The 144,179-nt window shown below is 36.1% G+C and overlaps 1 protein-coding gene across 12 annotated transcripts; it reads left to right on the top strand.

The window, feature by feature from the left end:
- The first annotated feature begins 41,847 nt into the window (after positions 1-41,847).
- LOC114271213 (MADS-box protein SOC1) lies at positions 41,848-130,172 on the top strand. 12 transcript variants are annotated; one of them, XM_082869650.1, is made up of 16 exons: positions 41,848-42,279; positions 42,425-42,628; positions 73,003-73,135; positions 73,891-73,952; positions 74,071-74,170; positions 74,265-74,306; positions 74,663-74,704; positions 75,858-76,001; positions 76,137-76,154; positions 83,345-83,413; positions 86,663-86,758; positions 91,602-91,646; positions 92,804-92,874; positions 93,747-93,813; positions 96,977-97,027; positions 129,947-130,172. In XM_082869650.1, exons 2-16 carry the CDS (start codon positions 42,447-42,449, stop codon positions 130,124-130,126), a joined length of 1,302 nt encoding a protein of 433 aa, XP_082725776.1. In that variant the 5' UTR covers positions 41,848-42,279; positions 42,425-42,446; the 3' UTR covers positions 130,127-130,172. The 12 variants fall into 12 exon arrangements, 11 of the variants coding, with proteins under 11 accessions (XP_082725776.1, XP_082725774.1, XP_082725777.1 ...); XM_082869648.1 differs by having other exon boundaries at positions 72,994-73,135; positions 129,947-130,127; XM_082869651.1 differs by lacking the exon at positions 129,947-130,172 and adding an exon at positions 97,135-97,344 and having other exon boundaries at positions 73,054-73,135.
- Positions 130,173-144,179: the final 14,007 nt, after the last annotated feature.

Here is a 144,179-nt window from a genome sequence, read left to right as displayed (position 1 = left end):
GGGACCACTCAGGAGATTGCATGATAAGGGCAGTAGAAAAGGCTGCTCGCAATGTTTCAAAGGCTTCAAGACAAGCCTTATCAAAGACAAAAGGTGCATCCTTAGCAAGTAAACTACACAAAGGACGGGATATTTTACTAAAATCTTTGATGAATCGACGGTAAAAACCTACGTGCCCTAGGAAAGACCTAACTTGACGCACAGAGTTGGTTCGAGGAAGACCTGCAATGAGGTCAACCTTAGCTTTGTCAACCTCTATACCACAAGGGGACACAATATGTCCCAACACTATCCCCTCGCAAACCATAAAATGACTCTTCTCCAAACTCAAAATCAGATTTGTCTCCACACAACGAATAAGGACTTTAGTTAAGTTTTGGAGACATTCCTCAAAAGACGGCCCAAATACGAAGAAGTTATCCATGAAGACCTCTAAAAATTTCTCTACCATGTCAGAGAAAATAACCATCATACACCGTTGAAAAATCGCTGGTGCATTAGATAGCCCAAAAGGTATGCGCCTATAAGCAAAAGTGCCAAAAGGGGAAGTGAATATGGTCTTTTCCTAGTCAGCAGGGTACACCAAGACTTGATTATACCCCGAGTAGCCATCAAGAAAACAATAGAACCCCTGCCCCGCTAACCTCTCAAGAATTTGATCAATAAATGGCAGAGAAAAATGGTCATTCCTAGTCATGGAATTCAATCTCCTATAATCAATGCACACTTGCCACCCAGTAGTGGTTCGTGTGGGGACCAACTCTCCTCGCTCATTCTCAACAACAATGATGCCTGATTTCTTGGGCACCACTTGTGTGGGACTCACCCACTTGCTATCCAAGATGGGGTATATAATACCTGCATCTAACAGTTTCAATACTTCCCTTTTCACCACCTCTTTCATATTAAGATTAAGCCTCCGGTCCATTTCACGAGAAGGTTTGGTGTCCTTCTCAAGATGTATATAATGCATGCAAACAGAGGGATCTATCCCTCTCAAATCAACCACCGACCACCCTATAGCACTCTGATGTGCCACAAGAACACTCATTAACTAACTCACCTGCTCTGCAGTTAAGTCAGATACAATGATAATTGGTAAAGTATCCTGGGGCCCTAAAAATGCATACTTAAGTATGGCCGGTAGTGGCTTCAACTCAAGTGTAAGTGGTGTGACTAAAGATGGTATGGCGGGCTCTCTCGACAGAGGAGGAAGTGACTCAAACCGGGCTTTCCACGAAGGAAAATCCAGTGTAGAAGAAGTATTAAGTAAAGCCTTTACCTCCTCAACCGACCCGTCAATATCTAAATTCTCAAACCCAAAATGAGCTAGACAAGCTCTAGAAGGTCCTCTACAAGAATGGAGGATAAAGCTTCCTCCACAATCTCATCCACAACATCCACAAATAAACACTCCTCTCTCTCATGGGATTATTGGGATGCTTGGAAAACATTAAGTTTCCCTTGCATGTTACCAAATGAAACTTCCATAACCCCGGTCCGACAATTAATGCATGCATTGGCCGTAGCCAAGAAAGGTCGACCTAAGATCACTGGGATTTGTTTCCTAGAATTGGCTACCGGTTCCATATCTAAAACCAAAAAATCAACAGGAAAGTAAAACCTATCGACCTTCACTAGCACATCCTCAATCATGCCACGTGGCACTTTGAGGGACCGGTCAGCCGACTGGAGAGTGACAGTAGTGGGATTCAACTCGCTAAGCCCAAATTCTTCATATACAAAGTACGGCAACAAATTGATACTAGCCCCTAAATCTAACATGGCCCTATCAATGAAATGGTCCCCTATAATGCATACAATGGTTGGGGCACCCGGGTCTTTAAGTTTAGAGGGTGTGTCATTCAACAAGATGGAGCTTACTTACTCCGTGAGTATGACCTTTTGAGGCATGTGTGTCCTAGATTTATGCTTTTGTGTACAAAGGTCCTTCAGAAATTTAGCATAGGAGGGTACTTCCTTAATCGCCTCCAACAGGGGGAGGTTGATTTTTACCTGTTTAACGACCTCCATCATCCCTTCCATGGATGCCTCATTTTTATTAAAAAGGGACGGTGTATCAAGGCATTGGGGAAAGGGTGCCTTAGGCACATATGAAGTGCTAGGGACCAAGTTATCCTTCTTAGGTGTTTCTCCCTCACCCTTGCTCTCATTGGGTGTACCACCGTGGTCACCCTTCTTGGTCCTAGTTGCATCAGACGCAACTGACTGAAACTCTAACTCCCTCCCACTTCTCAAGGTAACCACCGCTTGCACCTGCTCATGGTGCTTTCCATTCCCACCCGAACTCTCTGCCTCATATTGTCCCTTAGGGTTGGCCACAGTCTGACTCGGTAATTTTCCCTCATCTTTCTTATTCATGTTGTTAGCCATTTGACCAAATTGGGCCTCTAGCTTAGCAATAGAATGAGTACAGGAGTGAACTACCAGTGCTAACCCCTTAAGTTCTAAGAGAACTTCCAACACCTGAGTCTCAAAGGCAGAGTTGCTGTGAGGAGCAGGTGTGGGTTATGGTTGCCGGTACGGTTGTGGGGGTCTATAAGGTTGCGGTGGTCAGTAAGATGATTGGTTGGCAAAATTATTAAAATCCTGCCTTGGTGGTGGAGGATTATAAGAAGTGCTTTGTGAAGGGGTTTCCATGAAAAATTAGGGTGATTTCTCCATCCCGGATTGTATGTGTTAGAGTATGGGTCATTACCCGGGTTGGAGAATCCTTGAGCCGCATTCACATACTCTTAGACTATCTTCAAAAATTGTGATGCCGAAGGGCACTCACTCAAGTCAAGACCAGGACTCGCACAAATAACACATGCCTCGTGAAATTGAGGCTGATCTTGCTGGGTAGGAACATGTCTCGCAGCTAATAATTGGTCCATTTTGTGGAACAATGCCTCTACTTGTTGGGCTAACTCTAGGTTTTGCACGACCTCATAAATGCTCCATCTTTTCGAGGCTCCAACTACTGGTTGCCGGACTTGCCGGGCTGCGGAGAAATGGTGAAGGGAATTATTACTTAGGTTCTCAAACAATTGCCATGCCTCGGCATCATTTTTGGACATGAATGTCCCACCACAGGATGAATCCACCATTTGGCGGTGCGGCTCAGTTAAACCATAATAAAATGTTTGAACAAGTTGCCAATCAGGCACTTGGTGGTGGAGACACTGTTGGAGAAGGTTTCGAAGTCTTTCCCACGTCTCATGGAATTGCTCGCCATCCATTTGAGAAAAATTGGTGATGGCTCACCTAAGTTGGTTGGTTTTACCTATGGGAAAGTACTTCTCCAAGAACCATTGCTGTAATTGGTTCCAAGTTATGATTGAATTAGCAGGTAAGGAATTCAGCCAGTGTTTGGCTTTATCCTTTAATGAGAATGGAAACAATCGCAACATTAAGGCTTCATTTGTGAAATTCTGGATCCTCATTGTTGAGCAAATTTCCAGAAATTCATTCAAATGTTTGTAAGGATCATCATGAGCTAGTCCATGGAATGATGGGAGCATTTGTATGGTGCTGGACTTAATTTCATAATGAGCAGCAGTGGTGTTGGGTAATTGGATGCATGATGGTGATGTATATGCAGTGGGTGTGAAATAATCTTTAAGGGTCTGGTTGGGCACATTCGGGACATTTGGATTTTCCATCTCTAATGGCTCAATGTATGAATATGAATATTCGAGCCTAGGAACACGGGCAAAGGCTCTAAGTCTCCTAAGAGTCCTTTCTAGTTCAAGGTCCAAACTGCACAATTCAGGGCGACAAGAACGGTACCCGTGCATACACTACTCACACACACTCAAAAAGTTCCGACTCTGTGCACTAAGTTACGAAAACAAAGTATAACGAAAACGCTTTACTCGTCTTGCGGGTGCTTGATGTGTAGACATTGTCTCCAACCTCTAATTGAGCTTTGTCTTTCTTTTTAACACTTTGATGCTTTGCTTGCGAGTGTTTGCTTCTGTTTAAGCACTTTATTGTTGCAATTTTTTTTTTTTTTTAAAGCTCGGTTGCGCTCCGCTTGCACTTCAGTGATAGTTTCCACTTTCAAACACTCTGCACACTTAGCAACACAAAAGCATAAAATCCTAAACTCAAAATTAAAATAAGAATATAACTTTAAATTAATTAATTTCGCCAGAAGTCCCCAACAACGGGACCAAAATTTGATGAGTCATTGAACACACCAAAAATAAATCACTAAACTATACCAAATTCTTTTAGAATAATGGTAAGTCCAGGTATCGATCCACAGGAACAAATGTGAAATTAAATTAATTCAATTGCTAAATTCCTAAATTAATTTTGATTGAAATGATAAGATTGATTTTATAACTAAACAAAAATTAAACGAAATTGAAGAATTATATTGACAATTAAAATTAGGGTTTGAGATATTAATTTTCGGGAAAAATCCTAGGGTAGAGAATTCATCACTAACCACATGAATGAGACTTAACGTTGGCCATTAATCGCAATCCAGTTTGAACTACCCAATATTTCATAACTACAAGTTTGAAATATTGATCAAGAGAGTTGTCGTATTCAACGTATAAGCACGAATCATCTTAAGTAGTACGAGGCGTTTGCTCTAAACTATGGTAGCAAAACGACCCGTCTCTCATAGCATGACTCGTCTCGTACTTTGAATACAAACACAAAGAAAACTAATGTATGGAAAGCATTAAACGATCACAGAGAGTAAAATGCTTGAAGAGATGAAAGAAACAATTATTAAAAACTTATAAATCATCCATACATGCATTCAAACCAATTCACAATTAAAGCTTATGAAAAAATCCTATTACATGACTATGGTTTCATCAAAACCCTAGAAAAGATGACTAGCCACTCACGGAGGAGTGGGAAGAAGAAGAAGATGAGGAAGAAACCCCTATGGAAGTGTGTGTCAAGCTTTAAGTGAAAATCACCTCTTTAGAACCCTAGCCTCCCTTTTCTCTGAATTAATTTTCGAACCCTAGGTTTGGCTATTTTTCTTTCTTTTATTCTCAGCAAAACAGACCAAAAATTTCGGCACGCATCCCTAGGTGGGTCGCTCGAGCGCCCATATAGGCGGCTCGAGCGGTGGTGGGCCGCACGTGCGGTAAAGCTTGTCCGCACTTACGATGGTCTGGCTGGCTCGGATTCTTCACTTTTCACAAGGAGGATCTGCTTTCACGCCCTTTTTGATTGAATTTTCATATTTCGTGCCAAATCTGTACAAGTGTACGAAACACATCATTTCCACCAAATAAACAAAATTGAAAGACTAAAAATGTAATTCAAGTGGCCTCAATGTGATACCTATCGGCCTACATCATGGTACGTGATTTTTTTATCAATTATTAGTATTGTAATTATACGTGTTTTTTAAATTAGTGTGTGATATGTATACGAAGTATGAAAATTTGTATGGGTAAATTGAACTATATCTAAAATATAATTAAGTAAGAAATGAAAACATACTCGATTGAATAATTTAAATGATAAATGAGAAAATCTATGAATATAAATATTAATTTATAACTAAATTGTTGAGATCACAATCTTATCTTAAACAATAAGCAAATCTTTTAAATATAGTATCATACAAATCTTTTTCTATCAACTTCTCATTTCAATTTTTCATAATCCATACATGTAATATAATTGAAAGTATTAAATTAATTGCATAATTACGAAATTTTGTTTAATAGTTTATCTCATAATACAAATTCATTAAATTCACTATTACATATTATTTGCATATTATTAGTGTAAGAATACATTGATATCAGCATGTAATATATTTTTATACGTTAGAGTTGTTGAGTTTCGTTTCCTGTTCCACGAATATCTTGCATAATAAAAAATATAACATTAGTCATTAATATATTTTCATTTATGTAGAAAATGTGAAATAATTTTTCTTAAGAAAATGGAATGATATTGTATTTAATATTTCGATCGATATAGGAATTTCATAATTATTTTCACGATATTTATAGATCCATGCTTATAATGTTTACAGGGTTACTTTCATAAAATTGCCAAATTACATAATTTATTATGTCATCTATAAGTAATCAGTATATGACAAAAATTGATCAAAACTTTTTATTTGATGTACTTACTTTCTGCATCATTAAGTTGCTAAAATAATGTTTAAGCATTATTTATTTTTTCCTTATAATTTGACTAAAATGTGTGCATGAGGTATATTGTTTTTCTTGAATTTCACAATAGATAGGAGAATTCTTGCTTCAGTTCGTCTAATTTTACTTTAATAGTATGTTGCAATAGATCTTTTATAATTTTTGTTTCATCATCTTCTTATTTTTCTCCTTGCTCATAATTACTGTAATAAAAATATGTTAATGAGTAAAAATTTGAGGCGATATCATATTGTTATGAATTTCAAAATTCATTTTCCCTCAATATTGTGATTTTTTCTATGAGGAAAAAAAAAGTACAATTATTTTCGTTAGAGGTGTGCGTGGTGTGGTTCGAGTGGTTTGAGAGTATAATTATAAACTGAATGGTGGATTAGCGAATTTGCGAATTGACAAATAGTAGTTTGAGCGGTTTTGGACGGATTAGCGGATTGAAGAATATTCTATCCAATTATCAAGTTTTTGCATAATATATAATACAAATTAATTTTACATAATATTTTTCATATATATAACTACTAATTTGTAATAAATTTTATATATTAAATCTCTTTTACACTCATTTTTATTTTGATATTTCATTACAGGTTGAAAAATATATATGTATTAACTATAACGGAGCGGAACAGAGTGGTTTTGAAGGCAGATTATAAATTCTAAAGTTTAAACCGCGGTTAGCGGATAGAATAGTGTGAATTGATGTAGATCGGTACAATTTTAATGGATTAGACGGTATTTTGCACAACTCTAATTGTCGTGATTGAGTTGTTTTGCAAAGTTTTGGTTTATTATTGAAAGTGTTTATTGTGGGCACTTGTTTGTATAGCATTTATGTATATATATGTATTAAACATAAATTGATAGGAAAACAATACAATTCTGCTGTTTTTTCCTAACAAATATAACTAAATTAATAAAGCGATACATATTAGAAAATTAAAATATCCAATGGTAATATAACATTACAAATTGACAATATAGGAATACAATAACATATATAAATTTACATTTATATTTTTTTTTATACATGTAGACATTGACATATATAAGACATCACAAAAGTAGTATGTGAAATCTTTTACAACAATACAATACAGGTAATAATGAGAAGTTAATTGTTCATAATTAAATAGTTGGTCATAGTATATATATATAGTGTTATATTTTTGTATGTATGTATCATTTTTAATTAGATTATTAAATTTACATAAAAATTGAAAGGAATTTGTGAATAATTTGTGTAAAATCAGAGATTAGTGAAGAAAGATTTAAAATAAAAAAAATAAAAAAGAGAAGTTTTACATTGTTTGGTTTGGTTTATTTTTTCTAACTTTTATTTTGAATTTTTTGGTTTTCATTTTTTTTTAATCTTTGACACCATTTTTTGAATAACTCTTTTATTTTCTGTTTAAAGTCACTTAATTTAATATTGTTTAATTTTTATTTTATTTTTAGATTTATTAGAAAATAATTTCTTGTGTATTTTTGTTTAAAAAAATATTAATATTAATATTAAATAATAATAATAATAATAATAATAATAATAATAATAATAATAATAATAATAATAATAATAATAATAATAATGAAAAGCAATATATGTTTGAATTTATAAATTTTTTTATCAATATTTTACTTTTTAATTCTATTTAAATTATTAGATTTTCATGTGAAAGTATAATTTAAATATAAAATATAAAGAAATTTTAGTATATTTAATTAGAAAAACTAAGAAAATATGAAAAATCAAAAACTAAAAAATATATTTAAAAAATAAAACCAACGAAAGTGATTCTTATTTAGAATTTTGATATCATACATTAGTTATTAAAGTACCATGCAAAATTTTACAGTTAATAAAATATAATTTAAATAAAAAGAAAGTATATGAAAAATAACATTCAAATTTTTGAGATGCAGTATAAATCTTTGTTTTATAAACGCATGTGCTTTTCTCTATCTAGATTTGAATGAATGCATGTAACTTTAAGATTCAATTAAAATTATTCATAGTGATTTAATCAATGATGAACAATTGTAAATATTATGTATATCAAAGTAGACAAAAAAAAATAAAAAAGAGTAATCAGTGTGTTTGGTTTCAGTTTTTTAAAAATTGAGTTTTTTTTTTTTAGTGAATATTTTTAAAATTTTAAATAAATTTTTTTACTTTTTTAGATGCACCTTACTTAGATGTATCTAAATAATAAAATATTTATGAAAAAATATTTTAAAATTTTAATAAATACACAAAAATACGAAAAAATTACTGAATTTTTGTTTTTTTGTTTTTTTTTTGTATTTTTTGGTATTTAGTGTATTTTTAAAAGATTTTTTCCACAAATATTAATTTTTTAAGTGTATTTATGTTAGGTGTGTCTAAAAATTAAAAAAAAAATTACTTAAAATATTAAAAAAAAATTCATTGAAAACATTAAAATATGAAAAATCAAAAAGTAGAATTTTCTAAAAACTATTTTTTGAAAATTAGAACCAACCAAGCTGTATAGTTTTTTGTTCAATTATCATCAATGTAAAAAATAGAGAGACGGTTTTTTTTATATATATTTATTTATAAGAAAGGAGACAGTTTGTTTATATTTACATAGGACTCTTGGAATATATCATTTTTGAGTGTTCAACTCCAAAAATAAAAAGATAATTAGTTTATATAGGATTATTCATGACTTTTTGACAATATAGTAAATTTGAGAGTGTAAAATTGAGATTTAAAAAAATAAAAAAAATATTTGAAATTTTTTTACACTTTTATAATAGTAGTAGATGAAGCAAAATACTAAGCAGTCAAAATTATAAAGGGGCTCAACCTATTACTAAAATTACATAAAGGTGGAGTGCAAATGGTCCAAATCACAAGAGTGCGGCAAATTTTTTCTAATATAAATTTTAGAGTAAAAGTTTAGACAAAGTATAATGGGTGTGTAAGGGTAATGCAATCAAAATTGATATAGACTGTGCAGATGCAAAGATAAATAGGGTAAAATATATATATTAAGTGTAAGAAGAGATAATAATATTATTTTTTCATTTATATGACTAACGAATTATGAATGAAAAGGAAATAAGTATTATGTGAATTAAAACATTAAAAAAATTCAATATAATTAAGCCAATTTGTGAGACTTAATGTATTTTTTCTAAATCTCAAGAGAAGTTAGTATAATTTATCCTAAATTTCATGGGGTTTTTTTTTTATTTTTTTATTTGGTAGATTACGCCTTTTATCTTCAAACTTTCACCAAAAGTTTACTTTGATCTTTTATCCTCTAATTATAACAATTAAATTCTCAAACATCAACATTCATTTTATGTAATCATCCCGTCATCCAACCATAAAAAATTTGAGTGACTAAAGTGAAATTTAAATAAAAATTAAGAGGTAAAAAATGCAATTTCTTTAATACACTGGAAATGTACGTAATTGAGCACTTTTAAAAATTTTACCAATAAATTATAGAAGAATCACATCAAAACACAAATTGAAGTATGATGAAACATAGAGAAATTCTGGTGAAAGTTTGAAGTCAATAGTTTATAATTATTAGTTTTTTATTTGTATAACCTTACTCCAATAAAATCAACAACTAAATAAATAAATTTACAGGCATAGAAATCAATTACATATTTAGACACAAATATATATATATATATATATATATATATATATATGAACGGATACGATTTTTAAAAAATTAAATCCGCCCACAAATTCGATAAAATTATATCTATTTATGTATATTTTGTATTTCTTTTTATATTCGTAGCAATATCGATTAATATATTGAGGGAGCATCGCACGCCAAGTGGTCCCCTACACACGACAACAAACCTTTCCCAGTCGGGTTCGGCCTGGGAGTGAACAAATCTAATTCCCAAATCTCTCAAAAAAAATCCCCAAATGGTCGGAAAATAAAAACTAAGCCCAATGCAAATAAAAGGCACCACCACGTGCTGACAAGTGTCGGCACCACAACTGTAAAATTTTATACTCTTATTTATTATATGCAAATTACTTACAAATAATTTTTGTTTGCTTAAGATATTCTTTTATAACTTTAAAAACTACAGTACATTCTTTCGAATTTTTAATCACATTACAAATAGCTTATTTTATTAATAAATTATTAAATTAATTAATAATTTTTAATAATATCAAAAATATAAAACAATTAATAATAATAATAATTTTATTGTTGAATAAGAAAGTAGTCAGAAATTTTATTTTTTCTGTTAATTATGTTAAGTAAAAAAATTTGATAATGGAATATTTGTAATATTTAAAACTATAAGAGACAAATTCATATTTTAAGAAAACTTTAAAATATAACTATAACTTATTACTCATAAAAAAAATAATTTTAAAAAATATATATAAAAAAGTAAATTGTACAAATAGTCCATAAATAATAGCAACTAGCTTATTTTGATAGGTTTGAATTGCCTTTGTTGTTCGCGCTATTTGACCTAATCACGAGTCTTGTTTCTCTTTATTTTGTATGATCTTTTGTGTATATCATTCACAAACAAAAAATAAGTCAATCTAATAATTATAATATATTGAAGTTATTATACTTGTCATAAAAAATATAGTTGGTCTATTTTAAAAAATATACATATTATCTATTTTTTAAAGATAAACGTAATAAATTAAATATATTATGTTTATCAAATTGACTTAATTTTATGTGTAAATATATATAATGAGTTATACATAATAAATAATTTAAATTATCAAAAATAAAATTTATTAGGCCATTTCCAACCGTTCACCAAATCTAACATCAAATTCAAATTTGATGAAAAAAAGCTGTTTTTTGTGCTCCAACGGTTGCACCAAAACAGTATTAAATTGAGAAAATATCAAACGTTTCACCAAACTGAGAACGGCTTGCTCCTTTCACCAATTTACTGTGCATAACCGTTGAAACAGAAATTTGTGAAAATTTTACACTACGGGGTCAACCACCTTAGTATTTTTTCAAGCAACAGAAATGAAGGCAAAAATTGAAAATTTGCTCTTACCGGTCGACCTCCCGGACGACCCTCTCTATTTAATGCACGCTACAATGAACGGTTAAAACTGTTGATATCAAAATAAAAAAATTAACTTTTTTTTACTTAAATTTAACGAAAAATTTATTCAACCGTTGGAGATGTTGTTACGGGATTATAATCTTCTCTTCCTAGTTATCTCAAGGAAGAATTCCACGTGCTATTTACTTGCCTGCAAGCCCTACGAAGGTAGGTGCTTTTTCTTTCTCTAGCTATTTTCTTTGCTTTAAATTATCAATTTGTCTTTCAAAGCTGGTGCTTGGGAAGCTAAATTTGGATTCTTTCGGCAAAAATTTATAAAAAGATGCAATAAATTAAAATAATTAATAAAAAAAATATTATATTAAATTTATAATTATTTTATTATTTTTCTTATAAATATTACGTCTAATTATAAAAAATTCAACGTTCTTTCTTAACAAAATTTTTTTAAGTTACTTAGGCTTGGTTTGGGAAGTGAATTGACTTTTTTGACTATTTTAACCTGGGCTAAAAAACTTGGTTTAGGAAATGTTTTTTGACTTTTTTTATTTTCTTTGTGAGAGAAGAGTGTAATGATTATGGATTGAATGCGATGTTTTGTTTGTTGTGGCTAAAATAGCTCCAAACCCTCTTGTCAAACGGAAAAATAGTCCAAAATTAAAATAGCTTATTAAAATAGACAATTTTTCAGATGAGGCCAAAATATCACTAAAAAATTAATCAAACACTTAATTCTTTTAATAATATTAATTTTGTATCAAAATTATTTAATTTTACATCAATTTTATGTGAGATTTCAATATCAATAGAATAAAATAATAACAGTTACTTATCTGACGCCATTGGTGGTGGTAATTCAAATAGTAGACTTCTTGTTGGTTATTGTTTTCCGCTCTAGAACTCTACTCTTGTTATCTCTCACACACCGTTGGAAAACATATGAGATGGAGATTAGGGTTGAAGTGAGAATCTTATATTTTACCCTTTTATCAATTGTCATCCATGATTAAACAGAAGTTGCTGATTTGGCAACCAAATTTTATTTGACCTTCCCAAACTATTCCTAAAATATCAATTAGATCTTAAACTTTAAACCCTAAACGAAGGTTGAGAGTCTAATTGATATGTTAGATATAATTTGTGGGATAAAATGAAATTTTAGTGCCACATCAACAACTTCCTTTTAATTATAAATGGCAGGTAATGGGGAGATAAAATTGATCAAAAATCAAATAAAATTGATATTCTTAAAAGGGTAGAAGTTGAATTAATTTTTAAATGATAATTTATGAGGCAAAATGATATTTTCTCCACTTGATTTGAGGCTGAGGTTAACATTTTTTTTTTGTGTATATTTTTAACAAGACAATTAGGGTAGGGGGCTACATTGAAGTAATGTGCAAAATTTAGGAATGTAATTGATACAAATTAAAAATTAAGAACCAAAATAAAATAAGTTTGATACTTAAGGATGATTTGTATAATTATATATACAAATCCAGAACTTCTAAAGTGATATTTTGAATGATTGAAATTTAATTCTACAAAAGTTGAAAATACAATAGTACTAAATTGAGGATAAAATAATATTGATAATCACTTTTAAAAAAATTCAACTACACAAAAATTTATTCTGAGATAATTCTACCAAAAATAGGATTTGGAGACATGTAAGAATAGAATATCTGCCCTAGCACCACAAATATGGCCTTATTTGGCATGAGTTATTTTAGTTAAATTAGACAATAAAGAAAAAATATATTAATTTAGTTAATAAGATAAAATGTCACATTTAAATTATAATTATTTTTTTTCACAATCATTAAATCAAATATAAAAAAATTAAAATTTATCTTAAATATAATTTTTTTTTGTCAAATTAAAATATTTAAAAAGTTAAAAGTCAAGTTAAATTAACTAATTCGATCAAGAACTAAACACACCCTATTTTTTTTGTCTTAATGGCGATAAATTCCCCTAAAACTAGAGCTCTAAGCACAACTCTATACACTTGACAATTAAAAAAAAAAAAGCACAACTCAATACACTTGACAATTAAAAAAAAAACACAAATATTATCATCACTGTAGAACCCACATCATTAGAGCTCTACTACTAAAGTTATCAAACATTTTTTTTTTCTTTTGTTTTTTTTTAACCAAAGTTATTGGCCTCGTAAATTCTCTAAACCCCCCCCCCCCTATTGAAGTGGCGCGTGCTAATGACGTGCTGTTGTTTTTAATTTTTTAATTTTATTGTTTTGTTAGCTCAGTATGTTTAGAATGAAATAGAGAAAAAGTGAAGGGAAAAAAAAAATCTTTTATAAATTTATTTAACTAAAAAATTGTGAAAAGTATAAGAAAATTAATTTTATTGTATCACCTATATTAGTATTGTAATTAATTTTTAATTTCTTAAAAAACATAAGAAAACATAAGAAAAATTAAATGTGTGAGTTATCTATAATTAAACTTTTAATTTTTTTTTGTTTATAAAATTTTCATTTTAATCAAATGTTTACAAAAAAAAATAATTTTATTTATTTATTTTCTTTTATTTTCACTTTCACTTCCACTTTCAGTCAAATTTTTTTCTAATCAATCGGAGTCTAAAGTAATTAGTGAGAAAGGGAGGAAGGTGAAGGAAAAAAGCCATTGGCAATGAGATTTGGTCCAACACCAATCTCAACCAGAGATGACTCAAGCTTTTTTAAAGTTGAAAGGCAAATAATAATAATAATAATAATAAGTATGTTTGGTTTGAATTTTTTGGATTAAATTTTTTAAAAATTAAGTTTTTTAGTTTTTATATTTTTTTATTTTTAGTGAATATTTTTAAAATTTTAAATATTTTTTTTTACTTTTTTAGATGTACCTTACTTAGATGTATCTAAAAAGTAAAAAATTTGTGAAAAAATATTTTAAAAAATTAATAAATACATAAAGATACAAAATGCACTGAATTCTCGTTTTTTTTTTTTTTTTTTGCATTTTTGATATTTAGTGAATTCTTAAAAGGTTTTTTTAATAATTTTTTTACTTTCTAGATATATTTATGTTAAGGGCGGCAGCAGTAAGTAGATGAAGAACATGGATTACGAAATCAAATATGACTAAAATTGAACAACAATAGAATTGGAATGAGCACTACAACATAATTAAAATTTTGTAATTAAAATATAATACAGAAAATAACTTACAATTACAATTGTAGCAACTGCAAGGATCTTAATTAGGCTACAAACGGGAAGAGGTAATTTTTACTCAGAGCTCTCTATTTTTCTGTAGACTGAAGTTTGAAGAAAAAATGAGAAGTACCGAATGAATTTAGTTTATTACAATATATAGAAAAGCAAAATAACATGTGACTTTATTGATTGATGAATGCAGTTGGTAGCGCAGGGGGCAAAACAGATGCTGTCGGTTGCTTTCGGTGGGGTGATTGCACAGATAAGCAGCTTTAGCAACAGTTGATTGAGTGAATAGTGACAGTGAACAGTAAAAGTGAACAGTAACTTTTACTATTCATCACTTTTGGTGGAACATGTGAATAAAGGAATCAATAAATACAAATTGGTAGCTTTTCTCAAAAGAGTATTGACTGAAGCTAATTTGTATTTATGAGGAATCCTTTGTTGATCAGACATATGGGTCCTGAGCATCTTGGAATTCAGATTTTCCATATGAGATGGGTTGAATAGTTGAACCTTCAGAAGATTGTGACTGGTCTGAGCTGTCTTCTGAAATTTCTGAACTGGTTGACTGGGTTTTTCCTTGATCCATAATTTTGCGAACTAACTGGAGCACTTCATCTTTGGATAATTTGGACTTGCTTTTAGATTTGACTTTGGGCTGAGCAGGACGTGAAATGGGTTTCAACTGAGCCTTGGATTCGGATTTTGATTGGGGCTTTGATTGAGTCTTGGGCTAAGCCAGTACTGCAGGGGCTTTGGACTTAACCTTGGACTTGGATGAATTGGGCTTGGAACCACTAGATGAGGGGTTTCCAAGGTTGATTGGAGGAAGACTGGGCTGACTTCCTTGGCTGATTGCAGAAGTTGGGTTCTGTTGGGCTTTAGCAATTAAAGGGGTAGGAGCACAATGATCAATGGGGAATTCTTCTTGAACAATTTCAATTATGCAAGGCAAATTAAATTTAGCCCACCATTTAACTGAGTGTTGACGGATGATTATATTGTCTTTAATTCCATAATGCCATTTAAATATCCAAGGGATTTTATATTTGGATATAAAAATTAACAAAAATAGAAATGTTCTTTGATGAACAGTGAATGGGTAAACAGAAGCAAAATAATTAATTAGTTCAATAAGATCACCAGGGAGGATATCTGAAATGGCGCCATAATGAGTCCACCATCTCAGAAACCAGGAAGGTAATCCTGACTTGAATTTTTGATCAAAAGAAATGAACCAGGAGTGACTGAAAGTTTCATTTTGATACAAGAAGATCTTGAACCAAGAATCAATGTAATCATGGTAATTGTATTGAATAGAGTGACCAGGTAAATCACGAAGCTGATAAGGAGGACCCCATTCAGCTAAGGAAACAATGTTATGAATGTAAATAGAATGATACAGAACCTTGCTAGCATAGGTTCGATCATAAATGGGTTTGATCAAAACTGATTGGTGATGGATCAAAATATCCTTGTAATAGGGGAGTGTTTTTTCTGGATGAGAGAGGATGAAATGGCATCCAGAGCCAAAATAAGATTTAGCAATTTCATGGATAACTTGGCCTTTGGGGTGACTAGGTTCTTTATGAAATAGATTAGTGGTGTGTGATTTGGTATAATCAGATCGAGATGACCTAACTGGGTTAGCGGGGAATGGAGTGACTGAAACTGCTTGGCTGGAAGAAGCAAAAGGGTCTGAGGCCAAAGCAGATGAGTAATTAGGTCGATAAATGTTACCAAGAACTTGGTAACGGTTAACCATTGCAAGAGGGTGAGACAGGGTTCTTGACTCCGAAAGAGGAGGAACAAGAAGTTGATTAGGTTGACTAGAAGATGGGACCAAAGTTTTGGAGGGAGGCCTGGGGCGAGACATCTGTTAAGCAAGAAATAATAATTAGCAACCAGAAAGGAGATCTAAATAATTTTGATGATGATTCAAACAGTTGTAATTGTGAGCAAGTAAATTGCGACAAACTTGGATCTGATGGTAATTGGTGTATTCGGCTCTTTTAGTAGTTGGTCTGGCTAATTTGAGGCGGTGAATACGATGGGTAAGTTGTTTGATTTGGGTTCTGAAATGGGTAATTCGGGATTTATGATAAGAAATAAATGGTGTAACAGGAGCAGTCATCCCTGACCCCCCTGTAAAAATTCTCGGGTAAGAAAATCAGGAAGGGAATTTTGACAACCAGGTATATAGGTAATATCAAAATCAAAAATAAAGATTGCCAACGGGCAAAAATTTGTTTACTAGCAAGATTTTGAACATCTTTTTCTAAAACAAATTTAGCAGATTTGCAATCAACACGAAGTAAAAATTTTTAATTTAAAATATCATCTTGAAATTTTTGAATACATAATACAGTAGACAAAGTCTATTTTTTAATAGTACTATAGTTTAATTGTGCTTTATTCCAGACACCAGAATGATAACGAACAATTTGTTCAGAGGATTGAGGAGTGACTTTCTGGAGAAGAATGCCACCATAACCAATATCAGAAGCATCAGTTTGAATAATTTTGAAGGAATTTTCAGTAGGAATACCAAGACAAGGAAGAGACTTAACATATTGTTTGACTTGTTGAACAATAGAAGTATGAACAGACGACCAAGGAGGAGGATTATCTTTCAACCTATCAAACAGTGGTTGACAAATCTTCCTAAGGTCTTTGTAGAACTCAGCAATGTAATTGAGGGAGCCTAAGAACCTTTGTAATTGGGTTTTATCAAGAATTTCATCAGGAAACTTGGAAGCAAATTCAATGGATCGACTAATTGAGAGAATAGTATTATGGTAAATATTATATCCTAAAAATCGAACTTTAGTTTGAAACAATTTAATTTTGGGAGCAGATATGACTAAACCATGACTTTTAATAGTATAAAAGAAAGCAGTTAAATGTTTCCAATGGTCATGAATTGATTTTGAAAAAATCAAGATGTCATCAATGTAAACAATAGAAAAATGACTAAATGGGTTAAATATGTTATTCATGATATTTTGAAATTTACTAGGAGCATTCTTTAATCCAAAGGGCATGACATTCCATTCATATTGACCAAAAGGAGTATTAAAAGCAGTTTTATATCTATCTTTAGGATGAATTTGAATTTGCCAAAAACCACTTTTTAAATCAAATTTACTAAAAATAACAGCTTGACTAAGTCTTTTAATCAAATCTTTTTTATTAGGAATATGATAGCGAATCCATTCTAAAACAGCATTTAAGGGTTTGTAATTAATGACTAAGCGAGGGACACCTCGTTCTAATTCAGCATTTTTATTAACATAAAAAGCAGGACAAGACCATGGAGATTTACTCGAACTAATGATCCGATTTTTCAATAATTTATTAATTTCTTTTTTACACATTTCAAGTAATTCATGATTTATTTGAATAGGTCTAGATTTAGTAGGTATTTGTCGTTCATTAAAATTCTTAATATACGGTAAAGTAACTACATGCCTTTTCCAATGCCAAAATGCAGTGGGTGAAGTTGAACAAACAGTTGATTCTAATTTTAATTTAAAATCATTAATTTGAGAAATAATAACTGGATCAGTTAATTGCTGATCAATTCGTTTGTAGTTAATTTCGTCTTTAAGAAAATTTAAATGTCTACTTAGACGATTAATTGTGTGAGAAATAGAACAGTCTTTTAGTTGATTTAATTCTAACATTTCAGGAGGAGATAAAAATCTAAATGTAACAGGTTGGCCTAAAACATGAGTTATTTTGCCTGTACTAGATATAGTAAATGGATATAATAAATATATGAATGGCGTTCCTAAAATAATTTTATCAGTGATATTTGTAACTAAAACAAATGAAGTTTTAAAACATACATGATCTTGACAAACATGAACTTTTGGTAATTTATATTTGTGTGGGTAATTTTTCGACCACACTGCCCGCTTAGTAACCAGCTGGAGAACACTGGCAGAATAGATGGCACCTGACTGACCTGCAATAGAAATATAAGAATCCCGCGGTGGTTCGTCCACCCGGGGGCACTCCGACGATCAAGTCAGTATATCTCTCAAAGATAAATCAAGTACTAAACTCACTAGCTTGAGTATCAAAAGCATACCTTAGACCCATGAGGGTGCCTCTCTTTTATCGCCAACATAAACCTAATCCCAATAGAAGCCTAACTTCTATAGACTCAGGATTATTTGCTAATCTTGGACTCCCAGTAAGATTAGGATAAACTCTCTAAGAGTCTTATCTTAATACAAACTGAAGTCTTCTCTCATTCTAGGACTTTTGTCCCTCATCCAGGTTGAGTTCCCTTTTCATTCTGGGACTTTTGTCCTTTATCCACTTATCTCGGATTCCGATATCTTCGGAGATAATCTCGGCCTTACCGAGATCACCTCAGCGTCATGACCAGGACACGTGACACCTCGGCTGACACATCAGCGTCACCTTGCCACGTGTTGGTACTCAGAAAATATATCCCCACAACTGCCCCTAGGTTCTATTACCTCGGCATTCTGAGGTGATGGAACCTACACTGTTCGTTCATCTGTGCCCCTCTGTCCGAGATCAAACTCGCCGACCTCAAAGTTCCCTGGACTTTACTGTCCACTGGTGTCAAGAATCAAGTTTCATGCTTTCCAAGCTGCTTGAAATCGCACCTCCTAGCCGAGGTTCTGGTTTCATTAATTCGTAAACTCCAAGAGCTTTGCAACTGCTCCACTCACACTCTCTGGTGAGTTCCCGATTTCCAGTCATCTATTTGACTCCGGCGATTTTCATATCGGCGTTCATTTCACTTTGTAGGTTCATAAACTCTTTACTTGCTATTAAGCTCAATCTTTCATTACTCTTCTGAATCTGTTTACTTGCCATCTGTTGCCTTCTATTTTCGTCTGTCTTCAAGTTTTGAATTGTTTGAATGCCTGGCATTGTTCTTGTCATATCCGCTTTCTGTTGCTAGCATCGTGTCTGGGTCATTACTTTCTTGTTCTTCACATACTTAGTGCCTGTGCTTTTGGCTTTATTCTTGAACTTTGTCGTCTTCTTGACTATTTTTCTCTTTTTTCATTCAATCCTCTGGCTTTTTCTCTTTCTAGCTCTTTTGCTTAAATCCGTCATTGTTCCAAGCTTTCAAGCTTCTGCAACTGTCTTCGTTCCTCTCCTCCGGTGAAGCTTACGTCATTCTGTCATTGTCGTCAGACTTCGGCAATTCTTATTCCGGCTTCCCTCTTTCTGGTAAGCCACTGTTCCTCCTGGTTTTATTTCTTGTTGCTTTCCAAGAAGCTCTGCTTCATTGTTAATCACCATTGCTGTTTTACCTGCTGTTTCCAAATCATCTTCTTGAATACACACTGTTCACACATCTGTTGATTTCTGCCACTGTTTTTGGCTTGACACACTTGTGCAATCTTTTTGTCTTGATTTCCTGATAGCTTCATCACCATTCTTGATTACGAATTACATTCTTGTTTCTATTTTCTGTGTCTTTTTCCAGATTCTTGCTTTCAATTCTTGCCTTCAAACTCCGAGGTACCAATCGCCGAGAAGAGCCTTGATCAAACTCTTCGGGAGATCGATGCTGAGCTCGAGGCCGAGAAGGCTGCTAAGAAATCTTCCCAACTATCTTTTTTATCCTGCCATTGATGTCGAGTAGTTTTGTTTCCTTCTTTTACTCCTTGTACCTTGTACTTTGTCCGTCTTTGTATGCTTTTAATCAGGCCGACGTGCCATTTTTGTAGTCTGAATAATTTATTTTTCAATATTCTGGCCGAAGTGCCTTCTTTCTTCTTTAAATGCATTTCTCTGATTTCTTCTTTGAATGTATGTCTTCTTTTTTCTGCTCTTGTATGATTCTATACTTAGAATAATTTGCATGTCTTCAAAGTACACCTTGACTGTGCAATCTCTTCGGGTAAAATACCTCTGTCACAACTTCTAATCTTGCTCATCTCGGCCTTATCCTAACACTTGAAAATATTATAACAAATATTTCCACAAGTGTTGCTTAGGACTTGTCACTTTCTCAATGTCTTCTATCAAGACTTTAGTTTTCCATATTTCAAGTTTTGACAACCTAGTAGTCTCGGCAAGTACGCAGATATTGCTTGAACTTGACTTTAACTTGTAAATTTTTCTCAAAAATTTCAACAAGTGTTTAACCATCATCCTTTATCATAACCTCAACTTAACTTCAGCTTGTAAATTTTTCTCAACATTTCAACAAGTGTTAAACCATTTTCCTTTATCATAACCTCGGTTTAATTATAACTTGTAAATTCACACAGAATTTCAACAAGTGTTAAACATGACCTCGGTTTAACTTCAACTTGTAAATTCACACAGAATTTCAATAAGTGTTTAAATATCACATCGGTTTAACTTCAGCTTGTAAATTCACACAGAATTTCAACAAGTGTTAAACATGACCTCGGTTTAACTTCAACTTGTAAATTCACACAGAATTTCAACAAGTGTTTAAATATCACATCGGTTTAACTTCAACTTGTAAATTCACACAGAATTTCAACAAGTGTTAAATATCATCTCGGTTTAACTTCAACTTGTAAATTCACACAGAATTTCAACAAGTGTTAAATATCACATCGGTTTAACTTCAACTTGTAAATTCACACAGAATTTCAACAAGTATTAAACAATATATATCGGCTTAACTTCAACTTGTAAATTGTTACAAATTTCAACAAGTGAAGATAAACAATTATCTCGACTTAACTTCAACTTGTGAATTGCTACAAATTTCAACAAGCATTAAGCATTACTTCGGTTTAACTTCTACTTGTAAACTGCTACAAATTTCAACAAGTGAAGATAAACAATTATCTCGGCTTAACTTCAACTTGTAAATTGCTATAAATTTCAACAAGCGTTAAGCATTACTTTGGTTTAACTTCTACTTGTAAATTGCTACAAATTTCAACAAGTGAAGATAAACAATTATCTCGGCTTAACTTCAATTTGTAAATTGCTAAAAATTTCAACGAGTGAAGATAAACAATTATCTCGGCTCAACTTCAACTTGTAAATTGCTATAAATTTCAACAAGTGAAGATAAACAATTATCTCGACTTAACTTCAACTTGTAAATTGCTACAAATTTCAACAAGCGTTAAGCATCACATCGGTTTAACCAACTTGTAAATTGCTACAAATTTCAACAAGTGGTAAACACATTCTTCTTCTCTCTGCCCCCCCAGTGTGAACTTGAAATCCACTTGGGTTCTTATCACACATGTAGCTTCGACCTTGTCGCCAAGGTTGAATTCAAGCCGAGGTTTTCGGCCTTGGTTTCTCTATTGATCTTATTTGGCTCCAACCTGAGTTTGGTTTTTGGCCTCGCATCGGCGAGCCGTTTCTCTTTTCTTATTCCGACACCTTTGTTCCCGGCATGTCCTCCTCGGCCCTAGCATACTTCTCAATTCTGGCCAACTTTAGTCTGATCTTGTGTGCTTCCTTTTTATTTTCTGGGATCTGGGATCCGCTCATTGTGCTCTTCTCTTCTCGGACTCTGGTGCCGAGATCTTATCTTCTGGAATCTTGGATCTGCTCACTCAGGTTGAGCTCTTCTTTTCTCGAACCTACTCATCTAGGCCGAGATCATGTCTTCTGGGATTTGGGATCCAGGATTTGCTCACTCAGGTTGAGCTCTTCTATACTTAAATGTTATCTCCTTGGGAGCGCCCATGCCCCTTGTCTTTCATCCCTTCTGGAAGGGTCTTCGTTCCTCCGCAGGTATCTATCCTTCCATACCTGGAGGTCATCTTCTTTGTAGTATCCGCTTCGATCTGTTGTCTTTGGTGCGTCACCTTCCTGGCCGGCGCCTTTCACTCCGTGACTCTAGTTACGAGTTTCTGTGTTGCGGTCGTCCCCTTCAACGTCGAGATCGATAGGTCTCCTACTTCTAAGAGGAGCGTTGTCTCTAATCTGATCATTCTGTCCGTCATTGGCCCTCTATTCTTCTTTCTTTCCCACAGACGGCGCCAAATTGTGTGGGTAATTTTTCGACCACACTGTCCGCTTAGTAATCAGCTGGAGAGCACTGGCAGAATAGATGACACCTGACTGACCTGCAATAGAAATATAAGAATCCCGCGGTGGTTCGTCCACCCGGGGGCACTCCGACGATCAAGTCAGTATATCTCTCAAAGATAAATCAAGTACTAAACTCACTAGCTTGAGTATCAAAAGCATACTTTAGACCCATGGAGGTGCCTCTCTTTTATAACCAACATAAAACTAGTCCCAATAGAAGCCTAACTTCTATGGACTCAGGATTACTGCTAATCTTGAACTCCCAATAAGATTAGGATAAACTCTCTAAGAGTCTTATCTTAATACAAACTGAAGTCTTCTCTCATTCTTGGACTTTTGTCCCTCATCCAGGTTGAGTTCCCTTTTCATTCTGGGACTCTTGTCATTTATCCACTTATCTCGGATTCCGATATCTTCGGAGATAACCTCAGCCTTGCCGAGATCACCTCAGCGTCATGACCAGGACACGTGGCACCTCGGCTGACACGTCGGCGTCACCTTGCCACGTGTTGGTACTCAGAAAATATATCCCCACAATATTTAATATACATTTGAATACCATTAGCAGAGGTTAATTTCTCATGACATTTCTCATAATATTTAGTAGGAAGTAATCCTTCTTGTATGTAATTTAAATCAGCACCAGTATCGATTAAAGCAATTAATTCTAATTCAAAATCTTCAACAACGATTTTAATTTTTGAATACCATTTTTGAATATAAATCTTATTGATTAGATTTAATCGTTTGTCTTCAAGATTATGAGATTGATGAGATTGATTATCAAATAAGAGTTTATCTGGATTAGTATGATCAGAATCATGTTCAGAATTATTTTCAGATTCATGAGGTGATGCATTTAGATTAGGTTGGAAATTATCTAAACATTGATTAAGTTTTAGACTAATAATTTCATCTTCCAATTTTTTTTCTTTTTGCTGTAAGTTTCTGATAGTTTGTTTAATTTGGTTGATTTTAGATTGTAAATCTTGAAGTGTAATGTCCTTATTTTTATTTTTAAATCTTTCTAAGGTCTTAGATAAACTAATAATAGGTTTATCAAGCTTAAGTTTATTATCTGAATGAATTAATAAAAATTTTAATTTATCAATATATATTTGTTTGAGATTGGGATCATCCAACTTACTGATTAATTCGATTAAAGCAGATTCTTCTTGATTTTGTTTCGTAAGAACAGTAATTTGTTTAACTGGCTTACAGCAGGCATCGTTACATGCTAAGGTTATATTATTATTAGAATCAGTACTGGGTGAAATATCATCAGAGGAAGTTTCTGTATTATTCGAAGAGGAATTACTAATAAATTGATTTAATTGAAAGATTTCAAATATTTGAATCTTAGATTCATCATTTATTGGTAATTGATTAACCTTATCTTTTAATTTTTGTTTTTCTTTGCATTTATTGGAGTAATGACCTTTTTTTACCACAGTTATAACACGTAATATTTTTAGTAGATTTAGATTTTGGATGTGATTTTTTGTAATATTTCTTTTTGGGTTTAGTATAAAATGTATCATCGGATTTAGAAGGGGAATAATTCTTTTTTGTATTTATTAGAATATTTGGGTTTATATTTATGTTTAGAATATTTATGTGATTTCCTACGAGAGGGTGCTATAGGAAGTAAACCATATTGTTCACAGAAATTTCCTAATTCATATTTAGCTTTATGTTTATCTTTAGTGGCTTTTTGACTAAGTTTAAGATCAATACACATTTTTAATCCCTCTTTTTGAATAGTACTAATTATTTCGCTATAGGTTAAATTATCATATTCGATAACACCAGTAGGTTGACTAAGAACATCGCAAATTTTGTGAGCAAATAAACTAGGTAGTCCATTAATAATTTTTTCTTTCCAAAATGATTTAGTACAGTTTTCTCTTAACATAACTCTAGAGATAAATACATCTTTATACCATCTAAAATCACTCAAGGTTGGACATGTAAGATTACTAAGTTGATCATGTATACGAGAATAGATATTAGCAGGGGTACCAATAAAATGTCTAACAATAGTATAAATTAATGTATTAATACCATCAGGGTGGCAACAACCAATATTTTCATTAAAGATAGGTAGACCATTTGCATCAGTTTGATTAGCATGAATTATGGATTCTCTTTGATCTTCAGTAAGATATTTTTCCCACCAAGATTTGAGCATACCAGTAAAACCAGAGGTAATTAAGGAAACAATTTCAGGTTGAGAATATTGGGGATAATTAGAGAGATAACTATTAGAAACCATAGATAAATGATTTAATTTTTGGAGGATTTGATCTTCACTAAGTCCATCAATGTTCCATTCGTATAATCATTTAGCTGAGACAGAAAATTGGTTACTAATATTATTTTCTTCATATTGGAGATCAGGTGGTGTAGGTTTAGAATACCAATTTTTTGTAGTTTGAGGATTAACTTTAGGATAATGAATTTTTGCAAGCTGATTAGAGGATTGGAATTGCTGGGCTAATTTATCAATGTTATCATCAGTGTCAGATTGATCAGAAATAGTATCAGAAAGAGGTTGTTGATTTAAAACAGTAAGACATTTATCTTTAGAAGGTGAGGCTGTATCATTGGTAGTTAATTTAGCAAATAATTGTTCAATAGCTTTGACAGTGGATTGATCATTAGTAACTAAGCTGGTTCGTTTGGATCGATGACTAGGAAGATTAAGTAATGGTTGATCTAGGGATTTAGTAGAATGTTCATCTAAATTGGTTTCAATTTTATCTAGCTGTTTACCAATTATTTTTAAGCATTGATTAGTATAATTATTTTGTTCAATGAATTTTTTAATGTCAGGGTCGGAGCCAGGTAATTTAAAAGGGGAAGCTGGAACTTCAGCACCTTGATGTTCAATAATTATGTTTTCTAATGGAGGATGATTAGAACTAACTGATGTAGTCGGAGATGTTTTCCATCTATGTTTTGTGATTGTATTAATCTTTTTGTAATATTTGTCAACATATTCTAATAGAAGTAATTCAAAACCATATTCAATCATAAAATCATACCATTGTTTAGTAATGTTGGACATTTGCGCATAATTATATTTAGCATAATAAGCATGTCTTTGCGTTCTATTTTCATTAGATTTGAAGTCAATAAGTAATTTATCTAGATCAGGATTAAAATCTTTTTTGATGGTCATTAATTGGGGATTGACTGGAGGTATAAATTCTTCAAAATTAGTTTGAGTTGGAGAATTATTAGAAGCAATTTCTTCTTCAGGTAAATGTGTGTGTGTAGAATAAACAGGTTTACTAATTTGAGAGGAGGCAGTATTATCAATGCCTTTTAACTTACTAGTGGAAGTTTGACCAAGATGGATTTGACTATTTTTTTCGAAATAATGGAGTATTAAATATTTCATCTTCAGTTTCAATTTCAGTTGGAACACTGGATGTACTATGTCGAGAGGATTGACTACGATTAAATTTAATTCGGATAGAACCATCATTGTATTGTTAGATATCTTGAATTGAGGATTGTGGTTGATTATGTTTGTAATTTCCATTAATAGTAACCCATTGATTAGGTAGATCAATATTTTTCCATTCAATCATTTAAGGAACATTAATATGTGATTCATTATTACTACTGCTTTGAATTAATAGAGTTTTATCTTTGGGACTTTTGTGTAAAGCATGAACGTTTAAATTAGTTTGCATGCATTTATAAAGAACACGATATATTAAAGCAATATTATGAACTTTTTCTTTCATGTTAGTAAATGAACCATGTAATTGAATGTTTAATGTTAATGCATCTAAAATATGTGGATCACGTAAACTAAGTATAAAATCAGGAAAACAATTAAAATGTACTGGACCTTTATGAAGACCAGTTTCCATCATACCTATTAAACTATCATTGTAATTAAGAAAGCGAGCATCTCTTAAGCATAGTAAAACAGAGGTATTTTTCCCTATCATAGTTAATGGATTAACACCAACTTGAATTAAACCAATATGCATAAAATTGTAACAATTATTTAAATGTCTTTTGATTAATTTAGCATCAAATAATCGGCATGTTTCTCTAGGTTTTTCTAAAGCATAAACTTGTTCAATGGTTTTAACATGCAGAGCTACTTTAAAAACATTCTGTATAAAAGTAGTTTTATAAATTTCTTTAATTGGTAGTGTAGGTATATTCCATCATGCATCAATTTTATCATTTTGTATTTCAACATCTTCTTCATTAATTACTAAGCTGTGATTAGGTATTGAAGGCAAAGTTGTTGTTGACCTCGAACTGACTGATGAGTTACTTCTAAATAATCGATTCATTGATTTTTTTAATTAATCAATTTTACAGATACCTTAATACATACCCTATTCTAGTCATGTTATCACATACCAAAGTGGTTTGAGTACAGACCCTATTCGGGAGACCCCTATGTCCTACACGGCCTAATCCTAAGGACTTGCTCTGGACAGGGAACGAAAGTGAGTGACTTAAACCTGGTGGATAAACACAGACTGATTTCTTGGGTGATTAAGATGAATTGAAAACGAGATTAATCAAATAAACAACATAATTGATTGGTCAGAAGTAGCTAAGCAGTTAGAATCAGGGTATAACATAACTATGGCTCTGATACCAAATGGGCGGCAACAATAAGTAGATGAAGAACATGGATTACGAAATCAAATATGACTAAAATTGAACAACAATAGAATTGGAATGAGCGCTACAACATAATTAAAATTTTAGATATATTTATATTAAGTATGTCTAAAAAGTAAAAAAAAAAAATTCTTAAAATATTAAAAAAAATTCAATAAAAACAAAAAAAAGTACAATTTTTTGAAAAGTGTTTTTGGAAAAATAGAACCAAGCAAAGTGAATAATAATAATAATTAGGGACTTTATAAATTTTTTACACTTTTCTTATTTATTTAAAAAAAAATCAAAATTCATAACTTTCTTAGGGTTAAGTAATTTTTTATTTTTTAATTTAATTAGGGACGTTTTTTTTATAATTTGTTTTATTTAAAATTCATAACTTTCTTGATCAAAATAATTTGTATTTCTTCTAATTTTTACTCCTTTGCTTGACCCAAATCAACTAATATCCCTTTGATTCACACTTTTAACAAAAATAAAAATACAATCTACTAAAAAAATAAAATAAATGTCCATTACTAATGTCATAACCCGAACCCACCCTTGTAGGTTAAGTTCATAACCGGCCAGCAATCATATAATTACCTACGACCTTAGACAAAACCAAACATACATTATAATAGTAAAGAGAGGCAAACAGAAGCAGTCTTAAAGATTTTGTCCATTAAGTTGTGCTTACATGGCATACCAAAACATTTTCCACATATGTAATAATAACTCACACCATAAACCAAAATAAACATCTTGTTCGTCCAGGATCATACAAACGTATGGCTAGCCGAACAGAAGGTCTATATACATAGGTGATCCAACGGATCCACCAAAATAGCAAAAGGGGTAAAACAAAATAACAAAAACAAAGTCTTGTGCGTGAGATGTTCGGCCTGACTTCACAAAAACTTGGACTCTTCTTACATTCTTCACTGAGGTTGGGGTTGGACATCTCTTTACTCACCTACATACATATAAATAAGAGTGAGCGAAAACTCGGTGAATAATACCACAGTAAAGGGGTTAGATGAATGAAATTCACATTAAGTCATATTAAGTACGTCGAACCTGTGAATTTTATATACAAATGGCTTCAGGCCCATTTCAGATCCTTATCAAACATATCAAACGGCCTCAGGCCCACTGCATAATTTTGTCAAGTTTATCAAACAGCCCCGAGCCCAATTCATATCAAACGGCCTTGGGCCCATTATATATATATATATATATACGCATTTCATATTCAAGATCATGATCACCTTTTTGGTCAAATAACCTTTGGCCCATCAAAACATTTTAACGTATCGAGTGTGCCAAATGGCCTCAAGCCCAATTCATATCCTTCGCAAAGCCTTATACAAACATTAGGTAAATCAAATACTCATTCACAATTCAAATTAGCAAATCCATTAAACTTGTACAAAAGTAGCATTTGGAAAATGACATACTTGAAGGTATCTTTACTAGGATATTACTCACAGTGTTCCACCGATGGATTTGTCCTTGTGCTTGACCTTACACATTTCATAACACATTGGGTCACAAGAAATTCAATTCATTCTTAACTTATTTATTTCTTTTAGGCCTCTTTATTATCCCTTTAGTTCATTTACAATGTTCAATGTATGCCTAAGAGTGTTTAAAAATGAAAGAGAACAGAAAACGAAACATAAAATAACTCTTCAAAATTTTTGAAACAGGGTTCTCCGCTCGAGCGTTACTTTGGTCGCTCGAGTGGCCTGTAAAACTTTGTAAAAGTATTGGTTGCATGAATTTTATGCTCGAGTGAGGAAGAGTCTTGCAAAACAGGGTTCGCTCGAGCGCAAGATTTGCCGTTGGAGCCACCGTGTAATTCTCTACAAAACTTTTGGGAGCTAAATTTTCACGCTCGAGCGAAACTTTCTTCACTTGAGCGGACATGTCGAATTCTAGAATTTCAAGAATTCTGTTTGAAGTTGAAAACATACTCCCAAAGGTTCAAAGCTTGCAAATTGACACCAAAACATGGAAAAACATTGCTTAACATATAAACATAGATAATTTGAAGCTAATTGTCGAGAATCATGATCCATTTCCCATATCATTTCAAATTCTTCTTGATAATTTCAAAACTTATACAACCAAGCATCATGCTTTCATGAATCATGCATGCATGTAAAATATTGACTCTCATTCCATTTCAATGGCACAATTGATGCTCAAAATCATGAAGCTCCACAAAATTATGCATGCATGTGTGATTTGGCGGCCCTCAATTCTTCATGTTTAATATGCTACATGCTTGATTATACAAATTCATGGCAACCTTTATAGGAAAATTTTCACTTATTTAAAAAATAAATTCTGTTTGTATACTTAACAACAAACGGAAAACAGAAGAAATAAAGGAAAAGAGAGAGATTGTTTGATTACAAAAATCAAACCAGTAAATAAAAATAAATTAATTAAAAAATAGATTTTTATTTTGTTACAAAAACAAATTAAAATCTGATATAAATAAATAATAAAACAGAAAATAAATTAACAACTTACTTTATTAATTTCTCGAACAAAGTTTTGATCAAGTCCAGTGTTTAACACTGTGTCCTTAAGACAGATTCGTCATCTTCACGGTACTTTCAGATTGTAGACGTCTATCTCCCAGGATAAAATGATCAACAGTGAATAGTAGCAGCACTACACACTATTTACACAACGAACACACTAAGTGTTTGCACTCTTTCTCACAAGGAAAATAATGCAGCAAAATGCAAAGAGAGCAGGCAGAAGTTGGGACGAAAATTGGAGTGAAAAAACCAAGTGAACGATTGTCTAGTTATAGATATAGAGGTGGTTGTACAGTTTGAATTAAACATGTGCAAACCTATTTGAACAAGTATTATATTTGTTCGGTATGAATGAACAGGTAATGTGGTTGTTGGGTTTAAATTCAAACATATATGAATTTGTTTGGTTTCAATTCAAATAGACATTCATCTGTTCGGGTGGGGAAAAAACTGGAGCCAATTTTGAAATTTATTTTCAAAATTCAAATTCCAAAAAATTAGAATTTAATTTTAGAAAAATAAAATTCAAATATTTTTGGCCCAAAAAAATAGGTATTGGGCTGGACAGCCCACACCAGCACCCAAGCCTAGCCTGTTCGACCGGTGGCGCGCGCGCGTGTTTATTTTTGGTCCAATGGGTCTAGCCTACTTTACTCATAACCTTCCCCTCTACAAAACTTGGGTGTCTCTTGGGGCCTATCCCAAGTTCCAAACTCAAGCCTTATAAACCCACTCAAAGTTTGCCCACCAAATCAATGTGGGACAAGCCTTAAACCAAACCTGTCACGACCCAAACCCGCCCCTATGGGTTCAGTACCGTAACCGGCCAGTAATCCGTGATTACCAAAGGCCTGCTTAACAGTAAAGACAGTAATACAGAGTAAGGGGCTGGCGGAAGCCAAAACAGTAAATAAAAGGTGTCCAATGAGCTGTGACATTCTGAATGCAAAAGACTTTCCTGAACATATTCACATTCAAAACCAAAATAGTATATACATACATCATATACAGACATTCAGGTTAGGGACCAAATCCCTAACATAACAATACAATGCAAGTCTTAACATTGATTACAGAACAGAGACAAAAGGGGAAATCTAAAACACCCCAAACCAGCCTTGGCTTTGACGCACTCGGAACCTCGAAGTGAGGCATAATGGTTGGCTCTAACAAAACAGGAGCTTAGCCTGACGCTCCTAGCAGCAGTCCGGTGCCTGGACACCTACATATATATATATAAATAGTGAGCTAAAGCCCAATGAATAACAATTATGTAAAGAGGTTAAGAATAAATGTTCTTTCAGTAATTAAACAGTCATATCAGTCGTTTAGAAACCATAGCAGTCATATGTGGTACATCCCCTAGCAAAACAGTACAGTAGGTCTTAACAGACCGAACAGTCAGTTGATGGCCATCATAACAGTAACAGTGGTGGTTCCAAACTTGGGAACCGACAGAGATCTCTGTAACAGTAGCAGTAACAGTACAGTAACAGTAAGTTGCTAAGGATGCCACGATACAGTTTACAAATAGGACAAACATTCGTTCATTAAACATTAACGTTTCAGTAAATAGAACAGTTGATCATTCAGAAAATATTCATAATTGAATATATCTTTACAACATTGTTACTCACAATGCACTGAGCTATAAGCAGCTAATGAGCGTCCTCGGATGCCAACCCTACACAGTTACAGAATGAACACACACTAAGTTATATACTTGGGAATCAACAACTTAGTCCCTATCTTGACTCGGTGTGGTTCTACATCAATATCCTCATTAAGATGCCTTAAACATGGCCTAGGAATGCCTAGGATGGAAAGAGGATGCAAAGATGCACTTTAAAACTCTTTTCAAAATTTTTAGAAAACAGGGGTCTCGCTCGAGCCTGGCTTTCTACGCTCGAGCGGACATGTAGACAAAGGATCTCCGTTCGAGCGTGACTTCCTTTGCTCGAGCGGACTGTAAACTTCATAAAAAGTACTGGATGCGTGCAATTCACGCTCGACGGACGCTCGACCTCCGCTCGAGCATGAGACTCAGGTTCTCGCTCGAGCGTGAACTCTCTCGTTCGAGCGGACTGTAAAACACAAAAACTTATGGGTACATGCATTTCACACTCAAGCGCAACTTTCCACGTTCGAGCGGAAGTGCACGACTCAGAGGGTACGCTCGAGCGTGAAGTCCTACGCTCGAGCGTGGGTCCAAAATTTGAAATTTCCAGATTCATCCCCAAGCAGAAAACTCAAGTATTTAAGCCTCAAACTCAATCTTTTTGGGCTAATTTTCTGGAAAACACTTAAAAACCCATAATACAACCTGTTTCAAAGATCAAATTTGTAAAATCAAGCCCAAAACTAAACCAATTGAACACTAATTTCAAATAAACTTCAAGAACAAGATGTACATTTAACATGCATGTTTTCAATTGAATTCAAAGCTACTAACACATGACCAAATGCAAGTTTTAGCTCAAGAACATGATGAATTCATGGACTATAACAAAAATGTGGACATGCAAGTGGAAATTCATGAAGAACAACCTCAAAATGCTATGGTATAGACATGCATGTATGAATTCACTCTCAAATTCAACTCTTTAAACCAATTCTTGAATCTAAACACTAATTTACCATGGACCATGCAAGATACAACTCAAATTCACAAATGAGAGGATGAAATCTCTACTTTAGGTCTTCAATTTCAAGTATGGAAGCTTAATTATGCAATTCCTCTTCAAATCTTCTAAGTTTCCAAGCAAAACTCTTGATGAAACCAATTTTCCTTTACTCTCCCTCTCTCTCTCATGGTTTTCCTCTAGAAAAGGATGAAGAATGATGCAACTAAGCTCTAAACAATATTTTTGACAAAGTGGCCCACTAGTATGGCAAAAATGTAATTAAGTCCAACTAATGTACTTTAACTTAAATAACTCTAATTTAATCATCCCAAATCAAACTTAAATTAAAGCTACCATAAAATCACATAAATTCTAATTAATATAAAACACTAATCAATTTCAGATTCGGCCGCCGATAAGGCCTTCAATTCGCAAATCGAAATTAAAATACGAACAGATCATTTAGTAGTCAAACAGATAGAAATGCATTTACAGACAATACACTCATGCAATCAGTTTAGAATTTCCTCATAATCAATTACTTATCATATTCGGTCACAGTTTAGCAGTAATCAGAGGTGAGGGTTGTCACCAAACCTTTAGGAAATTTCACCAAAAACACCATTTCCATGGAGCTCTCTTTGGCTTCAATTTCTCATTCACCCGATAATGGTTTTGAGCAATCAAATATACTACGTGAATCACAATGCGACATAAAACGCGTTACCACTTAGACCTGCCAACTTTGGTGCATGGGTCCTACCTAAAAAATAGACCAAAGTTTAAGGAAAAAACTGTTTTTCCAAAACTTTCAAAACCCATTTCTAACACTCTTTACATGCATAGTTGTATTGACTTCAATTTCATCTTAGACAACTTAAATCTCATTCTTAGCTTCATTTTATTTTTGAATTCACATAACCATGATCTTGGTTAGAGTTTAATTACTCACCTAAAGCTTCAATTCTTCCAAATTTAACTAATCTCTTGAGCCTAGCTTCCAAATTCCTAAGCTTTGAGCTAAAATCTACAATTTATGCCCTCTCTTTCTCTTTAGAATCGTCCCCCTCTATCTCTAGAGTGTGATTCGACCAAATATGAGAAAAGGGTTTCAAATGTGAGCCTATACATAAATCTCCCATGTATTTATAAGCTAGACTAATCAGCATTTCTAATCCAAGCTTAGTGTTAATGAATTAAGCACTAAATTAATCTAATTTTTTGATACGAATCAATTTTTAATCAAATTTCACTGTAGGCTCTAAAAATCACGTTTAACACAATGGCACCGCCAATTTCAATTTTTGTCGCCTCTATTACCTTCAATTTTCAAATTATAACAGTAAATTGGACAGATTTTTCTACGGTGAACAGATATAAATTCAAAAACATAATTAATTACATAATACCCAAAATCATATTAAGCACATAATCACAATCATAATTAAGATTAATTAACATAATACAAAATATGATTACCACAACTAATATGATTTTGATAATTAATTGAAGAATGATAATGATTTTTTGTAACCATAATGAGTATTTTCATTGTGAAGGAAGATGGGGGAGAGTGGCACATAATTATTTGATTTTGATCCGCTACGAGAGTGGGTAAACTTCAACTTTTAAAATGTATATTGATAGAGAGAAGTACATGTTATTTTTGTTTTATTTGATGAGAGTGAAAAAAAAATAGTTACAATAATTTTTTTTAGACATGTAGTAAAAAAATTATTGTGTGATTTTGGATTAAACTGTTATTGTTAATTTTTTTTTATCCAAATTAATAAAAACGGTATTATACATATCACTTTTTAACATGGGCATGGATTTTTTAAAAAATAAAGTGAAATTAACAAAACGATCATGCTACGTAGCTCGAATGTCGCGGCTCGAAACGCGGCTCGACACCAAAACGACGTCGTTTTGGTGTCAATTTTGTTTTTTTTTTTTTTTTTCCTTTCTTCCCTGGTTTTGCAGAACGAAGAAGAAGAAGAAGAAGAAGAAGAAGAAGAAGAAGAAGAAGAAGAAGGGAGAAGAAGAGAAGGGAGGAGGAGGAGGAGGAGGGAGGGGAGGGGGCCATAAAAATCGGTTTGAGGAGGAGGGGAGGCTGGGCAGACGACGGTGGTGCTGCGACATCGGCGGGGCTGCGACGGAGGAGGAAGCAGAGGTGGCGGCGGGAGCTACGACGACGGCGGGAGCTGCGACGACAGCGGGGCGGGGAGCTGCGACGCCGACCTTCTTCCTCTCCCTCCCTTCTCTTTCTCCTCTCCCTCTCTTTCTCTCCCTCTCCCTCTCCCTCTCTTCCTCTCGAGCCATTTTCGAGCCTGGTAGCTTCGAGCTACCAGGCATTTTCCTTAACAAAATATAAAGATAATTTTACCCTTATCTTCTCCGAACTTAAAATTAGATTAAGATGTTAATTAACATATAATTAGGGATTGATTTAAAATATAATTAAATTAAATTATAAATTAAATAATAATTAAGGATTAATATAAAATATAATTATATTAAGATGTTAGAAATTATAATAAATAATTAAATATTTAGAATTATTTTTTAGTAAATTATAAATAAATTAAAAAGTTATGAATTACAATAAATAATTAAGAATTTAGAATTAATTGAGATCTTAAATATAATTAAATTAAAATTAGATTAAAAAGTTAGGAATCATAATAAATAATAAATAATTTATGATTAATTATAATTTAATTGAATTAATGTTAGAAATTATAAATATTATGTATAAGAGAGGAAAGAGAAAGAAAATAAAAATATATATATAGGATTTGAGAATATTAGTCATTTCACATTTGTAGTTAATGGGCAATATTTGAACCATAGGAAAGTAAATTAATTTGGTCTTAAACTATTATGGAACAAAATAAAATTTTCATTTTGTAATATTTTGGATTAATTATAGCAAGACCCCCTCAACTATTTGTGAGTATCACTTTACTCCCCTCACCTATGAACCCGTTCATTTTAATATCCTCAACTATGAAAATATATCACTTTTATTCTAAACTATCTTCAAAAGGGGTGTATTTTTATTAATTTCATAAAATAATTGAGAAGTCTTGGTATAGTTAATCTAATTTTTTTATTATCTTAGTGTAATTAATCCAGTTTTCAACGTGTACAAAAAAAAGTCAAAGATACTTTCAATTCACTCTACTTTTTATACATATTTTCATAAAAATTAATACATCATTTTTAAAATTAATAAGTTTCATCATTAATCTATAAATATTTTGTAAAACTTTCATTGACGTGTAATTTTTCCATATTTTAGTTAAAAAATTAAAAAAAATTATTAAAAAATTCACATCCCAAACTACCCCTAAACTGAGTTTTTGAATGTTTGCTTGGCTGTCTATATTTTATTTTAGGATAAATTATAAATACACCTTTTAAGATTTTCATATAATACAAATTACCTCATATGATTTTGAAAATCACATCCCGCTCTTCAAGTTTCTAATTACATAAAAAATTATCTTTTTTATTAATAAATTATGAAATCAATAAATAGTTTTTAATGATATCATAAATATATTTTAATTAATAATTCAAGTAATTTTATAATTATATAGGAGAACAAATAGAAAATTTAATTTTTTTGCTAATTCTGCTAAATAAAAATTTTGACAAAAAAATTATAATTTTCAAAATCACACGGGATAATTCATATTTTAAGAAAATCTCAACAGGTGCATTTGTAATTTACTCTTCATTTTATTAATATTTATTTTATGATTGGATTAAGGATAAATTACAATACGACTTATTCCTGTAATTTTGAAAATTACATCCTGTCTCATAAAATTTCTAATTCATAACAAATGGTCATTTTTATTAATAAATTATTAAATCAATTAACAGTTTTTGATAATATCAGAAATATAGTTTAATTAATAATTCAAGTAATTTTATTATTGTATAGGAGAACAATTATGAATTATATTTTTTCAGTCAATTCTATTAAATAAAATTTTTTAATAAAAAGATATTTATAATTTTTTAAATTATAAATAACAATTTATATTTTAAACAAATATGTATATTTGTAATTTATCCTTTGGAAAAATTCGAGAAGAGAATTTGGAAGTTTTTTTTTATAAATATTCTAAAAAAAAAATAATTTAAAGAATTGATCCACTTTTTAAACTATTTGAAAAACTAACTTACTTTTTAAAATCACATTTTGAAAATGCAATTTTAAATTGAAATTGCATTTGAAATCGCATGTTGAAAATGTAATTTATAATATGATGGACTTCATTTTTGAAATTGTATTTTCAATATGCGATTTTAAAATGAAATTGCATGTTAAAAATGTAATTTTAATTTTAAAATCACATTTCAAAAATGTGATTTTAAAAAATAGGTTAACTTGTTAAATAGTTTGAAAAGTAAGTCCATTTTCTAAATTATTATTATTATTTTTTTTAGAATATTAAAAAAAACTCGAGAATTTGGGGGAAAAGGTCAACCTCCACGCGCCATAGAAAGAGAGTGGGAATGCAGGATGAGAGAGAGAGAGAGAGAGCATGAGCATGTGAAGTGGGGTCCGCAATGCAAGCCCCATTCGGAGAAAAGCCTCATGTGGTGAGATGAATGATAGATCAGCAGAGCATCTGTTCGGTTTCTCATTGGTCCATCGTGTACGACTGATGGGACGTCTTCCAAATCGTACGGACCACTCCCCCCATTTTTAACAACTCATTTATGTTATTTTCATCTGACGGATTAAGTTGGATATAATTATTTATGAAAGAATAGTTAGTAAAAATATTATTAATGTAAAAATTATTAATGAGGGAATTAAATAAAAATATGTTTATTTTGATGATAATATAAGACATAGTTAGGCCTCGCTTGAGAACCAGCCCGTTTAGTTAAAATTCAAAAAGGTATCAAAAAAGGCAAAAAGCCAACAACTCATACTAAAAGGTCAAAAATTCTCTTTTCTCTTTATTTTTTACATATTTTTTCGTAAAAAGTTAAAAAGTCATCACAAACATACTAATATTTTTTAGCTCATATTTTAGGTAAATAGTCAAAAAGTTACTAAATTAGTATGTTCCCAAACGAGGCCTTAGTAATGAAATTATTAAATTATTTTTTACATAAAATAAATAAATAAATAAATAATTTTTATATTAAAAAAATTAAAATAAATATTAAAATAAGCAAGTGCAATTGGTAATTTTTTTTTATATATAAAATAGACTCAATCTCTTTCTTATTTCTTAATCCTACATAAAACCTAGCTAAATTAATCTCCTTAGTGAGGGAGATTACTAAGCCCATTGGGCTATCAATTGGCCTCTCATTTCACTATCAAACATGTCTTGGGTGAGACCCACAGTCATGATAGTCAAATCTGATCACTCAAACTAGGGCTGTTCAAAAATCCGTTCAAACTGATAATCCGGACCGAACCAAACCGAATCATACGGTTTGGTTCGGTTCCATTAAGAATTGGTTCGATTTCGGATTAAGAAATATGAGAATCGTAAAAACGGTTCGGTTAATGAATTTTATGAAAAAATAGCGGTTCGAACCGAACCGAACTGAATTTTAAAAGATATATATATATATATATATAAAATATAATATCAAGTTTTATCTTTATTAATTGGTTTTTTTATAATTTTAATGATATTAGGATGGTATAGATATGTAATATTAAGTAATGCCTTAATATTATTAGTTTTTATCAAGAGTTAAATGTAATTAGTTTAAGTAATTATTTTGCTACTATTAACAATTTATTCTTGTAAATAGAAATTTTTGGAACCGTAAATCAAACCGAAACCGAACCGTTTTTTCGGTTTGGTTCTGGTCCGGTTTTACAAGTGTAACGGTCTGGTCTGGTTCTCAAAATCACAGAACCGTTAGGATCGGTTTGGTTCTTAGATTTTCTCAAAACCAAAGCAATCCGGACCGTGTACACCCCTAACTCAAACCGCGAAACAAATAAGGCCTTAAAACATATATTCCTTTTTCATTTAATAATAATAACTAATATCTCCTCTCAGATTTAGTTAGAAAAATAACAAATAAATGATATTTTGAAAAATAATTATAAATTCATAAATTTTAATTATTAAAATTATAATTTTTTTTATAAATTTGTAATTTTTTTGACAAAGTACCATTATCCTATAATTTCCCTTTAATAAAAGGGGAAATTACCTTTAAATGGAAGTCTATAACAATTATTACACATTAGTTAAAAAATTTATAATTTTAATTATTAATATTTACTATTTTTTTGTAATTATTATTATTATTATTTTAAATTTCACTGACAAGTTATTGCCCTTTAATAAAATTATAGAAATTATTATGTGATTTTAGAAATTTGTACAATTTTATTAAACTTAAGAAAAATTCAGTGTAATTAGAAATTAATTTAAAAATTTATTAAATCGAGGAAGGTCAATGTATTTTATCTTTTTTTTTAAAGTAGTTTTTTTTTTGGTGATAAATTACACTAATCATTCTTAATGTAAAAGAAAAAATTACAATAAGTTCCATAAATTAATATTATTGTACTAAACTTTCTTTAGTGCCATTTTGGGAACATGGTAAAAAGTCACGTTTTTAGACAAAATGTCCAAAAACGTGGCTTCCAAAAACGCCAAAAAAGCCATTTGGCAAGTGCCAAAAACGCAGCCCTAAAATTACAAATTAGGGCCTATGAAAAATAAATAAAAAAATAACTCTCTTACGTTGGGTAAGGGTATTTTGGTCATTTTAATTTGATTTGACACTATAAATAAATATTAAACTAAAAAGCAAAAAGTCAACTTTTTACCAACTTCCCAAATCACTTCTAAAAAAGCCAAAAAGCTTGGTAAAAAGCCAAAAGTTAGTTTTTTACCAACTTCCCAAAACAACCCTTAGTTTGGTTAAAGGTTATTTTGGATATGACTTATGAATTATTTTTATTACTTACTACGAAAAGACGTATAAAAAGGTACAGAGGTGATATATAATAGAAATAAATTGATAAGTCAATAAAAAAATTATTTTTATTGTCCCCAAAATGCAAATAGTGTATCCTTTTGAGAATTGGCTACTAACGTTAGTTTTTTTAATTTTTTATGAAAAGACATACAAAAAAATAAAAAAGAATAATTAATTTTTTGGTAATGGCTTTTTGTCTATATAAGGCTTCGTTTGGGAACAAGTTATTTTAGTAATTTTTTGATTTTCTAACTAAAATATAAGGTAAAAAAATTATTATATTTGGATTGAATTTTTGACTTTTTACGAAAAAATGTGCAATAAATAAAAAGAAAATAGAATTTTTGATTTTTTTTTATATATAATTGATTTGTTTTTTTTGGCTTTTTAAATAATTTTTTGACTTTTAAATTTAAATTAAAAATTGTCAAACGAAACCTAAGTGATTGCCAAACCAACCCTTAAAATATACATTTGAGCGTGATAAAGATGTTGGCATCATTTTTTCCCGTTTATATGACTGATCAATTACTCATTAAAATGAATTAAAATTATGTGGATGAAAACTTTAAAAGTACTCATTATAATTATGCTAATTTAAAGGGACTCAATATGTGTGTATATATATATATATATTTGAATCGGAAGGAAAGTTGAATTCGTATAATTTATTTATTTTTATTGGACTCTTTATCAACTTGAAGGGTTAAGGCCAAGTTTGGGAAGACTAAATAAGTGCACTTTTTGTCTTTTTGGACTAAAAAATTGAGGTTGAAAATATGGATGTTTGGGTTAACTTTTTGACTTTTTATTGAAAAATGTGTAATAAAAAATTGTAAAAATTGATTTGTAAGGAAAAAATTGAATTGGGAGTTGTGCAGCCGTAATTGTTGACTTTTGGTGAATAGTGTTAACTTTTTAACTTTTTGAGTAACTTTTTGACTTTTTGACTTTTTTGGAACATCCCAAACTTGGCCTAAGTCTTGGTGTCTCCAAAAGTCCCTACATAATAATGACCTTATTTGGGAGAGTTTATTTTCAGCTTATTTCAGTTTTTAGTTTAATTTAAGTTATTTTGATGTGTTTGGTTCAGTATAACAATACAGTTTATAGCTTTTTGTAAGTCAAAAATCAACTTATTTTTTGAATGGAGGAGCAGAAACTTAATTTATAAGTCAAAAATCAGCTTATGTTTACAGTTATAAGCTATAAGCTGTTAAGTTATAAATTATAATCACTTTCTCACAACTCTACCAAACGGGGCCAATATCACTCAAACTTTTATTATTATTATTTTATTTTAAAAATTAGGCCGCACCTTTTTTTTTAAAATTAAAATTGGCTAAATATACTCTTGAAAGACTCATTTTGATCAAAGTACTTTTAACAATTTTTTAATTTCTCAAGTGTATCTCTAATTTTGAATAGTTAAAATGACAGACCATAAAGTTATTTATTTATTTTTATTACAATATCTAGAATATCAAAATTTAACAAGTATTTTTTCCAACTAAAAATATTAAATACAAATGAAATTTGAACTGCATTAGAGAGAGAAATAGAAAGAAGATTTTTATCAAAAAATTGATAATAATATGCGTAAAGAGAGTTCAACATTTGTTGGGAAAGACATATGTCCTATATTAAAGAATGTTTTGAGAAAATAATTAAAAGTTAATTTTTGAATTTTTTAAATTTTTTTGTGAAAAAGGAAAATAGATTAAAAGTTGGGAAGTGACTTTTAACTCACTCCCTAAAATAGGCTTAAATACGTGTTGGACAGCTACATTTGTACCTAATTATGACTACAAAAAATTAAAATTTTAGAAAATTTAGAGATAAAATTATCTTTTAGGGACGAAATATTTTTGTTGCGAAAATTGTTGTTATTATCTTTATAATAACAAAAATTAGACATTAGTGATGAATTATTATCCTTTTAAGACCGAATTTTTTTCTAAAAAAATAAATCCTTTTGAGACCAAATTATTTTGTCCCTGATTAATGACATTTTTAAAATTTTATCGCTAAAATTCTTATTTTTAACTTTTCGGGACGATCTTTTAACGACTATCCTCCTGATGATAGAAATTGACCCTAAATGTCTTTTGTAACAAAAATTTCATTTTTAAAGACTAAAATATTTGGTTTTTAAAACTTTTATATGTTGCAGTGTATATAAAAAAATCAAATAATAAATTTAATTATGTATAGCATTTTTTTGTGTATAACATTTCTGTTTTACTTTTTCACAAAATATTAAATTACATACCAAAAACAAGTACATGATTGCAAATATTATTACAAGGGAAAATTATACCTCAATAGTATCAGGAATTTTTTTTAAGAAAATAAATATTATAAATACAAATAATTCAAATCAATTTATTTTTTATTTTTTATTTTTTATTAATGTGTAATAAATTTTCAAAATCTACCCTTAATGGTAAGTTTCCTTTATTACAACAACAACAAAACCTTGACCCAACTTTGGAAACATTTTTACCCCCTCCAATTGGACAGTAGCCAAAGTCTCTCTCCTTAATTTTTCCTTTTACATCTGATATTTCTCTTTTGGCTTTGTTCGTTGCGTTTGCCAAAACAAGCAATGGATGATATTCCTAGTGGGATTTTTTTTTTTTTTTAAGAAGTTGAGAAAAGTTAGTGAGAGAGAGAGAAAGAGAGAACAAGATAGAGAGAGATTATTGTGTATATGAAAAAGGAAAGTTGGGTGTGTCATGTGCTTGTGAAGTCTTTACCCTTCCACTGATTGTAAGCCAAAAAAAGACTGAAGAATCATTCTATCCCCACTTCACCTGCTGTCCAACACCCCTTATCTTCCCAAAATAAGCCTTCTGTATAGAACCTTTTTTTTGGTATTATTGGTAGTCCTGTTCTCATCAGTATCAGACCTAAAATCAGTTTTTTCCCATATTTAGCCCTATTGTCCTCACCTCAACCCACCCCTATTATCCCTAAATCCTTTTCTGGGTTTTTTTGCCTATTTTGTAAGATCTCTTTCTTTCGTTACATACACACACACGCATATATATATATACAGTATTGTTTTTCTTGATGTTCTTCACTGTTTATGTTGTGGGTGTTGAAGATTTTTGATGGGTTTTTTTTGTTTTCTTGATGATTTCTTGAAAGGTTTGTTTGTGTGTGTGGAGATATGGTGAGAGGGAAGACTCAGATGAGGAGGATAGAGAACGCTACAAGCAGGCAAGTCACCTTTTCCAAAAGGAGAAATGGGCTTCTGAAGAAGGCATTTGAGCTCTCGGTTCTCTGCGATGCTGAGGTTGCTCTCATAATCTTCTCTCCTAGGGGAAAGCTCTATGAATTTGCTAGTTCAAGGTATGATTTATATACATACATATATACATATATATATCTATGTGTTGAATTGTTTTTTTGATGGTATGTATTTCTGTTTGTGTGTAGATTTTTTGGTGATTCCTAGGTTGTGAGAACATTTTTAATTATTTATTTGTTTATTTTTGTAAAAAGATTGAAATTGTTTAGCTAAATGTTGTTGGTTTAGCGAACAATTTCATAGATGAACTCACACCTCTAGTTTGCATCAATATAATCTTTATTTTGCCCATAAAAAATTTTACAAAAAATGTTGTGGGTAATATCATGCATTTGAACTGAAGTTATACATCTGGTTCAAAAAAAAAAAAAACTGAATTTATGCATATTTAAGCCCAAGGGTTACATGATCTTTGACAATCTCTCTCTCTCTCTCTCTCTCTCTCTCTCTCTCTCTCTCTCTCTCTCTCTCTCTCGTGTTGAATCAGATCTACTTTTGTTTCTGAGAAGTATATCTTTGTTCACTAGGGAACTGACAATCTTACAACTATTTTTGGCATTTCTAAGACAACCTCATCAATATGTTTTGCCGTTCTTCTTTCTTTCTCTCTTTCTTGCCTTTTCTTTCTCATTCACTTTGATGTGAAAGAAAATTAGTGATATCTGTTAGAAACTACTTACTACCTTAATCAACAATAAGCTTTGATTGATTTTCATGAAATGGGTCCAATGTCTTTCATGGGTTTTGTGTTTTTTTTGTGCTCATTTCATAATGCGTTGCGATCTTTGTAAAGATGCGATATAGTCAAAATTATAATAACAATCACATTGAATCATTAGGCTCATGATTTTAAATATCGACTGTTATGTAACAGGGTTTTAAGATCATGATTTTAAATATCGACTGTTATGTAACAGGGTTTTGAACTTTCGATGTTATTCACTGATATATATTGTTCGATATTAATTGATATATGATCGTATCTTGATATCAATATTTTAAACGATGATTACAAATTTACGGCTCAATATGACTCAGTTATACTTTTGAACACATTGCGTCATAATTTGAAGTACATCACATCATAATTGAGGAATGTACACTAAAAAACTTTGCTTTACATTTGTTCAAGGGTATACTGTGGATTCATACATTGAGTTTAAAACTTTGGCTTTTATGTTTGTGGGGGTTCAAAATATTGTCCATGTGAGAAGAGACTTGAACTTCATACATAGGTTTGTGAGTGAAAAAAGTAGGCAAAAGAAAATTGTACTCCAATTTGAGTATACGGTGGAGCTAAGTGTGAATAAAGTGGGACACTGACATATGGGTCAGTTGGCAATGGTAACTGAGCCATTAATTACATTTTAATTGTACTAATCTTCTGTTCAGTTTTATGCTTTTCAAAGTCCATGCTCTTCAACTTCTCAATTTTCAGATTCTCTCTATTTTTAGGTGAAATAGAGATCTACATTTCATGATCAATAGTAGTAAAAAAAAAAATCACATAGTTAAATCTTTATTTTAAGTAAAAAAAGGGGAGGTTTTGAACTTACAATGATGTGATAGACGATGTTGATTTTAAATTTTGATAATCTATTGCGACATCATAAAATGAAATGAAATCTCTATTTAATCTATAAAATGGAGAAGGTCAAAATCCCATACCCATGGAAACATTTGGTGGAATTAGATATACAACCATTGCAGTCCCAAATCACAGTTCCTTGTGACATTTTCAGTGAGTTAAGACCCATGTCCTTTCACTTGAATAATTGTCTTTCCAAACAGTTCCCTAGAGAGAGAGAGAGGGAAGTCATGGAACTCTAGGTTAAAACTCCATCCTTTTTGGTGTAACTAGATTAACTATTTCTTCCCTTGGTTAACTGTTGTAGTCCAACTCAAAAATCATGAAGATTTGGTTAAATCCTTTGAGCTTGATTTCCTAATTCTTCTCTCCCCTTTTTGGAGAGATTGCTTATATTCGAAGGCTAAGGTTTTTCGGTTAGCATTTTGGTGGTGTGGGTTTGAGTAACGAAAACAATCTTTTAAAAAATAGAGTAAGACTTTGTATATATTGTACTCCGTTAATAAAAAAATTCCTTTGCTGATAAAAAAAAATTATTGTACTCCACAATTCTTGTACATTAAATTGTCTTTATTATGTCATTACTTGACCCCTCTTGTTCATGCATTGCATTCAAATTAAATCAACAAGCTTTTCCTTAAGTACTAGGGTTGTGTTTGGCATTCTCCATTATTGCTACATTCCTATAAAGGAGGGGTTATTTGGTGGTATTAGAGTATTGTTCCACACTATTCTTTGTTGAAAATATGTCCATTTGTCTCCCGAGAAGAAACATAAAAGTGCTAGGACACATTGTTTCAACCAATACCAATCAAATTGGGGCACCAAATGTACTTGCTCCAGGAGCACAATATAATTTTCCCACACTATGGAGAATGCCAAGACACAACCGATGAATAGAATTTACTAGAGCATCATACAAGCTTTCCTCTTATTTATTTATTTATTAATTGTAACGTTTCCCTTTTGTTTATTTGAATTGTACCTTGATTGTTTTCTGTGTCAAAATGCAACTTATGTGTTACATATTTTCAATTGAAACTATGTTTTAGGATGAGTTATGAGGAATACATATTCTCATGTTGTAGGCATACATAATTTTCATATATAGAATACCTAAACAAACTTTTAATTAATGGGTTCCAACATTAGGTTTTTGAATTGGAACTTTGAATATCTGAAGTTACAACATGTTTCCAACTTTTTTTTGATCAACACAAAAACTTTATTAATGAGGGAAAACTTTACAAGAAAGGAAGAGAGACATCAATAAAGACGGGAGGAGGAGGGGGGGGGGGGGGATAATGAAAAGGCCAACATAAGCCAGCACCAACCCAACAACTGTTGGTGAGGGACCAACAGATACACCGACAAAACTAACATACACCGACCAACAGATACAACATGTTTCCAACTTAATGTGGATCAAAATGATGCATGACCACATTTTTAAGACCTAAATATATGTTAGTTTTATGTTATAGGTATTTTTTTTTTAGCAAATCTATTTTAGAAGATTTCTCGCAATATTCTAAACAACAAACTATGAAATCCATTATGGATGAATGAGATAAGTGAACTGTGTTACATGGACTTGGCATTTTGGGGCGAAGTACCCGTGTCGACACGACACAGGTACTGGTGTGGATCTGTGTCGGGTTCGCGTGTTCTCTCTTGGACACGGCTCTTTACAGACAGCAAAAGAAATGAAAGAGGGAGAGAAAGAGAGAACCTGGTCACCTGTCGAAATGGCGAAGACATTGGTCGCTGCTTCGACTGCTTCGACATGCTCGATGCTCGATCTCCATCCTATGCTCTGTCTTCTCTCTCGTCTCTCGATCTCTTTCTCTGTCTTCTCTCTCGTCTCTCGATCTGTCGATCTCTCTTCCTCTCCTCGCGTCTCTCGATCTCGACCTCCCTTCTCTCTCTCTCGGTCGCCGACTTCTTTCTTCTCTTCTCTGTTCTTTCTTCTCTTCTTTGTTCTCTCGATCTCCCTCTATTAGTATATAATATTAGTAGATAATATAATATATAATATTATTCTTTTTTTTTGATTCAAATATAATATTATTCATATCATATAATATTATTCATCCATTATTCATATTACATTTATATTAACATATGGTATAAATTACATTAATATAATAATATATAATATTATTCATCCAAAAAAATTATATAATACAATATATCATAAATAATATAATTTTTATGTCTAAAATAAAAATAACTTATTTTATCATATATAATATAATTTATTTTATATCTAAAATAATTTTTATTTGTTATTTATATAATATAACTCATCTTCATATAATAAATATATTTTTTTTAAAACAAACTATTTAACGTATCCCCGTATCCGTATCCAAATTTGGATACATATCCATGTATCCTTCATTTTTAATTTTGAAGTGTCCGACCCTTAGATATGCACCCGCACCCGACACCCGTACCCGCGTCCGTGTAACTTAGTAAGTGAAGGTAGTAAAACATTATAACAAATCTAGTGCACAAGGTATCGTTATATTCGCAAGTGGTGTTTGGAACATCAATGGTAGTTGGCCACCATAACTCTCCTAAGGGTCTAGTCCTAAGGGAGAGGTCGTGAGTTCAACTCTCCCAAGGATGAATTAAGAGACAAGCACTTAGTGCTTTGCAAGGATGGAGAGGCTAATTTTCATAGGTGTTAATTTAACAACGAATAGTTGACTTTTGCCGATCAAAACAAAAATGTTGGTAGTTAGAGAAATGCTATATGTCGCCAATTTTGTATGAACCATTTTGCACTGTTGCCTACATGGATTCTTATGATTAGTTCCCCTTGTTTGAATATAATATTAAGTAATTAATGCAAACACATGATATCTTTTCATGTAGGACGATGATCTAAAATGGTGAAAAATAGGTGATATATTGCAGTCTTGCGGTAGTTATTATTGGAACTAACTAAATTCAACTTTGCATTGTCTAAACTACTTAGGACCAGTTAGATGAATCTTGTTTCGCCAAGATTTCATAAGCTAACACTTCTTTCTTTATTATCCAACCCATTTAATTTCAGTGTTTCTCGTCTCTTATTATTACCCTCTATTAGGTCCCTACTTGTTGCCAATTCCGCAAACAAACTCAGTTTTATAGAGTTGTAATTTTTCCTTGGTTTTGGTCTTTCAGCTCGAGTGGGAACATTTGTGCTCGAGCGGAGGATGCACTTTCTCAATAGTATGGCTTGTCTGCACAAATACTGGGAGGTGTGTTTTCGCGCTCAAGCGTGAGTTCGAGCGCTCCAGTGGAGACCTGTTTTATTCGCACGCGTTTTAGTGACTCCGCTCGAGTGGCAAGTTCTGCGCTCGAGCGGGGTACACAGCCCTTGTTTTCTATTTATATGTGTTTAAGTCATTTTTTAGGGTTAATGCTTTTAGATCTGCTTTGAGGGCTCTAGGATTTTCTTTTGAGACTAGTTTGCTAGTTTTCCTTTGATGCTTGCTTTTGTATTAAACTCACATGGTTGGATAATACACATCAAAGGGTTGTTTGAGTGATCATCTTCAATAGTGTGCTTCTTCAGTGCAATCTGGAGATTCAAGCGTGAAGCATTCGAAGGAGTTCAAAGCTATACACCGTCGTTGGGTTGATGTGGATGTTATGGAATCAACATCAATCAAATCAATCTCGAGACGAAGGTTGTGGTGGAAGATATACAAAGCGTTGAAGACAAATTGACAGAATTTGGGTAATTTGTTTGAGTATTTTGTATTCTTTGTTTCCTTCATAGTGGATTGTTTTGTGGCATTTCGCCCGTGGTTTTTTAATCACAATTGGAGGTGCTCCAATAGTGATTTTTTTTAACGTAAAAATCGTTTGTGTCTATTTATTGTTTCTGAAACAACAATCTAAATCTTTTTCGTACGTGCCTGATGATTTAGATTGTTAGTTTTAATTGTTTGGGAATTGGTAAAATTAATTCTTAATCTAATCACGAATCACTTAGATTTTTCACCTTCAATGTGGACTATGTAGCTCATGCTATTTGGTTCACATCTTCGTTGTACATGATCATACTATCTTAATTAGTTTCTTCTCATTTTATCTTCAATAGTTGATATCTCTACCATCTCACTAATTTTTTTATATCCAATCTTATCTTGCCTAGTTTTTCACATTTCCACCTTAGTATCTTCGTCTTGGCTACACTCATTTTGTAAACATACTATTATTTTTATTGCACAACATACTGTACTATAAAACATGTCAAGGCATCATAACTTTGTTTTGTTAATGATATTTTCTAATGAATAAGCAAAGAGTGAGCTTAATGAGGATTTTTTTTAATTGTCAATGAGGAGTATAAAGGTTTTTACATGAGTATACTCTAGGTGGGAAATGCAGATTACTATGAATAAGGAAATAAATATGGTGAATATTCTTTCTTTCACTTTGATAGTGTAAATGGTCATTTATTTGTAATGCATCTTTCTTTAATTGTCTTTCCCATACCATTTGCATTTCACTATTGTATTAACATTATAATTTCCTTTGTCTACTTACATTGAGAAGATGACTTGGTTAATTATTTGTTTTGTGTAAATAAGTTAGTTCTCAATATTTCTAGTGCATGCAAATGTGTCCATTCATTGTAGATTGTCATAATACTGATCAATGTGGTGGTTCTATAGGTTGCAAACAACAATAATTAGGTTCTTCTCATTTTTGCATCACAGTAATCTTTGTTGTCCATGGTTATTGGCTCTTAATGCAACATGTTGGATTTATTATTGATTGTGATCTTACTTTATCTGGTACTAAAACATTTTCTTGACCACTCCCAAGTTCCATATGCACCTAAATAGATGGATTGTAATACATGAAATGTCATAATTGGAGAACATAGTGATAAAAATTTATTCAAATTTTTGGACAAGTATATTGCAAATGATCGGGAATCTTCTGCAGTGAATTCAAAATTATCTTGGGCATATTTTGAAAAGATTGTGAATTAAGGAGGGTATTAGAAAAAGGTCATCTACAATTTTCTACAATATAATTAATTTAGGTGAATGCATGTAAGTATTTAATATAGATGCATAGGAATATGAAATGCTCATCTAGGAGTGTGAGATACAATTAGTTGAATATTTTACATAGTCCTATCTAATGACATTCTATGATGATTATTGCAAGTGAAAGAAAGAGGCTTAGGAGTCATGCTAAGAAAAAGGCACAATTCAAAATAAAAAAAAAATAAAAAGTTTCTCCCACACCTCTAGCCATGAGATTTAGTCTATTTATACAAAGCTTGCTTTACAAATAAGGATTAGGAGTCATGCTAAGGATCTACATTATTACGTATATTGGGGATATACATTAGCAAGTGTAACAAGATGTTGTTAGTGATAAATACGAGTTGACATATGCTTCAATAAGCCCCCTTAAGCTAAAGGAAACTAGAGCGTTAACTTAAGCTTGCTATGGAGAAAAATGAAGCGTGTGGATGTGAGACCCCTTGTCATGATATCAATAATTTTATCATTAGATGACATGTAGTTGACTATTAAATCCTTATGCACGATCTTATCGTAGACAAAAAGAAAGTCAATTTTGGCACGTTTAGTGCATGCATGAAATATTGGATTTGCTAAGAGGTTAGAGGCCCCAACATTGTCACACTACATAGGGGGTGTTTGTTTCAGCTTTTCAGAGCCAACTTATGGCTTTTAGGACTGTTTGGTTAAATTTATTTCAAACAATTTTTCAAAAAGCTGATTCTGAGAAGCTGCTCACCCCTTACTTCTGATTATCAGCTTCTGCTGTGGACATGTTAATTTATGGTTATACTCTTAATTTTTTTTTATTTTTTATTTTTTTGAAAATAGAAAAAGACTCAAATGGATTATAGATTATTATTATTATTTTTTATGAGAAATGTAGACAAACAAAAAATAAAAATTAATTGAAAAAGCTATTTCGCAGCTTATTTAACAAACACTACTCAGCAACTTAAATCTATAATCTAACAGTTACACCAAACAGATTAACAACTTCTGATTAAAGTCATAATCTATAATCTGTTAAGCTATAATCTATAACTGTTTTAACAGCTACACCAAACGGGGCCATAATATGAGCTTTAGGAAGAAAGATGCTAAGCTCAAATAAAAAAAGATTGAATCCAAGACAACTCGGTTGCAATGTCGGCAAAAGCTTTATACTCTGACTCAGTAGACAAGCGAGGAACAGTTCGTTGCTTAAGAGAAGACAAGGATATGAGATACATTGTCTTTCTTACACAAGCATCCAATCTCTAGTTATGAAAAAAAGGAGAGAGAGAATACCACTATCTTTTTGTGCCAACCTAATTAGGATGAGGGGGGTAACACTTTGATGCTTATAGCACGTCGTAGGCTTTTGTCTTTATTGATGTAAGATGTAAGGATTTTCCTTAATTCTTATTCGATAAAGTTCTTTTTTCGTCGATCAAAAGAAAAGAGCACTGACCAGCTTCCCATTATTGTAAAAATCTTTCATGAACTGCATTAGGTCACCCTTAATTATGTTCCCATACTTCTTAAGGAAAAAAAAGTTGAGTCCATCTGGTCCCAAAGATTCATTCCCATCACAATTCTTAATTGCTTCGCATATTTTTGCTTCAAAGAATTCCATCTCCAATGACATTGAGTCATGTGGGCTAAGCACCACTTTCAATGAACCTTGGATTTTTGGCCTATCCTTCCAAGATTTGTTGAAACCAAATTTCTCTATATATATATATATATTTTTTTTTTTTTGGGGGGGGGGGGAAAGGGGGTTTGTCTCCCTTATGCCATGAGTCGAGATCACTATGATGCAATTTCTTTCCTTTCCTTCCCTATATTGATGTTATTTTTATATCATTAATAAAGGGCCTTTTCTTTTGCTGATCGAAAAAAGGTTCCTAGAATCCTGCAAATTTTGTACTACACTAGTCGAATGGACACATGGAGAGCTAGTTAGAAGTACTCTTTGAAAGAAGAAGCGGTGTTTTCATTTGAATTAAATATGATTTCAGACAACTCTACTTGGAGCACTATTACTCGTACATGGACTATTATGATTTCATTTGTTTTAGATTTCATAAATAAATAGCACCATTACTTCTCATTTTTGAAAATGTAAGAGAAAGTAGAGAGATCATGTCATGTTCATCATCAAATGGGTTGAATGAGGAAGATCAATGAGGGAATAAACTCTTACAAGAAATGAGGCAATTAGTAAGGATTGACCATTCATCATGACAAGTACATTTCCTAGAGTGAGGTCGATTGGGACTGTTCATTGTCCAACTCACTTACGACAACCAATCTATAATTGTTCATGAGATGGGATGCAATGACAAATCAGTCCCAAAAAATTATAATTGTGGAATGCGGACTTTACACATCAAAATTTAAAAAGTGAAGGACTTTTTTCATTAAAAATTATTGAAGTATCCTTCTTCAATGATAAAACTAACATAGATTTAAAAGACTTGATGTTTATAAGATGTTAGACTATATATAACAGGACTAGCTTAACTGCAACTTCTTGTTTTCTCTAAAAAAGCACATAATAATACCATAATGTAATTGGTCCAAATTATAACCATAGATCACTAATACAACCTATTCCTACAAATCTTAAGATTTCTCAAATAAAAAGTTTAAAGAGAAAATTTCATTTTTATCCCTATGCTTTGCCTTGATTTTCAATTACACCCCCAGATTTCTAATAATTTCAATTTACCTCCAAAGTTTTTGAAATCGTATCAATTTTGCCCCTACCGTCACATTTGAAACTGAAAAAATTAAAAAAATTACATTTGGGCCCCAAATTTCAAAAGAAAGATGCAAATCCACCGCTCTTACCCAAACTCACCCTATCTCTCTCTCTCTCTCTCTCTCTATAACTCTTTGAAAATGTGAAGCTGAACCAGTAAAGATGCAAACCCACCCACGAAGTTGAACCAGTAGAGAGAGAAAGAGAGATGAACTCACATCACACACACTCTCTCTCTCTAGAACTCTCTGAAAATGTGACGACCTTCAACGCCATTAACGTAGCTTCGATTCCTCTTCCTTCGCTCCTTTTCATCATCATCATCATCATCTTCAATACAACGTCATCGTCTTCTTCATCCTCACCTCTCTCTCCAGAACCTCATTTCTCTCTTCTCCACAACCACCCCACCATTACCACCACCACCCACTTCGCCACCTACTTTCTCTTTCTACCCTTCTTTCTCTCCTTTCTAGACCTTTATCATCCACCTCTGACACCGATCCAAAAAACTCAGAAATATAGATCGCTCAATCTCTCTCCCCCGAGTTTTTGTTTCGTTCTTAGAGTGTGTCTGCTATGGAAGTCTCCAAAGCTATCTCCCCTGCTCAGATATCCAAGACCTTCAGTGGCAGACTTAGAGTGTCTGTGTCCATGTCTGACACTCAGGTCTCGTTTGGGAATAGTTTATTTTAGTAACTTTTTGATTATTTGGTTAAAATATGAGATTAAAAAAATTAGTATGTTTGGTATCACTTTTTGATTTTTTACGAAAAAATATGTAAAAAGTAGGGAGAAAAGAGAATATTTGATTTTTTTGTATAGTTTGTTGGATTTTTGATTTTTTTAATGACTTTAATTTTTAAGCTAAAATGTGAATAGATACCTCCTAACATGTATCGAACACGCATTCAAATGTGTCATTATTTTTTAAACTTTTTTTTTTAACTCAAACACGTTTTTGAGACTTTAAACACTTGGAGATACACGTCTATTGCTAAGACAAACATAATACACATTTTAAGTTTAAACAAAATAATTTAAAGGATATAATGATAATAAATAAAAAAAATAAAGATTTATACTTATTAATCCCTATTCCTTTAAACTTTTGGAATTATTATTGTGGAGAAGTGGTTTAGAAATACTCTTTGGATCCAATAGGACACTCGAGATCCTTAGCTAATCACTTAAAAAGGAATGAACACTCCAGTCGAGGGTGTCGGAATTAGCACTCCATCGAAAAAGTCAGTGTATACTCTCTTGGTTGCTTGTATCTTAAGTTAAACTTACTTGTTCTCACATGCCCTCTCTTAGCTGATGCTCTTCTTATTTATAGTCGTCCTTGATGTTGATGGTTGGGCCCACATTTCGTCCGATGAATAATCCCTCATTCGGCTAACTGTTCGTACTCGGCCAGGTCTACAGCTGATTCTTCGGCCGATCTGGTTATTCGGCCTCCGTCTCTCCGGGATAGAATCGTATAGTACATAACTTGGTTTCTTTCCTCAAGTTACTTGGCCTCCGTACATAATAGTCTTATTCGGCCCCCACAATTGCCCCCCAAACATCCTATTAACGTCAGTTAGTCGGCATGTTTGGTCCTTAGACTTAGAGAGTTAGAAAATATGGCGGTCTCCCTTATTCCAATGCAAGCGTCAGGACGTCTATTATTTTTAGGCATCATTACAATCTCCCGCCCCTTCGTACACTTCCTTCATTTAATTACGATTTAAAACCATGTTGTATTTTCGTCTGTATGTTCTTTCTTGAATGCTCAAGGTTTCTCATTGCCTGTCAGTTCACCTCCCTCGCTTCTCGCCCTCTGTAAATTCTTTCCGTTCTTCATTGTCCTCCTCATTTTTTGTAAGTTTCTCTTTTTTCCATTTTGACTCCCTTTTCCTTGTTTGTTTGTTGTGTAGAGTGTCCGTTTTTCCTACTGTGATGGCGAAACATTTGAGAGCCCTTTTTTTTGCGGAGTGAGTCTCTGGTTTCCGTTGCCATTTGTTTGTCCCTAGCGACGTTCATCCGTCACTTTTGGCAGAGAACGTGATTGACACAGAGAGGACAAATGAGAGTACAATCATTTTTCCTCTCTTGTCAATCGCGGAGGGCGGGGTTCGTTTCCCCTTTCATACACTTTTGAGGGTTCACCATTGGGGTTTAATCCTTTCTCAGCCGAATGTAAATTTTTACCGAATAATAATGGGAATTGTATAACTAAACCGGCGCCTTAGGCTTAACCTTGGAGTCCCTGCCATTTGGCATTATTATGCCTTGGCCAAGTCCTTTGGCCGGTAGGGGCGCTACTTTCTCAAGGCCAAGGACACCGATCATCATTTGGTCACTATACTTGCCAGCTCTGGCAATCGTGTTGACGATGTCATGGTTGTTGTCCGTGGCAACTGGAAATTCGGCGAGGACGAAGATCGTCAAGATCTAGTGCCCAGGCGAAGAGGCGAACCAGGTGGCCGTTTAACCCCCCATGAATTTTTATTAAATATTTCTGGTTCAAATTCCATGTATTTACCGTTTTAATTGTGCAGGAAACAATTTGAAGAAAGTTCTAGTTTCGGCCGATGACGCCATACTGGCGCAAATCAGAACGGTACTCCAGTTCTTTGGCCGTCCAAATCTCCAGAAACAAGGGAGGGCGGCCCACATTCTTCTGACCTACACTACTTTCTTGGCCGTAGAAAATATTCCGATTCCGAGGGTCGAATAGCACCTTACGGTGCTTATTTTTTCAATCTTCAAGAACCTTAGGCAGATTGGTTTTGAGGCTTTAGACTCAGAGCCAGCGGACAAACAAGCAGCCGAAGGAGTCGCTGAGCAGCCGAATCAACCATCTTTGGACAGATCGAACGGACTAGAGGAGGAGGTTGACACGGCACTAAATTTGGCTTTTGAAGAAGCCAGCCTCAATCCTCCATCCACTTCCGGCAGAGTGGATGTGTCTTTCGAAGATATTTTTACCGACTTTGGGGACCTACCCGACTCGTATCCTGACAACATGGCTGGTGAGTCGCTTACTCAATTAGCCAGATGAAAAAACGCCGAGAGGATGGTTGCCCGTGGGAGAGCTGAAGCTGAGCGAAATGAACCTCCTCCCCCTCCACGCGACGCTAGGGAAGAAACTCCTCCACCTGCTCCTGTTAAGGAGGTGGTTCAGACTGAAGTGGCCGAAATGGAACCTGTTGTCGATCAACAGGAGGGTCTAGTGACGGAGCACAGTGGGGAAAAACGTCTGGTTGAGCACGAAGCCGATTATTTGGAAGACCCAGTGGATAAACGGCCACGCATGGAAGAATCGGACTTGGTTGTGCCATTTATAATACAACCAAGGATAAAAAACAAGCCGGTTGCCTTTGATGCATCGACTTTAAGAGACCTAGCTGTGGCCTTGAGCTTGGCCTCCTCTATTTCTTTGCCGATTGACAGAGCAACTTTTAGGGCAGAGGCAGATCTGCTGGCCATCGCATTAGCCGCTCAATCGATGATATTGGTACACGATCCTTTATAATGTTGCAAGGTTAACCAAAAGAAAAGTTTCTATATTGGCTTATTGATCTCTTGTTTTGTAGGCGGCGGGAAAGATAGTTGAAATTGGCCGTCGCCAATATGACGCTGTCGAACAGATTGGCTTTCTTCCAGCCGAGTTGGAAAACAAGATGGTGAAGGTAGCAGAGGCCTTTCTCCGAGCCGAGTCTGAGGCCATGAAAGCGACGACAAAGAGAGCTAGAGCTGATGCCGAAGCAGATAAGGCCAAGACTGTTGACGAACTGAGAGTGGCCGTCGAGGAAAGGGCGAAGGCCAACGAAGAAGCGCTCAAATTGGCCAACGAGACAATTGCCAAGCTGGGGGCCAACTTGGAAGAGTCGAAGAGGGCGATGGCAAACGCCGAGTCCAAGATTTCCAAGTCATTCCAGGCTGGCAAGGATGCGGCCTTGGTGGACTACGTAAAAGAAGTGTCGAAGTTCCAAAACAAGGGGTTCAAACACGGCTAGCTCAAAGCCTTGGCTGCCACTAACGTGGTATTGAAGTAGCCGATTCCGTACGAGCAGGTAGACATTGAGCCACTGGAGTCTGACCCCAAAGACTGACCTAGAGTCAAGTATTTTTCATTTTATTTTTGGTATTGTGTGTATGTAGGTTTTGTTAGAGTTATTAGGTTTTTGATTGTTCATTTTTGTGAGAAGCTGACGTAGGGTAGTTTTCATTTGTAAAATGACTTCTGTTTATGCTCAGTTTATGAATGAAAATTACTTTTGCCTGATGCATGTGCTTGTTAACGGCTAAGTAAGATGTAAAATCATGAAATGAATGGAACAAACTATTGAATTAATCCAGCGCAAAAAATAACTGTATAGCACTGCAACTTACTGAATTAATCCAAGGCACAAATAATTGTATAGCATTGCAACTTAGCTAAATATATTAGTGAATATGCCCTTGCCCCAGCAAGTTGAACAAGACCGCCTAAAAACGGCAGTTCAGGGGTTTGCTGGGGCACAATGGCAATTTGGCTAGGAGCTCTGGTATTTAGGCCGAATAGATTGATGGGTCTGCCCTTGCGCCCCAGCAAGTTGAACAAGACCGCCTAAAAATGGCAGTTCAGGAGTTTGCTGGGGCACAATGGCAATTCGGCTAGGAACTCTGATATTTAGGCCGAATAGATTGATGGATCTACCCTTGCTCCAGCAAGTTGAACATGACCTCCTAAAAACGGCAGTTTAGGAGTTTGTTGGGGCATAATGGCAATTCGGCTAGGAGCTCTGATATTTAGGCCGAATAGATGGATAGATCTGCTATTGCCCAGCAAGTTGAACAAGATGCCTAAAAACGGCAATTTAGGGGTTTGCTGGGGCACAATGACAATTCGGCTAGGAGCTTTGATATTTAGGTCAAATAGATTGATGAATCTGCCCTTGCCCCAGCAAGTTGAACAAGACCGCCTAAAAATGGCAATTCAGGAGTTTGCTGGGGTACAATGGATATTCGGCTAGGAGCTCTGATATTTAGGCCGAATAGATTGATGAATCAGCCCTTGCCCCAGCAAGTTGAACAAGGCTGCCTAAAAACGGTAGTTCAGGAGTTTGCTGGGGCACAATGGATATTTGGCTAGGAGCTCTGATATTTAGGCCGAATAGATTGATGAATCTACCCTTGCCCCAGCAAGTTGATGAACACGACCGCCGAATTAATGAACTAGACCGCTGATCCACGTCAGTTTGTGGCGCAAGGCATTGAAGGGAACGTTGCACCCGCGATTAATAAGATGGGCGGGGGCTGCGTTCGTTTAGGGTCCATATTGGTGTCCAAATTTGGCAGATCACAAGAGGGAGAAGAGTAGTGAGTTTGAACTAGATGTCTAGAAGGTTATTTTTCAACAGCAGAGGAGAAAGGAGAACACTCGCAGAGTTGGACGCAGAGATGAATCGAGGTGGAGAGTCTATGCGCACGGGGAGTAGGATGTCGAGGGAACGTGAAAAATGCCAGTCCCCGTGTTGTCGAAGTAGGTCACCCAGAAGGGAAAAACAGCAACGAGGCAGCTCCCCTGTACCACGCTCGAGAGAAGAAAGCAGTGCGGGACCGCGCCCATTAAGTTTTGCAGTTTTTGTGGGGAACAAACCGATAACGGAAGCGGATTCAGTTGTGCATGACCCGAACGTGGCAGTCGAGTTTGCTCGACAAATTTTTCCACCAGAAGTCCAGCAGTCGATGGTCAGTTGACCCGACTTCGAAGTGTTCCAGGAGGGCATCCATGGAGCGGTGAAAGGGCTATATACCGCCTATGAAATCAGCATGCGTCTTCGTGTCGCGCGGTGGGAGATAGAGCAGAAGGATGAACGCATTTGAAGCTTAGAAGCTCGCGCGAAAAAGGCTGAGCGCGAACTAAGAAAGGTCAAAATTGCCGAGACACAATCGGTCGGCCAAGCTAACCCGATTGTGGAGGAAAGGGTGACCCAACGGCTTATAAGTCATGGGATTGCCGATTGAGAGACGGCAAGCATGTTTGCAATAGAGGTCGTAAGGACCAAGGCTTATGAAAAAGGCTTACATGAGGGCCGAAAAGTTAGGATACAGGAGACTAAGGAAAACCTTGCCAAGGAGGTCTGCTGATGCAAGAATCGTGGATTTAAGCATGGGTGGGTCAAGGCTCTCCAGGCCGCAGAGGCTCTCCGGACAGCAGGCGTTGATTCGGCGTCGCCACTATACCGGAGTCATCATTTTCCCTTTTCGATTTTCGAAGTCGAGAAGAGCGATGACGAGGGGGATGCCGAATAAAACTGAACATATTGTATCACTCTAATGTAGATTGGGAGCGAATTATGTATTATTGATTAATTTAATGAAACATATTAATTTAAATGTTTGCATGTTGTTTCAATTTGTGTTTATAAATTCAGTTATGATCATCTTCTATTTTTTTTGCCAACTACGTTTATGCTTGTCAATCATAATATATGAAAAGTGTGCCGAATTCGGAGGCTTTTATCTTGGCCAATCGTGAAATCCACGAAAGGCGCTCTGAATCCGGAGGATTACTCGGCCCAAAAGTGGCATTCATTGATGGGGCTCCAAATTCAGAGGCTTTTAACTTGGCCAATCGTGAAATCCACAAAGGGAGCTCCGAATTCGGAGGCTTACTCGGCCCAATCGTGTCTTACACAGATGGGGCTCCGAATTTGGAGGTTTTTAACTTAGCGTGAAATCCACGAAGGGCGCTCCGAATCCGAAAACTTACTTGGCCTAATCGTGCCTTGCACGGATGGGGCTCCAAATTTGGAGGCTTTTAACTTGGCCATTCGTGAAATCCACGAAGGGCGCTTCGAATTTGGAGGCTTACGCGGCCCAATCGTGTCTTGCACGGATGGGACTCCGAATTCGGAGGCTTTTAACTGGGCCAATCGTGAAATCCACGAAGGGCGCTCCAAACCCGGAGGCTTACTCGGCCCAATCATGTCTTGCACGGATGGGGCTCCGAATTCGGAGGCTTTTAACTTGGCCAATCGTGAAATCCACGAAGGGCGCTCCGAATCCGGAGGTTTACTTGGCCCAATCGTGTCTTACACAGATGGGGCTCCGAATTCAGAGGCTTTTAACTTGGCCAATCGTGAAATCCACGAAGGGCACTCTGAATCCGGAGACTTACTCGGCCCAATCGTGCCTTGCACGGATGGGGCTCCGAATTCGGAGGCTTTTAACTTGGCCAATCGTGAAATCCACGAAGGGCGCTCCGAATCCGAAGGCTTACTCAGCCCAATCGTGTCTTGCACGAATGGGGCTTTGAATTCGGAGGCTTTTAACTTGGCCAATCGTGAAATCCACGAAGGGCGCTCTGAATCCGGAGGCTTTTATCTTCGAACTAAAATTTCATATAGTGAGATAAGAAGTCTTACATTATAAAAGTGAAAGTTGTACACGGCGAACACTCAAAACAAGTTATCATGCCCCACATGTCGGGTTAATGATAAAATTTACGCAAATGCGTGGAATTCTAAGGACGTGGCATACTTCTCCCAGGCATGTCTTTGAGCCGATATGCCCTTGTTCCCGCGATTAAACCGATCTGATAGGGGTCGTCCCACTTAGGACCCAGTTTTCCATCAGTTGGATTCTTGGTAGCTAGAAGTACTTTCTTGAGGACCAGTTCCCCTGGTGTATAGCAGCATAGCTGAACACGTTGATTATACGACTTAGCAAGCTATTGCTGGTACCGTGCCATGGACGCAAGGGCACGATCTCGTCATTCTTCAATCAGAGTCAAATCCAAGACCAACATCATGTCATTTTAGCCCATATCAAAAACTTTCAATTTCAAGGTTGGGAGGCCGATTTCTAGGGGGATGATTGCCTGGGTTCCGAAGCATAAAGCAAGCGGCGTTTCCCTAGTGGATCGCCTCGGTGTAGTGCGATGAGCCCACAACACACTAGGCAATTCTTCGACCCATCTGCCTTTGGCTTTCTCCAGCCTCTTCTTGATGCCGTCCAAGATGGCTTTATTAGAGGCTTCGGCTTGACCATTGCTCTGTGGATAAGCCGACGTGGAGAAATAGGGCCGAATACCATATGTGCTGCACAATTCTCGGTAGATGCCACAATCAAATTGGGTGCCGTTATTTGAAATGAGTGCTCTTGGGATGCCGAATTGTGTTATGATATCTTTCCATACAAAATGCCTAACATCAGTATCTCGGATATGTGTTAATGCCTTCACTTCGACCCATTTTGTGAAATAATTTGTTGCGACAATCAAGAATCGCTTGTTTCCTGGGGCCCGTGGCAATGGCCCTATGATATCAAGCCCTCGTTGAGCGAATGGCCAAGGACTGGTGATTGAGCTCAACTCTTCGGCAGGCAAATGGGTTAAAGGGGAACTTCTGGGACTGTTCATATTTCTTGACGTAACACTCGGTGTCAGCTCTCATAGTCGGCCAGTAGTACCCCTGTGTTACAGCTCGATGAGCCAAAGAACGCCCACCATAATGGGCACCACAAATACCTTCGTGTATTTCGGTTAAGAGTTCTTCAACTTTATTCGGATGAACGTATTCTAGGTATGGGCTAGAAAGGGATTTTTTGTAGAGCTTTCCTTGCGGATTTAAGTAATATCTCAGGACTTTGTTTTGTAGTTTGTGCGCTTCTTTCTTGTCTGTCGGGAGCTGTTCGGAAGATAGAAATGCAGTGATGGGGTCCATCTAACTTGGCTCTGATTCTACGATATTGATTTTAATTGACTCTGAGGGGGAAATGCTCGGCTCAGGGATAAATCCTACTTCAATTGTCCGCTTAATTTCTGAGTTGATGGCGGAGGCTAAGCAAGCCAGGGCGTCTGCATGTATATTCTGATCCCGGGTTATTTGATTTAATTCATGGTGGTCGAATTTCACCAGCAAAGAATTCGCCGTTTTCATGTAACCTGCCATACGGTCATTTTTGGCTGCGTATTTCCCCATTCAATTGGTTGATGACTAGCTTAGAGTCGCAGAAGCCAAGCAAACGCCGAGCACCAAGGAGATGTGTGTTCCGTAAGTCGATTAACAATGCTTCATATTCGGCTTCATTGTTCTATGCTTCGAAGCCCAGTTTGACAGCATGTTCAATTATTGCCCTGTCGGGAGCCATGATCACTACGCCCGCCCCACTGCCACGTTGGTTGGATGATTCGTCACAATACAACTACTAAATGTTCCCAACGTAAATTCTCCAGTTTGGCTTAGATTGAATTTGATCAGACTTAAAGTCGGCGAGACATCGAGTGAATTTGGCCACAAAGTCAGCGAGCACTTGCCCATTGATTGAGGTTCTGGGCACAAATTGAATATCATACTGGCCGAGTTCGAGAGCCCATTTTGAAATGCGCCCTGATGCTTCTGCACTACGGAGTACTGAGTGGAGGGGGTAGTCCGTTAGTACCCCAATGGTATGCCCCTGAAAGTAATGCATCAGTTTTCTTGCTGCCATGACGAGAGCAAGGACGAGTTTTTCCAACGGAAGGTAACGTGTTTCGGCGTCAACCATTGCTTTGCTCACATAATAAACTGGCCGTTGCTCTCCTAGTTCTTCCTTTAACAGTACGGCCCGGTCGGAGACTGCCAGATATAAAATGAGCGGATCACCTGCCGAAGATGTTGTAAAGAGTGGAGCTGATCGGAGATAAGTCTTCAAACCTTCCAAGGCGGCTTCGCACTCGAGGGTCCATTCAAAAGCTTTTCCCTGCCGAAGAGTATGATAGAATTGTCGGTAGCGATCTGTGGAACGATTGATGAATCTGTTGAGTGCGGCGGCCATTCCCATCAGCTTCTGAACCTCTTTGACCAACCGAGGAGAGCCGAGTTCTAGAATTGCTGTGATTTGCCTCGGGTTGGCTTCGATTCCGCGGTGGTTAACAATGTAGCCAAGGAATTTGCCGGATCTGATGCCGAAGGCACATTTGGAAGCGTTCAGTTTCATTTTATATTTGCGAAGAATGCCAAATGTCTCTTCTAGATCAGCTAGATGAGTTCACTCTTCTTTGGACTTGACCACCATGTCATCGATGTACATTTCCATAGTACGGTCGGGTTGCTCCTTGAACATGGCAGTGACTAGTCTTTGGTAGGTTTTCCCCGCATTCTTCAGCCCAAAAGGTATAACCTTATAGTAATAGGTTCCTCTGGGGGTGAGGAATGCGGTTTTGTCTTGGTTTTTCGGATGCATGGCAATTTGATGGTAGCCTCTGTATGCATCCAGGAAGCTCATACGTTGATGATGTGCCGTTGCATCGATGAGTTGGTCAATTTTGGGAAGGGAAAAGCAATCCTTGGGACAAGCTTTGTTTAGGTTCGTGAAATCCACACAAACACGTCAAGTTCCATTTTTCTTCTTTACGACCACAGCATTTGACAGCCATGTAGGATAGGTCACTTCGCGGATTGCCCCGGCATCAAGTAACCGATCAACTTCTTCAACAACGGCAGCAGTGTGCTCCGCGGCTGACCGTTGACTTTTCTAGATAATCGGCTTACATTTGGGATCAACGTTCAAGCGGTGTTGAGACACAGATGGATCCACCCCTGGCATCTCATATGGTGACCGTGCAAATACATCAAGGTTGCCGAGTAAGAAGGAAATTAGCTCATACCTATCAACTTTATGAAGAACTTGTCAGCATTTCCATCAATTTCAACCCGATCTAGGGCTCCGGTTGCCTTTTCACTTGGGAGCCGCCTAACGTCGTCGAGGCTCTCTCAATCCGGCACCTCAATTGAATTCACTTCCAGCTCCCTTAGTGTTTTTGCGGCAAGAAGATAACGTGCTTGCGCCGATTTCTAGAAATCTCGAATTTGCTCAATGTCGCGTTCAGTTGGAAAGCGAAGTAGTTGATGATAGGTGCTTGGCACGGCCTGCATGGTATGCAGCCAAGTTCGTTCCATGATGAGATTATACGACGAAGGGAGCTTGACAACCAAAAATTCTACATCCACTGACCGAGAGCCTGCCCGAATTGGTAGTGTGATTTTGCCCAACGGATATTCCGGATTAGCGTTGAAGCCAAATAACGGATAATGAGCTGGAGACAGGTCCGACTCAGTGAGACCGAGTTTGACTAAGGTCTTGTAGTACATAACTTTTGAAGTGCTCCCCTGGTCAATGAGAACACGTTCAACCGTGAATCGGTTTACGCGTAGCTAGATGACCAAGGGATCAATGTGGGGGAGCGTTACGCCGGCCAAGTCAGAATCGTCGAAAGTAATACTCGGAGCTTCATGGGGCCGTTTCGCTGGTGTGATTTGCTTTTGGAGGTTAGGATGCAACTGAATTGTATGTATCACGGATGCTGTCGGCAAGCTATATATCATATGGATTACGCCGAGTGGGAGTGAATCTTGCCGTAAAGCAACTATTTTGGTTGAGTTGTTCTTTTGGACGTGTTGCTTAAGGCGACCGTCTTGTACCAACTCCTCAAGGTGATCTTTTAACGCATAACAACTGTCGATATCATGACCATGGTCTTTGTGATATTCGCACTGTCTATCCCGTCTCCTCGTGTCAGGAGGTCCCACCATCTTGGGTGGCCATTTGAAGAACGAAAGATGTTGAACTTTAGGCATAACCGTGCTGATCGGCTCTGACAACTCGGTATGTTTCTTATCCGCACACCTGATGCGTCTGCTATCCGAAGTTGTTCATTAGCCCAGTGTGAACATTGGTTATTTGATCGGCGCGAATCTCATCTTTTGTCTCGTTTAGCCCGATTCTGTGGTTCAGGGCTCCGTGATGGTACAAAATTTATCAGCTGAATGATCTTAGATGGGGTCGTCTTGTTGTCCTTGTGCCCGGCTTTAACCCGCAGGGCGTCATCCTCCACTTTGCAATATTCCTCGACTTTCTTCATTAGCGACCAGATTGTTTTGGGGGGCCTTCTGGTCAAGGAGCTACAGAGGGCACTATCAAAGCACTATCATGGAGTCATTGCAGGCATCATCTACGAGATTAAAGCATTCTTAATAGCGCACCGAATAAGCATATAGCGTTTCACCTGGTTGGATTTGCATTGCCCAGAGAGAATCGGCCTGCTTCGACTGGACCTCATTGGTGATGAACCTTGCCCTGAAGGATTTTTGGAGTTGATAGAAGCTCTTAATCGATGCCGGTTCTAATTTATAATACCATCTGACGGCCAATGGTCCCAAACTGGTCGAAAATGTTTGACACATGAGGGTCTCATCGTCTGCATGTAGCATCATGGCTTGCTTATAATGACAGATGTGATCAGTGGGGTCCGATTTTCCATCATATAGGGTGAACGATGAAGCTTTGAACTTTTTGGGTAATACTGCCTTTGCGATCCGTCGCACAAAGGGGTCATGTTGATCATCTTCGTCTGAATCATTTCTTCTTCGTTTATTCTGTGCACGCGGACTCCCTTCGCAAAAACTGGAGACTTCGACTCGTTCCTTCTTTTTGGATTCTGGGGATGACGAGTTAGAATCACTACCACTATCTTGTCTCTGAATTCGAGGTCGTCGACCATCCTTTCTCAGAAGTTGTCCCGGATCTGGGCGCGCGGCCTGTTGGGATTTTGCCACTTCCAAGGCCAAATCCTGTCGAAGGCGCTCGTTCTCAGCCATCATGTTTTCCAACCTCTGTTCGTTTTGCTTCGCCTGATCCATAATCGCTTGCATTGTCTCACGTGCTGATGTCGAGGGTGAGGTCTGGGCAACTGAGTCGAAGTTCAAGGCTCTACGTGCGGTAATGTTTTTTGGTCCAAGCATGTTGCTTGGAGTGGTATCAACTCGTGCCGTAAGGTTGTCAACGACTACCGGAGGATCTTCTGTCACGTCCGCCATAGATGTGCTGGAGTATTCCTACAGACGGCGCCAATTGTGGAGAAATGGTTTGGAAATACTCTTTGGATCCAATAGGACGCTTGAGATCCTCAGCTAATCACCTGAAAAGGAATGAACACTCCGGTTGTGGGTGCCGGAATTAGCACTCCGACGGATAAGTCAGTGTATACTCTCTTGGTTGCTTATATCTTAAGTTAAACTTGTTCTCACATGCCCTCTGTTAGCTGATGCTCTTCTTATTTATAGTCATCCTTGATGTTGATGGTTGGGCCCACCTTTCGTCCAATGGATAATCCCTCATTTGGCTAACTGTTCGTACTCGGCCAGGTCTACAGTTGATTCTTCAACCGATTTGGTTATTCGGCCTCTGTCCCTCCGGGATAGAGCCGTATAATACATAACTTGATTTCTTTCCTCAAGTTACTCGGCCTCCGTACATAATAGTCTTATTCGGCCCCCAAAATTATTATGATGTAATTTTTATTATCTTTAATGAAATAGTCATATATATGACATATAATAAATATATAAAATTAGATGTCGTGTTCTACACTTTTTGAAAATTGACGTATCTACTTGTCCGTGTCCTGTTATATATCCACATACATGCTTTCTTAGATGATAAATTTCCCCAATCACTTGTATTTATTGTAGAAATAATAAATAAATAAAAATTAGTATTAAATTTACCCTTTCTTAGATTTTTTATATATATTTATAGTGATGATGAATACTTCAATTATGGATGAAAGGGTTTTGGGTTTTTTAAGAATAAATCGTAAGGGCATGGGTTTTATTTTTACATAGTAGAAGAGTAATATTGAAAACTACAAGAATTTCTAACATTTTAATTAAGAGTTGTTAATTTTGTTTTGAAAAATTGATTGACATTATTAGATACATATATATTGCATTAATTGTTGCTAAACAAGTGTTACTAGAGCATTTGTTAGCATGACCAATTCATCAATAAAGTTCATTTTCTTTGTTGATAAAAAAAAAATGAAAAAATGAAAAAAATTTGGCAAATGATGGAATGGAGATTCACTTAGGAAATTAGCAATAGCAATCATTCCAAATAGGTTGTACTTTATTGGGATTTTCCAATAGTCTATCAAATGATATCAAAATGATTAAGTTACTTGGCTTTCAATGTATAATAAACTTGTTAATTAAGTTAATTGAAAATCAAGGGTGATTAGAAGGAGCGATAAATATCTTTTAGTGTTGGTAAAAATGAAAATTGGCAATGTTTTTGCTATAGGAAAGCCTTAGAAAACTTGGATTAAATTTAAGACAGCCTACTATCAAAATTGTAATAATGGGGTAATGGTTATGGAAAAGTTTCCTAGGTTATATAAAAGATAGAAGAAAATTTCTAAGACTTGAAGATGAATAAATGTCAGATTTGGCTGGAATTGCGAAAGGGCAAGTTTCAGAATTTTCATAATAGTAGTTGATGAAAAGTCTAGACAAAATCCAATTAGTGTTAAATGGTTCAATTGAAACCTAGTAGATGGATAAGGTTAGGTATGATTTATGTTTGAAAATTTGACTTCTTTATGTTGGGTGGTAAATTTGTCTTTTACAAAAATGTGTCATATTAAGTATATTTGCATAGGAATATGAAATGGTTATCTTGGGGTGTGACCTAGAATCTTCTATGCAGTCCTATATAAGGGACATGGTGACGTGATTATTATAAGCTAAGAGAGGAAAGATTAGTAACATAGAAAATATTTTGATTGTGCTCCAAGCCTATATTGAAAGAGTCTTCTACTGCTCCTATAGTTGTACATCTCCATACATATTTGCATCATTTACCATACATTTTTGTTTTTTATCTTCTGCCACCCCTAACAAATTTGGTATCAAAGCCAATATACAAGTCAAGATTACTTTCTGAACACCCCTAAAAAAAGTCAAGATTACTTTCTGAACACCCTCCAATTTTTTGAAACCTCCCAAATGTCTTGCCGAAACCATTTTTTAAAACAAGTCAAGAAATGTATCCATGATCCAAAATCAAATTCTTGGAGGCTAGTAAGTGTTATCCATTGATTGAAGAAGCAAAGCTAGTAGGCAAGAAACAAATCAGGAAACAAATCGGCTATCTCAGTGTCTTGTTTGGAACTTTTCATATCATAGTCAAACCATAGTGACCGTGTACGTAACCTTAGTTTTTTGTGAATCACATAAATCTCGTGTTCTTGTGTATGTGATTTACAATTCTTGTTTGTTGTTATTCTATGTTCATGTCTCACCAATCCTGATTAAGTGTTTTGTAATTTTTAACAATAAATTCCTCATCATCTTTCCTACTAGTTACCCCAGTAGGATTGCAAAATATCACTCAAACCGACAAAAGGTCTACACAAATTTTCTATAATTCGATTTTAAGGCTACATGATTCTCTTAATTCTGCTAAGGTTATGACTAAGGAACTATGTACTATTTTAATAAATAGAATGTTCAAAACATAACAAAGACTATATAAGACTAAAAACAACATTTGACATGTAATACAACTTATGAGCAACTACTATAGTTATGTAGTGAAGTTTAAAATTATCATAGTACTGTTATCTTTTGATAGGAATTTTCTCAAGGTTCAAATATTATTTTTTATTGTATTGATTTACTTTGGCAATAGGCTTACAACAATTTATATAGAGTGTCATAAATAAGATACATGAACAAAGAATCAAAAACCTAAACAACCTTCAAAGAACTAGGTACATGAATAGAATCTAGATAATGTATCTAATATTATGTATCTAACATTAGAGACATGAATACAAAGAATGCAATGTATCCAAAGTATCCAATGCATGGCATTAATTTTACAATCCCCCTTAATGCCATATTGTTGACACTCAAAACTTCTTACTTGGTACAACTTTGGTGAAGATGTCCATAACTTAATCTTCGGTCTTGCTTTGTTCTTTCGAATAGAGCCATATCCGAGTTGAACTTTGTTTTGAAAATCCACTTGACACCAATTATTTCTTTTTCTTCCCGTTTCTCCACTAACTCCCAAGTCTTGTTCTTCTCAAATACATGAATTTCATCTTCCATCGCTTTCTTCCATGCTTCATCTTTAATTGCCTCTTCAAAGTTGTCAAGTTCAATAATGCATAAATTGCATCTTGCATACACATCATTTACATTCCTCATTCTTCTTGGAGTTGAGCTTTGAGATGAAGAACTTGAACTCAAAGTTGGAGAAGATTTTGAACTAGCAATGGGTGACAATCTTTGTGGAGATTCAAATGCTTCAACATCTTCAATTTGTTGACTTTTTTGAATTTTCATTGGAAATAATGCCTTGATTTTGAACTTTCTTTTATTTCCAATCAAAAGATGCATTCTCACCAAAGAGAACATCTGTAGAAATAATCACTTTCTTCTTGTCCAAACTATATAGGCTATAGCCTTTAGATTTTGAGCTCTTTTATTTCCAATCAAAAGATGCATTCTCACCAAAGAGAACATCTGTAGAAATAATCACTTTCTTCTTGTCCAAACTATATAGTCTATAGCCTTTAGATTTTGAGCTATAACCCATAAAGATGCATTTTTTACTAGTGTCATCAAACTTATGCCTCGCTTCTTTTGGGACATGAGCATAACAAATGCAACCAAACACCTTCAAGTGATTCACCGATGGCTTCATTCCACTCCAAGCCTCAAATGGAGTTTAGTTTTCAAGAGCTTTTGTAGGACATCTATTTATCAAGTAAACCATCGTATACACAGCCTCAGCCCCAAAACGTTTTGGGTATATCCTTTTCATGTAGCATAGATTTGGACATCTCCACTATGGTTTTATTCTTCCTTTCTGCCACTCTATTTTGTTGTGGAGTGTACCCAATGGGAAGTTTCCTTTTCATGTCAATATCCTCACAAAATTTCATAAATTCATTTGAGTTGTATTCTCTGCCTCTTTTCAAAACTTTCATTAAGTAACTACTTTGCCTTTCCACAAGACTTTGAATTTTTTTAAGATAGAGAAAACTTCACTCTTGTCTCATAAAATACACCCAAGTTATTCTAGTAAATGATAAAGTACTTGTTACCTCCATAAGTTGGTGTATCCATGGGGCAGAACAACATCTGTATGAACAAGTCTAGGAAGCATGGATACAGATACGGATACAAGATACAAGTACGATACGATATGGATATGACGATACGGCAAAACTTAAAAACGAATGATGCGGGTGCGATGATGATATGTTCGTAAAAAAAAAATATAAAATAATTTTTAGTATGTAGTATTTATAAAATAAAACATAATGCAAGAGTACATTCATAAAATATTTAGTACTAAATTCCTTAATATCAAAAAGAGAATTTTATTTTCATCAAAGAGCAATCAATTAATAACCAGGCATACTGACAAAGAATTAACAACAAACAATAACAGAGGATTCGATCAAATATTCAAAGAAATTTAAAGAACAACAATAAGCTAACAAAATTAAGCAATAATAACAATAGCACTAAGTCATAATATCTAAAATTTAAAAATAAAATAAAACGACAATAGAAAGAAATTAAAAAATAGAAACGATGTGATTTTTTTAACACATGAGTGAATAGCCCTATATAGCAGAGCTAACAAGGTAGAAATTGGTTTATCACAAGGGAATAAATAATGACAATATAAGCTCCATAGAATATGAAGAGAGGTAGAGAGGAAGAAACAAGGAGAGAGCATTGCCCTTTGAAAAAATATAAATATAAAATAAGAAAAAAATTGAAAAAAAAAAATTAGATACTCATTTGGCGTGTTAAAATATAAAATATAAAAAATAAGAAAAAAATTAATTTGGATCCTTATTTGGCATATCCCTTGTGTATCCCTCACGTATCCTGTCGTATCTCTCAAGTATCCTTCGTGTATCTCTCCTATATCCAAAATTTTAAAAAATAAATCGGATACTTATTTGCCATATCCAATATGTATCGTGACATATTGAACTCGTATCTATATCTAATAAGTATCTGATACTTATACAACACCTTTTTTGGAGTATATGTGCTTCATAGGAACAAGTTCTATTGGTTCTTTTGCTCTCCATGCTTTCTTCTTTGGAAATGACTCCCAGTGATGCTTTCCAAGAGCACAACCTTCACAAACTTGTTGCACTTCTAAAATAGGCGGCAACGCTAAAACGATATTCTTTTGTTGTAGATTCTTTAAGCTATGAAAATTCAAGTGCCCAAATCTTCTGTGCCAAAACCATGAATTATCAACCAAATCTATCTTCAAGGCCACATTTTTGTTTTATCAAAAATGAGAGGAAAACTTCTATTCTTGTTCATCTTGATTTTTGTAACAACTTGACTTCTTCTTCATTTTTCATAAATCTTGCAAGAGTCTTCTTTAAAATGAACAAAGTACCCATGCTCCATAAGTTATTTAACACTTATCAAATTTGCTCCAAATTTGGAACTAGGAAAACATTGGAGATGTATTTGGTATCCATCTTGGTCTCTACGGCAATAGTACCATTTCTTTTTGTTTGGACTAAGCCGTCATTCCCCATTTTTACTTGAGAATTGAAGGAAGCATCCATCTTCACAAAAATGCTCTCATCTATGGCCATGTGATAACTACATCCACTATCAAGAAACCATGCATCATTCTTTTGTTCCAATGCCGAATGACAAGCATAGAACATGTGGCCTTCACTTTCTTGCTCCTTAGAGAAATTGGCTTGTTGATTGGTCTTTACTTGGCAATCCTTTTTGACATGCCTAAATTTGTTGCAATTGAAACATTGTGGCTTTCCTCGAAACCAACAATCTTTATCAACATGACTGTTTCAGTTACAAATTCCACACTTTTGTGAGTGGACTTTTCATTTTCCCTTCTTTGAGAATTATACCTTCCTCTTGTATTTCTTCCTCTTCCTCTTCCTCTTCCTTGGAAATTAGAAGTACCAACATTGAGCTTGGATTGAAAAGCACTTTCAATTGACTTTTCAAATTGGTTACTCAACCTTTGCTCAAATGTTTTAATTGAACCCATTAATTCTTCAATACTCAAATTAGTAAGATCTTTAGTTTCCTCAATGACAACAATAATAGGATTATATTTTTTCAACAAATTTATCAAAATTTTCTCAAGAACTCTTTGATTAGAAATATCATCCCTATAAATTTTCATTTGATTCACAAATATCATAACTCTAGAAAAGAAATATTTCAAAAATTCCATATCTCTTATCTTTAAATTTTTAAAATCTCTTTGTAATTATTGAAGTTTGATAGTTCTTACCTTCAAGTTGCCTCTATACTCTTTTTGAAGAATATCCCATGCCTCTTTTGCTTTTGTAGAATTGATAATCCTTGAAAAGATTGCTTTTGAAACTCCTTGTTGAATCAATAAGAGAGCCTTTGAATCCTTCTTCTTTTTTTTTTTTTTTTGATCAGCAAATGTTAGTTGTTAATTGTTAAATTAGCACCTATGGGAGAAAATCTCTCCACTCTCAGCAAAGCACTTAAGTGCTTGCACTCCTTTAATTCAACCCCCTTAAGGGGAATTGAACTCATGACCTCCTTGGGACTAAGTTCTAAGGAAGGCATGGTGGCCAACTAGGCTAGGCCTAGTTAGTTTGAATCGTTCTACCTTTGTTCTTTCAGTTGTCCCTTTTGAGCATTTGTCAAAGCTCCTCATCTTTGGGTTCATCAAATCCATTTTCAACTAGATCCAAAGACCCATATAAATAAAAAATAGTTCTCATTTTCAAAGACCAAAATCAAAGTTTTCACCATCAAAGGCAGGAATAGGCACATTTTGGTTGTTGGAATTCGCCATGGTAGTTGTCCTTTTTCGGGATTGTTTTCCCTTATCCGATCTCTACACCTAGCTTGTTCTTGACCCAACCAAGCTCTGATACCATTTTTGTTAGCTTTTGAGAAGAATTTTCTCAAGGAGGAATTATTATTTTTTATTGTATTGATCTTGTAGTGAGAGGGTCATAAATAAGATACATGAACAAGAACCATGAACCTAAACAACCTTAAAAAACTTGGTACATGAATATAATCTAGGCAATTTATCCAATATTATATATCTAACATTAGATACATGAATACAAATAATGCAATGTATCAAAAGTATCCAATGTATGGCATTAATTTTAACAAGTACAGCTAAGTAATAAAAACTACTTAATATGCCCAACACCATTATACCTTGTGAAATACAAAAAAATAAGATATTAAAGTCAAATTAACCATAAACATGATTATATAAAGCTATTGGCATACTCCGTATAAAGTTCTAGATTTGTCTGTTTTCTTCTTGGCTTGATTTAAAGCAAATTAGTTTAATTGTTGCTAAACGGGACTAAAATAATGAAGAATCATCAACTTTTATCATCTGTCATTATTTCTAGTTACTAACTTTAGTGTCACCTTATTTTGTAACGTGCTTCAGAAACTTTAATAATTTCTTTTAATGATCCATGAAAGTCCAGTTTATAACTATTCCTTGGTTAAAAGGCCAGCATGTAAAATCAGTTGTCAAATTCTTCACTGTATTATCTTTCCATTTCTGTTTTTGCAGATTGTCTTCAAATTTTTATTTAGGAAATATAACAGAGACTGTGTTGTGAGGTACCTTGAATTTTTACTATACACTTAAATTTACTGTACGGGGTTTTTTGAAGGAGGTGGGATTCCAAGTGCAACAGGCTTGGCCTGAAGTTTTTGCAATATTTATTGTTATTGTATTTTTCAGCTAGGGTTTAGTGTGAGATTGTGACAGCACTGTAGAGTGATAGAAGTGAGATTCAAATTTCTGTAATCTTTATTATGCATAGTGGATTTGATCTCCTCCCCTTTGTAGACTTAGACACATTGCCAAACCACATTTATCTTGTATTTAGTGTAATTATTTGTTTCTGTTTATTGTTTTTTAATTGGAACCTTTTATTTTTTGCATAACACTTCGAATGGCATGACAAATTTGATTGAAGAAACATTCTCAAATTCATAAAAACTGAGTAATTCAATGACTTGGTTATTGGCATTATGCTGCATTGGCCATTTCTTTAACGGCATATTCATCAAAAATATATATATATATATATATATATTATTTTCATCTTTATTATCATCCTTATGGTTTTGACTCTTTTGAGTTAATTCTTTTTGTTATTTGATAATTGAGGGTAAAAAGGGACAATGGAGTGACTTCATTCGTGTTGTGTTCAATTTCGAAATTACTCAGCACGCAGGAGACGATACAGCGCTATCAGAGGCATACAAAAGCTGTTCAAACTGACAACTCATCAGTGGAAGAAAACATGCAGGTTATACCCCCCCCCCCTCTCTCTCTCTCTCTCTGTGATTATACTAACTTCCTCTTCACAATTGTCGACAATTTTAGATAATTAACTGGAATAATTTTATTTATTTATTCATCTATTTTTACTTCATGTAACTTCAGTACTTATATTAAGACACATATATATAGCTTAATTTTGTCGCTCCATATTCATCAAATCACATGGCTGATGTCATTCTATTAAGGCATTTTTGCTGCCTTCCCTGGGGAAAGCTGATTTTATGTTGGAAAAAATAATCGACAATCTTCTAAAAGTTTTATGGTACATTTAGATGTTAGTAAAATGCATGAAAGTAGTTAATAAAATTGCATACGAATATGAAAAGTTCTTTTAAGAGTGCGATTCTGAAATATGTATCTAGAATGTCATATGAAGCAAGAGTTATTCTGATTTCTCAAAGGAGCTCTGCTCGATTTCTATAGCCATATATCTCCATTGATTCTTATGTGCGCTAACATTTTTTTTATGTAACGCTTCCACTGTCCAACAATTTGTTTTGTAGCTAACAAATGTTTTCATGTTGTGTTTGTTCGTTTGTTCTATCCTCCCTTTGGTAGAGCATTATTAATGAAGCAACTCTCTCTCTCTCCTTTTTGTCCATCCTCTTGTGGGAACCAATTAATCTTCTTTTTTTCTTTTTATCGGAAGATGAAACCTTATGTTAACTATTAAAACCTTACTAACTTAATTTTCTGGCAATTATTGATTCGGACTGGCAGCATTTGAAGCACGAGGCAGCAGACATGGCAAAGCAGATAGAGCTTCTTGAAGTTGCGAAAAGGTTGGATGGAAGGCCTAGCTAGTTCGAATTTGTTTGGCACACTAAACATATAAACTTTTTTTTTTTAATTTTAAATTTGAAGCACTTCTAAACTCTGAAATTGGAAAATATGTATTAGGAAACTCTTGGGAGAGGATCTGGGGTCATGCACCATGGAAGAACTGCAGCAAATTGAACAACAGTTGGAGCGGAGTGTAAGCAGAGTCCGGGCTAAAAAGGTTGTTATTATTATGTAGTACAAAATGTAATTATTTCCTAAAATTTTGTAATTACTTGGAAGTCTAATTTCTTTGATTATTGTCTGTGCTTCAGATGGAGGCTTTCATGGAACAGATTGATCAACTTAAGGAAAAGGTAAACTATTAAAATTTGTGATATTAGGTTGAGTGTAGCACGTTTTTCCACTAAAGTCATTTTTTACAACTGCTTCAAAATTTTGAAATACCACCTTTGTATGAGCTGATTATGTGTCCGATGACATTTCTAGTCGGATATGCACCCAACAAATATGCATAAATAGTCAAGCTACTAAATTCCATAAGACTTCCATTTTATGGATAACATGCTCTATATTAGTTTGTAAATACCATTTACCCTAAAAATATAAAATAATTATTTAAAAATTTGACTTTAGTTTGTAAATACCATTTTACTTAAATTATCTCACTAATTGCTGATGGTGTATGTCTTTTGGCTTCAATTTAATTTAGGAGAAAGTCCTAACAGCTGAAAATGCAAAGCTCTGTGAGAAGGTGATTCTCTCTTTCCCCCTTTTGGGCTTTATTTCTATTGTTGTTACCTTTCTTATTATTTTTTGAAATAGTTCTTGAGTTTTTTTTTTTTAGTTTAATGCTAAATATGATCTTTATTATTTTGTGATTACCCAAATTTCGATTGTTTGTTGTTTGTACTTTACATGCAACGCGATGTGATTTAATTATACGATATGTTTATTTTTATATTGCAATATATCTTCTAGGATTATTATGCGAATTGGTTTGCTTTATAATTTGCGGTTTTACTATATTCCAAGGTTGTGATCATATGGTATGGCAAAACCACTAACACATTTTTTAGAGTCGCATTTAAATATAAGAAAATGTTTTTTGAAGTTTTTGACAAAACAAATTAAGTGTAAATTTTGCAACTGCATCAGTCTTATAGACGTGTATATATTTTTTCTAGTATGGCTTATTACCGCGACAAGAATCAAACGAAGAGAGAGAAGTTGTGCCATACACAGAAAGCAGTGAGATTTCAGACGTAGAGACTGATCTATTTATCGGACCCCCAGAAGGGAGAATCAAGCGTGCTTCGCCTCAGAAGTAAACAACAACTTGCAATTGTGCAGCATACATATATCTACATATTTATGATCATAGTCATTTCCATATATTTTGTATGTCTAACTGTAAAATTGTTGCTGCCACTGAAGTATTTTGGCCTTGCTCAAGCAATAATGTGCTTTATATTGAGTGCAGCATTTTGCTCATTGCAACTTTAATCTATCTATGTATCTATGACATTGGATATGGTCCAAGAATAATACTGCAATATCATATCCTGATGTATATTTTGCAGCACTATGCTTCCTCAATAATTTTATTTTTATTTTATTTTTTTATTTTTATTTTTATTTTTATTTTTGTGTGGGAAGCATGCAAAAACATGTTGTAAATGGAATATATAGGTAAATTGCAACTAAATTTGATGGTTCATAGTTACATATATACAAGACAGCCACTAAATCATGGTTGATGGCATGGAAGAGACTTGATCGGGGTAGAATGTTTGAATTCTATTGATTGTGTCTTCGTTTTCTGTGTTTCTATACAATATATTAGCTATTTGATACAGAAATGTACTTTCAAGGATCTGAATACAGAGAAAGGTTTCTTCCAATAGGTTTCTTCATGTGCTTTTATTTCCCGAGGGAACAACAGCCAATGGAATACTTCTCATTTCTTTCCAACTTGGTGCATTTATCCCTGGATATCCTGTCCAGCCAGTGATTGTTCGCTGTCCCCATGTACACTTCGACCAATCCTGGTAGGAGTTTTCTTTACTTGAATCCAATTTGGTTTAAGCTTTTGAAATATCTTACCAAACTGCTTTGTATGGCCTGCCATTTTGTGTAGGGGAAATGTTACTTTGGTGATGCTCATGTTTAGAATGTTCATGCAGTTTCACAATTTCATGGAGGTATATTGTAGCTGAAGGAGTCCCCCATTGCCTCTGTGGCTGAGTGATTAATTTATGTATTTTTCTGTAGTTGCATATTCTGAAAATGTAGTTTAGCGTGTATTTGTTTTCTTGTTAGATTTCTGTATAATAAGGTCTGAGGTGGCAAATCATTTATAGTAATGCCCCAATTTGCCATATTTTTTTGGAAAATTAGTAAGCATATGAAATTATAAAAAGAAAAAAAAATCGAAAAAGTGCCCATATGATTCTCTTCGTGTTTTTCCTTATATTTCTTTGTCATGTTAATAATTTATATATATATATATATATATATATTTTGGTAAGTGAGGAAATATTATTAATAAAGATTTAGAGAGGCACCAAGGGAGTGCAACCTGTATGCAAAGGAATACCTATCTCGTCTATACATATAAAGCCTATTCAAAGGCCTGTACAAAATAAAAAAGTCGGTTCAAGGATGGATTGACCATCACTGAAATTAATTATACAAAAAAAGACCCTATGTCATCGATACATATAAAGCCTATTCAAAGGCCTCTACAAAGTAAAAAAGTTGGTTCAAGGATGGATTGACCATCACTGAAATTAACTATACAAAAAAAGACAATATTCTAGTCTTGATGCTCAAAATAGCTCTTCCCTTCCTTCAAAAGTTCTTCTATTCCGTTCCTCCCTTACTAACCACATTAATTCTACAGGAACCAAACACCAAGTCTTCTTCCTCCTCTCACTCAAGCTCCTTTGACCTGTCCATGAACAAAGAAGCTCCCCCACCCTCAGAGGGAACATCCATTTCACACCAAACATGAGGATCAAAGACCATAAATACCACACCACTTCATAATAAATAAGGTGGCTTAGTGACTCATCTATCAAGCTTACATATGCAACACCAATTAAAATGTTCTTGCCTTCTAATCGAATTATCAATAGTAAGTATCTTTCATACATCGCACACCACACAAAGAAAGCAATGTTGGATGGGCCTTTGTAGCCCACATCTCTTTCCAAGGAAAAGAAGATCTCTTACGACCCTCTAGAGTAAAAAGAGTTAAAACATTAAATTGGCTGAAATGTCATCCATCGGATAGAATCTCCTCAGTCTAATTCATTTCTTTGAAATCAAATGGTTATTCACTATTGAAACAGACTAATATAATAGAGTTTCCTGTGTGCACGTAAGTGGTCTCTCTCTCTCTCTCTCTCTCTCTCTCAAATTTGTTATACCTGGCGTAGCTATTGTCTTCAAAAGACATTCATATTGCAAATGACATTTTCCACGCCAAGACCAGAACATGCCATTCCATAATATAAAGTGTTAGGATCAAGGCACACCCAGAAATCAATCATACACACAATCACACAAGAGATTTACGTGGTTCGGCAATTGCCTACGTCCACGAGAGAGATATCCACTATAGAATTTTTTCCAGAGAGAGTTTACAACCCTCACACCTCACTCTTTCTATAGCACTCTCACTCTCTTACACAGATTATACACTCTGTGTTTGATGCCTCTGTCTGTGTGTTTTTCTTCTCTTCCTCTCAGCCTCTATTTATACATAAAAGAGAGGGAACAAAGTCAAGTGAAGGGAGTTATTGGGTTACCAAACTGCCAACTGCCAACTTCCGTCTTCCTTCTTGACTTGAAGAGCCAATCAGCCAACCTCCAACTACTCCATGTGGGCTGGAGTTAACAATTTTCCCCCTCCACGACCATATGGATAACTGACTTCTTACTTGAAGTCCATCCCGACAGATTCTTGCAAACTTCTAGTTTGTCTCTAGTGACAACCTTGGTCATCATGTTAAAAGGATCATTGTCTGTGTGAATCTTCACCAGCTTCATCAGTTACTTTTCCATCACTTCTCATATCCAATGATATCGGATATCAATGTGCTTTGTGCGGGAATGGTACATGGAATTCTTGCTCAAATCAATTGCACTCCGACTATCACAATGTACCTTGTACTCTTCCAATTATGGACCCCATTCTTGGAGAAACCACTTTAACCACAACATTTCCTTTCCAGCATCTGCAGCAGCAATATACTCTGTCTCTGTTGTAGATAAAGCAACACACTTTTGTAGTTAGACTGCCATGAAACAGCTCCCCTTGCAAAAGTGAACAGAAATCCTGATGTAGACTTTCTACCATCAAGATCACCCGCCATATCGGTACCTGTAAAACCCTCTAAAATTGGTTCAACTCCCCCAAAACATAGACACGTCTTTAAAGTTCCCTTTAAGTAACGAAGAATCCATTTGACTGCCTTCCAATGCTCCTTTCCTGGTTGGGTGAGGAATCTGCTCATAACGCCAACTGCATGAGCTATATCTGGTTGGTTACACACCATTGCATACATCAAACTCCCTACTGCGGAAAAATAAGGGATTGTCTCCATTTCTTTCCTTTCAGAGCTGGTCGTGGGACACAAACGCTGTCACCTTGAAATGGTTGGCCAGTGGTGTGCTGACTGGCTTGGCATATTTCATGTTGAACCTTTCAATCACCTATTCAACATATTTCTCCTATGACAGCCATATCTTATTGGCTTTCCTATCACGAACAATCTTCATGCCCAAAATCTTCTGTGCTAGGCCTAAATTCTTTATGTCAAAATACTGCAACAAGTCCTTTTTCAACTTGTTGATCATAGCAATATCATGTCCGATGATCAGCATATCATCGACATACAACAGTAAGATGATGAAGTTTCCATCTAAAAACCTTTGGAAATATACACACTGGTCTGCTACCGTTCTTGTGCACTCGTGATCCACCATGAATGAATCAAACTTCTTGTACCATTGTTTCGGCACCTGCTTCAGGCCATAGAGACTCTTCTTCAATTTGCAGACTAGATTCTATTTCCCTTTAATTTCAAATCCTTCTGGTTGCTCTATATAGATCTCTTCCTCCAAATCACCATGGAGAAAGGTAATTTTGACATTTATCTGTTCTACCTCCAGATTCAAGCGAGCTGCTAATCTCAAAGCTACTCGAATGGAAGTCATCTTCACAACTGCGGAGAAGATCTCATCAAAGTCAATTCCTTTCTTCTGTCCAAAACCTTTGAGCACCAAGCGAGCTTTATGCTGTAATATTTTACTGTTGCCATCTTTCTTCAATTTGTACACCCATTTGTTTTTCAATGCCTTCCTGCCCTTTGGAAGTGAAACAAGCTCATAAGTGTTGTTCTTCTGCAAAGAACTTGTCTCCTCTTCCATGGCTTGCATCCAACAATCTTTCTCTATATGACTCTTTGCTTTCGAAAAACTTTCAGGCTCCCCTTCATTAGTAATTAGAATATATTGAGAAGCGGGATATTTGGTTGATGGCACGGAAGCTCTTCCAGATCTCCGCAATTGAGGCCTAGTTGTCTCTGGTTGAGGGGGTTGTTCCCCTTGCTCAACACCCTCTTCATCCGGGTCTTCATCTCTTTCCTCCTAATCCTCAATTTTTGGCATATGATCCTGTAACTTTGGCACTTCTTGTTGCACACGATCACATTTAGCATTTTGTGATGGCTCGGGAGACAGGAACAAGTCTGGAGTGATGACATCTCTAGACTTTGCAGACTTCTCAAAATCTGCTACTGTCTGGTCTTCTTGGAACATAACATCTCTGCTTCTGAACATCTTCTTGTTCACTGAGTCCCACAACTTGTACCCAAATGCTATATCTGAATAGCCCACAAATATGCATGGAGTGGACTTGTCATCCAACTTTTGTCTGTTTTCCTTGGAGATGTATGCGAACACCTTACACCCAAAGTCTCTCAAGTGAGAATATGATACCTTTCTTTTGGACCAGACTTTCTCGGGTATCGTAAAGTTTAACGGGACTGAAGGCGACATGTTGGTAAGATAACAAGATGTACGGGCGGCTTCAACCCAGAATGACTTTGGCAACTGTGCCATTTTGAGCATACATCTGACTCTTTTAACAATAGAGCGGTTCATTCTTTCTGCCACACCATTGTATTGTGGGGTATCGGAAACTGTTGTCTCGTGCCAAATACCTCTGCTAGCACAATATGCTTCAAAAGTATTGAAAGTGTACTCGCCACCATTGTTTGTGCGAAGACACTTCAACTTCTTCTCGGTCTCTCTTTCCACCATTGCATGGAACTCCTGAAAATGCTGGAATACCTCATCCTTCGTCTTCAAGAAATACACCCACAACTTCCTTGATGCATCATCAATGAAGGTCAGAAAATACTTGCGGCCGCCAAGTGACTCCACTTCGATTGGGCCACAAACATCCGAGTATACCATATTAAGCACGTCTGTTTTCCTTTTGCTCGTTGAACTAAATGATACTCGATGCTGCTTGCCATAAAGGCAATGATCACACAGCTTCAGGGCACTCCTTTTAGATAAGGGTATCTTGGATTACTTTGCCAACAGATACAATCTCTTCTCACTCATGTGAGCCAGTCTTTTGTGCCATAAGTCTGGTGACTCCTTGTCTTCTACTGCATTAAGATTTTCCAGACAGATCTTCGTTTGAGTCTTGTACAGTGTTAAAGACGTCTCTCATCTGGCGATTGTCAAAGCTCCTCCTGTCAACTTCCAACGGCCATTTCCAAATGTACTTGTATAGCCCTGTCGGTCCAGGGCGCTTCCGGAGATAAGATTGAAGCGCAAATTTGAAACATGCCTCATATCTTTGAGAACCAGCTTGTGTTCGACATTAGTCTGAATACTAATGTCTCTAATACCCACAATCTTTGAATAGCTAGAATTTCCCATTCGAATAGTGCCAAAATCTCCAGCGTTGTACGAGCTGAAGAGTTCTCTGTGGGAAGTGGCGTGATAGGATGCAGCTATGTCTATCACCTACTCTGTACAACTGTGGTCAACCACGTGAAGGCAATCCCCCTCTTCACCAACTACAAGAAGTATTTCATCAGTTGTTGTGGGTGCCGTGTTCTCATCTCCTTTTGGCTTACTGTTTTGGCCTTTATCTTTCTGGTTTGAGCAGTTCCTCTTTATGTGACCCTCCTAGCCACAGTGAAAGAAAGTGAAGCTAAAGTTACCTTGACTTTTATTGTCTATGGATTTACCCCTGTTGTTCTATCTACCTCTACTTTTGTTTCTTCTTCTCCCTCTTCCTCTACCTCTGTCTTTGCCTCTATCTTCTATGACAAGAGCATGGGACTAATTACCTCCCATGTCTTTCCTCCTTGTCTCATCATTGTACATGGCGTCTGTGACCATGTTCATGGTCAGCTTCCCCTCTGGTGCAAAGTTGCTGAGAGAAACCACCAACGTCTCCCAGCTATTCGGTAAAGAATTGAGCAGTGGTACTGCTTGCATTTTATCATCCAAGAGCATCTTGACGGTTGCAAGTTGATTCACCAGATTCTTGAATTCACTGATGTGCTCGGCGACAGACACACCATTCTTCAACTTCAAATTCACAAGCCTTCTTATCACCAAGGCTTTGTTCCAGGTGGTCTTTGACTGCTACATTCCTTCTAGCATTATCCAAAGGACATATGTATTTGTCTCCTGGTCGACATGGTAGAACACATTGTGGTCTATCCATTGTCTGATACAACCGACAGCCTTCCGGTTCATCTTTATCTAGTCTTCATCCTTCACTTCTTCTGGTTTAACCCTTTTTAGAACAATAGGGTCAAACAGGTCTTTATAATATAGGATGCCTTCCATCCGCGACTTCCAGATTGCATAATTGGAAGGATTTAACTTGATCATGGATCCTGAAGTTGATGTGGATTCCTCCATCATCTACTTTCTTTTAACAGAAAAATCCAAATTAAAAATCTGACCGTATGGATGTCTCTAGAATACTCCAAATAGTTGAAAACCATAATTGAATCGCCAAAATTGGACTCAAATGGCTCAGATCTAGCCAAAATAAGTTCGATGGTTTAAATTTGCAGATGTACCTTAGCCGCGCTGCACTGGATAACCCCCGCTCTTGGATCGGGTCGTGTCAAACCAGTGGGTTGATTGGGCTGATATGGCATTGACGTGGCGACACATGGCGATGACGTGGCTGGCACGCGAGCTGACGTGGTTGGCACGTGGCGCTTACGTGGACTGCCCAGATCGCGTGTGGCGTGGTGGTGACGTCACGCACACATGCGAACCACTCTCCTTCCTTCCGGTATGCGTCGGGCGCGTGTTTGTAACTGGGATGACGCGCTGGGTTGTCAACGGCGAATGTGGAGCATGTTTGTGAGTGGGCCTCACGCTTTTTCTTCAGAGGGCGCGTGGGGCCTCTTATTGGGCTCGACTTTACAGTTTTGGACTCCTCTCGTCGAGAGCTTCCTTCCGGTATGCTCAAAATTGAATTTCGAGCAACTTGATTTATGGACAATTTTGAAAAACACCCTGTTTTTTCGAAAATCGACCAACGCAGCTTTGATATCACTTGTTAGGATCAAGGCACACCCAAAAATCAATCACACGCAATCACACGAGATTTACGTGGTTCGACAATTGCCTACGTCCACGAGAGAGATATCTACTGTAGAATTTTTCTCGGAGGGAGTTTAGAGCACTCACACCTCATTCTCTCTCTCTAGCACTCTCACTCTCTTACACAGATTATACACTCTGTGTTTGATGCCTCTGTCTGTGTGTTTTTCTTCTCTTGCTCTCAGCTTCTATTTATACATAAAAGAGAGGGAACAAAGTCAAGTGAAGGAAGTTATGGGATTACCAAACTGCCAATTGCCAACTTCCCTCTTCCTTGACTTGGAGAGCCAACCTCCAACTACTCCATGTGGGCTGGAGTTAACATAAAGTTGAATAGTTTTAATGGGAGAGCAAAGTGTCTCGGAGAATTGAAGTCAATGAGCCAATTTCTGCTTTGGGTGACTTACGGGCAGTATAATAACAGTGTTTTGACTTGTAACAGCCATTGTGTTTATTTGTTAATCATCTACTACTGCAACAAGATCGTGGAAAGAACACTGCACTACTTTTACATCATACAACAGATATTGTCTTAGAATTTGTATCTTGACCTTACATGTGCATGTATATTTTATAGACCGCAGCAGACAATACTTATTATGCATCAGCTTAGATATACATGCATACAAACAAGGCAACCATACCTATTTAATTGGAATTTTTTGGTACTGCATTACTTGTATTGTATGTTGGTAATAAATTGATTGAGGTTATTTGTTAAATTGTACAGGTGGAGTATATTCCTGTTGTTTCACCCCTTGAAAATCAAAAGGAAAATGCTATCCATTTTGCTAAAAGGGTGAGTCTGCACTATTTTGTTTATTCTTGCTGCTTCATTGGTTTATTTTGATATTAAGATCTGTGAGAATACATTGTGAATCTTTCAAATTAGGCATGATTGTGGTTGTACATATTAGAGTCCTATTAGAGGAGTGATTATATTCTCCTTTTTGGTTTAGGAGTTAGGGCTATATAATCTAAGGTCTAGTTGTAATCAAATATACAATTGAATATACAGAAATACAAAAAGCTTACATAGTATCAGAGCCACGTCCAAAACCCTAGGTCTGGCCTTGATCATTCGAAGTTCTTCGTTCTTTCTTGTTGGGTCTTTCTGGGTCGATCGAAGCCAACCCTCTCTGGGTCGTGATAGTCGCGACAACCCTTTCCGAAGCCACGAAGGTCTTGCTGGGTCGTGACAATCTTCTCTAAAGTTGCGACAGCCCTCTCTATCTTTGCCGAAATCGCGATTGCCTTCTCTTGTTGGGTCTGAAGTCGCGAGTCTAGTTTGGGCTTAAGGGATCTCTCTCACTCTCTCGAGACCTCTGCGTTGGCTCTCTCTCTCTGGTCTTTGCTTTTCGTTTTGCTCTCTCTATCTCCGATTTTGTTCTATGTTCTGATTTCAATCCACCTTGACCTCTCTGTTTCAACTTTGGATTATTACAAGTTGACCCCTCAACTTTATTGGATTTTATCACTGTGCCCCATCAGTTCTTTTTTCTTTTATTTTTGGTTCATTACAATTTTGGAAGATAAAATCCAAGCTATTAAATGCAGGCTTACATATGACAACTATGCTTATTGGTCTAGTGTTATGAGAAATTTTCATCTCGGTCGAAAAAAATGGAGATACGCTTCTGGTTCTGTTCCTCGTCCATCGGATCCCAAACAAGAAGACTATCTGAGTTCCTGTGACACTTAGGATTGTGATAATGCTCAAGTTTTGACCTGGTTACTTACAAAATGTTTATCAGCAGTCCAACTTTGCCAAATGGTATGAGTTGGAAATAGCTATTCAAGGAGCTCGTCAGGGGGATCTGTCTATTCAAGACTTCTACATTGAGATGACAAGCTTCTGGGATCAGCTAGCTCTCATGGAACCATCTAGCCTCAAGACACTTGACGTTTATGTTGAGTTTCGGGAGCAAGGTCATTTAGTGCAATTCTTAACGGCTCTCTCCCCTCAGTATGAGGCTATCCATGGTGGCATCCTTCATCGGTCTCCTCTCCCCTCTATGGATGCTATTGTTCGTGAGCTCCTCTCCGAGGAAACCCATCTTAAGATGGCCAGTCAGACTCTGTTTCCATCTGTCTTCTTGGCTCCTACTCCGTCTCCTCTGCTACCGAACCTCCCACCTCAATAGCTTCAGGCCAATGAAAGCCCAAGAAGGGCCACTAGTCTCTGATAAGTGTGCTTTTTGTCATCAAAAGCCCATCTTAAGATGGCCAGTCAGACTCTGTTTCCATCTGTCTTCTTGGCTCCTACTCCGTCTCCTCTGCTACCGAACCTCCCACCTCAATAGCTTCAGGCCAATGAAAGCCCAAGAAGGGCCACTAGTCTCTGATAAGTGTGCTTTTTGTCATCAAAAAGGCCATTGGAAGTACAACTACCCCAAGAAGGGCCGTCAGTCTGCTCAGTCTTCTCAGTTGCCTCAGCCACAGTCCCAAAGTCTTGTTCTGAGTATTTTTCGCCCTCCTGCTGCTTATACTGCCTCTATCCCGGCTTCTAATCCTGATTTGGCTTCCTTGAGTGCTCAAATTGCTCAGCTTCAGCATCTTTGGTCCACCTCTCAGTTATCTTCATCTACCTCTGCTCTTACCTCTCCTCATTCATGTTTGCTTGGGTCCTCTTCAGGTATTCCTTCCTCTGTCTGGCTTTTTGATTCTGGTGCCTCTCATCATATGACTCCTCACATTTCGTTACTCCAAAACTGTTTCCCCCCCTCCCTTTCCTATTACTATCAATACTACTAATGGGTCTGGTATGTTTGTCCTATCTATTGGGTCTGTTTTACCTTCTGCTATATCTGTTCTTACTATTCCCTTTATTTTTTATGTTCCTCAATTGTCTGTTAGCTTGCCTTCTATCAGTTAGCTTGATACTTCTGGTTTTGATGTTATCTTTTTTTTTTTCTATTTGTTGTGTACAGGATCGCGTATCCAAGAAGCAGATTGGGACCGGCCGTAGAGTTGTAGATCACTATGTGATGGAAAGCTTGCATCTTCCTCAGTCTACCTCCCCCGTTGCACCTTCATCTTTTCAGTTAGATTCTCAGTCAAGTCAGTTTTATTCTCACAATTGTGAATCTTACAAATTAGGCATGATTGTGATCGTACATATTAGAGTCCGATTAGAGGAGTGATTGTATTAGAGTCCTATTAGACGCATGATTGTATTCTCCTTTTTAGGTTAGGAGTTAGGGCTATATAATCTAAGGTCTGGTTGTAATCAAATATACAGTTGAATATATAGAAATACAGAAAGCTTACAATTCTTATACATCAAAGTTTCTTTGCATGCAATTAAATTGCATACAATTTTTTGTTGGTCTTATACATTGTTAACATCTTTTGTATTTCATATGCTTGTCTAGAAAGCAATGCAAAACCTGTGCATGTTTTAACACATCTTATTTATTGTAATTGTGTTTACGTGGTATATTTCTATTGCACTTGGTCTTATTAACCCAGGAAATGGGAAGTCTGTCTTTGCTGCATCTGTGCACAAAGAATCAGCTAATTTCTCATTTCTTGACTTTGGATATACAGTTACATTTATTTATGGTTTTTAATGATAAATCTGTGTCAAAATCTTTTCATTCATGAGTTGTTTGCTCCTTGCCTTGTTATTTGGTTCCAAATGAATGCCACACGGTACCAATTAAATTGGATGTAACTGCATAATTGACAACCTTTATGTCTTGTATGTGTGTAATTTAATTTCATACAATTAAAGGAACATTTTTTTGCAGTTAGTCTTATAGTTTGCTCTCTCTCTCTCTCTCTCTCTCTCTCTCTCTCTCTCATGCATGCTTTTAGTGGCAGTTGGTGCACTGTCTTGGTTCTTAGAATTTTTTCTTTGTAATGTGGGTAAATGTAGAGAAATCCTTGATTTGTTAATATGATGATTATCTAACAGCTGCACTCTATTTTGGATATTTCTTGGTATGCCACATGAGCTGCCTGAAGTATATATCATTCTCTTTGAGTTGTTTATATAGATTATTGAATTTAATCTATCACTTCATGCCTGATGGATATGTTTCAGACTGGCCATGCTATCGCTACTGCTCTTAATGTCGTACAAACAGGTCATGTGTATGGGGACTTCATGCTGTTTGCAAAAGCTGCTGAGTCCAAACAGGTGCACTTTTCTTGCTTCGTGTGTCATGTCTTTCATAGTTTATCTTGCTAGTAGGTCTGCACTAATGATCTAGTACTAAATTCAAACATGTTATAAAGCACTTGATTTCAGATCTAACTTAATTTGAGGCCCTTTGTGGCAATGAACCTTGAAAATTGATGTGGTAGATAAAAATGGAAGTTGCAATGGTCTTCATATTAATGACAAATATATGTTAGTGACAAGTAAATAGTGCTAGGATCTCAGAATATTTTGAAAAAATAAAAGAGGTGAAAAATGAAGTAGAGCAGTAATGAGAGATAATGTGCTTGTGAATGGTCTTGTATTCCTTCAATTTCCAGCAAGGAGATCTCTCCATCTAAGCTAGGGTTCAAAAGAGATCTTGACAACGTAAATACGGTACAACTTTAATGTAAATTCCTACTCTATTTTTCTAGTAAACAATGAATTGTCAATTACGGTACATGGAAGAAGAAAAAAACCTGTATACAAGTTTCAAAGTAGTAGTTTTGTGGAAGGAGTATACATTCTTTGTGCTCTGCATCTTGTTAGCTTTTGATAAAACTCTCTTTAGAATGAACTATGTTTTGTATTGAATTTTTACCACTTATTGATTTATATATATTGCCCATAGGCTTACATCCTTTTATACAGAGAAGGTTATACATAAGTTCAATGAATAAGATCCATAAACCTAAACAACCTTGTAATTAATTAGGTACATAAATATAATCTAGACAATGTACTTAATAAATATAAAATACATGAATATAAAAATACATGAATACAAAGAATGTATGAACTCAATGTATCCAATGCATGCAATGTATCCAATGTATCTAATGTAAATATGGCATTAATTTTAACACTCCCCTTTAATGCCATATTGTGTGACACCCAACATTTCTCTAAAAAATCCAAATTTGTCCCTTGGTAGAGCTTTGGTGAAGATGTCTGCAACTTGATCTTCAGTCTTGCAATACTTGATTTGAATCTCATCATCTTCCACAGCTTCTCTAATAAAATGATGTTTGATAGCAATATGTTTGGTACGAGAATGGTAGACGGGATTCTTTGCCATAGCAATAGCAAACTTATTATCACATATAATTGGAGTAGCTTCACCTTGCTTCTCACCAAAATCATCCAAAATTCTTCTTAGCCAAATTGCTTGTGTAGTTGCCAATGATGCTGAAATATATTTGGCTTCAGCAGATGATTGTGCCACAGTTTGTTGTTTCTTGGATGACCATGAAATTACACCCGATCCAAGAGAAAATGCATACCCAGAAGTGCTTGTCATATCATCAACACATCCGGCCCAATCACTATCACAAAATCCAATTAACTTTGCATCAAGAAATTTCTCATTCAAAAATGCTGACTTTACATCAAGTTGGTGCAAGAACCAACCCTTTTGAGCCGCCAAAGCAATGATAGCTCTTATTGTATCAAGTCGAGCCACAGGAGCAAAAGTTTCTTGGAAATCAATTCCAGGTTGTTGTGAATACCCTTTTGCCACAAGTCTTGCTTTGTTCTTTTGAATAGAGCCATCCGGATTGAACTTTGTTTTGAAAATCCACTTCACACCAATTATTTCTTTTTCTTTCGGTTTTTCCACTAACTCCCAAGTCTTGTTCTTCTCAATCACATGAATTCATCTTCCATTGCTTTCTTCCATGCTTCATCTTTAATTGCCTCTTCAAAATTTTCAGGTTCAACAATGCAAAAATTGCATCTTGCATACACATCACTAAGACTCCTAATATTTCTTGGAGTTGAACTTGGAGATGAAGAACTTGAACTTGAACTTGAACTTGAACTTGAAGAAGATTGTGAACTAGCAATTGGTGACAATCTTTGTGGAGATTCAAGAGTTGCAACATCTTCAACTTGTAGACTTTCCGATTCTTCATTGAAAGTAGTGCTTTGATCTTGGACTTTCTTTTCCTTCCAATCAAAAGACGCCTTCTCATCAAAGAGAACATCTCTACAACTAATCACCTTCTTTTGATCCAAACTGAAAAGTCTATAGCCTTTGGATTTTGAGCTATAACCCACAAAGATGCATTTCTTATTATTTTCATCAAGCTTGTGCCTCACTTCTTTTGGAACATGAGCATAACAAATGGAACTAAACACCTTCAAGTGATTCACCGATGGTTTCCTTCCACTCCAAGCTTCAAATGGAGTTTTGTCCTTAAGAGCTTTTGTAGGACATCTATTCATCAAGTAAACTGTTGTATACACGGCCTCACCCCAAAAAGTTTTGGGTAGCCCCTTCTCATGTAGCATAGACTTGGACATCTCCTCTATGGTTCTATTCTTTCTTTCTGCCACACCATTTTGTTGTGGAGTGTACCCAACAGTCAATTGCCTTTCCATTCCAATATCTTCACAAAATTTCATAAACTCATTTGAGTTGTATTCTCCGCCTCTAGCACTTCTCAGTACTTTCATCAAACAACCACTTTGTCTTTCAATAAGATTTTGAAATTTCTTGAAGATAGAGAAAACTTCACTCTTTTGTCTCATGAAATACACCCAAGTCATTCTAGTAAAATCATCAACAAAGATAATAAAGTATTTGTTACCTCCATGAGTTGGTGTATCCATAGGTCCGCACACATCGGTATGGACAAGCTCCAATGGTGCTTTAGCTCTCCATGCTTTCTCCTTTGGAAATGACTCCCAGTGATGCTTTCCAAGTGCACAACCTTCACAAATATGTTGCACTTCATGAATGGTTGGCAACCCAAAAACCATATTGTTTTGTTGTAGATGCTTCAAGCTTTGAAAATTCAAGTGCCCAAATCTTCTATGCCAAAGCCATGAATTATCAATCACATCCATCTTCAAAGCCGCATTTTTGCTATACCGAAAAATGAGAGGAAAACTTCTATTCTTCTCCATCTTGATTTGTGCTACAACTTGGATTTTCCCCCCTTTGTCAAAAATTTTGCAAAAATCGTCTTCAAAGTGAACAAGATATCCATGCTCCATAAGTTGTCCAACACTTAGCAAATTTTGCTCCAAGTCTGGAACTAAGAGAACATCAGAAATGAATCTTGTACCCATCTTGGTTTCTATAGCAATAGTACCTTTTCCTTTTGTTTGGACTAAGGCACCATTCCCCATTTTTACTTGAGGACTGGAGGAAGCATCCATTTTTACAAAAATACTTTCATCTCCTGTCATGTGATTGCTACATCCGCTATCGAGAAACCATACATCCTTGGTTTGATCCGATGCCTTGTGACAAGCATAGAACATGTGCCCTTCACTTTCTTGCTCCTCAGAAAAATTAGCTTGTTGAGTGCTCTTGACTAGGCAATCCTTCTTGACATGCCAAAATTTGTTGCAATTGTAACATTTTGGCTTTCCTCGAAACCAACAATCTTTATCAACATGATTGCCTCGGTTGCAAATTCCATACTTTTGTTGAGTGGACTCTTCATTTTCCTTTCTTTGAAAATTAGACCTTCCTCTTCCTCTTGCATTTCTTACTCTTCCGGTTGCATTTCTTCCTCCTCCTCTTCCTCTTCCTTGGGAATTAGAGGTACTAACATTGAGCTTGGATTGAAAGGCACTTTCAATTGACTTTTCAGATTGCCTACTCAACCTTTGCTCAAATGCTTTAATTGAACCCATCAATTCTTCAATACTCAAATCAGCAAGATCTTCAGTTTCTTCAATGACAGCAACAATAGGATTGTATTTCTCCGGCAAACTTATCAAAATTTTCTCAACAACTCTTTGATTAGTAATATTATCCTCATAAATTTTCATTTGGTTTACAAGTTCCATAACCCTAGAAAAATAATCCTTCAACAATTCCATATCCTTCATCTTTAAATTTTCAAAATCTCTTTTCAATGACTGAAGTTTGATGGTTCTTACCTTCAAGTTGCCTCTATACTCTTTCTGAAGAATATCCCATGCCTCCTTCGCTTTTGTTGCATTGATAATTCTTGAAAAGATTGCTTCTGAAACTCCTTGTTGAATAAAAGAGAGAGCCTTTGATTCCTTCTTCCTTTGCTCTTTTAATTAGTTCTTTTGGGGATTTGTCAAAGCTTCTTCATCTTCAGGTTCCGCGAACCCATTCTCAACAAGATCCCAAAGCTCCGTATAGACAAAAATAGTTCTCATTTTCACATACTAAAAATCAAAATTTTCACCATTAAAGATAGGAGTGGATACATTTTGGTTGATGGGATTCGCCATGGACGTCGGCTTGTTCTTCTTCGGGGCTTGTTTTCCCGTATCCGATCTCTACGCCCAGCTTACTCTTGACCCAACCAAAGCTTTGATACCACTTATGTTAGCTTTTGATAAAGCTCTCTTTAGAATGAACTATGTTTTGTATTGAATTTTTATCACTTATTGATTTATATATATTGCCCATAGGCTTACATCCTTTTATATAGAGAAGGTTATACATAAGTTCAATGAATAAGATCCATGAACCTAAACAACCTTGTAATTAATTAGGTACATGAATATAATCTAGACAATGTACTTAATAAATATAAAATACATGAATATAAAAATACATGAATACAAAGAATGTATGAACTCAATGTATCCAATGCATGCAATGTATCCAATGTATCTAATGTAAATATGGCATTAATTTTAACACATCTTAGATTATGTGGACACTGGTTTGCCAGGTTCAACTTGCTTCCAAGTTAGGCTGATACATAGAACTTGAACTTTCTTTGTTTAGCCCTGCAATCTAAAGCTGGAGCCTTAAAATTTTTCCATTAAATCTTGCCTGGACAAAATAGATATTGTCTACTTTGGGGTCCTAATTTTTGGCATTGCTTGGTATGCTTTGCAGGAAAATCCTACACTTTATATGATTGAAATGAAAAAGGTGGAATCGGTGAGTTTATAATTGAATGATTGATACTAATATATTTATTGTGTTATAATGTGCATAAACTATTATTTGATTCATATCTCTGTATTGTTGTATATGGTAAAAGTGATATTCTGGAATATGAGTTCTTTTTATGGATTCCAGAAACTATAGCAATCTACAAGATACAATGTGAACCCTAAAACCATAGAGGACAATGTCACAACTACATAGCTTACTGCCCATTCTCCTCGAGCTGAGAGAGAGGGATGCTTTATTTCTTGAATGCTTAATCGTGTCTCTTGCACAAGTTAATGTAACTGCTTTTTGGATGGACCTGGTTAGTGACAATGGTACATATTAAGGAGTATTGTACTATATGGTCTATATATTTCAATATTCACATTGTTTTTAGGACAGAAACTTTGTTGCTCATTGCACTGACTGTGTCTAACCTTTAAAGACTTCATTATATGCTTTTGCACAATAGGCATTACCTTACCTGAAGTATTTATTTTTATTCTTTTTCTTTCTTTTTTGGTCATATATATATATATATTATGTAGAATGAAAAATTTGAAGAAAAAAAATAAAAGGAACATGATGTTGTATCTTTTGGTTGGAATGATAGTAACAAGATTTATGGACTTATAAACATTGGCTTTTGAAGAATTTTTGGGTGCTCATGTAAGACCCGAACGCATACTGTGTGGTTCCTTACCTTCAAGCTATCTTTTAAAAAACGAGAGAATAATTGTTGAGATGTCAGTTTTGAAACAAGCATCAATGTATAACTATATAAGTAGGGTCCTAAAGTGTATTAATTATGTCTTGGGTTTGAAGCTAAAAATCTTGTTATTTATTCTCTGCAAAAATAAATGCCTCCTCTCTGTTGGGGGTTTCTTGGGTTGTAATAAAGTACCACCTTATTTATCAGGGGCGGGGAAAAGTTTCACATAATTTGATGACCACAAATTATCTTAAATATTTCTGAAAAGATAAAAGGCAATAATTCTTTTGTAATCTGATGTGCAATGAAAGGCTTTGTATTGATCCTCTGAATCAAATTCATCTCTTTGTATACAGTATTCTAGTTCATTGTGAATGGATTACCTCCAATTTCATAGTAATTACCCAACTGAAAGGAATGTGGAATTGGATTTACCTCTCTTGTTTGCCAGACATTCCATTTAAGCAGTTTGGTAGCTATGGACTTCCTGGATACATTTCTTTCCATGAATCCAGATTCCAGGTATGTTGGCGTGAATTGTTAATTTTGGTGATGTTCATATTTTACATTTATTTGTCATGTGTGCCTTGATTGTCTTCGCAAGGAACAATTATTATTATACTACTGATTGAAGTTGTTCGAGTTGTTCATCTGGCTGTTAGATGCCACCATGCCTACCTCATGCAAGTTGCGCAATGCTGTCAACTTTCCTTCATTCTCTAACATAAGATTATTGGATAGGGTGTTTGAATCATGAATGAGTGATGAGGGTTTTCTTTCTCTTTCTTTTCTTTCCTCTTCATTCTATCTTGTGTATTTTTTATTTTATTTTTTTCTAAAAAATTTGAGGTCATTTTAGAAAATAAATGCTTGCATTGAATTAATGCTGCATCCATGCAAATGATGCAAATGTGGGCTTTTGGTGGCTCCATCAAATCATTTTAGATATGCCATTGTTTAATCTGAAAGTATATGGTATTGCTTCTTTTCATTTTTCCTACATATGTCAAATCCTCGGAAAGTTTGGAATTGATGCTAATCATGAGTGCTTCTGGTTATTCTCCATCATCAGTATGTTGTACATTAGTCGTACTGGATAAACCTGTTGTTGCTGTGAATTTTCTGTTTTTTTTGTTTTGTTTTACACATTATTTGAGTACATGTGAGATCAATTTATTTGTTATTGTGACCACAATAATATACTGTACTGCTTCTAAACTGAAGATTCATACTGTATAGATGAATGTTGTCCTAATTGAATTCTGCAGCAGTAAAATGCTTTATTTTCTTTTTGAGTTTGTCAAAATACATCTAAGTTCATGTTATATCAATAGCGTTTTGATTGGTGGCAATGCAAGACCACTTTATCTCTCTGTTTTCGTCCTTTTTCGTAGTGGACATGTTAAAATCCATGACTTCTCCAGGGTTCTGAGATTGAAGGCTTGCGGCCTTTCTGAAAAGGTCAATTACTCTTTTATTTTTTTATTTTTATTTTTTTTAATGGGTAAAAGGAAAATGCAATATTGTATAACTATGGAGACAAAAATAGGTCTTATGCTATGTTTGATTCACTAAAATGAAATAGAATGCTCATTCCTTAACCACCCTATGGAATGATCATTCACTTGCAATGGTGAATAATGGTTCCATTTATAATGTATTTTTAACCTTTTTTTTTTTTTTTTTTTTTTAGTGAAATCAAAACCAAACCCTACCTAGAGTCAAGAATGGATGGACAGGACACGAAGCATTTGTCATGGAAAGAAAGTAGAGACTTGAGTAAATTGTTTTGGGAAAATAACCAATAAGTTCTATTTTTGTCTTAAGATTACTATTGAGTCCTATCAAGTTTTAATATAGACAACTAAGTCCTATTTTTTATAAAATATTTCCAAAAAGTTTGTTATTCCATAATGGCGCATGATACTTCAATTTTACCCCTTATTTAATGTGAACAATAATTTGTTACATATTTTTAATCCAAGTAAAATCATATTTTTTAATTGTAAAAATTATGATATTGTATTAAAATAAGATAAAAATATTGAAAAGTCCAATCTAGCAATTGTCTAAGGCATTAGGTCTAATGGATATTTTTTATTAGTGAGAGGTCCACTCTTTGTGAAATAGTTTGGTGAGAAATCCTTTTATTGTTTTTGAGGATTTTTTTTTTTTTCAATTTTACCTCTTAATCTATCTGTTGATTTGTTTGATTATTTGTTCAAATATTTTTTTTACCTGTTTAATTTTTTGACTATCTGTTCAAATTTTTTCCCTTATCTGTTCAAATATCTGTCCAAGTTTTATTATCTGTTCAATTTTTTTCCCTTATCTGTCTAAATTTGTCTCTCTTCCCATTATCTGTACAAATAAAATTCAAATTCAATGACAACAACAGCAATAAAAAAATCTATCTTTATCTATTCATATCAACAACAAAAATTTAATACATTGCAAATATCTATTTCATCATCAACATCATCATCATCAACAACAACAACAAAAAGATCACTCTAAATTTCAACAGATCACCCACACACCCACAACAACACCAACAACAAAAAGAGAGAAAAAAAAAAGAAAAGAAAAGGTCACTCCAAATTTCAACAAATCAATCACACCTAAACACACTTCATCAGATCACCTACACATCCATATTCTTCATATTGGCAAGCTATGTTACATGGGCTCGAGTACAGGTGCGGTATGTATCTAAAGGTCGGACTCGTCAAACAATAAATTTAAGGATACGCAGACTGACAAAAAAATGCTATATTTATATTTTTAATTATGTGAGATAAAATAATACTATATATAACTTACAGTGTTAAAAAGACATTTATAGCAATTATACAATAATATGTACATATAATAATAGTGTTATATACAATTATATAAAAAGTATTTGTTGAAAAGTATCGGACACATTCCATACCCTTGTTCGAGTGTCGGATGTTCGACATGAGTATTTGATTTATTTTGAAGAGTTCGTGTAACATAGTTAGCAAGTGATTTGAGCATAGAATATGAATAGCAAGCCATGAGCCAAGCTTGTAACGGAACATGACGCCGACGACGACGCAAATAACGCCAATGAAATTGAAGTAATCGATCTATGATGATCTGGATCGAGAAGGGTTGGATTTGGATCTCACAATGGAAACCGTTCTGGATCTCGGCGACTGAAATCATTGTTGTGGGGGGTTTCATAGTTATAGCGGCATGTAAGAGTTCCGTCGACTGATTTCGCTAGAAAAACAACAAAAGCTTAACTTCTTTAACTCCCCATTGTCGGTTGAAAGCTGATTCAACTTTGAATTTCCATCGATCTTGACGAGTTCATTTGCATTGTTGTTGTATAAAGGGAGGAGAGAAGTGGGAGAGAGGGAAAAGAGACACTTTCGACGTACATATCGACGTCAGTGCTATTAAATTTTATCATATTTTTATATTAACAAATAAATCTATTTTTTTTATCTTATTTTATTTTATTTTATAAATTGTTATAAAAATATTCAATTATTTGTAATAGTATATTTTATTTTAATTTATATTTCTCATTAAAGTATGAAGCAAAAAATTCATAAATATTTTTTATTTATTTAAAATTTTATAATAAAAATATTTTAATTGTTGAAATTAAATGAATTCTTACACAAAAGTATTAAGTATAAAATTCATTAACTATCTCATACATTTGTTTGAGATATGCTATATGAGTGTACTTTTTGGTTAAAAAAGTAGAGAAAAAATATGTATGTTTGGGATAACTTTTTGTCTTTTTACGAAAAGATGTGTAATAAAATATTATAGTAAAATTAAAATAATCATTTTACCCTTTTGACTTTTTGAGTAGTTGAATTCAAAGGGTAAAATAATAATTTTGTCATAGTGGCTTCCCCCCCCACCCCACAAGCTACCCTTGGATAGTATAGACTTTTTAGTTTTTTTTGTAACTTTTTGACTTTTTTAGTTTATCCCAAACAAGGCCTAAGAAATATATGAAATTTTTGTAGTTATTTTTCATAGCACATTGGAGTCTTTTGGGAAGCTAGTAAAAGCCAGCTTCCAGGTTTTTACCCATTTTAGGTCACATCACCTCTCACATAACTTATCCACAAAAAGATAAAATAAGCTAAAAAAGCCAAAAAGTCAACTTTTTACCAACTTTTCAAAACATAGAATTTAGCCTTTTTAGATTGTTTACACTAAAAAAATTTGGATCCATTTGTTATTTACGTGTTTTTAAATATAGTATTAATAATTTTTACAATTAAAATTTTAAATTTTAATTAATTTAAAATTGTTGTTCGTATTAAATCATAAGGGTAAAATTGAAATAAGATAGACCATTATGGAGTAATGAATTTTTTGGGAACATTTTATCACAAACAAGAGTTAGTTGTCCATATTAAAATTTGATAGGACTCGACACTAATCTTGACAGTAAAATAGGACATATTAGTTATTTGCCCAATTTTTTTTTGCCTAGTGTTTAACTCGGGAACCTGATTTCCATGGAGTGCGAAACAAAACAATTGCAATTTACAGCTACTTGATTTTTTTGATTCTATTCATCGCTTGATTTCATCGCCTATCTCATGGAGATTGTTCTATGTTGTAGATATTTGGAATCCTTGATGTGGAGAAAAGGGGTAAAATAACATTCAAGCAGGTAACAATCTCTCTCTTTCTCTCTCTCTCTCTCTCTCTCTATATATATATATATATATCACACACACACAGTTACACAGAAAATGAAATTTAATATATTGCTTGCAGTTCGTATATGGGTCAGCTCATGTCTTAAAGCAATCGCTATTCAGACAAGCCTGTGAATTAGCCTTCACCGAGTGTCATGTTGATGGAAACCATTACATTTTTGAGCAAGAAATACGTCTCTTTCTTCTCTTTCTTGATATTCTCTTATATTTATATAATTGGATAAGCTTTAATTTGTGCACTCTTGGCTGGTAAATGCACGTGGCACGGTTAGAGATTCCATTAATCAAGCAATTCCAAACTTGAATCAGTATGAGGTGAGTAATCAACACTCTTATTGGTTCAATAGCCATGTCCATGTAATCCATACATGTAAATCAAAAAGCATAATATTACAGCGGAAAAAAATATTAGAATCATACCTTGTAGCGAAGAACCTCGTGGGTAAATCACATGCTTCCAAAATCTGAACAACGAACCTGTAGACGTCCCCGAACGCCCCGGGAGGGTGAGTCCCATCCCGTTCGATATTGGGTTCACTACAGCTCGGACTCTCAAATTGTCACGGTTCTTAATCTGAACCAAAGAGTCCAAATCTGACAAATCGTTTTTGAAAACAGATTTTTTTGAAAGAAGTGCCAAACATGAACTGCTTTGCCAGATACAGAGTCGCCACCTAAATGTTTTATTTTGAGAAAATTTAGGAAACCCTGACTCGTTTGCCTAAGGCCACGTGTCCGTCATCACCAAAGTTGCCTCGGCTCGGGAACTTGGGTACGATTGGGGAAGGTCACTTCGTGAGCACCCCCGCTCGCCCAATCAAAGATCGGCCTCTACTAACCATAATATCTAGTTTTGAAAACTTTATGCGTTCTTATTCCGGTTATTAGCCTAGATTTACTATGTGATGCGCACAGCATACAAGTATAGACTGGATCGTCTGAATTGGAACAAAACATTTCATGTTTGTTTGTTTGAAAGATGGTTTGATGGTGCTACCCGCAAGTAGGCTAAGACGTGGATTTGCCACCCTCGGGTGGGCTTAGAAAACATGATTTTGCCATTATCTAGTGGGCTTAAAACTCGCATTTAATGAATTGTTCCAATCCAAATAATCCAACCTTCACCCACAGGCATTCAGACAGTTATATCACATAAGCATATAGCCTCATGGTAAGCATGCTATCATGGCAGTCACTCACACACATGCAAGGATGTTAAAGCATAAAACTTACCGAGTACTCCAAGCCAAAACAGAAGCTAATTAGAAATCCGTGCATGATCCTAACTATACAAGAATGCCTAATGCAACACATGCAAAATGCAACTAAGATAGGCTCGGCTATTCTAAACATGGCATGCGAAATGCTACAGCTAATATGTATTCAACTCGGAATTGAAATACAATGCAGTTAGTATGATGCGCCGAGCCCGGTGCATGTAAGACAGATGAATGAATGCAAACATGCTATCATACTGTATGCTAATTGAAACATGCCCTAATCTAACCATCATAAGCGGGTAAATAAAAGGGAGAAAGACGTGGGATTGGAAGACATACATCACACACACGCACACTTATTACGGTTGTGCCCTCGCTCGGAGGGTCCGAATAAATAATATACAGTCCCAAATGAATAATTACAGTCCAAATATGTACAAAACCCTAATTAATTAACAAATTGAATTACGAAAGCAATAAATTGGCATGCAAGCCGGGGACTGCCTCAAATCTGCTCTAGATGATGAATGATGCATGCTCGGGTTGCCTTGTGCGGAGAATCCCTCGCGATGCCCCGGTTTGCCTCTGTTTGCAATTATTCTTGGAATGCGTGCCAAGCTCCGGAAGGCTGCTGATTCTTGATTTGTTGCAACAGAGAGCAACAAAGGGGCATGGCAAAGTATTTTCACATATGTATGCATGACTACTCTTCAGGGAGTGTAGTCCTCGATCCTCGTGCCACCAATCACGCATCTCGATGCATGATGGCCGATGAGTCGATTTGCACAACTTGATATAAAATGAATGCACATATAAACACAACAAGACCTAAACTTCCTCATGGATAATCCAGAGTGTCGGTAACTGAGAATTGAGACACGTTCCGTCACTCGAAGTATGAAACGTCCCTCGTTTCCCGTGCTCGGGCTAACTCCTATCCCGAACACAATGCAATATGTATGACATGCATGAATACAACTAATATACAACCTAGCATGCACAATGCTATGAGATGGCATACACAATGCACGATGTAACAAGGCATACACAATGCTCTAACATACAACCTAGCATACGCAACGCTATGAATTGAAATGGCATACACAATGCACAATGGACTTACACCAACATGAGTGGACCTCAGCCACACTTACATTAGTGGCCATGAGATGAAAATGAGACACTCGAAATGCGTGCACGCATGCACGCAAACCGAGGACCAAGCCTAAGGCAACAAATGCCACTCTACCCAAAGCATGGCAAGGCATGGAACATGATATGCAAACATGCTAATTTCAGCACTGAAATATGATACAAAACAGCCCTGAAACATGGAAACATGGCACCTGATGCATGGAATGAACCCTGAAATTCGAAACTAGGCACATGGAATGACTTACAGCTATACAAAGCATGCATTATTTGATCATGAAGCATGAAGACAGAGGCAAGATAGTCCCAAAACATGCATATTTCTAGTTCATAACAAGCCTTAAAAATGAACACAAAGGGACAGAAGCTGGCCCCAAATGGCAAAGATCCCTTCAACAAATTTGAAGAGGGGCTTAAAACAGGGCACTTTACAATTTACATCAAGCCACGAAAATAATCAAAAATAAGGCCAAACTATCATGCAAGAAAATGCCTAAAAGAGGGGTAAAGAGACAAGTGGCAGCTGATGTTCTCAAACATAGAATATCCCTTAGACAATGTTGAAGAGGGGCTCAAAAAAAGATATTTCATAGTTTATAGCAAGGTCCAAAACAGCTCACAAATAAGCCTAAAATACTATGCAAAAATTGGCCTAAAAGAGAGACAAAGAGGCAAGTGATAGCAGGAGGCCTCAAACAGAGGAGATTCCTTCAATAATGTTGAATAGGGGCTCAAAACAAGTTATTTTACAGTTTATGGAAAAGTCCAAAACAACTCAAAAATAGGCCTAAAATACTATGCAAAAATTGGCCTAAAAGAGAGATAAAGAAGCAAGTGATAGCAGGAGGCCTCAAATAGAGGAGATCCCTTCAACAATGTTGAAGAGGGGCTCAAAAAAAGATATTTTACAGTTTATAGAAAAGTCCAAAACAACTCACAAATAGGCCTAAAATACTATGCAAAAATTGGCCTAAAAGAGAGATAAAGAAGCAAGTGATAGCAGGAGGCCTCAAACAGAGGAGAGCCCTTCAAAAATGTTGAAGAGGGGCTCAAAAAAAGTTATTTTACAGTTTATAGCAAAGTCCGAAACAACTCACAAATAGGCCCAAAATACTATGCAAAAATTGGCCTAAAAGAGAGTTTAAACACAAAGGGTGAGGAAGGGACCTCAAACAGAGAAAGACCCTTAATCAAACATGGAGATGAGCACAAAATATGACTATTTACAATTTGGGTCGGAGCCCAGAAATGCTAGCAAGTATGGCTTAGATACAAAGCAAAATAAAGCACAAAAGAGGAAAAATGGGACTCACCCTTGTAGACCAATGGACCAGCAGCTCTTGGACCAATTTTGGGAGCTTTTCACCTCTGGAAATCAGCCTCAAGTTGTTGGAATGAGGGATGGAGGCCTTGTGCTATGAGGTGTAGGGTAAATGCTGTAGAACTTAAGAGGTTTTGAGGGTTGGAATAGAGAGAGAGGGAGATTTAATGCAAGAGCTCCAAAACAAAATTTTGTAATCCTCTAAAATGCAGCTGAGGGGCTGGTTATATAGGCAAAGGAATGGAGGAAAGGGGGGGGGAAATCAAATTCAAATTTCCCACCCCCCCAAAAGACCCCCTTTCGGATACAAGATCTGGGGGGAAACAGAGGGTGCAGCTGTAAGTAACCAGGTAAGAGGGTCATGGCCGGCCAGGTTCAGAAGGTTCAGGGGCCCGGCCGACCACCTCCCATGGCCGGCCGACCAAGGGTCAAAAAGGTCAAGTACAATTACTGGTCGGCCACCTCAAAAAGGTGGTCTTCCATGTGTGCACAACACAACTATGTGGTTGAAACCCAGAAAAAGTGAACCAGGAGAGAGAAAAGACCATTTTTTAGAGGGGGTCAAAAGGGTCAGGCACAATTACTGGTCGGCCACCAAATATTGGTGGCCTCCCAGGTGTGTACAACACAAATATGGGGTTTAGGGTTCAAGAAAGTGGCCCCGGGGTGGTCAACATTGGCTTTTAAGTGAGGAAAATGGGCGTCGGAGAGCGATGAAGAAATAAAGCTGGTTTTTCAGAACAATTGCTGGCCTCCCACCCTCCTACAAACTTCCTAACAATGAAAATAAGGCCACCACCAAAAATAAAACCAAAACGGAGGTTCGGAGGACCAAAACGCGCGGTTTGGGGCCCCGAAAATGGGCTGTTAAGCACCGGAGGTGGCGTTCGACCACGAAGTTGGTCTCTCGGGCCACAGTGTTCCTCAAACGGGAGGAAATAAGGTGTATACCAAAAACCGGAGCAAACGGAGGTGGTTAGGTGGTCCCGAACCGAGGCACACGGCCGTCGGCTCCGAAAAACCGGAAACCGGGCTCTAAATGGGAAAAATGGCCTACGACCACGAAACGTAGCCTACGACCACTGAGAGATGATCTACGAGACCTCTCTCTCCCTTCGGGAAGAGAAAACAGAGAAAACAGAGCCTGGTTCGCAAACCGAGGCAAGACACGAAAGAGTCCGAAAGTCCGGAGGCAAGGCTCGCAGCCGAGACTCTGACACTTCTGAATGAGCACAATATGCAATATCACTGAGCGCTCAATTGGTGACGTCTGAGTCTTAAGGACGGTCAAAAATGGGGTGTCTACAGAACCCAGCAGTGGAGTGATACTACAAAATGAGTATCATCCACACAAATCACAGTGCAAAATGACTTGATCGTTGTTTTATGGGAGAGAGTCAGAGAGAGAGTATGGGAAAAATGGTTATGGGTAAAAACCACATAACGTATATCTGATATACGTATCTCATAGATTAACCATATAATCTAATATATAACCACATATATATCAATCTATCCATCTATCCATATATATTGATATGATAGATATAGATATCCTGAATGGTTATCCAAATAAGTTTTGAATCCGAATTCAAACTTATATGGATAAGGTTCAAAAGGTTCAGGTTCGAAGGGTCATGCCACATGGGCGCCTAATTTCTAACATTTCCCACTCGCACATGAATTGGCATGACACTGCCACATCTCTTATCTCAATCTCCAAAAAGAAAGAACAATCTCATACTAGCCAATGCACCGTGCGACTGCTGAGAACACCTGCATGTGGGACCTCTATACTAGAAACTCAAAATGAGCCAGCATAGAGACATCAACCCAAAAAGAACAGAAATAGTGTCTCCTATACCCCAGACCCATCTAATTACACCGGTCCAAAAAAAATCTCTAATCCCTCAAAAGAGCATGTTTGACCCTCTCATTTCTTGCAATATATTCACACTCAAATCGCTTCTCATACAGAGCGATGTGAGTTGCCGGCAGTGAATATACAACAGTGGTGTAATACTAGATGATCTTCCCTTTGCCCTCATGCCATTTAGTTTAGGATTGACCGCTTTCCCAGTGATGTCCCTTAAGGCCGAATCATACATGACCGCAGGCAACATACCAAAGTAGCAGAACATCGACCCCTTACCTTATGACATAGTCAAAAGTCACAAAAGGGTACATAAATGAAAGTCATTTCAATAATGACACGTAAGACTCACACGGTGAGGAAACAGGGATCCATTCTCTCACCTCATTACTCAGTCGCTAAGCACATATAGTATGAATACATGTTACGGTGGAGTAACTCTTCCAAAAGAGTGACGTCATCCTCGATACACCGTACAGATATAAGTCTAGTCGCTTTCTAGCGCCTAACCCGAATTCTCTATTTGCTCGCCTTCTACGCACCAAATGAGATCTCGCATCTGGCTAATCATAATAGGCACAACTTGGAAAGTGGGTATGAATATCCATGTTTAATCTTTAACACGACCTCATCTTGGTTGTAACCAAGGCGACATATATAGTGGATTATTTAAGCCTCTCTTGGCTCCAAATAAAAATAAACCACTAGTCTCATCCTTGCTCGCTCCCAAGCGCCAAGGGCGATTGCTCGTGTGAGTGAGCCAATCTTGCTTGCTGACATCATCATCTGCTAATCATTATGACACAAACCATAATAGTGTCAACATCCCATCATCTCAAAATAAGTGATCGATTAAAAAAAATTTGACCACAGCTTGCGCAATTCTAGATTCCAAACATAAGCCTTATCAGCACCTCTTGCGATAAGTATATACAACGGAATCCACTATGTGCGCCTCACATGAAGTGACTCAAGATCACAATTCTAGATTCCAAACATAGACCTTATCAGCACCTCTTGCGATAAGTATATACAACGGAATCCACCATGTGCGCCTCACATGAAGTGATTTAAGATCACTACCTCTTGCGCAATAACCTCTCTAAAGATATTTTGGTGACCAATTTGCGTTCATTCTTGATGCGCCCAACTAGCGCATTGAATCTTACAATGAGCAAATTAATATACTACTAGTAAAGCATTTTATCCATAGTCTAATGAGTAAGGTCAATGTCTAAACAACTCAGTTGACCATTTACCAAAGATAACACTTATCATGCCGAATACGCCCACATAGCGTACTTTAGGCTCCCACAACAAAGAAAAGATCAAGGAATATAGGTCATATGTTTCTCCCAAAGACAATCCGAGGATTCACTCAATAGCTAAGGCTCTGGCTTTTACCGATAGGTAAGTCAATGGGTTTGCAATTTTGCATCTAGAATCGTTCCAGGATATTCCTTATGTAAGTCATCGAAGACAAAACATGAATTCTCCCAAAACAATCCCTAAGGATCGTACATTCGAGCATATAAATTACATCACCCATGTCCATCATATCTAAAATAGAGGACTGCCCACCCTAGGTGGCAACAACCTTATAAATTCCTGGCTCATAATGACTAAGTAAGGAAAAACTTCTTTTGGACCATTGATCATGCCTTAGTGGTTTTCATCGATCATCGTTGGCCTATTGTAGACGTCCCTGAACGCCCCGGGAGGGTGAGCTCCCGTTCTGTTCATATGGGGTCACTACAGCTCAGGACTCTAAAATTGCCACGGTTCTTAATCTGAACCAAAGAGTCCAAATCCGGCAAATCATTTTGAGAAAATAGATTTTTAGAAAAGAAGTGTCAAACATGGACTGCTTTGCCAGATACAGAGTCGCCACCTAAATATTTTATTTTGAGGAAATTCAGGAAATTTAAGAAACCTTGACTTGTCCGTCATCACCAAAGTTGCCTCGGCTCGGAAACTTGGGTACGATTGGGGAAGGTCATTTCGTGAGCACCCCCGCTCGCCCGATCAAAGATCGGCCTCTACTAACCATGATATCTATTTTTGAAAACATTATGCGTTCTTATTCCGGTCATTAGCCTAGATTACTATGTGATGCGCACAGCATACAAGTATAGACTGGGTCGCCTGAATTGGAACAAAACATTTCATGTTTGTTTGTTTGAAAATGGTTTGATGGTGCTACTCGCAAGTAGGCTAAGATGTCGATTTGCCACCCTCAGGTGGGCTTAGAAAAAGATGGTTTTGCCACCATCTAGTGGGCTTAAAACTCGCAGTCAATGATTTATTCCAATCCAAGTAACCCAACCTTCACCCACAGGCATTTAGGCAGTTTATATCACATAAGCACATAGCCTCATGGTAAGCATGCTATTCATGGCAGTCACTCACACGCATGCAAGGATGCTAAAGCATAAAACTCACCGAGTACTCCAAGCCAAAACAGAAACTACATTAGAAATCATGCATGATCCTAAGTATACAGAAATGCCTAATGCAACACATGCAAAAATGCAAACTATAGCAGGCTCGGCTATTCTAAACATGGCATATGGAATGCTACAGCTAACATGTATTCAACTTGGAATTGAAATACAAATGCAATTAGTATGATGCGCCGAGCCCGATGCATGCAAAATAGATGAATGAATGCAAACATGCTATCATACTGTATGCTAATTGAAATATGCCCTAATCTAACCATCATAAGCAGGTAAATAAAAGGGAAGAAAGACGTGGGGTTGGAAGACATACATCACACTCACGCACACTTATTACAACATTGCCCTCGCGCAGAAGGTCCGAATAAATAGTACAGTCCAAATAATGCAGTCCAAATAATACAGTCCAAATAATACAGTCCAAATAAATAAAAATTCCTAATTAATTTACAAATTAACTAAGAAAGCTGTAAACTGGCATGCAAGCCATGGACTGCCTTGACTCTTCTGAATAATGGATGATGCATGTCTGGGCTGCCTTGTGCGGAAATCCACTGGGATGCCCCAATTAGCCTCTGTTTTGCAATGGTTCTTGGAAAGCGCGCCAAGCTCCGGGAGGTTGCTAATTTTTGATTTGCTGCAACAGAGAGCAAGAAAGGGGCATAGCAATGTATTTTCACAGATGTAATATGATATGCAAACATGCAAACATGACATGTCAAGGCATGGAATATGATATGCAAACATGCAAATTTCAGCAGCAAAACATGACCCAAAACAGCCCCGAATCATAGGAATATGATACCCGATGCATGAAATGGTCCCGAAATGCAAGATTAAGCACATGAAATGACTTGTAGCTACATCAAGCATGCATTATTTGCTCATGACATGTGAAGAAAGATTCAAGGCAGCCCCAAGATAAGCATGTTTACAGTTCTAAGCAAGGCCAAACAGCAAACACAAATAAGGCAAAACTAGCATGCAAAAATGGCCCTAAATGTGAGATAATGAAGCAACTCACAGCTGCTTACCCCAAACAGATTAGGGCCCTTAAACAAAGTTGAAGAGAGGCCCAAAACATGATCTTTTACAGTTTATGGCAAACCACAAAAACCAGCACAGGTATGGCTAAGTTCTCATGCAAGAAATGGGCCAAAAGATGGACAAAGAAGCAAGTGGTGGTTGCTGGCCATAAACACAAAGGGGCCCTTCAACAATATTGAAGAGGGGCCAAAAATAATGCATTTTACAGTTGATGGCCGGACCCAAAACAGTATGCAAATATGTTCAAAATGCTATGCAAAATGAGGCCCAAAAGAGAGGTATAACACAAAGTATATAAAAGATGCCTCAAACCATGAAAAACCCTTAATAAAACATGAAGAATGGGTCAAAATAAGACTGTTTTCAGTTCTGAAAAGAGATCAAAAACAGAAGCACAATAGGCTAACAAATCATGCAAAAATGGGGCCAAAATAGAGATATAAAGGCAAGTGGAAGATAGGAGCCACAAACATCATTGAGCCCTTCAACAACATTTAAGAAGGGCTCAAAATAAGCCCCTTTACAGTTTATGACATGCCTCAAAACAGATTATACCTAGGCCAAAAATACTACACAAGATAATGACATATAAGAAGGATAATGAAGCAAGTCCATCAAGGGGGCCTCAAACAGTGAGGGGCCCTTAAACAAAAGTGAAAAGGAGCTCAAAAAAAGGCCACTTTCAGTTAGGGCCAGAGCTCAAAACAGCAAGCATGTATGGCTAAGAAATGATACAAGAATAAGCTCAAAAGAGTGGGAATGGTACTCACCCTTGAAGACCAAACTTTGGTAGCTTCTTGGACCAAAATGCAGCACTCCTAAGCTCTGGAGAACACTCTCAAACTACTGGAATGGAGGATGGAAGGGTAGGGCTATGGGTTGGTGAAGAAATGGTGTAGGGCTAAGGGTGTTTTAAGCTTGGAAATAGAGAGGGAGAGGGATATAATGCAAGAGGCTCTTAGGGAAATTTTGTCAACCCTAAAATCAGAGCTGGAGCCCCTGTTATAAAGGCAAAAAGGGAGGGAAAAAGGGAGGAAAAAATGGAGGGAAAACAAATCAAGTTTCCCTCAAAAAATGCACCCCCCGGATACACAATCTGGGGGGGAAAGAGATGCATATTTGAGATGTACCTGTAGCAAGGAACATGGCCGGCCAGTTATCCAAGTTGCAGGTGGCCGGCCGGCCACCTCTCATGGCCGGCCGGCCAAGGGTCAAAAGGGTCAATCAACATTAGTGGCCGACCATATGATATTAGTAGCCTCCCATGTGTGCACAACACAACCATGTGGTCAAAAACTGGAGAAAGTAAACCAGGAGAGAGAAAAGTCAACTTTTTGGAGGGGTTCAAAAGGGTCAAGCAACATTAGTGGCCGGCCATATGATATTGGTGGCCTCCCAGGTGTGTACATCACAAATATGGGGTTTAGGGTGCAAGAAAATGGCCCAAGAGTGGTCAACATTGGCTTTCAAGTGAGAAAAATCGGGCGACGGAGGGCGATGAAGGGATAAAGTTGGCTGACAGAACAATTGCTGGCCTCCCACCCTTCTACGACCTTCCTAATAATGAAACAGAGGTCCCTGCCAAAAATGAGCCCAAACCGATGCAAAATGAAGGTTTGGGGGGGCCGAAACGCGCAGTCCGGGGCCCCGAAAACTGACTGTTAGGCACCAGGAGTGGTGTTTGACCACGAAGTTGGTCTCTCGGACCACAGTGTCCCTCAAAGGGGAGTAAATAAGATGTATGCCAAAAATCGGGGCAAACGGAGGTGGTTAGGCGGTCCCGAACCGAGGCACACGGCCAACGGCTCCGAAAAATCGGAAACCGGGCTCCAAACGGGCAAAATGGCCTACGACCACGAAACGTAGCCTACGGCCACCGAGAGATGATCTACGAGACCTCTCCCTCCCTTCGGTAAGAGAAAACAGAGAAAACAGAGCTTGGTTCACAAACCGAGACAAAGCGCAAAAGAGCCCGGAAGTCCGGAGGCAAGGCTCGCAGCCGAGACTCTGAAACTTCTGAGCAAGCATAATATGCAATATCACCGAGTGCTCAACTGGTGATGTATGAGTCTCAAGGTCGGTCAAAAATGGGGTGTCTATAGTTGCCCCTCTTTGACAGAACTCGGAAGTCATAAGTGACGGGAGTGAATGTCAAAGCCCAGAGACGACCCATTTTTGACAAGGCCGAAGACTTAGACAAACATACAAAATAACAAAGATATGCCCACAGGCATGCCCGCAGGAAGGGGCAAAATGCAAAATGACATGCACAGAGTCGGATGTAGCTCATGATCATGCAAATGTAGCAAGCTGTAATGAGGCAAGTATTCGCAAATAGATGTAACAGTTTTAAGCGAATGCTTGGCAAGCGAGTAAACTCGAGCCAAACTACACCTCGTGCAGAAAGGATGTAAGAAAATTATGGAATTCTCACTGCGAATACAGTGTGCATGTGTGATAGATACACAGAGCGAACATGTGATTGATACACAAAAAGGTGAGCACAAAGTGTGATAGATGCACTAAGTGAACAAGTATGATAGATACACAAAGCGAGAGTGTGTGATCGATACACAGTGCAAACGCGTGTGATTGATACACAAAGATGTGAGCACAAAGTATGATAGATACACTAAGCGGGAGTGTGTGATTGATACACAGAGCGAACGCGTGTGATTGATACACAAAGAGGTGAGCACAAAGTGTGATAGATGCACTAAGTGAACAAGTATGATAAATACACTAAGCGGGAGTGTGTGATTGATACACAGAGCGAACGCGTGTGATTGATACTCAAAGTAGGCATAGTGTGAGCATGTGTGATTGATACACAAAGTGGGCAAAGCGAGTGTGTGATAGATACACTATTTGAGCAAAGTGTAATTGATATACAAAGGGTGAAGTGAGCAAAGTGTGATGGATACAGTAAAGGTGAACACAAAGTGTGACAGATGCACTTAGTGAACTAAGTATGATTGATATACTAAATGTAAACACGAAGTGTGATAGATGCACTTAGTGAACAGAATATGATTGATATACTGAAAATGAACACAAAGTGTGATAGATGCACTATGTGAGCAGAGTATGATTGATATACTAAATGTGAACACGAAGTGTGATAGATGCACTTAGTGAACAGAGTATGATTGATATACTGAAAATGAACACAAAGTGTGATAGATGCACTATGTGAACAGAGTGTGATTGATACACTAAAAGTGAACACAAAGTGTGATAGATGCACTTAATGAACAAGTATGATGGATATACTAAAAGCGAACACAAAGTACGATAGATGCACTATGTGAACAGAGTGTGATTGATACACTAAAAGTGAACACAAAGTGTGATAGATGCACTATGTGAACAGAGTGTGATTGATACACTAAATGAATGAAGTGTGATTGATACACTAAAAATGAACACAAAGTGTGATAGATGCACTATGTGAACAGAGTGTGATTGATACACTAAAAGTGAAAAGAGTGATTGATACACTAGATGAATGAAGTGTGATTGATACACTAAATAAATGAAGTGTGATTGATACACTAAATAAATGATCTTAAAACGGAACTTCTTTGAATGAACCGTACATACAATATCGTGCGTGAATGAGAAAGAAACTTGATAGGTACAATGCAATACCATGCATGATGCTTAAGGAAAGCAATAAACAAGCGTATCGGCACTTTAGAAAGCACCTCATGAGGTGAGTGGCGGTGAACCGCTCTGCTCCGATGGGGATCTTTCCCTGTGCTCTTCGAACACTTACCTTCAATTTATAGTACAAAGGCTCTGAAATACTGACAAGGATTTTTCATGTAGAACACTTTGGACGTTGCCTTTCTTCCTGATCATATTCACAACTTTCCCTATTCTCCAACGGGGTGACAGACTAGGTTGGTTCGGTATCCAGAATTGAGGTGCATACATGCTATCTCAACCTATGGGGCTTCCATACAGATTTCAAGCCGCGGACATGCCTCTGGGTATTTAAACCAGACTTTAGTCTCGGAAATCCCGAACCTTTGTGTTCTAGGCATCAGCCATTCGAACTCTAGTTTCCACCGTCGCAGTTGGTCTCGTAGGAACTCATTGCAAACACGGCCAAGATGTCCCTGGCATGAAACGGTCCTCAAGGAGAGCACTTTTGATTGCCATCTTGGCTTGAAGCAGACTTGATCTTGAGCTTAAGGTAGAGGCACACTCATACTTCGGAGCATTGGCAAGACCTGAAGAGGTACACACGGAATGTAGTCCTGGAACTTTACTGAAGTCGAAACAAACTCAGATACCCGACATTTTCCTCTTTTGCTTTTGCTTTGCAATCTGGAACTCATATAGCTTTCGATAGGTCCTGGTTTTACTGTTCTGACGTGACCTGGGTTGAACCCTGCGGTTTTATGAAAAAACGAATCTTGTTTTGCACAGATGTGGAGAATGGCACGGCAGTCGGAGCGCAAAGCGATTTTATTTTTGAATTGATAAATGAGCTTTTGACCGGGTATCGAGCCTACGACTGAACACAGCAAGACAACTCAACACAGAAATAAAAGGCACGCAACCTAAACGCCACTCAACAAAGGAAAAACAAAATAAAACAATCTAAACACATCGAGACACGCTCGGAACGACTCAAAGCAAGAATCGAGGCAAACAAAACAAAAGATACGACACACAGACGTGCACAGGGAGCTTGTTTCACCGGGTATTGTTCCCCACCCTCTCTCATCTGTGATCCTCACATCACTCGACCCTCAAGCTCTATTTTTCTGAAAAAGCCCTTTTCTCACTTTTTCTCTCATCGCACATCTCTCTATTCTTCATTCTCTCATTTTTCATCCCTCCCCTGGGTGGTTGATGGATGAACAGCAAACTGTGGGCTCGTGCCCCTAGCATTCTGCTAGATTCTTCTTTTCCTGCGCGCAGCTAGTGAGTTCCTCTCTCAGAGGGGTTGTGCTACAACAGGATGTGTAGTAAATCTGCAGCTAACATCGGTTGATGATGCTCTGTCGGGGAGTTTGGACGTAGTTAGACCTGTCCAGATGAGGAAGTGGAATATCTTGCCCCATTCTAGTTCGTGCTTCGCACTTTGCTTGATACCTCGTTGCCTGGAGGATGCGAGAGCTTTCTGCCCTTTGTTGTGCCCTTTTCTGGCGAATACGGTGCCCTTTCCGACAAGTAGAGTGCCCTTTCTGGCAAGTATTTTGACAAAGGGGAAAAGACTGAACACCTGACTCAACTGTGCCCCTAGTTCATTATTTTGACCATTTTTTGTTTTTGCTTTCTACTAAAACAGTTTTGACTAACATGAGAGTTAGATTAACGCGCTCGTTCGATTTTCTGATTTAAAATCATGCAAGTTAGGCTATGAGCACTGAGAGTTTTCCTTTTTTGGGTCCAAGAAATGGTCTAGTTTTAAAAAAAATAGAGTACTTTTCGAGAAGATTAGTCAACCTTAGTAAAAATTCTCAAAAACTATTTTTGCAAACGACCAATGCTCAACGAGCACAGAACCTACTCTTGAGATGCACAACCTCGGATCCATAGCAATGGAAAATTGCCCCTTGTCTGAAGAACACTGCATGGCAACGGAAAGTTGCCCCTTGTTTGGATAGCACCGCAGCGCATTGTAGTCAATCCTCAGAGTGACGAACACAGCCAGACTCTCAGATACAAAGAAGACAAAGATGACCAGAACCATCGCATGGACACAGTCGAATTTGAAGTGTTTTACGGTTGGACTTCAGAATGAAGTTGCCTACGTATCCCAAAGATAGGAATCAAGCCTTACGTAGTTCGGGGTTAAGGTACACTCGTGTATTAACCTCTCTTTTTTAGGCTCTAACTTTTGCTAAGGCGCCCGTCACGGGTTTTCGACCTTGCGAGCTTTGTTCTTCTTTCTTTATTTTATTTTTTTATTTTTTTATTTTTATATCTTTCTTCATTTTTCTTCTTCTTTTTCTTTTTTTTTCTTGCTCTAACTTTTGCCTGGGCCGCCCTTCCGGGTTTTCAGCCCAGCGAGCCTCTCAAAGGGTAAAAGTGTAGCTTTGTCCATGTCAAATGGTTTTGAGATCCTGAAGTCGTCTGAATTCAGGAGAATGGCTGTTATATCGATTTGCAGAAGGATCCATCTTCGGCTCTTCGAGCACATCGGACGTTTTCGCCCCTAGTTCGAGGGGTGTTTCTGTTCTAGCTTCGCAAGCTTCTTCTGATCTTCTGATCTTTTGATCTGACTTTCCTGGCCTCTTGTTCGAGGGCTGCTTCAAATCTGGCCACATAGGTCTCACATCGTAGTTGACCGTTGAACCTTCTGAATTCAAGTTCAAGGTTTGGAAGCGAAGGGGTTGAGTCTCGAGACTGAGAGCGATCCTAGGCTGCACAATCTCAGGAGAGATTCCACACAGGTCTTCGCAGGACCGCGCAAAACATTTTGTTTTTGAAAGTTTTTAAGAAAGCGACAAATCGCTCACGCTGAAGATAGTGTAAAACCGGTCTGGATCAAGCCAGGGTCCTTCTCAGTACTCACGCTAACAAGCATGATTTCATTCATTAAGGGCTTGGCACGCCTCTCTTTCTCTCAAATGATCAAAGTTTTGCAAAATCCCAAGGAATTCCTTCCTCTTCGTTTTCACCGCAGTGCTCAAAAAAGTTTTGAAAAACTTAGGTCAATGCAATAAGTTCGAGGCACAGAAAAGCAGATGAAGAGAACTGTCGTTTTATTCAAGTTTCTGGCACAAGGCAGAAGTAAGCACAAAAGCATGAAAAACCACAACTGTTCATTCAAATCTGTCGGCATTACTGGCTCCCTGGCAGAAACAGATTCAAAAGAAAACAAAAAGACAAACGCAAAACAAAATGGTGACGCCCAAGGTAACACCCCCTGGAATCACCCGACTTCTATACAACAGGACTGACTCAATACAACAAGACAAACCCAAAACAAAAGAGACTGACTCAAAACAAAAGACAGACTCAAAAACAAAACAACAAGATTGACCGAATACCCAAGTCAGAAACTGGCATTCGCAAATGCTCAAAACAGTGCCTGTCCTTCCCATATCTGGAGTAAATTGAGTGCCACCCGCAGCTGGTTCAATCTCTGATCAGATCATATTATCCCCCCACAAGTTCACTAATCAAGTGCCGATAGACTTTGTAGGACCTGGTGCGGCAATGACCCCGTTGTCAAACAGATCTTGTACATCATGGCGCAGACGAAAGCAACTGTCGGTGTCATGACCGGTTTGTTGATGGTAGGCGCAGTACTTAGCCTGATCATGTTTTGCAGGGATAGGATCGGGTAGGGGGCGTTGTTCCAACGGTTTCAGATGCCCTTCCCGGATTAAGACCTCTAGAGCCTTTGACAAAGGCATATGAAGTGGGGTAAAAACCCTCTTGACTCGAGGCGGGTATTTGGTTCCTTGTGAGCTACTTCCGGACGCGCTGGTGAATGGGGTAGCTGTTTTTGATACGGTGGTGGTAACCATGCCCACATCCGAAGATCTTGCAGTTGCATCACCACTAGTGGTCGCATTTGAACTGCGGGAAAATGCCCTCCTGGGCTGCTCTTTCTCCTGGTCAAGAAGGCCCTGCTTCATAGCGTCCTCAATCTGTATCCCCATCTCATGCAGATCAGAAAAGGTGGGGAAGTGGAGAACGATCATTTTCTACATAAGCTTGGGCTGGAGATTGCGCACAATCATCCGAATTTGATCTTTGTCAGTGGGCCTCAGGGTCATCATAGAAGCCTTGGCCCTCCAGCGGGCTACGAAATTAGAAAAACTCTCCTTAGGCTCTTGCCTTGTTGTCTCAAGATCACAGGTTGTGACCTCGATTTGCGTGTTGTAGGAGTACTGCGCAACGAAGGCCTCAGCCATCTCATCCCAGTTCCATTTGACATCGTCTTCTAATTTTGCATACCAGATAGCGGCCACACCTGACAGGGTCCGACCGAATAATGAAAGTCTCTGCAGCCTGGTGAGGCCCATCGGCCTTAGTATGTCTGAAAACAGTCGTAAGTGCACCATGGGATCCCCGGACCCGTCAAAGCGATCGATATGTGGCATTTTAAAGTGGTCTGGCAGCATCACGGCCGCATCGGTATACCCATCCTCAATGTCCGGGATGGACTTGGCGCCCTGAGATTTCTTGAATAGCTTTTCAAGCTTGCTCACCTTCAATGCTGTAGGGTCCACCTCGGACTCAAAGGGAGAATCCGGCGGGTTGGTGGGTGTTTTGGATAATTGGGGTAGGATTGGGGGCAGAGCCGGTCCCATCGGAATGTCCGTACCTTCCCGGACATTTGGTGTCTCCCCAGGCGCTGGAGCTCCTGGTAGGGGAGGAGCCTGATGCGAAGCAGATGCTCCGTTTTGCTGTTGCAGCCTGGTGATTAGCTCAGCTTGCAGGGCCATGATCGCAGCTTGCTGTTTGGCAAATTTTGCCTGACAGGCAGCGTCTTGCTGCATGAGTTTCATACTTTCTTGAAGTTGACGCATCATTGCCTCCATCCCTGATGTGTTCTGCTGATCCATCTAACTGACTGGTATCTATCCCTGCAGTAGAAATTGAGATCTCAGCCTGACTGTTCACTGGTGGGGTGGATAAGGGCCACTGATCTCGTAACTGCTGAACTGGTGATTTGTGCCTGACTGGCCCTTTTTACCCTGCTTCTAGCGGAGGAACATTGATTGCCCTTGAACTGAATCTCTGACCTAACAAAGTCTATCAGCACAAGTTCGATGAACCTCGGGGGATATCGGAGCCTTCTGAAGCTATGGTTCCCAGACTACCTAGCAAAAAAGAAAACATGCAGCATCTCAGCTCAACTTCACCAAAACAGATACAAGTGTAGCAGGATGACTGTGCCCTCTACTGAATTCTGCCTCCAAAATTCTGCCTCAAATCTGATACCCTTTGGTAAACCGAATCCCAAGATGCTGAACTGGTGCCCGCAGGCCTGATGCCCAAACTTGTAAACTGATACATATATTCGTATAGAGACGCACTCTAAAGCACATAACAAGCAAGTGAGAGCCAAAACACCCCTATGTCGGGGTAGGGTTTCCCTGCCCTATTTTGTCAGGAGCTAGGGTTTCACTACGCACGCAGTGGTTTCAAACAACCTATCGGGTAAGCAACCTGTCCTAGTTTGGAATGGTCACTATGGATCCGAATATGCACTAGGTCGAATGGTCAAAAAGGGTGCCACGGTAAAACCGGGGTTTGTGTTCCCATACTGGCAGAGCCCACAACCGGTCAGCCTTATGGTCATGCCTTGACAAGACAAGCCTCCGGCAAACCGTTCAGGAATAGCAGATGGCAAACACAGTGTCCTAGGCGCACCAATGCAAATTCAATGCAAAGAAATACATAAGTGTAATAAAAAACAGATATCATGAGTTCGAGTCAAGTTCTCTAAATCCCCAGCAGAGTCACCAGAAACTGTAGACGTCCCTGAACGCCCCAGGAGGGTGAGCTCCCGTTCTGTTCATTTGGGGTCACTACAGCTCAGGACTCTAAAATTGCCACGGTTCTTAATCTGAACCAAAGAGTCCAAATCCGACAAATCGTTTTGAGAAAACAGATTTTTAGAAAAGAAGTGCCAAACATGGACTGCTTTGTCAGATACAGAGTCGCCACTTAAATATTTTATTTTGGGGAAATTTAGAAAACCCTGACTCGTTTGCCTAAGGCCACGTGTCCGTCATCACCAAAGTTGCCTCGGCTCGGGAACTTGGGTACGATTGGGGAAGGTCACTTCGTGAGCACCCCCGCTCGCCCGATCAAAGATCGGCCTCTACTAACCATGATATCTATTTTTGAAAACATTATGCGTTCTTATTCCGGTTATTAGCCTAGATTACTATGTGATGCGCACAGCATACAAGTATAGACTGGGTCGCCTGAATTGGAACAAAACATTTTATGTTTGTTTGTTTGAAAATGGTTTGATGGTGCTACTCGCAAGTAGGCTAAGATGTGGATTTGCCACCCTCAGGTGGGCTTAGAAAAAGATAGTTTTGCCACATCTAGTGGGCTTAAAACTCGCAGTCAATGACTTGTTCCAATCCAAGTAACCCAACCTTCACCCACAGGCATTCAGGCAGTTTATATCACATAAGCACATAGCCTCATGGTAAGCATGCTATTCATGGCAGTCACTCACACGCATGCAAGGATGCTAAAGCATAAAACTCACCGAGTACTCCAAGCCAAAACAAAAACTACATTAGAAATCATGCATGATCCTAAGTATACAGAAATGCCTAATGCAACATATGCAAAAATGCAAACTATAGCAGGCTCGGCTATTCTAAACATGGCATATGGAATGCTACAGCTAACATGTATTTAACTTGGAATTGAAATACAAATGCAGTTAGTATGATGCGCCGAGCCCGATGCATGCAAAACAGATGAATGAATGCAAACATGCTATCATACTGTATGCTAATTGAAATATGCCCTAATCTAACCATCATAAGCAGGTAATAAAAGGGAAGAAAGACGTGGGGTTGGAAGACATACATCACACTCACGCACACTTATTACAACATTGCCCTCGCGTAGAGGGTCCGAATAAATAGTACAGTCCAAATAATACAGTCCCAATAATACAGTCCAAATAAATACAAATTCCTAATTAATTTACAAATTAACTAAGAAAGCTGTAAATTGGCATGCAAGCTAGGAACTGCCTTGACTCTTCTGAATAATGGATGATGCATGTCCGGGCTGCCTTGCGCGGAAACCCACTAGGATGCCCCAATTAGCCTCTGTTTTGCAATGGTTCTTGGAAAGCGCGCCAAGCTCCGAGAGGTTGCTAATTCTTGATTTGCTGCAACAGAGAGCAGGAAAGGGGCATAGCAATGTATTTTCACAGATGTATGCATGCCTCGATCCTCGTGCTACCAATCACGCATCTCGATGCATGATGGCCGAGGGGTTGAATTGTGCAACTCAATATAGAATGAATGCACATGTAAACACAACAAAAACCTAACTCCATCATGGATAATCCGGAGTGTCGGTGACTGGGAATCGAGACACGTTCCGTCACTTGGAGTACGAAACGTACCTCGTTTCCCGTGCCCAGGTGTAGACACCCCATTTTTGACCGACCTTGAGACTCAGACGTCACCAGTTGAGCGCTCGGTGATATTGCATATTGTGCTCGTTCAGAAGTTTCAGAGTCTCGGCTACGAGCCTTGCCTCCGGACTTCCGGACTCTTTTGTGCTTTGCCTCGGTTTGCGAACCAGGCTCCGTTTTCTCTGTTTTCTCTTCCCAAAGGGAGGGAGAGGTCTCGTAGATCATCTCTCAGTGGCCGTAGGCTACGTTTCGTGGTCGTAGGCCGTTTTGCCCGTTTGGAGTCCGGTTTCCGATTTTTCGGAGCCGTTGGCCGTGTGCCTCGGTTCGGGACCGTTTAACCACCTCCGTTTGCTCCAGTTTTTGGCATGCATCTTATTTACTCCCTTTTGAGGGACACTGCAGTCCGAGGGACCAACTTTGTGGTCGGACACAACTTCTGGTGCCTAACAACCCACTTTTGGGGCCCCGAACCGCGTGTTTTGGCTCCCGAACCTTCATTCTACATTTTTGGGCTCCGACCCGAACTTGAGATAGTCATATTTTGAGGTCCTTTTCATGTTTGATTAAGGACCTTTTGCTTTTTGAGATCTCCTCCTATCACTTGCTTCTTTAACGCTCTTTTAGGCCTATTTTTGCACGGTATTTTAGGCTTACTTGTGAGCTGTTTCGGACTTGGTCATAAACTACAAAGTGTCTTGTTTTGAGCCCCTCTTCAACTTTGTTGAAGGGCTCTCGGCCATTTGGGTCCAGAAGCTACCACTTGCCTTTATATCCCACTTTTTGGCCTTTTTTGGGGGGAAACTTGAATTGTTTTCCCCCCTTTTTTTCCTCCTCTTTTCCAACTCTTTTGCTTATAAAACCAGCAGCTCCCAGCTGTGTTGGAGAGTTAGAAAATTTTGGTTTTGAGCTCTCTCATTAAATTTCTCTCTCTCTCTCTACTCTAAACCTCAAAACCCCTTAAGTTCTTAACCATTTTTACACACCATCACCTAGCACCACACCACCACTTCCATTTCCAGCAGCTTGGAGGTCTTCTTAGAGGCTAGGAGGCAGCAAATTTGGTCCAAGAAGTTGCTAAAGATTGGTCTACAACGGTGAGTTACCATTTCCCTCTTTCTAGCTCATTTTTTGCAACATTTCTTAGCCTCTCTTTCTTGTATATCTGAGCTCCGGCCATAACTGAAAGTAGTGTTTTTTTTAGCTCTATTTCATGTTTCATTAAGGGACTTTTGTCATTTGAGGTCCCCATCTTGCACTTGCTTCATTGTCCCTCTTGTATGCCTATTTCTTGCGTAGTATTTTAGGCTTATGTATAATCTGTTTTGAGGCATGTTATAAACTGGAGAGTTGCTTATTTTGAGCCCTTCTTCAACATTGTTGAATTGATCATTGCTGTTTGTGTCCTCCATTTACTACTTGTCATTATATCTCTCTTTTGGCCATTTTTTTTGCATGATTTGTTAGCCTCGGATGCTTCTGTTTTTGGTCTCTTTTCAGAACTGAAAACAGTCTTATTTTAACCCCCTCTTCATGTTTCATTAAGGGTCTTTCATGGTTTGAGGCATCTTTTATATACTTTGTGTTATATCCCTATTTTTGGCTTTATTTTGCATAGTATTTTGAGCATTCTTGCATACTGTTTTGGGTCCGGCCATCAACTGTAAAGTGCATTATTTTTGGCCCCTCTTCAACATTGTTGAAGGGCCCCTTTGTGTTTAAGGCCAGAAACCACTACTTGCTTCTTTGTCCATCTTTTGGCCCTTTTCTTGCATGAGAGCTTAGCCATACCTGTGTTGGTTTTTGTGGTTTGCCATAAACTGTAAAACATCATATTTTGGGCCCCTCTTCAACATTGTTGAAGGGCCCTAATCTGTTTAGGGTCAGCAGCTGTGAGTTGCTTCTTTATCTCACATTTAGGGCTATTTTTGTATACTAGTTTTTCCCTATTTGTGTTTGCTGTTTGGCCTCGCTTAGAACTGTAAACATGCTTGTTTTGGGGCTGCCCTGAATCTGTCTTCACATGTCATGATCAAATAATGCATGCTTGATGTAGCTACAAGTCATTTCATGTGCTTAATCTTGCATTTCGGGAGAAATTCCATGCATCGGGTGTCTTTTCGCCTTGTTTCAGGGCTGTTTTCCCCCCTCATTTTGCTACTGATTTTTGCATGTTTGCATATCATATTCCATGTCTTTGCCATGTTTTATTAGAGTGGCATTTCGGTGCTTGAGGGTCGGTCCTCGGTTTGCGTGCACGCATTTCGAGTTGTCTTATTTTCATCTGATGGCCTCCTCATGTTGGTGTAAGCCCATTATTGCATTACGTATGCCATTTCATCCATAGCATTGTGTATGCTCGGTTGTGTATTACCTCGTGCAGCGTGTATGCCATTCCATAACATTGTGTACGTTAGGATTGTATCTTAGTTGCATTTCATGCATGTCATGCATATTGCATCGTGTTCGGGATAGGAGTTAGCCCGGGCACGGGAAATGAGGTGCATTTCGTACTCCGAGTGACGGAACGTGTCTCAATTCCCCAGTCACCGACACTCCGGATTATCCATGATGGAGTTAGGTTTTAGTTGTGTTTTCATGTGCATTCATCCTATATTGAATTGTGCAATTCGACTCCTCAGCCATCATGCATCGAGATGCGTGATTGGTGGCACGAGGATCGAGGCATGCATACATTTTTGAAAATACATTGCCATGCCCTTTTCCCGCTCTCTGTTGCAGCAAATCAAGAATCGGCAGTCTTCCGGGGCTCGGTGCGCTTTCCAAGAATAAATTGCAAACAGAGGCTAATCGGGGCATCGCCGTGGATTTCCGCGCATGGCTGCTTAGATATGCATCATCCATCATCTGAAGAAGAGTCAAGGCAGTCCCTGGCTTGCATGCCAGTTTATCTTTTTTTTCTTAGTTAATTTGTAAATTAATTAGGAATTTGTATTATTTGGACTGTATTTATTCTGGACTGTACTATTCATTCGGACCCTCTGTGCGAGGGCATAATTGTAATAAGTATGGGTGAGTGTGATGTATGTCTTCCAACCCCACGTCTTTCTTCCTTTTTATTTACCTGCTTATGATGGTTAGATTAGGCCATATCTCAATTAGCATACAGTATGATAGCATGTTTGCATTCATTCATCTGTTTTGCATGCGCCGGGCTCGGCGCATCATACTAACTGCATTTGTATTTCAATTCCAAGTTGAATACATGTTAGGTGTAGCATTCCATATGCCATGTTTAGAATAGCCGAGCGTGCTATAGTTGCATTTTTGCATGTGTTGCATTAGGCATTTCAGCATATTTAGGATCATGCATGGATTTCTAACATAGCTTCTGTTTTGGCTTGGAGTACTCGGTAAGTTTTTATGCTTTAGCATCCTTGCATGCGTGTGAGTGACTGCCATGAATAGCATGCTTACCATGAGGCTATATGCTTATGTGATATAACTGCCTGAATGCCTGTGGGTGAAGGTTGGGTTATTTGAATTAGAACAATTCGTCAAATGTGTGTTTTAAGCCCACTAGATAGTGGCAAAATCATGTTTTCTAAGCCCACCCGAGGGTGGCAAATCCACGTCTTAGCCTACTTGCGGGTAGCACCATCAAACCACTTTAAAAAATAAACATGAAATGTTTTGTTCCAATTCAGACGATCCAGTCTATACTTGTATGCTGTGCGCATCACATAGTAAATCTAGGCTAATAACCGGAATAAGAACACACAATCACTACGCCAAAATTGGGCTTTAGCGGCGGTTTTTTACCGCCGTTAAGGGCTGTAAAACCGCCGTTAAAGCCTTTAACGGCGGTATTAACGGCGGTTTCGTTACCGTCGTTTATGCGTGTGTCGGAAAAAGTGAAACCGTCGTAAAAAGGCAAATTACCGTCGTTAAAAGTCGACCAAAAACGGCGGTAATATAGGACCAAAAACGGCGGTTTTTTACCGCCGTAAATAGGTTCAAATTTTTCAAAAAATAATTCTTTCTTCTTGCACTCCCCAAGTTTTGAACTCAAGACCTCTCATCCACCAACACCAACCACTCTGCCACAGCCACTCTTCATGAAATATATTCCCTAAATAAATATTTAAACATTACTTTTACTTTATTGTAAATGGTTTCGCCGGAGCTCGCCGAAGTTTCGCCGGAGCTCCGCCGGCAAAGACCGCCGTCATTAACGGCGGTAATGATTGGGCATTAGCGGCGGTTTTGTTACCGCCGTTAAAAGTGGGCATTAACGACGGTTTCGTTACCGCCGTTAAAAGTGGGTTTCATTACTGTCGTTAAAGACACTTTTAGTGGCGGTTTTTTTAACGGCGGTAACGAAACCGCCGTTAATGATACATTAACGGCGCCGTTAATAGTACCTTTAACGGCTGTTTCGTTACCGCCGTTAAAAAAACCGCCGTTAATGCCCTGTTTTGGCGTAGTGAATGTTTTCAAAACTTGATATCATGGTTAGTAGAGGCCGATCTTTGATCGGGTGAGCGGGGGTGCTCACGAAGTGACCTTCCCCAATCGTACCCAAGTTCCCGAGCCGAGGCAACTTTGGTGATGACGGACACGTGGCCTTAGGCAACGAGTCAGGGTTTCCTAAATTTCCCAAAATAAAATATTTAGGTGGCGACTCTGTATCTGTCAAAGCAGTCCATGTTTGGCACTTCTCTCAAAAAATCTGTTTTCTCAAAACGATTTGCCAGATTTGGACTCTATGGTTCAGATTACGAACCGTGACAATTTGAGAGTCCTGAGCTGTAGTGACCCCAATATCGAACAGAATGGGACTAACCCTCCCGGGGCGTTCGGGGACGTCTACACCAGGCTAACTCCTATCCCAAGCACAATGCAATATGCATGATATGCATAAAATGCAACTAATATACAACCTAGCATGCACAATGCTATGAGATGGCATACACGATGCACAAGGTAACATGGCATACACAATGCGCTAACATACAACCTAGCATACGCAATGCTATGAAATGAAATGGCATACACAATGCATAATGGACTTACACCAACATAAGCGGACCTCAGCCACACTCACATAAGAGGCCATTAGATGAAAACGAGACGCTCGAGATGCGTGCACGCATGCACGCAAACCGAGGACTGAACCTAAGGCACGGAATGCCACTCTAACAAGACATGGCAAGGCATGGAATATGATATGCAAACATGCAAATTTCAGCAGCAAAACATGACCCAAAACAGCCCCGAATCATAGGAATATGATACCCGATGCATGAAATGGTCCCGAAATGCAAGATTAAGCACATGAAATGACTTGTAGCTACATCAAGCATGCATTATTTGCTCATGACATGTGAAGACAGATTCAAGGAAGCCCCAATATAAGCATGTTTACAGTTCTAATCAAGGCCAAAAAGCAAACACAAATAGGGCAAAACTAGCATGCAAAAATGGCCCTAAATGTGAGATAATGAAGCAACTCACAGCTTCTGACCCCAAAAAGATTAGGGCCCTTCAACAAAGTTAAAGAGGGGCCCAAAACATGATCTTTTACAGTTTATGGCAAACCACAAAAACCAGCACAGGTATGGCTAAGTTCTCATGCAAGAAATGGGCCAAAAGATGGACAAAGAAGCAAGTGGTGGTTGCTGGCCTTAAACATAAAGGGGCCCTTCAACAATATTGAATATGGGCCAAAAATAATGCATTTTACAGTTGATGGCCGGACCCAAAACAGTATGAAAATATGTTCAAAATGCTATGCAAAATGAGGCCCAAAAGAGAGGTATAACACAAAGTATATAAAATATGCCTCAAACCATGAAAAACCCTTAATGAAACATGAAGAATGGGTCAAAATAAGACTGTTTTCAGTTCTGAAAAGAGACAAAAAAACAGAAGCACAATAGGCTAACAAATCATGCAAAAATGGAGCCAAAATAGAAATATAAAGGCAAGTGGAAGATAGGAGCCACAAACATCATTGAGCCCTTCAACAACATTCAAGAAGGGCTCAAAATAAGCCCCTTTACAGTTTATGACATGCCTCAAAACAGATTATACCTAGGCCAAAAATACTACACAAAATAATGGCATATAAGAAGGATAATGAAGCAAGTCCATCAAGGGGGCCTCAAACAGTGAGGGGCCCTTAAACAAAAGTGAAAAGGAGCTCAAAAAAATGCCACTTTCAGTTAGGGCCGGAGCTCAAAACAGCAAGCATGTATGGCTAAGAAATGATACAAGAATAAGCTCAAAAGAGTGGGAATGGTACTCACCCTTGAAGACCAAACTTTGGTAGCTTCTTGGACCAAAATGCAGCACTCCTAAGCTCTGGAGAACACTCTCAAACTGCTGGAATGGAGGATGGAAGGGTAGGGCTATGGGTTGGTGAAGAAATGGTGTAGGGCTAAGGGTGTTTTAAGCTTGGAAATAGAGAGGGAGAGGGATATAATGCAAGAGGCTTTTAGGGAAATTTTGTCAACCCTAAAATCAGAGCTGGAGCCCCTGTTATAAAGGCAAAAAGGGAGGGAAAAAGGGAGGAAAAAATGGAGGGAAAACAAACCAAGTTTCCCTCAAAAAATGCACCCCCCGGATACACAATCTGGGGAGGAAAGAGATGCATATTTGAGATGTACCTGTAGCAAGGAACATGGCCAGCCAGTTATCCAAGTTGCAGGTGGCCGGCCGGCCACCTCTCATGGTCGGCCGGCCAAGGGTCAAAAGGGTCAATCAACATTAGTGGCCGACCATATGATATTAGTAGCCTCCCATGTGTGCACAACACAACCATGTGGTCAAAAACTGGAGAAAGTAAACCAGAAGAGAGAAAAGCCCACTTTTTGGAGGGGTTCAAAAGGGTCAAGCAACATTAGTGGCCGGCCATATGATATTGGTGGCCTCCCAGGTTTGTACATCACAAATATGGGGTTTAGGGTGCAAGAAAATGGCCCAAGAGTGGTCAACATTGGCTTTCAAGTGAGAAAAATCGGGCAACGGAGGGCGATGAAGGGATAAAGTTGGCTGACAGAACAATTGTTGGCCTCCCACCCTTCTACGACCTTCCTAACAATGAAACAGAGGTCCCTGCCAAAAATGAGCCCAAACCGATGCAAAATGAAGGTTCGGGGGGGCCGAAACGCGCAGTCCGAGGCCCCAAAAACTGACTGTTAGGCACCGGGAGTGGTGTTCGACCACGAAGTTGGTCTCTCTGACCATAGTGTCCCTCAAAGGGGAGAAAATAAGATGTATGCCAAAAAATGGGGCAAACGAAGGTGGTTAGGCGGTCCCGAACTGAGGCACACGGCCAACGGCTCCGAAAAATCGAAAACCGGGCTCCAAACGGGCAAAATGGCCTACGACCACGAAACGTAGCCTACGGCCACCGAGAGATGATCTACGAGACCTCTCCCTCCCTTCAGTAAGAGAAAACAGAGAAAACAGAGCCTGGTTCGCAAATCGAGGCAAAGCACAAAAGAGCCCGGAAGTTCGGAGGCAAGGCTCGCAGCCGAGACTCTGAAACTTCTGAGCAAGGACAATATGCAATATCACCGAGTGCTCAACTGGTGACGTCTGAGTCTCAAGGTCGGTCAAAAATGGGGTGTCTACACCTATCATGGCTTGACGAAATCTAAGAATCACTATTTAGATAACTGTTTTAGGCTGTGAAAGATTTATTGGAACTAGCAACCTTTTTGCGCTCCTAACTTTTCACCATAAAAGCAGAAGGTAAATCCCTACGGATCTACTTATCCAATTCTCTAACGAGAAAGTTGGGTCACAATGTCCACAAATCAATGTTCCGAACTTATGTCAATCATAGCCTAAGTCAAAATAACCTCACTCCCCAGGAGGAAGTCTTCTCATGGTCTACACTTTTCTCAATGGTGCGACCTTTCGGTATCTAGCGAGCCTTATGCCTCAACAATGACTATCCAAATTACGCATAACTTTATAACAGTTTTGCGTCATAATGGAAAGTCAACCAAATTATAAAAATGGTTAATCCTCAAAGACTTTGTCTTAAACTGCGCAACATTGATCCACTTTCTAAAAATAGGGGACTAGAGCCTTAGGCATTATCCTAGGCTCTTTATCATCTTGCGGAGTAATCATGAATGTTTCCCTCTCAATCACCCAGTGATGACGTGGAAAATTTTCACATTCGTTACCATGCAACTAAGAATGTAGAGTATTCTTCTCTAATGGAGTAATCCATTAGTAGGCACATCGCTCTCACTGTCCCTAGGATATTGGAAATTTCTTCCATTCTCAACTAGGCTACATAAAACGCTATGCTTAGAATTCTCTATCTTATAGAGTTCCAAAAACTCTATTCACGTCACCTTTACTAATAAAACTTTATGTGACTTAGTTACACTACCACAAAGCTGCTTACCTATATGCACATGACCCGGAGGGTTTGCATGACCGCATATAATAATGCGCCACACGACCCTTTGTGTTTACAAGACTGCATACAATAATGCGCTATAGAACCCTAGGTCTTAACTTCGCAATCTTATGAGAAGTAAAATAAAGATAAGCTGCTTAACGGTTACAGATCGCCCATAGATGGCTCTCCGCTAACCTATTACTCAAAATGGAGTGTAAAATCTGATATGGAGGGCACTTAGTTAGGGATATAGGCAACAAACTAGTGCAATTTTCAATTAGGAAACATTTTGCGCCATTATCCACCTAACATTAACAATATTTAATTCCTTATCTCTACTACACCATTGTGTTATTGAGTACTAGGAATAATCAATTTTCTAAGCATTCATCTCTCTTCACAGAGTTTTTTAAAAAATAACTCAAATAGATACTCGCCACCTTGGTCAAAACTAAAAGCACGAAAGTTGTTATCTAATTGATCTCAACCTCATATGTGCAATGTTAAAAATCATCTCAAAACTTTTAACTTATGGGAGATCAAATAGTCTTGACTCAGATGTGTATTGTAATCTATAAATGTGTCGAGATTGAGGCTTAGCTATCATACCCTTACACATATCTAGTCACAAATATCATAGTGGACTATATACGCCAAAACAAATGACCTTCTATGGCTTTCCTATTTACTTGTGCGCACCCATTGAGAACAAAGTTACATATTCACATGAGAGCAGGATGTCATAAGCGAGTGGGCCCGAGAAGGCCTACTCAAACCATCGTATCTCATTAATGTGATTAAGTATAATAAGCCACTGGTTCATGACCAATGTCATAAACTAATTCCAATCATCTTAATGTGTGAGTTCTCGAAGACAAGTTTTAAAGGTTTAGGCCCAACTAGGTAATGACTCACGACTAATTCATATTCACTAGATCATAAAAGGATGTCATGGAGATATCAAGTGCACCTAAGTCGCAAATTTAACTAGTAAGTGCTAATCCCCTGCACCTTCAAGTCAATTTTATTCTCCATACACTTTACTACATCTAGTTGAAAGATGACGATACTCCTCTTGCCATATCTATTTCTCGCTTCATAGTTACTTGCAATTAATTCTACTATCCACAAGAAGGAGAGAATAAGCTATCAACTATGACAGCTCCAAAGTAACTTAAGCGCGAATTAGGCTAAAGAGTCTAATTCAACACAATGCTCTCACAAGCGATGCGTCAAATTCTTAGAGTCATAACAACCTTGTTGGCCTTGACCTTTTCATCACTATGCCGCAACGTTTGCGCTTAGTGCTAAACGTTATTAAAAAACGTTAGTCTAGCTAAGGAATCATACAAAGAAGCCCCTCATCATGTCTCATACTCAAGTGTGGAAACAGTAAGTGTCCAGACTTAGACAAGTTGACAATGCTAATAGATTTTGCAGTTTCTAAGCGCTAATCTTTTCACTTAGTGTTAATAGATTTTGCAGCTTCTAAGCGCTAATCTTTTAACTTCACGTGATATTTCAATGCACACTATTATAGTGCATGAAATTTTGCTCCATCCACTCCCAATAATTGGGTAGAGAGCAAAACACTATTTATACTGGCTACTCGTCTTACACTTAATGACTAATTTATTTAAGCTCGCATTTCTTGGATGACGTGACTCTTGAATGTTACTTCATCTAATGATGTAACATTATTTACAAGTCAAATTACAAAGTCAATCCGCGTAGCTCAATAGTCAATATCATATACAGATCTATTGAGGGCTTATTAATTTCATAACTCCAAAACTCGCCAACCAAAACTACGTAGCGTGCCGCTAACCATAGCGCACACATTAGTTTTTATTATGCCAAACAAGGCAACAAAACCACGGCGACTTTGAGTCATGTTTCCTTACTTTGGCTCAATTAAGACTTGACCTAAAGTCTCCAAGACTTTTGCTCATCTAAAGAATGTGATTACATTGTTCACATTTGAACATCTTTACTAAGTCTAGGTCAACCAATTAACTTCCATAAGCTAAGTCAATTCAGAGAGAAATTCGCATTGGGATTAATTTGATTAGCATAATATAATTTTGCCACAAAAATCTAAATTAAATAGTGACAATATTACACAAGTCGCAAGATCGAAAATCCGCTATGCTCGTAATCATCTCTTGCGCCACAGGTGACAATTATCCAAAATTTAATTTAATTTATACGCAAAATATTGGTTTTCGGGAGTTAATCTACAAAGATTTCTCTCAACCGATTAACCTCCCACTGACTATGGCATGTCTAAAAGTATGATAAAATATTCTAATTTCATACAATAGCATCATAATGTAGATTCACAATCAACTCATGCTATTTTACATTTAATAACGGAATTAAAATAAAAAAAATAATTAATCATACTATTCTAATTACAACATATGCAAAAAATAACAATATGCTGTATTTAATATTCAGATTATGCCATAACAGAAAGTATATCATTCTGAAATTTTTTAAATTTTTTCTGAAATTTTAAATAACTAATAAACACACATAAAATTAGAAATAAATATTCCAGAATCTGGTAAAATGCAATAACCATACCAGTAAATAGTAAACTACAACAATAGTCTACAATAAAAAATTCAGCCTCAGAAACTTATCATGCAACACCAGATGCATTTTAAAGCAGAAATAATGAATTATTATTTCAGGAAAAATATTTTTTATTTTCATAAAATTTTCAAAATTTTACAGAAGATAGAAAATGTAATTCTGAATCTAACAGTACCAACCATGCTTAAAACAAAGCTATAACGAATTACTTATGACCATTTAACGTAATTCAGAATTAAAAAAAGAATAAACAGAGCCTTAGAACCAAGCCAGCTGGGAAAAACGGCTCGGCTCGCGCCGCTCAACTCAGCGCAACTCGGCGCGAGGCGGCTCAACGGCGGCGCGGCGCATAGTGCACGCGTGGCTGCGCACATGGCGCGGCGCGAAGCGGCGCGGCTAACGCGCGCGTGGGAAGGGCGCGGACAGCGCGTGCGTAGAGCGCGTGGGAAGAGCGCCTAGCACGTGGTGGCGCATGGACGCGCGTGGAAGCGCGTGGTGGCGAGTTGAAGCGCGTGGAACCGCTGGGTGGCGCTATATAGCGCGTGAGGTACACGCGCCGCCTTCCACGGTGTTTTATGGTCTAATTTTGGTACTGCCGGACTCCACTTTTCGCAATAAATGCATTTTTAGTCTCAAAAATGACATTTAATGGACATAAAAATGAGATGTATCACATTCTCAATCTAATTTTCATGCAAATAATATGTATGTATATTTGTATAAAATTATACACATATTTTATCGCATGCAACTAAGCACGAAAATACCCATATTAGGCTCTGATACCAATGTAAATCAAAAAGCATAATATTATAGCGGGAAAAAATATCAGAATCATATCTTGTAGCGAAGAACCTCGTGGGTAAATCACGTGCTTCCAAAATCTGAACAACGAACCTAGCAGTGGAGTGATACTACAAAATGAGTATCACCCACACAAGTCATAGTGCAAAATGACTTGATCGTTGTTTTATGGGAGAGAGTCAGAGAGAGAGAGTATGAGAAAAATGGTTATGGGTAAAAATCACATAACGTATATCTGATGTACATATTTCATAGATTAACCATATAATTTGATATATAACCACATATATATCAATCTATCCATCTATCCATATCTATTGATATGATAGATATAGGTATCCTGAATGGTTATCCAAATAAGTTTTGAATTCAAATTCAAACTTATATAGATAAGGTTCAAAAGGTTCAGGTTCAAAGGGTCATGCCACATGGGCGCCTAATTTCTAACAATATATAATCTTATATTTATAGTTTCGACATTTCCTCCCTTTGGGAACCTCGGAGAGAAGAAAAGAAAAAAAAAAGATTGTGTTTTCTCTCCCTCTTGTTTGGATAAATAGGGGAGAAAAGAAGAGAAAAGATGATGATTTATCATATATTTTTTTTGGTTAAACTCTTTAACAGAAAAGAAAATAAATTCTTACATGTTATATTGCCAAAGTAACTTTTTATAGGGGTCCCTTTTTTTATTTCTTCTATAAAGGGCAATTTTGATATTATGAAAAAATATTAATTTGTCATCTCGAGAGTTACAAGAGAAATTGGTTTCTCTCCATTTATGAAGAAAGAAATATGTATTTCTTTTCTTTTTGGTTCTTTTCAAATCACCCAATTCAAACGAGCTGTGAAAGTTCAATAAACCCGACATGTCTTTCCTGCTCAAAGCTTTGTTGGATTTTACACTTGCAGATCCATGAACTCTTCAAACTATTTGATACCGATAATGATGGGAAGATCAGCAAGGATGATTTTAGTACCTGTTTAAGAAGAAATCCGCTACTCATAGCACTTTTCTCACCCAAAAAAAAAAAATCCCTTTTTGTATTTATTTTGTTGCCTATTTGTGCGCACAAAAAAAAAAATAAATAAATAAATTAATATTAAAAAATCCCCCCCCCCCCAAAAAAAAAAAAAACCCCTTTTTGTATTTATTTTGTTGCCTATTTGTGCGCACAAAAAAAAAAATAAATAAATAAATTATGGATCATCTTATAAATAGCCTTTGGTGTTGATTGTATGAAGTATAGTACTTGGTGTGCTCTTTTGACATTGTCATGTTTGGTTTCCCCGACCCGCTTTGATCATACCCATCTCCAAATATACAGGTTTCTTCCGACCTAATAAAAGTTTAGGGGTGGGGACGAGTTTTAGTTCCACCTCAACTTGATTATATTTATTTTTAAAAATATATTTTATGTCGGTTTTAATTTTTTTGGTTGTAGATTTGGATTGTTGTATTGTTTTGATGGATTGGATTATAATGTTTTTATTTTATTATTAATATTAATTTAAATTTTAAATAGTTGTAAAAAATAAAAATAAAAACTCCACTGGAAATAAGTTTTGTCCAAACCCGCCCTTGGTACATACAAATTTCACCCAATATTTTTTAAAGAAAGTTAAAAGAAAAGGTCATAAATGATTTTATAAGAAGGAAATAAAAATAGATAATTTATATGAAATTTTTTTATATAATGACTAGTTGGGTTTTAAGTTGAGTTTTTTTTTTTTTTTCAATTTATCAAATTTAAAATAAAGTGCCTATTAAGATGTCTTTAATTACACAAATAATATTGTCACGTTATTTTGGTATAATATTTTGGTAGAATGATATTTTTCTTATAATTATCTACTATCAAAATAGAGTGTTATTTAAGTAATGTAGAACTAATTATTTAAAAAAAATTATTTTAGTGAAAAAGGTTGATTAATAGATGATAAACTGGTTAATTAGGATGTAATAAATTTATATGAAAAAATTATGCATAATGATTTGGTTGGGTTTTGATATGAGAAATTTTCTTCTTTTTTTTTATTTAAAATTTATCAATTTAGAATAAAGAGCTTGTTACAATTACACAAATAATATTGTCACATCATTTTAGTGTAATATTTTGTGTATAAATTTGGTAGAATAATCTTTTTCTTATAATTATCTACTATCAAAATTAAGAGAGTTATTTAATTAATGTAGAAACAAGAATTAAAAAAAAAATTATCATTTCAGTTCGAAATGTTGATTGATAGATAACAAACTGGGTAATTAAGATGTGGTAGATGGCAAACTATTTTATCAATTATTTTTTCTTAATTAATTTTTGAATCATTCAGCCGACAAATAGCTTTTACTTTGTACCTAAAACAAGAAAATAAATTACTTGTGCCATGGTAGATGATGTAACAGAGTGATATTTTGATCTTGGTTTGAATTTTTGAAAGGATTTTCTGATTTATTTATTTTTTTGAAAAAATAGATTTAATTTGAAAAAAAATTAAATATTAAAAAGATTATTTTTAAAATTTATTTCTTCCCTCCAAAAAGATAAAACTACATAAGAATAGTGAGTATTTTTTTTTCATTTTTTCACCACATTAATTTTTAATTTAAAAAAAAAATCTGAAAAAAAATTCTAAAAACCAAACAAAACCGAACATGCCTCACTTCCATTTTCAACTTTTGTTAATAAGGACTATTTTGAAAAAATGATTATAATTAACTTTTTGATTAAAAGTTGATTAATGCATATGTTAGCGTTTTCATTTTTTTACGAAAATGTTATATCAGCGTCCATGTGGCACAATATTACAATCTTGTGACATAACAACACATTCTTATTACTAATTTGGATAAATTATATTTTGCCACCTAAAGTTTCAAAATTTTCTTATTTTAATTTTTAAAGTGTTTTTTTAAAAAAAAAAACTTTGGTCCTATAATTTTATTTTTTCTCAATTTGATCCGACATATAACGTTTGTTCAAAATTAAATGTATTGCAACTACGTGGCCTCCAATTGAAATCTCACACTCCATCGTCCTCTTCACTCCTCTAAATATACTAAAAGACAATTGAATTTGACAGAGATGTTGCTCAATAATGTTGATTTGAAAGGGTTATGGTGCTTGAATGTGGTTCTGAGATGTTAGTGGCGTCTGGAAAGAAGTGGATATAATGGTGTACTGTTTAGTTGTTGGTGATGACAAATTACCACCAATTAGGGGGTAAGGGTTTTAGTGGTGGTTGTTTTTGCTGCGTATTATGCATTACAGTAATTGTTGTATATTTAATTGAGTTTATTTTAAGGTATAATGTGATAATTTAAACTATTCATATTTTAATAAATATTAAGTATAACATATTTATAAAAATTACGTTTATCGGATATCGATAACCCTTTAATCAAATCACATTTGCATGTAGTTTTATATTTTCAATTACACTTGCTATTTATTTTTTTACATACAAATGTGATTTGATTAGAGGATTACCAATATATCATCAATGTGATTTTTTACAAATATATTTTACCCGATATCTTCTAAAATATGAGCGGTTCAAAATATTAAATTAGGCCCAATAAAGTGTACAATAGTTGCTGTTGCGCGCAGTGAAGGGATAGTGGAAGAGAATTATAAAGAGGGTTTGGAAACTTAGTTATTTTAGTTTGTTTTTTTTATTTTTAACCATTTTATGAAATGAAAAAAAACAATTATATTTGTCATGATTTATGATTTTTTTTATAATTGAATAGATGGTTGTGAGACATTTTATATTATTGGGTATTTTAGCATTTTTTTTAATCTTTATTGGCTATTTTAGCCTCAAACCATTGGGTTGGAGGCTTTTTTTTTTTGGATTAAAATAGCCAATAAAGACAAAATATGTTAAAACAGTTAAGACAAAATGTCATATCCAAATCATAATATTTTTTTTCTCACAATTATCAAATCAATTAAAAAAGAAAAAAAGAAAGCCAACTATCATCCTGAGTACAACTTTTTTCAAACTAAAATAGTCAAAAAGTTAACTAAAATAACCTATTCCCAAATAAGACCTATGGGTGTTTGGCTATTTTAGTAGACTTTTTTTTCTTAAATAGCTTTTTACTAAAGAAAATGTTTTGGGAAATTTTCCTACCACGCTGCCCGCTTAGTAACCAGCTGGAGAGTACTGGCAGAATAGATGGCACCTGACTGACCTGCAACAGAAATATAAGAATCCTGCGGTGGTTCGTCCACCCGGGGGCACTCCGACGATCAAGTCAGTATATCTCTCAAAGATAATTAATTATTCAACTCACAAGTTTGAGCCTAAAAAGCATACCTTAGACCCATGGGGGTGCCTCTCTTTTATAGCCAACATAAACCTAGTCCCAATAGAAGCCTAACTTCTATGGACTCAGGATTACTGCTAATCTTGGACTCCCAGTAAGATTAGGATAAACTCTCTAAGAGTCTTATCTTAATACAAACTGAAGTCTTCTCTCATTCTAGGACTTTTGTCCCTCATCCAGATTGAGTTCCCTTTTCATTCTAGGACTCTTGTCCCTTATCCACTTATCTCAGATTCCGATATTTTCGGAGATAACCTCGGCCTTGCCGAGATCACCTCGGCGTCACGACTAGGACACGTGGCACCTCGGCTGACACGTCGGCGTCACCTTGCCACGTGTTGGTACTCAGAAAATATATCCTCACAACTGCCCCCTAGGTTCTATTACCTCGGCATTCTGAGGTGATGGAACGTACACTGTTCGTTCATCTGTGCCCCTCTGTCCGAGATCAAACTCGCTGACCTCAAAGTTCCCTGGACTTTACTGTCCACTAGTGTCAAGAATCAAGTTTCATGCTTTCCAAGCTGCTCGAAATCGCACCTCCTAGCCGAGGTTCTGGTTCCATTAATTCGTAAACTCCAAGAGCTTTGCAACTGCTCCACTCACACTCTCTGGTGAGTTCTCGATTTCCAGTCATCTATTTGACTCCGGCGATTTTCATATCGGCGTTCATTTCACTTTGTAGGTTCATAAACTCTTTACTTGCTATTAAGCTCAATCTTTCATAACTCTTCTGAATCTGTTTACTTGCCATCTGTTGCCTTCTATTTTCGTCTGTTTTCAAGTTTTGTATTGTTTGAATGCCTGGCACTGTTCTTGTCATATCCGCTTTATGTTGCTAGCATCGTGTCTGGGTCATTACTTTCTTGTTCTTCATATACTTACTTAGTGCCTTTGCACTTGGCTTTATTCTTGAACTTTGTCGTCTTCTTGACTATTTTTCTTTTTTTTTTCATTCAATCCTCTGGCTTTTTCTCTTTCTAGCTCTTTGCTTAAATCCGTCATTGTTCCAAGCTTTCAAGCTTCTGCAATTGTCTTCGTTCCTTTCCTCCGGTGAAGCTTACGTCATTCTGTCATTGTCGTCAGACTTCGGCAATTCTCATTCTGGCTTCCCTCTTTCTGGTAAGCCACTGTTCCTCCTGGTTTTATTTCTTGTTGCTTTCCAAGAAGCTCTGCTTCATTGTTAATCACCATTGCTGTTTTACCCGTTGTTTCCAAATCATCTTCTTGAATACACACTGTTCACACATCTGTTGATTTCTGTCACTGTTCTTGGCTTGACACACTTGTGCAATCTTTTTGTCTTGATTTCCTGATAGGCTCATCACCATTCTTGATTAGAAATTACATTCTTGTTTCTGTTTTCTGTGTCTTTTTCCAGATTCTTGCTTTCAATCCTTACCTTCAAACTCCGAGGTGCCAATCGCCGAGAAGAGCCTTGATCAAACTCTTTGGGAGATCGATGCTGAGCTCGAGGCCGGGAAGGCTGCTGAGAAGTCTTCCCAACTGTCTTCTATATCCTGCCATTGATGCCGAGTAGTTTTGTTTCCTTCTTTTACTCCTTGCACCTTGTACCTTGTACTTTGTCCGTCTTTGTATGCTTTTAATCCGGCCGACGTGCCATTTTTGTAGTCTGAATAATTTATTTTTCAATATTCAGGCCGAAATGCCTTCTTTCTTCTTTAAATGCATTTCTCTGATTTCTTCTTTAAATGTATGTCTTCTTTTTTTCTGCTCTTGTATGATTCTATACTTAGAATAATTTGCATGTCTTCAAAGTACACCTTGACTGTGCAATCTTTTCGGGTAAAATACCTCTGTCACAGTTTCTAATCTTGCTCATCTCGGCCTTGTCCTAACACTTGAAAATGTTGTAACAAATATTTTCACAAGTGTTGCTTAGGACTTGTCACTTTCTCAATGTCTTCTATCAAGACTTCAGTTTTCCATATTTCAAGTTTTGACAACCTGGTAGTCTCGGCAAGTATGCAGATATTGCTTGAACTTGACTTTAACTTGTAAATTTTTATCAAAAATTTCAGCAAGTGTTTAACCATCATCCTTTTATCATAACCTCGACTTAACTTCAGCTTGTAAATTTTTCTCAAAATTTCAACAAGTGTTAAACCATCTTCCTTTAACATAACCTCGGTTTAACTATAACTTGTAAATTCACACAAAATTTCAACAAGTGTTTAAACCAATCTTCTTCCGATACGACCTCGGTTTAACTTCAACTTGTAAATTCACACAGAATTTCAACAAGTGTTAAATATCACATCGGTTTAACTTTAACTTGTAAATTCACACAGAATTTCAACAAGTGTTAAACATCATCTCGGTTTAACCAACTTGTAAATTGCTACAAATTTCAACAAGTGGTAAACATCATATCGGTTTAACCAACTTGTAAATTGCTACAAATTTTAACAAGTGTTAAATATGATCTCAGTTTATCTTCAACTTGTAAATTCACACAGAATTTCAACAAGTGTTAAATATGACCTCTGTTTAACTTCAACTTGTAAATTCACACAGAATTTTAACAAGTGTTAAATATGATCTCGGTTTAACTTCAACTTGTAAATTCACACAGAATTTCAACAAGTGTTAAACATCATCTCGGTTTAACCAACTTGTAAATTGCTACAAATTTCAACAAGTGGTAAACATCATATCGGTTTAACCAACTTGTAAATTGCTACAAATTTCAACAAGTGTTAAATATGATCTCGGTTTATCTTCAACTTGTAAATTCACACAGAATTTCAACAAGTGTTAAATATGATCTCGGTCTAACTTCAACTTGTAAATTCACACAGAATTTCAACAAGTATTAAACATCATCTCGGTTTAACCAACTTGTAAATTGCTACAAATTTCAACAAGTGGTAAACATCATATCGGTTTAACCAACTTGTAAATTGCTACAAATTTCAACGAGTGGTAAACATCATATCGGTTTAACCAACCTGTAAATTGCTACAAATTTCAACAAGTGGTAAACATCATATCGGTTTAACCAACTTGTAAATTGCTACAAATTTCAACAAGTGGTAAACATATTCTTCTTCTCTCTGCCCCCTGCATGGCTTCCACATACTCCTTTGCGAACCTTATAAAAGGTCTTCAACCTGGCTAACTGCAGTCCAACCTTGTGTGTGTTTTTTTTTTATCTTCTGGGATCTGAGATTTGCTCACTGAGCTCTTCTCTTTTCGGACTTAAGTGCCGAGATCTTGTCTGCTAGAATCTTGGATCTGCTCACTCAGGTTGAGCTCTTCTCTTCTAGGACCTACTCATCTAGGCCGAGATCATGTCTTATAGGATCCGGAATCTGGAATCCGGGATCTGCTCATTTAGGTTGAGCTCTAGTCTTCTCGGGCCTACTTGTCTAGGCTGAGATCATGTCTTCTTAGATCCGGGATCCAGGATCTGGAATCCGGGATCTGCTCACTCAGGATGAGTTCTTCTATACTTGAATGTTATCTCCTTGGGAGCGCTCATGCACCCTGTCTTTGCATCCCTTCTGGAAGGGTCTTCGTTCCTCCGCAGGTATCTATCCTTCCATACCTAGAGGTCATCTTCGTTGTAGTATCTGCTTCGATCTGTTGTCTTTGGTGCGTCACCTTCCTGGCCGGCGTCTTTCACTCTGTGACTCTGGTTACGAGTTTCTGTGTTACGGTTATCCCCTTCAACGTCGAGGTTGATAGATCTCTCATTCCTAGCAGGAGCGTTGTCTCCAGTCTGATCCTGATGTCCGTCATTGGCCATCTATTCTTCTTTCTTTCCCACAGACGGCGCCAAATTGTATGGAAAATTTTCCAACCACACTGCCCGCTTAGTAACCAGCTAGAGAGCACTAGCAGAATAGATGACACCTGACTAACCTGTAACAGAAATATAAGAATTCCGCGGTGGTTCGTCCACCCGGGGGCACTCCGACGATCAAGTCAGTATATCTCTCAAAGATAATCAATTATTCAACTCACAAGCTTGAGCCTAAAAAGCATACCTTAGACCCATGGGGGTGCCTCTCTTTTATAGCCAACATAAACCTAGTCCCAATAGAAGCCTAACTTCTATGGACTCAAGATTACTGCTAATCTTGGACTCCCAGTAAGATTAGGATAAACTCTCTAAGAGTCTTATCTTAATACAAACTGAAGTCTTCTCTCATTCTAGGACTCTTGTCCCTCATCCAGGTTGAGTTCCCTTTTCATTCTAGGACTCTTGTCCCTTATCCATTGATCTCGGATTCCGATATCTTCAAAGATAACCTCGGCCTTGCCGAGATCACCTCGGCGTCACGACCATCACCTCGGCGTCACGACCAGGACACGTGGCTCCTCGACTGACACGTCGGCGTCAGCTTGTCACGTGTTGGTACTCAGAAAATATATCCCCACAATTTAGGATTTTTTTTTTTTAATTGAATAGATATTTGTGGTTGACTATAAATAGATTTTCATTCAATTTTTTATTAGTGTTTGTTGCTAAGTAAATTGAAAAAATATTAGAAACTAAAATATATTTATAAAAAAAAATTAAAAATTAAAGCGAGAAAATATTAAAACAATTAATGTGACTGCTTTTTTTGTCCAAAATTGGACAAAAATGAACAGTTGAAGAAATTTTTGTAGAAACGTTAGAAACTAAAGTGAGAAAAAGGTAAATTTGAAGAGTTAGACCATCTCCAATGGTTCACCAAATTCATCATCAAATTTGAATTTGGTGAAAAAGGATAATTTTTTTTGTCTCCAACAGTTTCATCAAAACGATATTAAATTGAGAATTCACCAAATTCTTCACCAAACTGAGAATGCGCTGGGTCTTTCACCAAAATACTATTCATTACCGTTGTATTTTTACTACCGGATGACCAATTTTCCCAAAATTTTGTATAGATTTTTACACTAGGAGGTCGATCTCGGGATCGACCCCCCAGATAACCCTCAAGCTTGAAAATTCAACTATAAAATTGTACAGATTTTGCTCTTTCCGGTGAATCGGCCAGTCCTCGGATGTCCAGTGCGTTTTGATGAAAGTTACAGTACACCGTTGGAGTGATTGATATCAGATTGAGCCAAACGTCTTTTTTTTACTCAAATTTGGTGAAAATTTGTTCAACCGTTGGAGATGCTCTTAGGACTGTTTTGGAAATAAAGAAGGAAAATGTTTGGTGGCCACAAATTCTGTGGCTCAAATGGCCCGAAACTGTCAAAACGACGTTGTTTTGAGTGTTTGGAGCCATTTGAGTCACAGAATTTGTGGCTCCCTAACATTGCTGAATAAAAAAATAAGTAGTTTTTTGCTTTTTTAAAAATACATTTGATAATTGCCTTTTTATTGACTTTTTTGTTTTTAAAAAATTATTATAATATGATGTGACATCATCTATAAAAATTGTGAAATTCCTATATTATCTTTATGCATATTTTCGAAATTACCATTTTACTTTTTTTAAAAGGGAGTATGATCTGTCCTAGTCAATGAAATAAATTGAGGATATTTCGGTAATTTGACATATTATTCATCTTCTTGCCAAAGTAAAACAGACCTAAAATAAGCTACTTTTTGCTTTTTTGTGAAAAGAGAAAAAAAATTTGTATATTTCTTTGTTCTCAAAACACATCTTAAAAGAAAAAATAACTGAAACTGAAGGGCGAGGCTAGTGTAATTTTTCTTTTTCCAAACATGGTATACAGTGTGTTTGATTTCAATTTTTTGAAAATTAAATTTTTTGTTTTTCGTGTTTTTTTTTAGTGAATATTTTTTAAAATTTTAAGCATTTTTTTTTTAACTTTTTTAAATATACCTTACTTAGATATATCTAAAAATTAAAATATTTGTGAAAAAGTATACTGAATTTTCATATTTTTTTGTATTTTTGGTATTTAGTAAATTTTGTAAAGATTTTTTCACGAAAATTATATTTTTTAAGTGTATTTATGTTAGGTATGTCTAAAAATTTAAAAAATTGTTCAAAATATTAAAAAAAATCAATAAAAATAAAAAAAATATGAAAAATAAGAAAACAAAATTTTTTGAAAAGTATTTTCAAAAAATTAGAAACAAGCATAGTGAATTTTTCTAAATAAATAAATAATAAAAATTAAAAGTAGGTGGTGGAGTCACTGTTAATTGTTGTGTATTACTAGGTTGCCAAGTTTTGCATTTTACACATTTATAACCTATATATATCCGTACATACCAAAATCGTGACCCGGAATATCCATATCAAACTCTATAAACTTTTAGTCAAATTAAAATTATTTTATTATTTTAAGTATTCATATTTGCTGTGTCAAACTTTTTATTCTAACTTATTCTTATTACTAAAAAGTTATTTTCTTATTGTGTTTAGTAGTCTTTCTTTTTTTATTAAATTGATAAGTTACTAGCCAAATAATTCTTTAAAAAAAAAAAAAATCCGTTGACCGGTTGATCGGCCGGACATTCGGGTAGATATCCGGTAGCACACAAATAGCAATGAACAATTCTCGTTTATTGTAACAAGTTACTGTAACTATCGTAAATTTTGATAAATCGTAAGCAAATTTGATAGAATTAATTTTTTAAAATTTTTAACTAAAAAATAATTTTAACGAGTCTGATGCAGATGCTCTCATACTGTGTGAAACATTTTAGCTTCTTCACAAGAGAGGACTGGAGTGAGCGTTTATACCAAATATTTCAGTGCAGGGTTGCTTGTGAAAATTTGACAACCCCCCTAAAAAAAATAAAATAAATAAAAAACCTTTTTGTATTTATTTTGTTGCTTATTTGTGCGAAAAAAAAAAAAAAAAACATTTAAGGAGCATCTTATAAATAGCCTTTGGTGATGATTGTATGAAGGGGCGTTTTAGCAAATTGGTAAAAAGTTAATTTTTTAACTTTTTTAAGTCACATCACTACTCTATTTTTTTATATCAAAAAAGTTAAAAAGTTACAAAAAAAAATTATTAAAAAATCAAATTTTTATTATATTCTCAAAACACCACGAAGTATATCACTTGGTATACTCTTTTGACATATTGTCAAGTTTGGTTTCCCCGACCGGCTTTGATGGTACCCATCTCAAAATATACAAGTTTCTTCCCACCTGGTAAAAGTTTAGGGATAGGGATGAGTTTTAATTCTCACCTCAACTTGCTTATATTTATTTTAAAAAATATATTTTATGAGTCGGTTTTAATTTTTTTGGTTGTAGACTTGGATTGTTGTATTGTTTTACTTGCTGATGGATTGGATTCTAATGTTTTTATTTTATTAATATTAATTTTAATTTTAATTTTAATTTTAAATGGTTGTAAAAAAATAAAATAATCCACTCGAAATAATTTTTGCCCAAACCCCCCCTTGCTACAAATAAATTTCACCCAATATTTTTTTAAAAAAGTTAAAAGAAAACGTCATAAATGATTTTATAAGAAGGAAATACAAATATATAATTTATATGAAATTTTTTTACATAATGACTAGTTGGGTTTTAAGTTGAGAATTTTTTTTTTTTTTTGAATTTATCAAATTTAAAATAAAGAGCCTATTAAGAAGTCTTTAATTACACAAATAATACTGTCACATTATTTTGGTAGAATAATATTTTTCTTATAATTATCTACAATCAAAATAGAGTGTTATTTAAGTAATGTAGAACTAATTATTAAAAAAAAATTATTTTAGCGAAAAGGTTGATTAATATATGATAAACCGGTTAATTAGGATGTAATAAATTTATATGAAAAAATTATACATAATGACTTGGTTGGTTTTTGAGATGAGAATTTTTTATTTTATTTTTTTTGAATTTATCAATTTAGAATAAGGAGCTTATTACAATTACATAAATAATATTGTCACATCATTTTAGTCTAATATTTTGTGTACAAATTTTGTAGAATAATCTGTTTAATAGATAACAAATTTAGTGTAATATTATATAAAAAAAATCATTTCAGATCGAAATGTTGATTAATAGATAACAAACTGGTTAATTAAGATGTAATAGATGGCAAACTATTTTATCAATTATTTTTTCTTATTTAATTTTTGAATCATTCATCCGACATCAGCAAAATAGCTCTTACTTTGTACCTAAAAAAAGAAAATAAATTACTCGTGCCATGGTAGATGATGTAACAGAGTGATATTTTGGTCTTGGTTTGAATTTTTGAGAGTATTTCTTGATTATTATTTTTTTTTTGAAAAAAATAGATTTAATTTGAAAAAAATTAAATATTAAAAAGATTATTTTTAAAATTTATTTCTTCCCTCCAAAAAGATAAAACTACATAAAAATAGTGAGTAATTTGTTTTTCATTTTTTCACCACATTAATTTTTAATTTATAAAAAGAAAAATCTGAAAAAAAATTCTAAAAACCAAACAAAACCAAACATGCCTCACTTCCAATTTTAACTTTTGTTAATGAGTTGGAATGCATATGTTAGCTTTTTCATTTTTTTATGAAAAATGCTACATCACCGTCCATGCGGCACCATATTATAGTAACGTGACATAACAATACATTCTTATTACTAATTTGGATAAATTGTATTTAGCCACCTAAAGTTTCAAAATTATCTCATTTTAGCTGTTGAAGTATTTTTTTTTTTTTAATCTTTTTTTTAAACTTTGGTCCTATAAATTTACTTTTTCTCAATTTGATCCACCATCTAACTTTTATCCAAAATGGAATGAATTGCAACCACGTTGCCTCCAATTGAAACCCCACACTCCCTCGTCCTCTTCTCTCCTCTAAATCTACTAAATGACAATTGAATTTGAGAGAGATGTTGCTCAATAATGTTGATTTGAAAGGGTCATGGTGCTTGAATTCATGTGATTAGTGGTGCCTAGAAAGAAGTGGATAGAATGGCACTGTTTAATTGATGGTGATGACAAATTACCAGCAAATAGTGGATAAGGGTTTTAGTGGTGGTTTTGTGTTGGTGAATGGAGAGTTGAGGTTCTTGGTAGCAGTAACTGTTGCACATTTAATTGGATTTATTTTAAGATATAATGTAATAATTTAAACCGTTCATATTTTAACAAATATTGAGTGTAACATATTTACAAAAAATTACGTTGATCGGATAGCGATAACCTTTTAATTAAATCACATTTGTATGTAGTTTTATATTTTAAGTTACACTTGCCATTTATTTTTTCACATACAAATGTGATTTGATGAGAGGACTACCGATATCCGATCAATATAATTTTTTATAAATATGTTCTATCTGATATCTTTTAAAATATGAATGGTTCAAAATATCAATTTTGGCCCAATATAATGCACAATAGTTGTTGCTGCATGTAGTGAAGGGATAGTGGAAGGGAATTATAAAAGGAGGTAGTGTGGAGGTCTAGTTTGAGAATTTGGTTACTTTAGTTGGTTTTTTTATTTTTTAACTAATTTATGAGATGAAAAAAAAATATTATATTTTTTGTGATTTATGAATTTTTTTAATAATTAAATAAATGGTTGTGGGACATTTTATATTATTGGCTATTTTAGTATCTTTTGTCTTTATTAACTATTTTAGTCTCAAACCATTGGGTTGGAGGCTTTTTTTGGCTAAAATAGCCAATAAAAACAAAATATGTTAAAATAATTAATAAGACCAAATGTCACATTCAAATTATAATAATTTCTTTTTTTTTTCTCACAACCATCAAAAAAAAAAAAAAAAACCAACTATCATCCTAAATACAAATTTTCAGTCAGGTTAAAATAGTCAAAAAAATCAACTAAAATAGTTTATTCCCAAACAAGGCCTATGGGAACTTCGCTATTTAGTAGCTTCTTCTTTTTTTAAAAAAAAAAAACTTTTTATCTAAAAAATTGTATGTTTTTGATGATTTGTGATTTTTTTTAATTGAATAGATATTTATGAAAGAAAAAATAATTGATTGAGGATGTAAAATTTTGTCATATTAACTAGTTTTTTATTGACTATTTTAGTCAAGCACATCAACAAACAGATTATCAACAAACAGATTTTCATTCAATTTTTTATGAGTGTTTGTTGCTAAGTAAATTGAAAAAATATTAGGAACTAAAATATATATAAAAAAAAATTAAAAATTAAAGTGAGAAAATATTAAAACAATTAACGTGACTGCTTTTTTGTCCAAAATTGGACAAAAGTGAACAGTTGGAAGAAATTTTTGTAGAAACGTTAGAAACTAAAGTGGGAAAAGGTATACTTGGAGAGTTAGGGTGTTTTTGGAAACAACAATGATTTAGACTATTAAAAAATATATGATTAATAGCATTAATGTATTGAGAATGGTAAAAAAAAAGAAACAAGGCATAGAAAGTGGGCGGGGCTCACTGCCACATCATTAGTGCTCATTCTAGTGCTTCCAAACATTTTTCTTTTGGAAATCAACTAATAAGTAGTTCTTTGCTTCTTTTTTTTAAAAAAAAAAATACATTTGGTAATTGCTTTTTTATTTTTTGAAAATTATTATAATATGATGTCACATCATTTTGAAAAAATTGTGAAATTCCTATATTATCCTCATGCGCATTTATGAAGGGTGAAGTTTAGTGTAATTTATTTATTTCCAAACATGGTATACAAGAAAAAAAGTATTTTTTTCTAAATAAATAAATAATAAAAATTAAAAGTAGCTTGGGCCTACTCTGTACATAGGTGGGCCACTAGAATAATGATGGTGGAGTCACTGTTAATTGTTGTGTACTAGGTTATCAAGTTTTGCAGTTTACGCTTTTATAATCTATATATATCCGTACACACCCAAATCCTCATACTGTATCCTTTTCGAAATTGGGTACTG

Source organism: Camellia sinensis, chromosome 5, assembly GCF_055761805.1.
Source record: "Camellia sinensis isolate YWXY chromosome 5, ASM5576180v1, whole genome shotgun sequence".
NCBI classification, from domain to species: domain Eukaryota; kingdom Viridiplantae; phylum Streptophyta; class Magnoliopsida; order Ericales; family Theaceae; genus Camellia; species Camellia sinensis.
This window is presented reverse-complemented; position numbering and strand designations above follow the sequence as displayed.

What these genes read in the sequence shown, in the direction of transcription:
- LOC114271213 (XM_082869645.1), top strand. Translation starts at nt 42,447, where the DNA reads ATGGTGAGAGGGAAGACTCAGATGAGGAGGATAGAGAACGCTACAAGC. An exon ending in TATGAATTTGCTAGTTCAAG is followed by an intron (nt 42,629 to 72,993) that starts GTATGATTTATA and finishes TTGATAATTGAG; the next exon opens with GGTAAAAAGGGACAATGGAG. An exon ending in AAATGAAAAAGGTGGAATCG is followed by an intron (nt 91,647 to 92,803) that starts GTGAGTTTATAA and finishes CTTGTTTGCCAG; the next exon opens with ACATTCCATTTAAGCAGTTT.